At 33.5% G+C, this 144,179-nt stretch overlaps 4 protein-coding genes across 13 annotated transcripts; 2 read left to right on the forward strand and 2 right to left on the reverse strand.

Moving 5' to 3' along the window:
- Positions 1-10,672: 10,672 nt before the first annotated feature.
- LOC129944464 (vacuole membrane protein 1-like) lies at positions 10,673-44,568 on the forward strand. 9 transcript variants are annotated; one of them, XM_056053895.1, is made up of 7 exons: positions 10,673-11,090; positions 20,034-20,242; positions 35,587-36,028; positions 39,747-40,084; positions 40,148-40,429; positions 43,581-43,887; positions 43,955-44,568. In XM_056053895.1, the coding sequence occupies exons 3-7, from the start codon at positions 35,594-35,596 to the stop codon at positions 44,387-44,389; spliced, it is 1,797 nt and encodes a 598-aa protein (XP_055909870.1). In that variant the 5' UTR covers positions 10,673-11,090; positions 20,034-20,242; positions 35,587-35,593; the 3' UTR covers positions 44,390-44,568. The 9 variants fall into 9 exon arrangements, with proteins under 9 accessions (XP_055909870.1, XP_055909871.1, XP_055909872.1 ...); XM_056053896.1 differs by having other exon boundaries at positions 20,050-20,242; XM_056053897.1 differs by having other exon boundaries at positions 20,071-20,242.
- A 7,716-nt stretch (positions 44,569-52,284) lies between these two features.
- Positions 52,285-113,684, forward strand: LOC129947576 (rabphilin-3A). 2 transcript variants are annotated; one of them, XM_056058194.1, is made up of 4 exons: positions 52,285-52,686; positions 111,095-112,304; positions 112,718-112,932; positions 112,989-113,684. In XM_056058194.1, the coding sequence occupies exons 1-4, from the start codon at positions 52,610-52,612 to the stop codon at positions 113,287-113,289; spliced, it is 1,803 nt and encodes a 600-aa protein (XP_055914169.1). In that variant the 5' UTR covers positions 52,285-52,609; the 3' UTR covers positions 113,290-113,684. The 2 variants fall into 2 exon arrangements, with proteins under 2 accessions (XP_055914169.1, XP_055914170.1); XM_056058195.1 differs by lacking the exon at positions 52,285-52,686 and adding an exon at positions 52,743-53,073.
- An 8,888-nt stretch (positions 113,685-122,572) lies between these two features.
- LOC129947136 (la1-like protein 15) lies at positions 122,573-123,191 on the reverse strand. Its single transcript, XM_056057578.1, has 3 exons — positions 123,031-123,191; positions 122,859-122,967; positions 122,573-122,782 (listed from the first exon to the last, which is right to left on the reverse strand). Exons 1-3 carry the CDS (start codon positions 123,089-123,091, stop codon positions 122,686-122,688), a joined length of 267 nt encoding a protein of 88 aa, XP_055913553.1. The 5' UTR covers positions 123,092-123,191; the 3' UTR covers positions 122,573-122,685.
- Positions 123,192-137,974: 14,783 nt separating this feature from the next.
- LOC129946774 (uncharacterized) lies at positions 137,975-138,665 on the reverse strand. Its single transcript, XM_056057091.1, has 3 exons — positions 138,484-138,665; positions 138,282-138,405; positions 137,975-138,212 (listed from the first exon to the last, which is right to left on the reverse strand). Exons 1-3 carry the CDS (start codon positions 138,587-138,589, stop codon positions 138,107-138,109), a joined length of 336 nt encoding a protein of 111 aa, XP_055913066.1. The 5' UTR covers positions 138,590-138,665; the 3' UTR covers positions 137,975-138,106.
- Positions 138,666-144,179: the final 5,514 nt, after the last annotated feature.

Here is a 144,179-nt window from a genome sequence, read left to right on the forward strand (position 1 = left end):
GACGTTCACATATTACGCAAAGAAGATTTTTTAGGCGATATGAACTAGACTGATTCCTCTATAGTTGGTGCAGTTTAGATGGTGTCCTTTTTTCAGGATCGGGCAAACAATACTGAGGTTCCATTCATCGGGCATGCTTTCTTCCGACCATATCTTACAGATAAGGTGGTGCATGCTCCTAACCAACTTATCTCCAGCTGCTTTAAAGAGCTCGGCATTCAAACATGTCTTCCCTTCCTAGCTTGGCATTAAAATCGCCCAGGACTGTTTTAATATCGTAGCTAGGACACTGGTCATATGTTTTGTCTAGAAGGGGGCGTGCGCGCATATCAGGCTAATGTTGCCGAATTTAGCCTTGATGCGTATGGTCATGAGGAGCTCATTGATGCACCTATAGCTCAAGACTTCTTGCCTAAGTCTGGCTCCAATGACGAAGCCGCATCCAAATAAGCGTTGTTGGTTTTCGTGGTAGCAGTCACCATAGTAAATATCGCAGTTTTTCATCCTCTTTTTGCCCGGCCCATCCCATCGTATTTCCTGGATGGCGGTGATATCTGCTTTATAGCGGTCTGGGCCCCCGCTAATTCTTCGGCCGCACGTGGTCTGTTAAGGGACCTAACATTCCAGGTGCATATCCGAAGTTCGTTGTCCTTTATTCGTTTGCTTTGGTTGTCAACAGTAAATACGTCCGTATACTAGGCTTGTTGGTGCTTCGCAACTACGAAAGCTTTTACGTGACCTGGAACTTACCCCGACGCACAACCCCCAACCTGGAGGTCGAGATCCTAAGTATAACTCCAAGGATGGGGAGCCGGATAAAACCGCTCCTTATAGGCCTGGGCTCCAAATACGTCGAAGAAGCCCTATAAGGTGTTCACTAAGTATTCCATCTCGGGAATTCCTCCGCTGCCGTCTGGATAAGGAGAGGTGCCTTAGTGGAAACACCTCTCCCCACCTCTCTCGTTTGCTGCCCCCAACAACTTTCCACTGGGGTTGGAACCCAATCTCCAGTTGAGGTACTAGGCACCAGATGTTCACCACGGGGAGGTGAGAGTAGGAGTTGATAGACAGAGGTTGGTTTTGAGAAAAACCTGTAGACGCTTGTGTCCTCTTGAATGCACATATCTACCATATGAACAAACTAACTAACTGCCTTGGTTAAAATGTACGTGCAGAGAATACAGTTGACTGCAAATGAAGTCCCTAATATTGCCTGAACCTGCCCTTTTTCTTCCTATTTTCCAGTGATTTGACAGCTTTCCAAACAAATTGTTTTTTTTTTTGTATTGAATTTGTGAAATTTGCTGTGATTTATTCGAAAGTTTATATTTTATTGTGGATTGTGAATAAATTACATATGCATAAGAAAATTAAAATAAAGCTAACTCACATTTTTATATAATTACAATCAAGAAAGAAGAACACTCTTTTGCCTGTGAATCCGTCCAAAAAAAGCTATCGGATTTCAACTCGCTAAAAAACATTATGACATTTTAAATTCGGCTTCGAATTTGTTAACTGGTCGAATTCAAAACGAAGAAGGCGAAAGCGAAAGCAATAATCGAAAAATGGCAAACTCGCTAGCAAAACTATTCGCAGTGAGTCAAATAATTAGGCCACAGAATCGGAGAGCCTTGCCTTCTAGACTACAAAGTTTAAAAATGGAGCATAGATTTACCGGAAGAATGTCAAAAATATCAATAGAAACAGTGCGTGAAAATGTAGGACAATGGCCAAACCGTTTAAGGACCGGCTTTTAAAGCTAAAGGTCATTTCGTTTGTTTCTAAACTAATATATTAAATATACAGTGGTGGACAAGAATTTTAATTTGTTTTCTTATTATGAAATAGTTATATTTTATTTACGTTACATACTACATACTTCATCAAATATGTTTAACATCTGTAAGACGAAGAAAGTATGGAATGTAGAAACATCAATTTTTCTCCCCGACACGAATTTAGCACATTCAACAGTTTCTTGATAAAATTTTACTTACCGTTATAAATTCTAAGTTGTTCTTAGTATTTGGTAGGGAACCCTTTATTTTGCAGTAGATACAGAAGCAATTCTTCTTGGCAAACTTTCAACCAAAGCCTCACATCGTGACTTTGGAATTGCATACCAAGCATTTTGAATCTCCTGCCACAATTGTGTTGAATTGGTTGTTTTTTTTTGCTCAATGTGATGTTCATCATCATTCCACAAATTCTCGATCGGGTTAAGATCGGATGATTGTGCTGGCTAATGCAAAAGGTCGATTTTATTCACCTCTAAGGCACACTTTTCTAACTTTGAAGTGTGTTTAGGGTCATTGTCGTGCATGAAACGCCATAATAACGGCAAATTGTCTTCTGCGTAGGATATCATATATGATCCAACAGGATATCTCTGTACACGTTCAGGTTCATTTTGGTGTCAATTTTTGCGATGGGGCCAACTCCGTGCCATGAAAAAGCAACCCAGACCATAATGTTGCCCCCACCTTGTTTCACCGTCTTAATGGTGTACCTTGGATCATATCCCCTATTTTTCGGACGCCACACATATTTTTTCCCTTCGGATCCGAATCGGCAGAATTTGGATTCATCGCTCCAGAACACGTTTTTCCAAAAACTAATTGGTTTGTCTAGGTGAGCTTTGGCAAACTGTAATCTAGATTTCACCCACGTAGATTGTTTTCATTTAATAGGTGTCTTATGGTCCTTGAGGAAACATTTACTCCATAGTTCGTTGAAAGTTCTATTCTAATGGCACTGGAGGTCTTAAACGGATCCTTGGTCGATAACCTATAAATAATTCTATCTTCATTTGTAGTTGTCTTTCTGGCCCGGAGGTTTTGTTTAACGTTTTAAATCACTTCAAACTTTTTGAAATGACGAAATGAAATAAACCAGCTTCCTGGAATATTCTAACAACATAGAAATGTCTGTTACTGTCCGGCCTTTTGACTTTATTTTCAAGATCAGACTTCTTTTTTCCTTTGAGCACCATTTTCCTTTTGCCATGACTAATTAATTTTTTTTAAATATAGATCATTAAAGGAATATTTAATTACCTCAAAAATTATTACTTTCTTTTTAAAAAAACACCAAAATTAAAAATACACTCTTTGATTGCAAAACGGGTTAAATTTATTTCCAGCTTAAAACAACGCAAATCACAAACAATCTTCATTTTTCGCAAAACGGTATTTTACTTTTTAATCAATGACACATTTTTATTACCATATAAGGTTGTCATAGTAACGACATACAAATGAACCGTTAGGTTAGGTTAGGTTGGAGTGGATGTCCAGATGTCATTGACGCACATAGATCTCAAGGGTCCATTGTGATACCACTAATGAGGTTACTCATGGGAGAGTAATGAATTTAAACAAACCATTTTGTACTTTTAATAAAGAGAGACGTTTTGTGTCAATCGTTGCCAGTTCACTGGTGTTATCGAAGAAGGGATTACCGAGAAAGTTATTCCTTCTAATGGAGAATGCTGGACATGTACATAGAAGGTGTTGGACTGTTTCCTCTTCCTCCTAGTCCCTGCAGCTTCTACAGAAGTCATTTGTGTAGACCCCTAGCCTCAGAGCATGTCTTTCTATGAGGCAGTGTCGTGTTATTACTCAAATTGTAGAGCTTATACTTTGTCTGCTCAGGAATATCAAGCCTTTTGACCGTTTTAAGTCTATGCTTGGGCATATTTGCTTGGTTGCTAGGCAGGAGGTACTCTTTGACCATCTAGCATTTCGAGAGCATATTGTTTGAGAAGATATTTGCATGTAGCAAGTGGTGTTCCTATGTTATGTTTTTGTCTAACATGAGGCAGAAGTGTTCCGTTTTTGGAGACCTCATGGGCTTTACAATTTCCCGGAATGTCTCTGTAGCCCGGCACCCAAATGAGGTGAATGTTAAACTGTTCCGTCATCTCATTCAGAGATGATCGACAAGTGTGGACTGTTTGAGAGTTTGTGGAGACAGACGCGAGAGATTTAAGAGCGGCTTGGCTGTCTGAGAAGATTCGTATATCCTTGAAAGATATAACGTTTTCTTTGAGCCAGGATAGTGCTTCTTTAATCGCCGTTACTACGGCCTGGAATACACTACATTGATTGGGAAGTCTATAGGATAGACTGAGATTCAGTTGTTCTGAATAGATACCACTTCCAACTCCGTGATCGGTCTTTGAACCGTCAGTATAGAAGTGTACCGCATCGTCTTCCAGTGGTCTCTCTTCTTCCCAGGAGGATCTTGAAGGGATGGACGCATGGAAGCTTTTACCGAATACCATTTTTGGGGTGGTATAGTCTAAGCGATCTGGGATAGATCTGAAACTGTCTAGAATAGTAGTATGCACAGTATTGTTACTGTTTCATTGAGAGGTGGCTCTAAGTCTTACACATGAGTTGGCTGCCACCATTTTGGAGAAGATATCAAGAGGTGTTAGGTTTAAAAGCACTTCCATTCCTGCGGTTGGTATTGAGCGAAATGTTCCTGTGATGCACATACCTGCTGACCGCTGGACTTTGATGAGCTTATTTAGATTTACCGTCCTGTCCAGTGCGGTCCATCAAACGACAGCTTCATAAATGAGTATCGGTCTGATTTCCGAAGTGTATAGCCAGTGTGTTATTTTTGGGGAGAAGCCCCATTTTGATCCTATGGCCTTTTTACAAGTAAAAAGCGCTACAGTAGCCTTTTTTACTCTTTCATCAATATTTGCCTTCCAATTTAGTTTTTTGTCTAAAATGAGGCCTAAATATTTAGCTTGGTCGGAAAAGCTTAATGGTATTCCTTTAATCTTGGGTGGGCTAATCTGATGAATTTTATATCTTCTCGAAAAGAGTATTAATTCTGTTTTATGTGGATTGATGTCCAAGCCACATTGCTTAGCCCAAGGCGAAAGGACCCCACCTTGAGGGTGCCTCGATTCACCGATCTGGTGGTAGTAAAACTTCTCATGCTAGAAGTTATTTTCCTGCTTTTGAGCATGAGACTTATTAGATCTATGAGTGATTTCTCTAATTTCAGCTTATCCATTGCTGTTGTGAAAAAAATGAATACTTATACCCTTTTCAATGTGCTAAATTCGTGTCTACCACGGTATATCGCCCATTTTCTGCAGTTATCATCTTAATTAAAAAGTTAAATAAGAAGGAATCTTGCGTTTGTAAGTGAGAAGAGTTATCGTATTTGTTTTATAACTTATAGGAGGATCAGCTACATGGAAGGTTGCTTACTGTTACAGCTAGATCTGGTTAACCTGGAAAGGATATAGTCAAAATTACTTTCAAATTAATGTTGCTGAAATGGAATACCCGCTGTTTCCTATGCAACCTTTTTCCGAATGAGGGCATTTGCATGTAATGTGCATGCGTAAATGCTTTGCTAGGGTAGATACTTAAATAAATTTGATTTTGAGCTTTTAAGGCTTACAACAGGCTAGTTATTATTTTTTTGTGACAGTGTCCAGATTTTCTGTGTAGGCAGATTCTAGGATACTGATTTCAATATTATCTCAACTCGTTTCCATTAAACAATTTCCTCAAGTTCAAAAACTACTAAGGGATACCTCTTTGGTTCTATACCAAAGTACATAGACTACACTATTCCTAAACCCCTATTTGGAAAAAACTTCCAGGTATCCATTCCATCCAGAGATGAATGGGAAGACAAAAAACTCCTGTATGACAAAAGCATTCATTTTTATACAGATGGATCCAAGACAAATGAGGGAGTTGGTAGTGGTGTGTATTTATAAAAGCTTAATCTAAGCATCTCCTTGCACCTCCCTAATCGTTGTAGCGTCTTCCAAGCGGACATTTTAGCGATCAAAGAGTTTCTCTCGTGGCTAAGAGAAACGTAATATCAACTTCTGATATCCGCATCTTCTCTGACAGTCAGGCTGCTATTAAATTTCTTGACGGGGTCTCATCCAAATCTCAAACGGCCCTCGAATGTCGATCGTCTCTTATGGAGATGGCGCCGAACGACAGAGAAATCACGGGTTATTGTAGAGCCGATGCACTCGCTAAAAATGTAACCATCATGCCTTTTTCACCTGAAAGGGAGGAGATAGTTCTACCGATTGCTACATGTAAACACTGTCTTATAGGCAGACACGCAATACGACTTGGTGTAGCTTCAAATGACTTCTTCGGGAGCTGTATGGACGCAGAAGAAGAGAAAACAATCTCTCACCTTCTCTGCACTTGCCCTGGTCTTTCACTAAGACGCAAACTTCATCTGGGAGACTACTCTTTTGATAATCCCAGTGAACTAGCTAAAAAGGATATCAAATATCTTCTTCGCTTTATAAAAAAGTTCAAAATGGATCGACTAGAAGGAAGTAATTCTCTAGATTCATGTGGTATGGATTCTAAATCCGCAGCCATAAAAAGTAAAAATTAAATACATTTAAACAAATTTGGTTATAATTAACATCCTATATGTATAAATGGTTTTCATTTAATTTCCATTCAAAATTGTTTAACACTTCTATTGTTTCTTGCAGCGTCAGAGATTTTTTTCCAAAGGTTGCATTTCTGTAGGCACAAAAAACGGGACACATACTCATGAAGTGGAAGCAATCTTCTTTTGCTGTCAAAACTAATTAAAACTGCCGTTGTATGGTGATCCGTTTAAGCTAAGGACTTCACATCTTGTTTTAAATATTAAAGATATTTGACTGTAATTCCATAAGATTCAGGGTCAGTTGTGAGTAAAAAATCCTGCTTTGTGATTTTCGAGCTTCCTCCATAAAAGCATCGCGCTCCAAATTTTCATAGCTTTGTATGATTTTGTAGAAAACCTCTTTAGCATGATTCAAATTTGATGGATTAAGCGATGCACCCAATATTCACAAAACGTAGTCAAAATTCAACTAGCTTTGTGAATGCAAAATTGCACATCAAAGCTAGTCAATCCGGAACTGTCATATTAATGACAAATACAAATATATGAAATAAGAACATTTGTGTTTTCAGAACTTTAAATATTTTTTTTTCTTTTTAAATTCAATAAAACCAAATAATAAAATTGGGTGGCGCAACAGTCCGTTTGAGAACTAGGGCCTAGTGACTGACAACTCTCAACCATTCCTGTGTTTTAAGCCGAATCCGAACGGCAAATTTGAGAAAGCACTTTTCATGACAAGAATTACTCTTGGAGAATTTGTCAATTCCTCGCAAGAGGCAGTACCCGTAAAAAAAACTTTAGGTGGCATAGCTAGGAATCGAACCCAAGACCTCTCACATGACAGTCCAACGCACTTTTTTTCAAATTCATTTTTATTACTTTCATCTTAAACCTAGACAAAAATTCATAAAACTAATTAACCATAACTTACAACCAACTTACTGGTCCCATACGGACACTCTAAGGTAAACAATAATACTTAGTGCTTATGCCTTTCGGCCCTAAGATCTATTGAACTTCAATTCCATTTTATTTATTTTTTATTCATTAGAAAATTTGGAAAAAACTAATACGCCCCGGAAATTAAATTGTTGGTCCAAGACATAGCTCTTGCAATGTGACCTCGAACGAGTTTTATCACGTAATTGGCAATTCTGTTGATTCGAGCCCCGTTGTGTAGGACCTCGTTGGAATAGTAATGCACATAAGAAGATTCAGCTGTTCGATATAAGCCGGTACAGCGTCGTAAACACTACCTTCACTCTGGGGTCAAGCCGACTGCTAAAAAACAGCCGTTTCGTCATAGAGAAGGCTCCTCTGGCCCTGGTCAGAGAATGTTTTGTCCACTTTTGACAACAAACTTTCTACCGTTAAGCATATCATAAAGTATATACAACAATAGCTTGCTAATGCCAAGCCTGCTCAGTTTTAGGTAAAGACCCTCTAACCATACGATGTCAAAGGCCTTTTCGAAATCAACCAGAACAGCACCTGTGCATTGTTGTTTTGGTTTATTCCATTGGATATCAGAAACGAGTTTAGACGCAGCATGAATTGTGTCATGACCCGCCTTGAACCCGAAATGTTCATCCGGAATTATTTTGTTGTCCGCAGCCCACTTAGTCAGAGCCCTATTGATGATCTTCTCGAAAACTTTGCTGATGCTCGGAAGAAGACTTATCGACCGAACATTTGACGGGTTGGAGTTGTCCTTTCCATTTTTCGGGAGAGGATGAACCACAGCGGTGTATACAATGTGGTGTAAATGTCGATTGCCTCCATCGGTAAATGGCTTAGTACAACGTTGGATATACCATCGAAACCTGCTGACTTTTTGTTTTTTATTGAATCGGCGGTTATTGCATTTGCCAAGGAATCGTAATTGAACCGCATAAAACCACGGTTCTCAGATCGCTAATATGTGATATCATTACGGAGGTAAAAGTGATTAAGTATGGCTCTGTTTTCCAGGTCGTGGTTGAGGCGAATGCTAACATTCACCTTGTACACTTGCTGGAAAGCAGCTCCCAACGCCTCCACTTTTTCCTGCGGATCTTCAATTATATGTAAAAGTCATCGTCACGCTGTCCTGAGTACGTCTTTGTTCTCTTCGGTTCTTTGGAGTTTCAGAGTGGGAAGGTCATTGTGTTCTTTTTCCTGAATATTTTGTTGATTTTAGGGAACATACTAGGGTCACTTGAATTAACTGACCGAATCAAAGTCGTGTGGGTCTGTAAGTCGTCTGTACAAGTTTTTGAGTCTTGCCAGTAAGCCACTCTTGTGCTTACGTAGTGCGTCAATAGTTGCGTTTCTGTAAGCGTCCATTTGGTCCCGTTTTTGTACTTTGGAATTGTCCGTTCCATCGTTTGTTTTATTGTTTCGTCCATCTGTTGTAAATGTTGGTCAATTTATGTATTTGTCAGGTTTCTGTTATTTGGTGGGGCTATGTCACTCGAACGAAGTTCTCTCGCTAGGGGTTTGGTGAAACGAGGCCAGCGCATCTTACTGCAATTGTAAGAATGCGTTGCAACGTATTCCTCCAACTCCACGCGTTTGTTCGGAATGTCCAACTCACAAACCATCATGCCACGGGTAATACAATAAAACCAAACAATTATATCTATATAATTGATTTATATTTGTATTTAAATTCCGAAAGATATATTTCATTTTGAATTTTTGGGTCCTTACCAAGCAGCTGATTGTGAAACGTCAAAACCAGTGTTCACTAACTTTTTAGCCGAAATTTTTACACTACATACGTCGGAGGGGAAATTTCAACTACTTTTGTAGTTAGATTTAACCAATCCGAATCCCTTGACTACGTAGACAATAGCTTTGTGAATGCGACCATTGTTTCTCCACACGCGTTTTCCATATCCATATCGACATCCACCAGTCCTCGTTTCTTAGCTCATAAAGTGCCATTCGTTTTGTCAGTCGGTCATCATGATGGGATAAAACCTTCAAAATGTAGTCTGCTTTGTTATTTAAGCGTGCTAGTAAATATTTTTGGAAGTAATATTTCCAGAAACTTTTCTATCTCCTCCTTTTCGTTGAATACACTATATTCAAAAGTTTTTGGAAATAATAAAAAACTGAAAACTGAAAAAGGGATACAATAGAAAAGAAAACAAACTTCATTCTCTTGAAGCTCAAAATAATTATTTGAACTCCGATAGTATTGAGTTTCTTCAAAACTAGTTAAAAAAGCTTTTCAAGATTAAAATTTGGTCTATAAATTTAATTTAGATGTGATTATTGTCATCTGAATTAAACTTTTGAAAAGCTTAAAACCCCTTTAAATCTTGATTTGACGTCAAACAAGTTATGTAAAAAGGCAAAACCTTTACATTATTTTTTCCAAAGCAAATTGCAAGTGTTTAAACTTTCTACTTTTTGCAAAATGTTTTTAATTCTTTATTCAGAAAATCTTCTTTATTTAAAAAATCGAACTTCTTATAAATAAGGCGCCAGTTATAGCTATCATTGAAATCGATCCAGAAAAATGTTTGAATCGTTATTTAACAGTGTTTCCCTTTGATTAGAAATGAAAATTATATACTGATCGATCGGAAATACGCATTTTTTTTCTTTAAAAATGCATTTTTCTATTTTCCGAACGGAAATTCATTTTCCTGAACAGCTGATACTTTTATGTTCAAAAGTGAAACGAATCGTTCCACTGGTTTGCGTTCCAATTTCACACAAGTCAGAATTCTGTCAGTAAACATTTTTAGGTGGGTTTCAATCAGGAAATTTTTTTCAATGACAGAAATTTTGAATGAAACGACCTGCCAAAAAAGTCCAATGTTTGTTTTCAATGATGAAAACCAATGATAGCTATAACTGGCGACTTAATCTTGATTTGACGACAAACAAGTTCTGTAAAAACGTATACTCTTATATTATTTTCTTCAATAAATATAGCAATAGCAAATGTTTGAACTTTCTACTTTTTCCAAAATGTTCTTCATTCTTTATTCAAAACATCTTCTTTATTCAAAAAATGAAACTTCTCATAAATGAAAAATAAAACAAAATAAATAAAAATAGTAATTTATGTCGTGACGACGACGCGGCCGTATAATCATGGCACCAGCCGCTCCCATTGTGTAACAGGGCTAAAGTACATCTTCAAATAATTCCGCAGAACTTGCTGAAATCTGAACTGGTCTTTTTCATTTTCACTTGTCAAAAAATTTCCTCCCCCGCTCCGCACTTTATCCAATTTGACACTGACAGCAACAAAACCAAACCAGCGACAAATCGAATTTTGCGGAAATCTTCAACGAAACGAAAACGAGTGGAAGAACCGTGGTCGAGGTGTGCAAAAGCAAAGACAAGCTAACGAAAATCCGGCAGCGCAGAATTCAACTTGGTTTCTTGCGTTTTCGCAGGTTTTTCTACTCATTTCTTAAAAACATTTTCTTCCATTGACTCCTATTTGTTAAACTTTAAACTCTTTCTTCTTCGCGTAACTTTAACTTTAACAAGTTTTGTTAAAATAGTTAATACCTACACCGAAACGGAGTGAGTGTTTAGTGGAAAAAAAGTGTTTTTCATTCCAATCAAACAAAGAACAAAAAAAAGTAAAAGGAAAAATCCATACCAACCCCGTGAGCCGCGGCTGGACACAAAAGGGCATACAAAAACAAGCAATGACGCAAGGATTGGTAAATAACTTAAAAAGACAGAAAAGCAAAAGAAAAAAAAAACTATTTTAAAACCCCTGCAAGAGGTGAACCCTAAAATTGATTGGACTTTGTTCTAGTTTTCTGATTGAATTACGTGTACAATTGGGACGATTGCAATTGTTTGATTGGTGCTTCCGCATCGTATGATGATTCTGTATTCATTGAGTTGCTATCGCTACACGCGTTTTTATCGTATTGATTTGTTTCTTTTTTTGTTTTGCTTTAAAGATTCCTTGGTCTCGTTTTACTACAAATAATTGCAAGAAAAATACCACCTCTCTGTTGTTTGGCATTGGAAGCAGTTTAGCCGTCAAAGTTTAATGATGACATACAGAAATAGCATAGTGTAGCCCCGTCTTCGGTCTTCGTTCGCTCACCACACTTCACTTCGAGTCGTGCGTCCTCCAAATAATAGTTGAACACGCTTATGAGCGACACATAAAACGTGATACTTAATAATTATTATCTTTTGTCTGTTGTTTGAGATTATTTCACACCCAAAAGAGGAGAAGAAGAAGAAGAGCCTGTTTTCTTAGCCTTTAGGCGATGTTCTTTTTTTTGCACGTTTATTTTAGGCCAAATTAATCTTACAAATAGAAGTTGATGATAAGGATTATGAATTGCTGTTTTTTTTTCTTGTTTCCTTCGATAAAAACCTGTGTATATTCTGTGCATATTATTAAATACCTACTCTACTTTATTTACCCACTTTAAGGTTGATTCAAATGTTCTGTGTTTTCTTTTTCTTAAGAATTATTGAGTAGTATTTGTCTCTACTGATGATAACTTTTATCTACAGTGTCTGGCAATTTTATTTGCTTTGGTTTTTAGCATTTCTATCAAAAAGAACCTGTTTTTTTGGGTTTTAATGCGGAAAGATTTTGTTGGTAGCGATGTTAAAAAATAATGATTGAAACATTATTTAAAGAAGCATTAAATAAGCCGCCTGTTGTAGCTGATCATTGATTTAAAAACTATTACACAGAATCAATGTTGGAAGCTGAGAGACAATGATTATCAGTTTTAAATAACATTTAAGTGTTTTCTCCCCTTTATTGTTAAATTATTGTTTCTATTTATATAGATGTTATTTGCAAGAGGCTACAAATATATTATATTTCCTTGTATTCACTCGATGGTGAAAATTCTAATAACATTTATCTCACTGAACATCTTAGTATATGTACACATACAGTGTTGGACAAAGAATTAGCACAAACAGTTTTATATTTTGAAATTCTAGGTAGTATCACCCTGTTATTTCTTTCAAATATCCCGTTACTTAGTTATTCTCTTATCTTTTCTAAACGCAAGCAATGTGCATCATTCAAATTACTGTGCTCATACAATTAGCACATGTTCTAAGAAATATTTTTAAATCAAAGTAAAACATTTTATTTGATGAAAATTGAAATCTTTAAGTGAAAAGTAAGTCGATTTGAGAGTTTTATTCCATAATTTAATAATATTTATTGGCTAGATGGGTCGAAAACAATCGTGTTCGGCAGAACTAAGAAAAACCATTATTCAAATGAAAAATAACTGTAAAACGATTCAGGAAATCGCTATGATATGGGACGATCAAGAAATTTGGTTTACAATGCAATAAAGTAAAATAAAATCCATCATACAACCAACCCTATTCAGAAAAAGCGCCCTCCTTAAAAGAAAACACCTGCTGATGATCGTATCATTGCTTCTTATGCCAAAAAAACCCATTTCTTACATTAAAAGAAATTCAAACCAGAGTGATGGAAGACCATGGCATATCTGTGAGTAGCAGAACTATACGCAGAAGGCTAAATGAAAAGGATTTGATTGGTCTCGAAGAAAAATATTAAAGCAAGACTTGAGTTTGCTCGAAGCTATGGAAAACTGTTTTATTTTGTGACGAGTCAAAACTCTATATCCTCGGATCAGATGGAAAGCGTCATGTTTGGCGACCATCAAAGCAAGAACTCAATCCTAGGTAAACAGTAAAAACTGTTAAGCACGGTGGTGGTTCCATTATGTTATGGGCATCATTTTCATGGTTCGGTGTGGGACCCATTGTAAAAATAGACCAGAGAATGGATCATCATTTGTATAAGAGCATACTTGAGAACCACGTGGAGCCGTTTGCTGATGATGATATGCCATTGACGTGAAAGTTTATGCATGATAACGATCCTAAGCATACTTCCCGACTAGTGAAGCAATGGATTAGTGATTAGCAAATAAATGTTCTTCACTGACCAGCGCAGAGTCCTGATCTGAATCCCATAGAGAATCTATGGAACGATGTGGAACATCAGATTGACCACAAATAACCGACAAATTTGGCAGATCTTTGGGAAACAATCAGAGAAGCCTAGAACAGCATTCCAATTGAAAGATGCCAGCGGTTAGTGGAGAGCATTCCTCGCCGTAATAAGGCAGAAAGGTTTCCCAACAGGATATTAAGGAACAAATTTATCTTCCGTTCTTTTTACGTTTTAAAAATTGACAACCTAAATCTTGTGCTAATTCTATGGCCACTCCTAATTAAACATGATCTCCTATTTTTGGAAAAATTTTAGTTTTATCGCTGTGAATTTCCAAATATATTTTTATTAGAAAATAATTTTTTGTTAATGAATTTAATTATGTAAATAAATGAACATTCCACAAAAAAGCATAATACCTTTTGTTACATATTTTTGAAGTCTTGTGTGCTAATTCTTTGTCCAACACTGTAGGTAATTTTGCTAATATTTTAATATGACGATGAAAGGTTTGAATGTTTATTTATTAGATTTTGAGAATAAGATTGTAACGATAAATAAACATACAGTAGACTTGCGGTAACGTCAACTATTAAAAACCGGCCGTATCGAAGTTGTTCATGTTGACCAAGGTGTAGTTCCTAAAATTTTCAAAATAAATTAGATCTTTGTTTCAACTAAAATGTATATGTTTTTTTTAATTCAAATGTAAATGTACATGAAAAAATGTAATTGTGTTGCAATTAATGAAAAAAATGCGTAATCCTTTACTGAATTTTCTTTTTTTTCTATTATTGCTGAAAACAGCCTTTTCGCGAAGTCGTTTAAGTACGCTGATGGCTGCTGTATTAACGCTTTCATATTCAACCAATTCCAAAGCCTTAATGAAAATGTCGATTGCTTTCCTAGGCTCTATTCTGGTATGTGCTGTTTCCAGAATACTTTTCTCGCTTTCACATTCGTCACTGACCAAAACCTCGTTCGTTTCGGTGTCATTTAGACATCAGCAACCGACAAAAATGATCTTTATAGAAGGGCACAAATCGAATCAAATGTTTTTCTGTACACCAGAGAAAATGTTCAAACCTCTGGATTAACTGCGTGAAAAAGTTCTAGTGTACGTTCCTCTTGAGAGTTGATTGGTGAACAAATTCTTCCACTCAAAACAGCTAGTGGAATATCGTCTTTTACTATTGTTTCTTTTTCAAGACGTTGCCAACCCGAATTTAAATAGCAAATAACGTCTCTTAACGTCAATTTTTGAATGCTCCAATAAAATCAGAGACTGCTCATGAAGTTCTCTCGGGTTAGTGGGGCATGTTTTGTTTGTTCACACATCCTGAAATATGGAAAGGTGCCTTGTCACTAAAGAAAACAAGGTGGTCCTGAGGCATGTTTTCGAGGAATAGCTGAAAGAAAAGTAGGCCTCCACGGCGAAGGCGCACTCTTGCTTTGTCCACTGCATTGTTGACACTGAACTAGTCATAGAGAAAACCTTAGATAACGTGTTTTCGAAAAAGCCATAAACCAACGCTCTACTATTAATTGCCTCCAAGTTGCGAAAGCATCAGATAAGGAAGTAACTACGCCCCACCCTGTAGTAGGTACTCATTTGTGGGCAGTTTGTCAACCAACATTTTTAATCTGCTTTCATTAAAAAGCCTATAAGGACACTATTTTTGTAAGTAGGGAAATTTCGTGTTAGAAAAAAGTCTTAAAAATGTTTTTTTTTTCCCAATTATGTTGAAAGACCCACCTTTGATCTCTATTTTGTTCAGCATATGAAACGCAATTCTCTGTATTAAATGTGGCTATTCTGAATTCTGAAAACACAAGCAACTGTGTGAAATTTTTACCTTTTAGTAGGCATGTTGAGACGACGACAAAAGTCTTGTATCGATACTTGCCCTTAAATGGATAGCAATCAATCTTTCCAAGGTCTTAAGAAGGAATGATGTTAGACTCATAGGTCGTAAATCTTTAGGATTGACTTGGGAGCATTTACCTGCTTTGGGTTTGAAAACAATTTTAACTTCTCTCCATGCCGAGGGAACATGGACCAGGTAAAGACAGCTGGTAAAAATTGTCTCAAGGATTGGTGCAATTATGTCAAAAGTCTTTTGTAACTCGGCTGGTATTATTCCATCTGGTCCTGCAGATTTAAATGGTTTGAAGCTGTTGAGAGCACATTGTAGCTTATCCCTAGTGAACAGACCTTGTGGATATGTTGTACTTGAACTTGAACGTATATAATTGTTGCAAGTTTCGGTAAGAGAACTACCAGAAAAGTGAGTGTCCAATAGTAAGTTTAGCGATTCATTACTTGAATTTGTACAGGAGCCGTCTGCATTTTTCAAGCAGCTTGGCATAGCTGGACTTGTTGAAAGAATTTTCCATAACCTAGAGGCTTCAGAAGTTTCTTGTATCGTGCCACAGAAGGATCGCCAAGAAGATCGTTTGGATTTCCTTAGTGCCTTCTTGTAGATTTTTAGGGATTCTTTGTAAGAGTCCCAGTGAGAGGCTAGTGCTTTGGCCCGGTTGAAAAGTTTCCTGCATTCTTTCCTGAGCTAATCGAGCTCTGAGGCCCACCATTGTGGTTTCCTCTTTCCTCTTATGTGTATTGGATAAGCAATTTCCAGCGATCTGTTCATAGCTGAGGTAAGGTCATTGACTTTGTTGTCAAGTTCGTTAGCGTTAGAGGAAGGACTAGATAGTCCAGGTTCTAGTAAACTCTGTAATGAGTTCCTGTATGAAGCCCAGTCAGTTTTCCGATAGTTTCGAAAAGTCAATGGACTCGGGTTATCATCCACATTTATATTGAACTGGATATATCTATGATCAGAGAGCAAGTGTTCTTTGGATACTTTCCAGTCCAAGATCATATGTTGTATAGTATCTGAGACAAGAGTTATGTCTACGACTTCTTGTCGAGTTTTAGTTATGAAGGTTGGTTTATTTCCAACATTATTTACTAAGAGGTTATTACCAAGAATATAATCAAAAAGAGACTCACATCTGTCGTTGATATTAGTGCTGCCCCATACAGTATGATGAGCGTTAGCATCGCTCCCAATAATTAGGCGGATCCTTTGCCTTTCCGCTTCAGCGACGCCTTTCTCCAGGGTTTTTCCAGGGAGAGGGCCAAGGTGGTCATGGCCAAGATACGCCGAAACTATCCAGAAACTTCCTTTGGTTGTTTCCAGCCTAGCTACGGTGGTATCTTTGTCACTGAAACGATGGAGTTAAAATACATTAATGCTACGTTTTACTAGTATACAAGATCTAGGTTCACCTTTATCTGACACACACCTAGTGTAGTACCCAGGAGTCCTGAGTCCTCGAACAACGGATCCACAATCCATGGCTCTTGGATCAGGACAATGTCTTCCCCGTTTTTTGCAAGACGGAGAACAAGTGAAGCCGAGGCCTTTATGGAGTGTTGGAGATTAATCTGTACTAACTGCAGCATTTTGACTACAATTAGGCAGATCAACCTCCACCACGGTTTCGTTCTGATCCTCTGAGTCTGAGGTTGAACCCAAGAGTTCGTCCTCGCTCAGAAGGATCATGTTAAGGTCGTCCTCAGTCTCCATTAAGGATGGACTGTCTACGACTTTTGTAGAGGGTGGAGTCGCGATTGGAGAGGGTATGGGTGCATCGTCACCCTCTGTTAGGAGAGAAGACAACGTCCCAGGTCCACCAACCGCTAGTTCACCTTCGGTTGTTTTTGGAGGTTGAGTTGCTTCCAACCTTTATGGAGCAGCGTGAATTCTCCATGGTCATCCTGCACAAACGGACGAATTTGGCAGGGATGCCAAAACTAGACATGGCTCTATACAGCTCGTCCCTGTAGATGCTGTCATATGCCGCCTTGAAATCGATGAAAAGATGGTTCGTGTCGATTTGGTGTTCTTGGGTTTTTTTTCAGGATCTGCCGTAATGTGAATATTTGATCAGCTGTGGTTCATTCTAAAAGCACACTGATAAGGACCTATCAGGTTGTTGACGATGGGCTTTAGCCATTCACATATTACGGAAGAAAAGATGTTATAGGCGATGTTAAGTAGACTCTTCTATAGTTGGTGCAGTTTAAAAGGTCTCCTTTTTCAGGATCGGGCAAACAATACTGAGGTTCCATTCATCGGGCATGCTTTCTTCCGATCATATCTTACAGACAAGTTGGTGCATGCTCATGACCAACTTATCTCCAGCTGCTTTAAAGAGCTCGGCATTCAAGCCATCCGCTCCAGTGGCTATATTAGAATTCAGCTTAGATAATGCAATGTTTACTTCGTCTAAGTTGGGAGAACGGGATTGTTGGCTTTCGTCGTCTATGTTGAATGGATCATCCTGTCTGACAGCATATCCTCAGCATTGACTGCGGTTCCACTATGATGTTTCCACTTTCGTCTTTGCAGCCTTGGGTTCTAGGTTTATGTACCTGTGAATTTCGTTTCACCTGTTCATAAAACTATCGAACTTCATTCCTGCTTTTAAACCTCTCAACATCTTCGACCGCACGCTTCTCATGCCCTCTCTTTTTCCTTCTGAGAAGTCGGCGTTCCTCTAGCCTCTTCTGCTCAAAGAGCTCATGAGCAGCTCTCGTCCTTTTATGCAGCGCCGCTTTGCGTGCCTCTTGTTTGGCTGCATTTGCCTGTCGACATTCCTCATCAAACCAGGGGTTCCTTGTTGGTGGCTGTTTGAAACCCAGCACATCAGAGGCGGCTTCTCTGATTGCATCTTGGCAATGTTGCCACTGGTTTTCGATACTTCGAGAGAGATTACTTGTAACTCGGTCTGAAAAGGACTTGGCGATCTCTGGCGATTGTAGCCGTTCGACGTTGTACCTTCTCCCAGCAGCTCCCTGTTTTGCCTTGGCTCTGGAAATCAGAAGTGCTACCTTGGCTACAACGAGGTAGTGGTCCGAGTCGATGTTAGCTCCTCGGAAAGTTCGTACATCCATGATGCTGGAAGCGTGTCTGGCGTCGATCGCAATATGGTCAATCTGGTTGACGGAAGATTGATCTGGAGAAGTCCAAGTACCTTTGTGAATGTTGAGGTGTGGAAAACGCGTACTGGCTACCATGACGTTTCGCCCCACAGCAAAATCTATGAGCCTGAATCCGTTGTCGTGCAGGCTATTCTTCCCGATTATTCCACCAAAGATGTCTTCTCTTCCTAAGCCCAGGACTATTTTAATATCGTAGCTAGGGCACTGCTCATATGTTTTGTCTAGGAGCTCGAAGAACATATCTTTGGTGATGTCGTCTTTCTCTTCTGTGGGGGCGTGCGCGCATATCATGAGGCGCTCATTGATGCACCTATAGCTCAAGACTTCTTGCACCTATAGCTCAAGACTTCATGCCTTCTGGCTCCAATGACGAAGCCGAATCCAAATAAGCGCTGTTGGTTTTCGTGGTAGCAGTCACTATAGTAAATATCGCAGTTTTTCATCCTCTTTCAGCGCGGTCCATCCCATTGTAGTTCCTGGATGGCGGTGATGTCTGCTTTATAGCGGTCTAGGGCCTGCGCTAATTTTTCGGCCGCACGTGATCTGTTAAGGGACCTAACATTGCACGTGCATATCCGAAGTTCGTTGTCCTTAATTCGTTTGCGTTGATTGTCAATAGTAAATCCGTTCGTATCAGAGGCTTTTTGGTGCCTCGCAAATATGAAAGCTTACGTAGCCAGGAAGTCACCCCGGCAGCACAACCCCCAACCTGGAGGGCCAGATCCTAAGTATAACTCCAAGGATGGGGAGCCCTGGGCTCTAAATAAGTCAAAGAAGCCCTATAAGGTGTTCACTAAGTAGTTCAACCTTACTGGAACTGTAGACGATACCGTTTATTCCATCTTGTGAATTCCTCCGCTGCCGTCTGGATAAGGACAGGTGCCTTAGTGGAAACACCTCTCCCCCCCCCTCTCTCGTTTGCTGCCCTATCCTCTTGAATGCACATGTCTACCATTTGAACATCACCACCACTAAATACTACCGGGTCAAAATCAATTGTGTTTAAGAATATAACTTTTTGACGTTCTTCTTGAAACATACCAACATTTTTTCGTACCCCAAACATTGGATTATATTATTGTGCATGCTGCATAGTTAGTTTTTCCATGTTTACTTGCTTTTTGTTTACAGCAGGTGGGCCATGAATTTTAAACAATTGTGTATGTAGTCATAATTGTACACAATATGTACTGTGCACACATAAAACTCTTCCCATTTTCTGACCAACTTAAGGTCATCGCTCTAAAATTCATTTACTTTCGCTTAAATAAATGAATGATGTGTTTTTTTTATTAAAATGTGTGACGTGTAAAGCTGATTCATGTGTTTTTGTATTAAAATGAAGCTGATCCATCATTCACCCGAACTATTTGCTCGACAATTCCTTGCAAATTAAATTTAGTTAATCATAACAATATCTCTATTCAAAAGAAAATTAATATACCTACTTCCAGTTCTTGTCCTTGAATCGATCCATAGAAAATTGCATTTTAATTTTCAAAAACCTGATTAATATCACCAATTCATGGCCCACTCTTTCAAATGTATGTATAGTTCTGTTTTAAATTAACACTCCAAAATATTGGCGACTGTAATTCAGCTTTCTTGCGTCTTGCTTTAATATTTGTGTTTTAATTTTTGAATATAATAACCAACCTTACATATTAGTTTCTTCTTTAATCAGTGTTTTAATTGTAACAAGTAGAAAAATTGAAAAAAATAACATAATAAGTGCAAATAATAAATAAAAGACAGTGATACAAAAACTACTAGTCCAACATTATATTGAAAGAGCCATACAACGAAAAACAATAACAACAAATTCTATACAAATCAACTAAATTAAACAACAAATTGCTTTGCCCCGATATAAAAAGGTAATTTAAATATTCCACAATGCTTTCGTATCCTATCCTCCCCTCGTTTTCAAGCGATTGGATTCATTCAAAATATGACCAAATGCCCAGTAAGCTAAATATTAAAAATATTAAATAAAAAAAAAGAATTTTCATAAAAAATATGTTTTTCTTGTTAATTTATTGTGGAGTTTGTCGACTCTTTTGAGCCATAAACTTGAAAAAAAAAACTTGGCACAATTTACTCATCTAAAAGAAATTAAATTTATTAACATGACTGAAATCTTAATTGAAAACACGACAGAATACAATCTTTTGAAAACGGGGGATTTTTGTATTTTAATCTAATTTTTTTTAATTTATAATATTTATTTATGTATTTGTTTGTGTGTGATGTAGTTCATGTGTTTTGTGATACTGATAAAATTCATTACTTACTCATTAAAATTTGCCCCAACCCCTTATCTAGTTTAATCATTTTTTTTCATCTACAGTTCTTAATCTAAAAGCTGTTAGCAATTTATGATTGTGAATGTATGAACATAATATGTTCCCATATCTGAAATTCAATACCATCATGAAGGACACGAAACTTTTAAAATAAGTAATTATGTACTCATGAATAGTTATCTAAAGTTATTTAACATCGATCGACTTCCAAAATTTACCCATGGCTATAGTAGTCATATGTATGTCTGTGCTAGCTGAATTTCAAAGCAAAAGTATCAATATTTGTTTATGACTAACTTTGTTCTTTTTAACGATTTTTCATTTTTGATAGTCATATCAACGTTAGGAATAATTTCAAACATCGTTCGTTCACTTGTCACAAAATGATGATTTCTCTACATGAATAGATAAGAATTTTATCGTTGATGAAGCTATTCATAATTGGGATTTATGCTACTCTGCTTTATAAAGCAATGCAAAATATATAAATACATACTTATACGGTACATATGTATGTACATACGTTTGGTTTACAATTAGAAAATTTAAATCATTTTAAAAGTGCCTAGCCTATCTCGCAGTTTAACATTTATAAATCGATTTAGACTTTGATCTGCAACCTACTTTGTGCTTTGATTGTATTGCCATTATTAAAAAGTATTAATTTTCTTATAAACACTAAAATAAATCATACTTATTTAGATCTCGATAATACTGTTGTTGGTTCAGACGTTGAAGGTATATACTTTTGTTCATCACTTCTTGATATCAGTTCATTGACCAAACATTAATTTTTAAATAGACAAATACATAATACGTACCTTTACACAATATGCTTGTTTTCTGTCTGAACGGTAGATGACTCTTGAACAAAAATTAAAAATTATTTAAAAATACGTTAGATAAGCTATTTTTGAGTGAGCTAGTTTTGTTTAATTAAAAAAATATAGACAACAAAAAAACAAACTAAATTATGTCTTCGTGTTGCTTATACGTATCTGATGGTGTGTTGAAGTCATACATTTTGTTGCCGGGTCTATGATATATTGTTCTTCGTAAGTTCTATAATAAGTTTTCAATGTTTGTTGATCTTATTTAAATAGTTTTCACTTGACAATTTATAGAATAGTACACTTTTATGAAACTATTGTTAAAAATTGTTGTTTCTCGTATTATTGAGTGGGACATAGGTTAGGTTAGGTTAACGTGGCTGAGGATTTAGAATCCACACACTTAGGCCAAGAGAAAGGCCCGTTGTGATACCACATGAATCTAGAGAATCACTTCCAACTAGTCGAACCATTTTGAGCTTTTTATAAAGCGAAGAAGATATTTGATATCCTTTTTAGCTAGTTCACTGGGATTATCAAAAGAGTAGTCTCCCAGATGAAGTTTGCGTCTTAGTGAAAGACCAGGGCAAGTGCAGAGAAGGTGAGAGATTGTTTTCCCTTCTTCTTCGTCCATACAGCTCCTACAGAAGTCATTTGAGGCTACACCAAGTCGTATTGCGTGTCTGCCTATAAGACAGTATCCAGTACGGACACCTATTAGGGAACTAATATGAAGTCTGCTTTGAGATAACAAGTCTTTAGAGCGCTTTAGGTCCAGTGAAGGCCATATGAGTTTTGTGGCTGCGCATGTTGGTAAATTGTGCCACCTAGAATTTGCTATCGCAAAAGCTGTTTCTTTTAGCATAAGTTTACATGTAGCTATCGGTATAACTATCTCCTCCCTTTCAGGTGAAATAGGCATGACAGTTCCATTTTTAGCGAGTTCATCGGCTCTACAATTACCTGTTATGTCTCTGTGGCCCGGCACCCAACTAAGGTGAATGTTAAATTGCTGCGCCATCTCCATAAAAGACGATCGACAATCGAGGGCCTTTAGAGATTTGGTTGAGACACCGTCAGGGGATTTGATAGCAGCCTGACTGTCAGAGAAGATGCGGATATCAGAAGTTGATATCACGTTTTCTCTTAGCCAGGAGAGAACCTCTTTGATCGCTAAAATTTCCGCTTGAAAGACGCTACAATGATTAGGGAGGCGGAATGAGATGCTTAGATTAAGCTTTTCTGAGTATACTCCACTACCAACTCCCTTATTTGTCTTGGATCCATCTGTATAAAAATGAATACTTTTGTTATCCAGGAGTTTTTTGTCTTCCCATTCATCTCTGGATGGAATGGATACCTGGAAGTTTTTTCCAAATAGGGGTTTAGGAATAGTGTAGGCTATGCACTTTGGTGTAGAACCAAAGAGGTTCAAAATGATGGAGTGCCCCACATTGTTGTTGGTCCATTGAGATGAGGCGTCGAGTCTTATCGCTGTACTCGCTGCCACTTGTTTACTGAAGATGTCGAGGGGTGTCAGATGGAGGAGAGTGTCTAACGCTGCTGAGGGTGTGGTTCTCAATGCCCCGCTTATGCACAGACATGCAGTGCGCTGAACTCTGCTGAGTATGTCGCAGTATGTGACTTTCTCCAGTGCAGTCCACCATACTGCAACCCCGTACATAAGTATTGGTCGGATGACCTATGTGTATGGCCAGTAGGTTATGCGAGGTTAAAAACCCCATTTGCTTCCTATAGCTTTCTTGCAAAGAAAAAGAGCTACTGTAGCTTTTTTAACTCTTTCCTGTATATTGGATTTCCAACTTAATTTTTTGTCCAATATCAGACCAAGGTATTTGCCTTCATTGGTAAAAATTAGTTGTATACCTTTTATTGAAGGTACAATTACTGGGATCTTGTATTTCCGTGTGAAAAGGACGAGGTCTGTTTTTTGAGGATTAATACTAAGTCCGCAGTGATCAGCCCATCTAGTGAGCATATTGAGTGCATTTTGGAGGAGGTGTCTCAGTGTATTAGGATGTTCCCCTGTGACAGCGATAGCAACATCATCGGCATACGCAACCACTCTGTAGCCATCCCTCTCAAGGGATATTAGTAGTTGGTTAACCACTATGTTCCACAGGAGAGGGGACAGAACACCACCTTGCGGAGTGCCTCTACTGACAGACCTTTTTGTGCAAAAATCTCCCAAACTAGAGTTGATGATCCTGCTTTTTAGCATTAGATTAATCAACTCACAGATTGAGTATTCGACGTTTAAGGTCGTCATAGCAGAAGTGATAGCCCTTAATATCCAAGAAGGCCACCATAGTGTATTCCTTTTTCTCTAGGGAGTATTCGATAGTTCTTACCAGAGTGTGCAAGGCTGTTTCTACCGATTTCCCTTTGCAGTAAGCATGCTGAGACATTGATAGTCTCTTCTCAATGTTGTTAAGTATATGGATATCCATTCATCTTTCCAGAGTTTTGAAAATGAAAGATGATAGGCTAATAGGTCTTAGGTCCTTAGGGTTGACATGCGAGCATTTGCCCGCCTTGGGAATGAAAACTACCTTTACATATCTCCATCGCTGAGGTATATAGACCAGATTTATACAACTTTTAAAGATCATCTCAATGATGGGCGAAGTTATATCAATGGTATATTGTAGCTCAGCTGGTATGATTTGATCTGGACCTGGAGATTTGTAAGGTTTGAAACTATTCAGAGCCCATGTCAATTCTTCTTTTGTAACCAGACCTTGAGGAAAAATTAAGTTAATACCCGACCCAGAACTGTATGTTGTATTAACGGATGGTGAATGGGACATACAGATATGGACATTGAAATAGAAACATTAAACAGAGTTTTAAAAATTCAATTTTGTATTGACTAAAAAAGATTTTTTTTTCAAGTTTGGTCTTCATTTTTATTATGTTTTTTCTTTAAATCTAAATAGCCATTATTTATAGTAAAATTATAACTTAAAATAAAATAACTTTAAATAAAAAAGGGAACGAACATGGTGGACCATTATTAATTAAATGCAAAGGTATTAAAATTTAAAAATTATCATAATGGAAGCGGGTCAAAAGTGCGCACTTTTTTACATTGTCAAAACGATTTTTATTTTTTAACCTTCTTTACAGCATTTTGAAATACAGAATTTTGATATACAGAAGTTTTACATACAGAATTTCGAGATACGGCATTTTGATCATGCAGTATTTTGTACATACAATATTTTGAAATACAGTATTTTGAGATACAGTATTTTAAATACAGTATTTTGATCCATAGAGTATTTCGACCCCAACCCTAATATAATATCTGGTAGCCTGGCCCTTAGCTTTAATTACAGTGTGACATCTGTTGGACATTGAGTCAAATAATCGGCGGCATCTGTCAATTGAAATATATCACTCCTGTTGAACCATCCTCCACAAGTCGGCTTTATTTTTTGTTGCATGTTTCCCAACCGCGCATTTTTAATCTCCCCCAGCATGTTCTATGGGATTTAAGTCTGACGATTGGGATGGGCACTCCCAAAACACAGATTTTTTGGTCTTTAAAATACTTTTGAGTGAATTTGGATGGGATCTTAGGTTCGTTGCCCTGCTGTATAACACATTTGAGAGGAATGTTCTCGTCCGAATAAGGCAGCATCGACGGATATGATACTCACCTTCATATTTTTAACCATTTTACTCTGAATCAAATACGAGGGTCGTTTGAAAAGTCCGTGCAAAGTCAGACAGATGGCACTACTGGTGCATATCGAGGTTATTAACAGTTAGTAGGATGTCTTGAAAGATTACAAACCAAGTTTTAGCCAGGTCGGTGGTCGGCCTATTGGTTTGTGTTTGACATTCGTTTGAATTGAGGAAGTCAAACAAATTGGAAGTCAAAAAAATGAAAATTAAAATATGAAAGCCAAAACTCCTCAGGAGACCTAACAGAAGTTTGATAAGCATTATGGTGACTGCGCACCTTCTAGTAGAACAGTTTACAAGTGTCTTCAAAATTTTCCATATGAGCACAACAGACGCTGAACGTTCTGGACGTATCGGCTGGGAAGGTTATGGCGACTGTCTTTTGGGATTCGGAAGGAATAATCTTCATCGACTATCTGGAAAAGGTTAAAACCATTACAGGTGAATTCATTGCTATTGGACCGTTTGAAAACTGAGATGAAAGAGAAACGTCCACGACTGGCCCACAAAAAAGTTCTTTGCCATCACGACAACGCACAAGCTCATACCTCAGCAGTTGCGACCGCAAAACTATTGGAATTAGGATTCCAAATCGATCCACATCCCCCCTATTCTCTACACTTGGCTTCGTCGGACTATTATTTGTTCCCCAATATGAAGAAATGGCTGGCAAAAACCAATGACCACTTTACAGACTTTTACAAATCCTATTATTCGGAAGGGAGCAGCGTTGGACGAAGTGTATAAGCCTGAAAGGAGACTACGTTGAAAAATAAAAAAGGTTTATCCAAAAAAAATTAAACAGTTTTTGTTTTCGCACGGACTTTTCAAACGACCCTCGTATATTTGGCCAACGACATACCAAGAAATTTAAAACCAAAGTATGATACTGCCTCCACCATTCTTTCCCGTTTTCTGGATGTATTTGGGATTTTGTTCTCTCAAAGGAAGTCATCTAACGGTTAGTCTGTCATCACTTCCGAACAAATTTATCTTTGTTTCGTCCATCCACAAAACATTCCTTCACATTTGCCTCCTTTAGGTCAACTCCCATCAAAATGATCGTGGGCGTTTAAACTGCGTTGTTATATATTTTTGTTTCCTTGAAAAGGGCACCATTCTTGCGATCCTTAAGAGCAAGTTAGCTTCAACAAGTCTTCTACGAACAATTCTGGAAGATATTGGAAGCTGTAGTTGGTTTAACAAACTTACAAAAGACTTGTAAGGATCTTTTTTTTTTGAGGCGCAAATGAAATTTCAGTCTTCTCTTGGGGTTGTTTTGCTTGGTTTTCCCAGCTGTTTCTTGGCTCTCAGTGGCGGTCAAATTGCTGTTGCAATCAACTATTTCTCTCAAAGATTTTCCTTCACTTCGTAAAACTAAAATGACAACTTTCTCTTCTAAGGAAAAATGCTTACCGCGACCCATGTTTTCCTTAGAATTAATTTTAACATTATTCAAATAATTTGAGTTTATTTCCTAAAATAAATTTATTATTTTATAAAAGTAAAAAAATATTAAAAACTAATATATTTGTAATATTTAAATATTAAGGTCTGTGCTCCAATTCCAATGTGTTTCTATTTGAATGTCCACTAAAAACACAGTCTTACCGAAGACACGGTTTTTTTCCAAACAATCAACAAGCAAACAAAAAATAAAACTCATGTTAATTTGCATAAGAGAGTCTTACTATTTTGTTTATAACTGTTAAAACTATTTAGTGTAGATATAGATTGCAGTTTAGCCATTGTTGAAAAAAGCTGACTATTTGATATACAGTTGTGTTCATAAAAATAGCAGTGCTTTTGATTTTATAATTGAAAAGTGTTAAAAATTCAATTTTTTATTTTACTATATAAAGCTTTAAGTATTTGTAACATACTAGCATATACAAAATTAATTAATATTAGCTCAAAAATAAACAATGGGACTGTCAAGACACTGCACCGAAGAAATTCGAAAACTTATTAGAAAACTGCGTTTGGAGGGAAAAACCTACCAAAATATTCAAGATAGCCAAGGCTTCTCACCAAAAATGGTCAGTGACGCCTTAAAATGGCAAAATAAACGGAAAACGCTAGGCCCAAAAAGGATGACTTCTGAAAGAACTGACAAAAAAAATATTCAGTTAGCAAAACAGAACCCTTTCATAGGCTCTAGGAAAATAAGAAATGGACTTTAACTGTCTGTTAACCCGTGAAACGGTATGTGACCAAGAGAATGGAGTTTGTTAAAGCGCATAGAGATTGGGCAAAAGAGAAATGGAGGAATGTTCTGTGGAGCGACGACAGCAAAGTCGTTCTTTTTGAATCCAAAGGTCGTGGAGAATATGTGAGAAGACCCCAAAATGCAGCAAACGATCCACGGTACACTATAAAAACAGTGAAGTATGGTTTAGTAAAAATTATGATATGGGCTTGCTTTTAATATTACGGGGTCGGGCCTATTTATCTTATCGGGGGTATAAGGGATGCAACTGACTATGTGAAAATGCTCGAGGAGGTTATGTTAGCCTATGCTGAAGCCGAAATGCCGTTGGTTTGGGTATACCAACAAGACTATGACCCTAAGCATACGTCAAAAAATGCAAAATCATGGTTTGCGCAGAAGAAATTATCCGTTATGAAGTGGCCCGCTCAATCACCGACCCTAACCAAATCGAAAATTTGTGGGAGGATGGTAAGAACGCAGTTCATAAAGCAAAACCCAAGAATTCGAAAGAATTGCGTGATTCGTAGAACGCAATACCAATCGAGAGGTGTCAGGTTTTAGTGGACTCGATGCCACGTTGATGCGAAGCATCATTAAAAACAATGGTTACGCAACAAAGCACTAATTGTAAGCTAACATTATTGGTATACTTTCATATAACTTATTACAGTTTTTCTTGCTTCTTACGTAAAAGATCCAGTACTTTGTCATCACTGCTATTTTTGTGAAGAGCCATATATTTTAAACAAGGCTAACGGTGAAAAATCGATAATACTTATTTTCTGTTATTATGAATAAAATATTTTAGTTTGTTATTAGAAGTTTAATGAAATATATTATAACGTTGATATTGAAAGCCTTTTTGTTTTATTTGGAGAGCACTGCTCTTTTTATGAACACAACTGTACAAATTAATTAACTCCAGAATTCTTGAATATTAGTAAATGGAAATATGAAAATTGTTATTGAGTAAGTAAGTAATTCATTTATTTATAAATATATTAATACAGTTTGAATAAACATAACGAATTTTATAAAGCTTTGGCATAGCCCTCAGCTCAGTTGGCAAAGTATATACAGCGATTTTAGTTTATATAATAAAATTTAAATGAATTGATTTAAATAAATTCAGTAATTAAAAGATTTCTGTACTTATAAATTGAATTTAAAACCATTTAATAATTCTATTGTTTCTTGCATTGTACAACTTTTTTTCTGGAAAAATCCTAGTCTTTGGTGCTTATGCTTATAAAATGGAAGCAGTCTTCTTTTGCTTTCATGATGCATAGAGTACAGAATTGCTGGAAATTGCCGTTGTATGGACTGCTATTTAAGGTTAGGAGCTCACATCTGGATTTGAATATTAACGATATTTCTTTATAGCTGAAAGTTTTTAAAATAATTATTGCTTAAAGGGTTATGATTTAGTTGTGAGAAAATTATTGTGCTCTCAGATTGCTCAGCCTCTGCTACTAATTTTTCTCGAACGAAGTCTTCGTGTTTTTGAATTTTCTAGTAAAGCTGCTTTTTACTTGAGCCAAGTTATTCAAATCAAATTGGATAACTTCTCCACAGCTTTCGCCAATATTTTGCCATTTTGCAACCCACCAGTCCTTATTCCGCTTTTCATAAAGGAGCATTTTCTTTGTCAAACGTGAAACGAGCATCTGAATTTGTAGAAACTTTATAGATGTAGTCGGCCTGCATCTTAAGGGTGTTGGTTAACAGTTTTGCAACCCCCGTTTATAAAAAAAAATCCGTAGTTAGGTGTTCCACATTGTATTATGGGTACAACTGTCGAAAGAAACTTTGATCTTCAAAATTGATTTATAATAGATATTAATCAATCAATTTTTTTTAGCCCAAGTCAACTTTATGCAGAAAATTGTCATAAATGACGGATTAAAATAATTTAACAAATTTATTTCTTTTAATTACGGCTTAGTGCTATTCTTTTTCTCAAATATTGCCATTAGTTCTAAAAAAGCTGATTTGTTATCTGTTTTAACTATAGCACATGCAAAAGCTATTAGTAAGTATCAGCTAAGATCTGCCATAGACAGACAAAAGTGAATACCCAAGTTTTTATTTAATAGAGGGCATGTACTCATTAAATTAAAATTGGGTTATTATAAAAAAAATAGTTAAGGCTCGTGCGTTTGAAATTGAATTAACAAGCATCGAATAATTTTTGTTGGTTTTTCCATAATGCATTTTCTCCAAAGAAATGTATGGAGAATGTGGGACATTATAATTATTTTACATGACATTTAAACATATTTTTATTTTAAATAAGCCAGGGTTATAATTAAAGGCATTAAACAGCAAATTAATATTAAAAAACAAAAAACAACTCTATAATTAAACACCTCACACACAATCTGACACTTAATATTAAGTAGTAAGTTGCGTAACCTTTCGATTTAATCACTGTCTCAAAGCTTTGAGGTATTGACGAGACTAGTAAACAAAAAAATCGGGTTGCGTAACAGCTCTATTAGAACCAGGGCCTAGTGACTTACAACTCTCAACCATTTCTATGTGCTAGTACTGTTGTCAAGGATGGAGGGGATCTGCAGTTTTAAGCCGAATCCGAACGGCTAATTTGAGAAAGCACTTTTCATGACAAGAATTACTCTTGGAGAACTTGTCAATTCCTCGCAAGAAGCAGTACCAGTGAAACAAAAACTTTTGATGGCATAGGCAGGGATCAAACCCAAGACCTTTGGCACGACAGTCCGACTCACTAGTGTTTAACATAATTCAGGGCTTATTTTTGCCATTCCTCCTGAAGGCCCGTCTTAAGGTTCTTAATGTTTCTAAAGGTCTTTAACAACAACCACGACCTTGCTGTACAAGATGAGTGCTTTGTGATTTAGATATCGTGGTAGAAGATGAAATTGTCTTGTGTTCGGAGTTAACTGACAGTGCTTGTTTCAAAATATTAATGTAAGAAATTTAATACGATTTACCCTCCACAAAATGTTAGCTCCGATCACCTAATAAATTAAACAACCAAGTAACCCTCACAAACTTTAGTCTTTCATTTGTATATTTTCACATTTTTATACACGGAAGCACCGCCATTTCGGTCATTACTTCGGCGATGATGCTTCTTCTTCTGGCCGTTTCGTTTCTGCCTTCTTTACTCGTTAGGTTAGGTTGGGTTAGGTTATAGTGGCTGTCCAAGATGGAAACGGACACACTTAGGCCAGTTTAATGGCCCATTGTGATACCGCACATGAATCTTGAGGCTTCCTAATAAGCTCAATGGAACCACCTTAAGTCCCTTACGAAACGTGAGAGGCTGATTATACCGATATGATTTAGATCGTTTGGATTGTTTAAGAAGAATTCTCCTAGGTACCTCTTCCGTTTTCGAGCTAGAGCAGGGCATGTGCAGAGAAGATGAAGAACCGTTTCTTCCTCTTCCTCGTCCATACAGCTTCTGAAAAAGTCATTTGAGAATACGCCTAGTCTCGTGGCGTGCTTTTCTATTAGACAGTGTCCGGTTATGACACCTATTATAGAGCTTATATGCGATCGGCTTAGAGAAAGCAATCACCTTGACCGTTTTAAATCCAATGTTGGCCAGGTGTTTTTTGTGACGTGGTGATGTTGTTCCACCTGGTGCCTGCCCTCCTCAAAGCGTCTTGCATTAGCAGCAGTTAACAAGTAGCGATTGGTATGCCAGTACTTGCCAAACGTGGTAGGATGGGCTGTAATGTACCGTTCCTGGCGAGTTCATATGCCTTACAGTTACCTGGAATGTCTCTATGGCCCGACACCCAGCAAAGGTGAATATTAAACTGTTGCGCCGTCTCCATTAGAGATGATCGACAGTTATGGACTGTTATAGAGTTTGTAGAGACAGAGTCCAGAGATTTGATAGCGGCCTGGCTCCACCATCTGTGTAAAAATGGATTGACTCATCCTCCAAGAATGTCCTATCCTCCCAAAAAGATCTGGGATACCTTAGAATTACGGAGTGACCAATGTTGTTGTTAGTCCACTGCGACGAAGCTTTCAGGCTAAGCAGAGCTTGCAGCTATTTGTTTACTAAATATGTCAAGAGGTGTAAGGTAGATCAAGGTGTCCAGTGCCGCAGACAGGATCATGCGAAGCGGTCCGCTTATACATAGGCAAGCTTTACTCGTGGACTCTTTCAATTTTTTTTAGAGATTTCGAAGATAAGAAGGGAATTTAAGTTGATTAGCCTGCTTCTTTAATTTTACTTTTCTGCTTATATTATGAATCTTATTTTGGTTTTTAAATTGAGAAATTATGCTTTCAACTATGGAAAGGCTCTAATGCACAATTCTGCTATTTCTCGTACTGATTTACCACCATGGCTATGAAACAAACCGAATTTTGGAATTTTCAAAGACGTCTGTTTTCGTTTTAGTGTCATTTCGTCATAGAACAAGATACTACTTAAAATGTAAGTAAAAGCCTGTCGTAATAAAAGGTTAATAATAAAATTATCATTTCACTTGAAAAATACCGTTACAGAGCTACTACAGTGCAAAAATAGCTAGTGTCCTATTATGTGTGAGAGGTTAAGGCATCAGTTATAGCTATCATTGGTTTTCATCATTGAAAACAAACAGGAATTTTTTTGACAGGTCGTTTATAGCAATGATTAAAAACTTCTGTCATTGAATAAAAATGTTCTAATTGAAATCCACCGAAAATGTTTTACTGACAGAAATCTGTCATTGGAATTGTGTGAAATTGGAATACAAATCAGTGGAACGTTTCGTTTTGGACATAAAATTATCAGCTGTTCAGGAAAATAAATTTCCTTCAGGAAAATAGAAAAATACATTTTTAGAGAAAAATAAATGCACTTTGTATTCTTAAACAAAATTCTTTGTGTTTTAAAAAAATGTCCAGTTCGATTTGGATAATGGCTATAACTGGCCCCTGGCCAGTGCGTTGGACTGTCATGCCAGAGGTCTTGGGTTTGATCCCTGCCTATGCCAGCTAAAATATTTTCACGGGTACTGAATTCTTGCTAGGAATTGACAAATTCTCCAAAGTAACTCTTGTCATGAAAAAGTGCTTTCTTAAATTAGCCGTTCGGATTCGGCATATAAACTGTAGGTCCCCTCCATTCCTAACAACATAACTCGCACACAGGCATGGTTGAGAGTTGTAAGCCACTAGGCCCTAGTTATCACCGGATTGTTGAGCCACCTAATTTATTTTTATTTATTTGCTAATAAATTAATAATTTGAAATGCAGTTTTTTATTTAAACTTACACTTATAGAAAAATCTGTGTAAAACCAACCTAAATTACGTGTTAACCTAACTATGCGCTAGCGCCCGTTTGAGCCTACTTATCTTTAAGGTAAGTTAACCTTTTTTACTTAGGTAAATCCATGATGTGTAATGTTGCCTTAGATCTATGTTAATTTGCGTCAGATTTGCTTAGGTAATTTTTTATGAGTTTACCTAATCCATTTACCTTATCCAAGACTAAATTACCTTAGAATATAACCTACACTTGCATGTTTTTACCCAAGTAAGGTGTTAATCTGCCTGAACATCTAAGGAAGCACACTCAGTGCTTACCTTAAAGCTAGGGTAATTTATGTCCGTGTGCTTTGGTAGTTTTACCGTGCACTAGTGTAATTTTTACCTTAGCAAGATGTAAGAATGCCTGAGTACTTAAGGTAATCTGCCAAATATTTACCTTATTGTTGGGGTAACTTGTGTTCGTTTGCCAAAGTAATTTTACCCTCCCCTAGGGTGATTTTTACCAAGTTTTTACCTTAACAAGAGGTAAAAATGCCTTAGTATTTAAGGTAATCTGACAATTGTTTGCCTTATAGCTAAGGTAACTTATGTTCGTTTGCTTAGGTAATTTTACCTTCCCCTAGGGTGATTTTGTCAAGTGCTTACCTTAGCAAGAGGTAAAAATGCCTTAGTATTTAAGGTGATCTGTCAGATGTTTGCCTTATAGCTAGGGTAACTTATGTCCGTTTGCGAAGGGAATTTAACCCCTCACTAGTGTGCGTTTTACCAATCTTTTACCTAAGTAAAAGGTCATGATGAACAATTATTTTAGGTAGTATACCAATTTTTTTTCACTTGATTAGTAATAAAAACCTAAACATGAATTTCATATTTTTTTATTTTTTTAAAGATAAAATACATAGGTATTCATTTTATATTACAGAAGTTCGTCTAATAAATAAGAAATATGTTGATCGATATCGTCTAAAAAGGTCTGCACAGATGGGATTATATCACCATCATCAATTTCAAGGAAATAAATTTTGATAAATGTCCACACCGAAAGACATTGTGGAGGATATTGAATGTTAAGAACGAAAGTAGTTTTTTAAATAAAAATCAATGCATTCTAAATATGACTTCATTTTATACTTAACGTTATCTACAGCAACGTAAAATTCTTTAAAATTGAACTTTTCACCCGCAACAATAATAATCGGCTGAAGTCTAACTTTTTTCTGGATGCACTCCTCTCGTCTTTGATTCAGAAGACTGTCTAGTGTCTATGTAAGACATAAGCGCTTGGTTGAAGTTACATCGTTATTTATTATTTTGGAGGGAAAATTGCTTTATTTTTAAGGCAGATTTACATAAGCGCTTGGGTAAAGTTACAACGATCAAATTGGAGGGAAAAATACCTCATATTTAAGGGAAATTTACCTTAGCGCTTTGGTAAAGTTACAATGTTATTTCTAATTTTGGAGGGAAAACCACCTTACATTTAAGGCAGATTTACACATGAGCTTAAGGTGAATTTATACCTAAGAAATAGGGTAAAGGGCAGAGTTACCTTATATATAAAGCAAATTTACCTAAGTTTTTGGGAAAATTTACCCAAGCTAAGGAAAAATAAAATACGCTAGCAATTTAAGGCAGTTTAACCTAAATTTTACTACCCAAGTCGTACATAAATTGACTTAAATCTAGGGTAAAATTACGCCTGACTAACAAATTCTACACAAAAAAAATCACCTAAGGCGATTAAGGGAATTTTACACAGTTTTTTTCTCTGAGTGTAATTTAAATATGTAATAAAATGATTTTTAAGTTCTATTACTTCTATTTGTTTTTTGGAGAAATATCATTGCGAAATTTACATTCTGTTTGTCCGATTAGTCGTTGGAGCCACAGTATTTGTTTAAAAATAATTATAAATAAATAAAACAATTTGTAAACAAAAATAAAGATCTAAATATGACGATGTATTGTCGCGACCGGTATAAAATTTTCATCTGTAATTAATTATTGTACACAAAAATCCTTAATAATATTTTTCAGTTTCCCAATTGCCTAACAGATCTATAAAATGTTTTTTTTTTCGTTTCGAGAACTCAGTAGCAGTTCTGTGTATATTTATTTAATGGATCTGCATTTTACTTTCACTCGAAATAAAATTAAATTCGAAAAATAAAGAACAAATTGTCATCTCTTAAAACTAATAAAAGCTCTTATTGATTTCATTTTAATGATGTTGGAAAGTTCCTAAAATCAATGCAAATGTTTAAATACTCAAAACAAATTTAATAGCTTTTGAAATTTAATTTCACTTGATTTCTAGAACCTAGAACATATGTTCCTAGCTACACGAGGTCATTCGAGAAAAAAAAGTAAGCAACCATACAACTGCGGTTATGTCAACGCGTCTGCTAAGAAACAAAACTAACCTATAGCTAACCCAAAGTAAAGCCCCATAGAATTATTTCAGTAATTTAAACTTAATGTTATCAATGAAAATTATATTTAAATTTCTCCATTATTATTGTGTCTTTTAATTGTTTCAAACCATATTATCTAATATTCATACAAAATCAATTGTTAACTACAGAATATTAGATAATTTTTGTTGCCATTGAATCACCTTTTTTGGTAGACGTGCACTAGAAATGTATACTTTTGTCATGTAGATTTGAATGAGGTAATCGACCAAAATTTGAAACACATTATAATTTTTTGTTTTTAATATTTGTGCTTGAATAAGAAAATAATTTTATTACTCTTTGCCAAAAATAAAACATAAAAAGTACACAAAACTAGAAAAGTGCATCAAATTGAACACAATTTTTATGAAAGAAAAACTTATTATTTTATTTCCTTTATTTAAAACAAAAATATTTAAATTGCAAATAAAACACGCAGATATAATATGCCATCCCGACATCGATTACGTTATGCATCAACAAGTAGCGCACCGCAAGCTCTTTTAAATATTAACAATCAAAACAATCTTAAAGCATCAGCATCGGCTGCCTCCTCGAAAGCGGCTGTAAATTCAACAAATTCTCCTTCATCTTTTACACCAAGAGGATTGAATGGAAATAATTTAAGTCATCTGAATAATAGTGGTTGCACGACATTGGCAGCAAATAAGCACCAACATCAACTTCATCATAACCATCCTAATCATTCTCATCATCTCCATCAATGTCACAGCAACAACACCGGCGAAGGATGTTCTATTGAATCTTTCCCAGATGACAAGCAAGTACGATTAGCCCATTTGTTGACGTTGACCAAAGAACAGTTAAAAGTCGAGTGTCGCAAACGAGGTCAGAAAACAAATGGAAATCGCTTTGAGCTGGTAAATATCTTCAAAACAGAAGTTATTTTGTTTTTAGTTTGTTCGGTTCGTTAAATGTTTTCATTTAATTTAGTTTATTTTTTATTATTTTTGTTTTGGTCAATGACAACAAGTTTATTTTTGTATACATTATAATTTAAAATAAACACAAACATTTCAAACAAATTAAATTAACTTAAGGAAGAGTCCTTGTAGTTTTAATCCTATTAAGAATGAAAACACGACAAACTAACAAACTAGGTTGAAGTCAGAATTAATTATGCCAGTAGATTATTTGAAAATTGAATATTTTTGAGGTCTTCCGACTCCACTGGGTCGAAAGTTATGACTCTCAATAACTCATTTTTTTAATTAACTTTATCTTTTTTTAAAGCGAACACTTTAAAATAGATTTTTCAAAGGTGAAATTAATTTTCTTTAACATATTTGAATTTGGTTGGTATTTAACAGACAAACCCGAATTCTAATAAGCTCTAAATTCTAACATTTCCTTAACACATAAAAATAAAAATAGGACATTACGTCAATACTTTAATTTGTTTTATTATGATAGATAGACCTAGGACAGTTTTGAGTGGAACAAAATACCAGAATCATCTATTCGATGACCAATATTTTTAATGATGCTGAGGTATGATTCGAAGTTCAAAATCGTTTATGTGTCGAACTATCACATCCTTTAGATCTTAATTGTTCTTGGCTAATTCACGTAGACTTTTTCTTTACAATATCCCCAAGGCGGGTAATTGACATCGTCAAGATATTATGTAACCATTGACCATCCTTTTGAAACTAAATATCTTAAAAAAGTACGGCCTGATAACGCCTCCAGCTAATAAACCGCATTAAACAGTCACTGTGGATAAATTGGCTTTCAACATTGACTGATGGATTCATTTTTACTCAAATGCGACAAATTTGCTTGTTACCGACCGAATTCACTGAGGTGAAAGTGTTGAAGGTGATTGCGTGTATCCATAAACGCAAAAAATCTGCGTTAGTACAATCGAATTTTTTTCTGATGCATTGAATGCCGTCCCAATGCAGAATGTCTGCAGTAAACAAAAAGGTCTGAGGAACGTCCGATTTGTATGTAAATAGAGTTCATAAACGTCAGAGAAAAATGGCTGCCAAACAAATTTTGTTGAACTTTATTTTTGATTTGCTCACCGCAAAAGAAAATTATAATTATATTTTTGCAGCCAAAAAAATTCACGGGGGTTATTATGAAAAACGATAATCGTTTTTAATACGAAGTTTTTTTGTGAAATTGCGATTACAAAACACGATTGCAGAAGCGCGTATTTGTAAAATTGCGATTATGAGAAACTAGAATCGTAAAAAAATATACTCTTGTTCAGCTTTTGTTTTGGCAGGTTACTGTCAAATGTTAAACATTGCAAATGATATAAATTTAAGGCACAGAATATTTTCCATTACTGGCAATATTTTTGTTAGAGTGTCCGATAAAGTTGGTTGTGCCATACTAACAAGGAAATCCTGTCCGGTTCCTCTTTGATATCCTCTGCCAGAAATCGAAGTGTTGCAGCTAATTTCAATACATTTGGTATATGTGTAGAATTAAAACTTGGAAGGTGTGGATCAATCTCATATTTAAACGCTTCCTTGTTCAGACGAAAAAGTTGCTTGAACCTTGAAAATATTTTAGGAATTTACTTAAATACAGGATGAACATTTACTTACGTGGAATTTGAAAGGCTCATTCGGTCAGATTAATCTCTTAAGAGTGCCCTTGTTACACGCATTTCTCCTTCGGATTCAAATTCATCTTCGTTTTCAAGAAAGTAATCGCAATGAAAAATCATTTTACCAAACCGATCAAATTTAAACTTAAAACTTTTCCAACATTCACATTTTGACATTTGTAAATAGGTGTAAAGTTAGTTGCGTTTTTAAAAAAAATACCATTTTTAATTTTTGGCTGGCAACATTTTCTTAATTCCATTTTCGTTTCTCATATACCCTGGTTACAAGAGGAGATCGAGGAATCGAATCGAATTGAGATTTCGATCCAGGTACATGGTAGCACTGAATCGAGGAATCGAATTCAAATGGAATCGAAATGACATTTGGGTTTTATTTGTGTGCGTACTGCTACGTGAATAACTTTCAAATAAATTCAAAATTTTTTAACAATGCTCTCAACAGAAAGACGAGCGCCAAATTAAATTAAGCTTAGAACCAAAAATACTCCATTTAAATAGAGTATTTTTGCTTAGAACAAACTTATTGCACGATTCAGGTTTACAAACAAATTTTCTATTCGATTCACCTCTTTCAGTGGGATTGGATCGAGTAATCCTATTTCGATCCGATCCAAGTCTATACGGCGCTAAATCCTGATTCAAATCGGATTCAATTCTCCTTGTAAACGCGGTAATAATCGCTCTACGCCATGAGTTTCGTTTTTCTGGGTTTCGTTTTTTCTGCCATTCGTTTCGTATTTCATAATGAGGGCCCAGCTGCACAATCTGACGACATTCTGACGTTTATGAACGGTAGGTATTGCAGTTCGACTAGGTTAGTTCGATCGAAAATCTGACTATGAACGCAGATAACGCAGTTCTTATGGCTGAATCACAAACTCGCTTTAGCTTCGGCAAATATTTTGTTTGTTGACATTTGTGTACAGCTGTTGAGCTGTCAGACAAAGCAAATGTACAGATAATTGAACTAGAGCTTCGGTTTGCAGTCACATTACGTTATATAACTTTCTTTTCCTTACGATTGTCAAACGAAACGTGAGGTCGAAGCTCCATTGTGATAGCATGCATTGAATTCCTATGGCTGAACTCGTAAACGTCAGGTGAAGCCGAAGCTGAAGCGTGTTTGTGATTCAGCCATTAGTTAGGCTGACGTTTATGAATACACCCATTTTCTTTGTGAATTCATTATTCACTAAACTAAATGTATGCATTTTGATTTGAACACCCTTTTTTGGTTTTGTAAAAGACAGAAACGAAAAAAATGTCACAGTTTACCAAAAGACTTGACGTTAAAATGTGACTCACAAATAACTTCATGCCTTATGGCTGGATCACCCTCTATAGAAATAACTCTCCAAATGTTAATATTTTTTGCGATCACTTTTAAATATGGAAATAAGTTTGAGCGGTGTTAAATGTTAGCCTTATCTCGAACGTAGAGACTTAAACAATTGATAAGATTTTAGATTAAAAAAAAAAAAACTTTTTGAAGCGCGAGGCCGAAACAAATACAATATGTCTGATTGTTGGTAAAATACCGCATCCTAAAGCTGATTCAAAATAACATGTGCCATCTTTTTTTAGTTGATATTAGGACTTCTTTTAATGTTGTTGAAAATATTATCCTTTCTCCGGTATACAATTTGTTACCACGGTTAAAGGCAGTCCACACACAGTATGGTAGTTGTGCTGTGAAGGCTATATCTTCTCGTGATTAAGCATCTTCACTTAAGCATGCACTTAATTTTCTAATTTTTACAAAATTTTCTTTGGAACGTTCTTTAGTTTTTTATTATTTTCCATGATAATAAGGTTTCAATATTGATTGACTGGTGGTGTTATTGAATTTAAACTGACCTTGTTCATTTTTGATTTTGGTTGATTGAATTTGTTACTTTAATTTCTTCTATTTTACTTTGTTTTATTTTGTTTATTTATATTTATTCATACACATGTAATGTAATGTAGATTTTGTTTATTTTTATCTAAAGTTACAACGTCTTGGCATAAAAATGTCTCAAATGCAAAAGAAAGGTCAACAAAATCTCGATAACTCACCTCGCAGCCGAAAAAACAACTCCAATATGGATCTAAACTTAAAGTCCTCTCACACTAGTGGTGTAAGTTCACAGAAAAAGGCAAATGGTTCTCCAAACGGAACTCCACCGCAGCAACAACAACAAATTATTATGAAGAAAAAAACACAAAAGACTAATAAAGATAAGGAACGTGAAGAACGCGAACAACTTGTCCTGTTGCGAAGTCCCATCCAAACCATCAAGTATTGCTCATTAGAAATAGTTACACTTACACAAACATACGGAAGACAGTAAATAATTTTTATTATTTCTAAAATATATAAATATTGAATCAATTTTGTTTTGTTTTTTAGGCTGTTGCAGCACCGAACTCTTTTAGCCGGATTTTTATTATTAGCTATCATTTTAAGCATATTATACAATATTCCTGGACAACATCAAATAGCTGTAGAAATGATTCGTAGGAATACATGGTTCTTTATCTATTGGATTGGTTTGGGAATACTTTCTTCAGTTGGCCTTGGTACTGGCTTACATACGTTCTTGTTGTATCTTGGACCACATATAGCTAGTGTTACCTTGGCTGCCTATGAGTGCAATGCTTTGAATTTTCCAAAGCCACCGTACCCAGATGAGTAAGTGTTATGTGTGCGTGTTTTTTTTTTAATTATTTCTGAAAAGGCTTTCATGGCTTCATTTTTAAAATGCTGGCAGCACAGTTACATAGACTACCGGTCAAAAGTTTGAGACCACCTTTAAAGGGCTGCTTTATTCGTACCTGGCGCTTGGATTTATGAATGAATATAGGATTTTTTTACATGTTTTGTTAACTTAGACCATTTATAAAAGGTGCAAGTGAAAAAACCCCACATGATAATCCTTTTTTGTAAATTATGAGAAATTTTGTGAAAAATGATAAAAAAAACCATTATTGGGTTTTTGGCTTCTATTTGGATTTCCCATAGTTTTTATTTTATTATGACTTTTTACATTCAATTTGTATTTTTTTTATGACTGGGTTAATATTAAATGGTAAAAAAATGTAAAATTTGAATACCTGCATATTCAGGATTTTGTATATAATGCTCGGTTTGATCCAATTTAAATTTATTTGAGACTGTGATCTTCTGCAGTAAACAAAGTGCGCATCATGGGAAAAGTTTAGGAATTAACTATTGAAACTCGATCTGCGATTATGACCCTTATTGAAGAAGGCTATTCGCAAAGAGAAATCGCCACAAAACTGAAGATATCCAAAGGGGCAGTTAACAGGACCATACAGCGTTACTCTAGTAACGGCGGTTTTAAGGATAAACCGAGGTCAGGACGACCTAGAATTACGACGAAAACCGAAGATCTGCATTTCATTACCATAAGCAAGCGTTTTAGGAAGAAAACAGCAACAGAAATTCGCGCCGAGATCAATTAAATCCGGGAAGAACCATTATCTGTATCAACGATACAACGAAGGCTAAGGCATGCTTTTTTATAATAAGCGCACACTCAAAGGGATATACTACCCTTATTATGTAGACACAGTGTGAGCACTAGGAAAGGGAGAGAGGGGTTGAAAGGAGTTGTCGGTGCACATTGATTTTGAATTCCTGAATATTGCAATAGCTGGGAAAGATAGAGTGTGGCAAGGCATTCCACATTCGCATAGTACGGCTAAAGAACGAATCTCTGTACTTGACAGTACGACTAAAGTTGGGCTCGAGAGTATATTGATGAGCATTCCTAGAAGAGCGAGTATTACGGTTGAACTGTTTAGGGGGAGGAATGCAACTGGCTATTTCACTAGAGCATAAAGCATTAAAATACAAGACAAGAAATCAATCTAAATGCTCTACGTTCAATACTATCCAAGAGTTATAATCAACCTTTGGACGTATATAAGTCTTGTAAATAACAGCTAGATCAGAGGGGGAGAAAAACTTCTTGCATCGCCTTAGAAAACCCAAACATCTTGCGGCATTTTTTGCGACATCGTGTATGTGATCGTTCCACAAAAGGTGGTTGGTGATACACATATCGAGATGTTCAGTTTCCTCGATACAAGTGCCATTTATGGATAATGGCAGGGGGGGTATATCTCGCTTTAAAGATACAAGACAGCATTGCGTTTTCGAAGCATTAAATTGTACGTCGGTCGGAATTTAATGAGCTTATATATTTTGTCGTTGCAGTTCCACGTTCGAAGAAGAGGGGTGTGAATCTGAAAACGAATATGAAAAGCTAAGAGTACTATCGTCAGCGAAACAATGTATTGGATTGGATGTTGCAGACAGGAGATCATTAATAAAAATGAGAAAGAGTGTTGGAGATAGAACAGAGCCCTGGGGCACACCAGCATTTATTTTGTAGTTTTCAGACTTGAATCCATCGGATACAACTTCTATTGAACTATTTGAAAGGTAATTACTAATCCAATAAAGGAGAGATTCATGAAAACCGAAAGCACGCATTTTCGATAAGAGAGCCTGATGCCAAACCCTATCAAAAGCTTTTGAAATATCAAGTGCAATAATCTTACTTTCTCCAAAACTATGTAAAGATTTGTTCTACTGTTCGGTGAGATGAACCATGAGATCACCAGTGGACCTATTGCTACGAAAGCCGTATTATCGGTCATTAAGAAGCTTTCGATCTTCGAGATATTTCTTGAGCTGATAATTAATCAGTGTTTCCATGACCTTGGAAAGAAGGGACGTAAGTGCTGGAATTTTTGGGGCGTTGCAGTGCGGAAACCACTTCTACGACCCCAAAACAAGAACAAACGGTTGAAATGGGACAGATGAAGACTTCAACAGAGTCTTATGGAACAAAGAGTCCAAGTTTGAGATATTTGACTTAAATCGAAGAGTGTACGCCAGGCGCAGTGCTGAACAGAAGATGGTACCAGCCTGTTTGGTCCCAACTGTAAAGCATGATGGCGGTTCAGTAATGGTGTGGGGATGTTTTTCCTTCGATAGAGTAGGAGATCTAACACAAGTGATCGGAAGAATGCATAAAGAAGTCTATAAAACGATATTGGAAGACCACTTTTTGGTATCTGGACTCCGATTAATTTGTGAAGGTTTTGTATTCCAGCAAGACAATGACCCGAAACACACTTCAAAACTTTGCCGGGGATATCTGAAACAAAAAGAAGATGAGGAAATTGTAAAAGTAATGGTATGGCCACCGCAGTCTCTAGATATTAAGCCCATTCAGCTCTTATGGGAAGAGCTTGACAGAAATATCAGGAATCACCACATAACATCGGAATCTGCTCTTTGGGAAACTCTACAAAATTGCTGGAATAATATTCCACAAGAAAAAAATACAAAACCTTGTAAGAAGATTGGCCAAAATTGTAAAAAAAATTATTGAATTTAAAGGAGGGGTTTTTGATGAAAACTCAATTTAGAGCTTTTATTGGTTTTTCAAATAAACAATTTATGTTTAGTACAAAACTAGTTTATATTTTTCTATCATTCACTTTTTTCCTAAAACTTCAGTTTAGGGGTTAAAACTTTTGACCGATAGTGTACATCAATTTCACTGGCGGATAAAACTACGTATTTTTCTGTCACACAAACAAAATAATAATTTTCCAAACTTCGATTCTAACTATCTGCTCAAAATTTAAAAATACTTGCGCATAAAAACAACTGAAAAAAGCCAAATCGGCTTTGCCGCTCTGAATTCATGGCATTTTAAAGATTACACTTATTTTAACCCACCTTTTCGGATTTTATTTTATAAATATAAATTAGTTATGGTATTAACGTTATCTACTTACAGTATTATATGCCCGGAAGTGCCGAATTTATCACAACCACCTAATTTGTGGAATATTATGCGAAAAGTTCGATTAGAAGCATTCTTGTGGGGGGCAGGCACAGCGCTTGGAGAATTACCACCATATTTCATGGCTAAGGCGGCTCGTTTGTCTGGCTATGACCCTGAAGATGCCGAAGATATTGCCGCCTTTGAAGAGCTAAAAGCAAAAAAAGGCCAAAAAGACCTTGGATTTGTTGATAGAGGAAAGTTGCTTATGGAACGTGTTGTTGAAAAAATCGGATTTTTGGGCATTTTAGCTTGTGCTAGCGTATGTTACAAAATATAAGAATAATAATGAGCAACTAAAGATGATTAATTTAAATTTTTCTTTACAGATTCCAAATCCTTTGTTCGATTTAGCTGGTATTACATGCGGTCATTTCCTTGTCCCATTTTGGACATTCTTTGGTGCAACTCTTATTGGAAAAGCCATTATAAAGATGCACATCCAGAAAGTATTTGTCATAATTGCATTCAATGAGTCACTTATCGAACGTGCAGTCGATATGCTACAAATCATTCCGATATTCGGAAAGAAACTTCAAGAGCCATTCAAAGGATTTCTACAAAATCAAAAACATCGCCTGCATCGCCAAAAGAATGCCGGAATCAAGGAATCCGGCAATTTACTCTCAAAGGTCTTTGAGACATTTGTAATTTGCATGGTATGCTATTTTGTTATGTCGATCGTGAATTCTCTGGCGCAGAATTACCATAAGCGTATTCATAAAAAAGGGAAGAAAGTCGTTAAAAAGGTCGCTAGAGATTAAGCGCCCTTACAAATCCTCAACCGCTGGACTAGTTTACAAATAAATGTACATTATTAATTTAATTTGTATTTTCCGTTTTGTTTTGTTTCTTTATTTTTTCTTTTAAATAATTATTATTTAATGTCATTGTGTTTTTGTTTTGAATAATAAATTATTTGAATGCATGTTCTGATTCTTGATCAAGCTTTTATAAAAAAAAAATTTAAAATATGTGTGTAAGACAATTAAAGTTATGAAATATGAATTTAATAAGATTTTATAGAATATTTAGATGTGGATTAACTTTATCTTTGAGAAGAAAAAAAAAAACACCAAAGACAAAATAAACAATTTCAATAGTTAAACAAATGAATTAAATCCATAGTGTAGTACAAATCTTTGATTAAATTAACTATTATTACTTTTGCCAGCAGTAATTCTTAACGGGTAAGCTTTAAGGAAGAATTTTCTTAGATTGAGATTGTGATTTTAAATACACAGCTGTCTTCAAAATGATAGGGAATTGCTTTGAGAAGGCTAACTACGAGTATGTTTCGCTACATTTTATGGAATGGTGACAAAAAATAACCTCCTTTTTGGGTCAGGCTGCAGGAAAAATATTAGCGTCCTCAAGGAAAAGAGTTTCACTTCCTTTATATTAAAACAAAAAACCGCGAAACAATGATACAGTTGCCTCATTGTTTGGTAAGTGGGCTTCGCCAGCATTGAATTTCGAAATATCATCGAATTATCGATTGAGAATTGGTGAGCGGATCATTAGCCACCATGGTTCCCAACTATGTATGTACATATGTACAGTGTTGGCCAAAACTAAAGATTCTTTTTTAATAAAAAAAATCTTTGTAATTTAAATGCATAAAGATGCATATATTTCAATTCGCTAATAGTTTACAAAAATGTTTGAACTTTAAAAATCAAAATTATAGAAACAAAAAATAAATATTTTACTCCTTAAAAAATTACAATAAAAAATGTCTTTTCTGTCTTACCAAAACAAAAGCAACTTTATTTACAAATAAAATAATCTACTCAAGAACTTGATTTTTAATCCATATTTTGTGGAGAAACCGTTATTTTCGATCACTGCTCTGCATCTTCTAGGCATACTCTCAGTAAGATTCCTGATAATAGTGCTAAGGATACTATTCCAAGTCTCTTTGACTTGTGCAAAGAGGTCATTTGGAGTTTTACAGCTTTCGCGTACAATTCTCCGATCTACAATCTCCCATAGATTCTCTATGGAGTTGAGATCCGGAGACTGTCCTGGCCATTCCATCAACTCAACTTTACAACCTTGGGGGTGTGTTTTGGATCGTCGTTGTGCTGGAAAGTCAATTTAAGAGGAACATTCTTTTCTGCGTTGGGGAGCATTTCCAAAATGTCTTTGTATACAAAGCGATACATTATCCCATCTATTTTATGAATAGGACCTACTCCCTGTCCAGAGTTAATTGGACGACGAACACGTTGCACACCATCTGAACCCTTAAAATAAATTTGGATTCGTCAGAAAATAAAACTTGTCCAGTTTAAATGCTCTTTGGCAAATTTAAATCTCGCCTTCTTATTTTTGAGTGAAATAAAAGGTTTTTTTCACTATTTTGAACGATTTCAAACCACTATCCACCGCTCTCCGGTGAATCGTTCTTTTGCTCACTTCCAATGATAGATGATAGGTTTTTTTTTATTGCTAGGACAAGCAGTTTATCTTCTCTGAGCGTTTTTGCCCTTGCCCTACCACCTCTGTGGATAGTTTTCACGGTGTTATTCTTGTTAAATGATTTGATTAAGCGAGACATCACTGATTTATTAATATTAAACTTTTTGCAAGTTCTGATTGTTACGTTTCAAATGTCCAGATTGATTAAAAGCAACGGTGTTTTTTATCTTCTGATGTCATGCTTTAGTTTTGGCCAACGGTAAAACGAGTTGGAGATAATTGTTTGCTATTTCTTTCTTGCATTGTTGCTAACTACTTTCAGATTTAGTAAAATAATTAACAACAAGAGTGGCTATAGGCAACAAGAACAAAATTATGATTTCATGATCAATACAACAACACTGTATATACAGTATACACAAACTATGGCTTAAAAAACAAAAGCAACAGAACGACATTCCGGTAATTAAATGACAAAAACTTCTACAGTCTATGCCCCGTCGTCGTATAAAAACCTTCAAAACAAATTTAGGCTGTTGAAAAAATATCAAAACATTTTTTTAATTCAAAACAAACTGCTACATTAATCAAATTTGACCAATTCGCACACTGAGTTAAACATTTCCTATTTTGAACACTTCAAAACCTAAAAAACGTACATAATGTATAAGGTAAAGAATAATGTTTCGAGGAAAGATGAAAAATTACAAATGCAAATCGAAAATTGGAGGGTTTATTTAAATGAATAATAGAATGTCGGAAAAAATCGTTAAAAGTTTAACAAACCTGAACAAAAATAGCAAGATAAATTGGACGCCAATAAGTTGTCAAATAACTTTGATTAATTTTTAATTAATTAAGGTTGCCCTACAGTCCGGGCGGACCTGGCCCTCAACCAATATGCGTCTTCAGCCAGCTCGGTGCCTAGCTAGCTTTCTCCGGTTTCGAACGCCAAGTTGGTTGAGGTCTTCACCCACCTGCGTGCGCCACCTGAGCAACGGTCTTCCTCTACTGTGCCGTCTCTCGGGATTTGATTTGAAGGCCTTCCGGACTGTTGATGTACATTCGCTCTACATGAACCAACCATCTAAGTCGTTGGACTTTAAGGGCCCCCACTGACTGCAGACTTTTTATCGGCCGATAGTTTAGTCGGGTTGGGCTGAAAGTGCTCACACCAAGCCAACTAAACAGTTTGTTTGGTGAACAGGGTGATTATAGTTGCTCGAGAGAGGACTTTACTACTCAATTACCTTCTAAGTCCAAAGAAGCAGCGATTTGCAAGAGTTATTCTTCGTTTGATTTCAGTGCTGTTATCGTTTTCTGAATTTATAGCGGTGCTTAGGTAGACAAGGTCCTCAAACTACCTCAAAGTTATAGCTGTCCATGGTAACAGCATTGTACTTGGTTTTGCCCTCATTGCCCACTAAACCCATCTTCTCCGCTTCCGTCGCAATACTCAAAACCGCTCCACTGACATCATGTTTTAATCTTCCAATATTCCAACTTTGATATCAAATTTAATAATTGGCTAGTTAAGAACTAGGGGCCCGATTATGGGTTTCGCGGCAAATGGTTTTCCAGCGAGTTTGCCATTTTTCAATTACTGCTTACGCCTTCTTCGTTTTGAATTCGACCAATTAACGAATTCGAAGGCGAATTTGAAATGTCATAATGTTTGTTGGCGAGTTGAAATCCGACAACTTTTTTTTGGCGGATTCACAGGCGAAAGAGTGTTTATTATTATTCACTGGGCAGGTTCAGACAACATAAGGGACTACATTTGCAGTCAACTTCATTCTTTGAACGTAAATTTTGACCAAGGCAACTAGTTAGTTTTCCAATTGTCATGAATTTCAAATTCAGAGCTTTACTTCACAAATTTGTACTATAAGTTCATAGTACAAGAACTATCAAACACATTATTGTCTAAAAACAAGCTGTCTCATTCAAGCTACAAGTCGATTACGATTTGTCTTTTGTATTGTAAAGAAATAATACTTATTTCTTTTTTAAATTGAGAAGGAACCCGATTGAAACAGAAAACATTTGATGGAACTGTACAAAAAATAAATACATTATAGAGTAGTAAAGCTCAGCTTTCACATGAATGAAAGAACATTATCAGTTGTCATTTTGAAATAAGTTGTCTTAACTTGATAGTTAGGGAGATTTTTCTTGTATTGCTTTCCAGACAACTTTCCAATAAAGTTGCCTTAATTGGATGGCATTTTTTTGGCAGCTGGCCAATCAGATATTAGAAACTTGCCTTACTTTCAAGTCCCTTATGTCGCCTGAAGCTGCCCACTGTCGATTTCGTGGATTTTGTATGGTTTGTATTTATATAAAAATGTGGTTAGCTTTATTTTAATTTTCTTAAAATTTATCTACAATCCACAATAAAATATAAAATTTTGAATGACTCACCGCAAATTTCACAAATCCAATCACATGAAAACGAAATTTGTTTAAAGCTGTCAAAACACTGGAATATAGCAAGAAAAAGTAAAACAAAAAGTTTCAAATCACTGGAATATGGGAAGAATCATTTCGCTTCGCTGCTAATTCGTTAATAAGGAAATACGACCTCATAATCAGGCCCCAGGGCCTATAGTTGACTTATAACTCTTAACCATTCCAGTGTCTGAGTAATGTCAGATTGATGGAAAGGACCTACAGATTTTATGCCAAATCCTTAAGAGTAGTTTGAGAAAGCGAGAATTACTCTTGGAGGATTTGTCAAAGCAAGAGGTAATACCTGTGAACATTTTTGAAGGTGGTACAGGCAGGAACAAAACCCAAGACCTCTTGCATGATATTCCTACTGGAGTTATTAACTTCCCATAGGAAGTTATTGTAATGGGTCCGATTTGTCAAATTGAAAATTTTGACATTTCTTGACGTTTCAAGGTCCCTAGAGTCTAAATAAAAGATTTTTAGAAAGATGTCTGTGCGTGCGTGTGTACGTACGTTCGTACGTCCGTACGTCCGTACGTCTGTACGTCCGTACGTCCGTACGTTCGCGACGTTTTTTTCGTCGTCCATAGCTCAAGAACCAGAATAGATATCGATTTCAAATACATTTTTTTATGCAGATAATAAGGCAGAAAGATGCAGAAAGGGCTCTCAAGAAAATTGCGTGGGTGGTTTTTTTACCATAGCAGTTTGAAAAAAAGGTGAAAATTTTGGTTAACCCTTAATATCTTCCGAACCAAAAACGCTAGAGACTTGAATTAAATTTTATATAATATATTGTAACGTGATACCAAACAAGTATATTTTTTGAAAAAAGTCAATATAACGGTTTTTTTTATAAATCAATAAAACTGAAAAAAAAAATTTGTCACCTCCTAAATTTTACGACTGAAATATGATTTCATCTCCAAAATGATTTTATGCAACGAATAATAATGTTTTTGATATCTGATAAAATTTCGAGAAAAATCTAATTGACAATTTTTTTATAAAAAATAAAAATCTAAAAAAAAATTAATAAAAGTTGGTAAAAATTGATTTTCGACTCAAATATCTTTTCAAAACTTTGAGATATTGGCTTTAATTTACTTTTATCTTTCAAAACATCTTGTTGTCAACATTCAGTTAAAGTTTGAAAAAAATCGATTCGACAGTTTTTGTACAAAAAATAAAAACCGAAAAAAAAATTAACAAAAGTTCGTAAAAAATGATTTTCCACTCAAATATCTTTTAAAAGCTTTGAGATAATAGCTTCTTACTAATTTTTTCTTATAAGAAATATTGTTTTCAACAATAGGACAAATTTTGAGAAAAATCGAATAGACAGTTTTTTTTACAAAAAATAAAAACCTGAAAAAAAATGTATAAAAGTTGGTAAAACTTGATTTTCGACTCAAATATCGCTTCAAAAATTTTAAATATTGGCTTTAAACTAATTTTATCTTATAAGAAATATTGTTTTCAACATTTGGTAAAATTTTTAAAAAATTCGAATTGACAGTTTTTTTTACAAAAACTAAAACTCTAAAAAAAACTATACCTACTAAAATTTGGTAAAAATTTACTTTCGGCTCAAATAGCTTTTCAAAAATTAAAAATATTGGCTTCAAACTTATTTTATTTCAGAGAAAATATTGTTTTCAATATTCAGTAATTTTTATGTAAAAATCCAACAGTCTGTTTTTTTCATAAAAAATAAAATCTACAAAAAATAGTGCGCAAATTTGGTAAAAATACATATAGACAAACTTTTAACCAAGACAAATCGACAGACGGGATGGGAAGTTATCAGTGTGGGTCGCATCCCAGCCTCTTTTTTTGTATTTCTATGGAAATTATTCTGAGTCAGTTACAAGGCTATCACACTAACCAGAGATCACCCAGTTAAAGTAAAATTTTATTAACCCTCTAAGCGTTTTGTAGCGGGAAAAAGTTATTGTAAAGTAAATAACAGTAAATTTTACATTTAAACATGCATACAAAATTGTGGTCATACAATTTGAATTACAACTAGATAAACAAATTGCCCTTAAAATTCATTCTGCCTAAAATAGTGATAAGGGCTAAATAAAAAAAATTGTTAAGTAAGTGTTAAGTTAAGTTAAGTTGTATCTTGTATTAAGCTAAATAAATAATTTTCGGATTGAATTTTTAATAAATAATTCAGAAAATATTTCAAATTTATTGAAGAGCCGATGATGTTTTAGTTATAGTCAAATACATTTTAAGGCGATCAACATGTATAGAAACATTTTATGCATATACATTTTTATAAATTTCTTTATATCAAAACTTCTATCAATGGCAACGCGAAATTTAAAAAGCAATAATTCACCCCTGCCCCAACTCTTTACACCAGAGTAACTGCCTTGTATGAAGTTTATATTGTTCGATATTCATCCCTTAAATATGATTCTCTCAGAAACTTATCGTGTAGTAGCCACAGCCACCCCCTGCTGTGTCAATTTATTACCCTGTCTCCGATATCCAATTCAGTGAGTGCTTAGCTTATGGCTCTTGTAACTTTTGTTTAGAGTCCTATTCCTATTCTTCTCCTATACTAGTAATATCTCAACCTACTTCAACCAAACCATCCCCAATTTTTTGAATAAGTATTTGTGTTCATGATTCTCTGACGACAAACCATTATCTCTTTATCTCGCAGTACTAAATACATACAGACATCATTTAACTTCTTCAAAAAAAAAAACAAAATCGAATAGGGTTCGGAAAGTTTAATAATTTGGTTCTTTCATTTATTATTTTTGCTGAAAGGCTAGACTTTTGAGAGACAATTCAAGAAGCGATTGCTTGCCTTTCTACTTGATTGATACTTTGAAGCTTATTTGCTTAATAAAGTAAAATTGATAAGTCACACTTTAGTCGAGAACCACGAGTTCTTAAACAACCTTATCTTTATTCTACGAAATTACTTTGCTACATTTCATAGATTTTTTGAAATTAATAGATCCCTATGAACTACTGGATGTTGTGGAACACATACTGACAAATTATTGTAAGCTTCCAACAAAAAGGGTTATATTTGAATAATTTTGTCAGGGATCTACGGGACCTATAGTTTTAAGCCGATTTCAAACGCCTAATTTGAGAAAGCACTTCTTATGACAAAAATTACTCCTAGAGGAATTGTTAATTTCTTGAAAGAGGCAGTTACCGTAAAACAGACTTTAGATGTGTAAAATGTAAATATTGCTTTCATTGATGAAGTTTTTAGCCGAATCCAAACTCCTAATTTGAGAAAGCACTTTTCATGACAAGAATTTCTTCAGTAACCGTAAAACAGACTTTAGATGGCACATATAGGGCTTTATATTTTAAAAGTATACTGTTTGTAATAACTTTTAAAACTAAGTGTAATTTAAAGGCGAAATTGTACCATTTTTTTCAAATTTCTTACATTATAAACCTAACTTTGTCGCGAAATCAAACAAACAGATTTCCGTTTTATTTGAGTGTAATTTAATTGGGCCTACAAATTTATGTAAAATGAACTTTTATCAACAAGACCAATTCTATGTCAAGAGTAAGTGTTAATGGCCGGCTTATGAAAAAAAAATATCAATGGAAGTTCTAAAAATAGTCTAAAAGTAACTTCTGTTTAAACACTTAGGCAAACATAGTAGTCAAAGCCGAACCCTAAGTATGAAACCCAATTCCCCGTCCACACACAAAGCACAAACCCCCAATGGCCTCAACTCAATGGTTTCTTTCAATACTTCAGTCTTCAGTCGTGCAACAGGCGTCGAACAGCACAAGTGAATAGCATGGCATCCTAAGCCACCCTCTCGCAAATAAGAATACCCTCCAAAAGAATAAAAGTGAAATTTGTGTTCCGTGGAATTTCAACAGAGGATACAAAAAGTATATGTATTTTATTTTAACCAAATTAATCGGGAAAAAGTTATTATTGGTTTTATCAATCTAGAAAAAAAAACAACAACAAACAAAGTGCACCCTTTCGATTCGATATTGGTGTGGTGTTCGATTATATCTTTTTTTAACAAGTACATAATTAAATTCATTGTGACAGTAAAATCTTTTCATCATCTTGAAAACAAAGAGAAAACATGGATTTCCAGAATCGCAACCAAAATGAGCACAAGTTTGTGTGCCCGAGCGATAGACAGCTGGCGCTAAGAGCAAAGTAAATATAAAATTCAAAAAATGATATTACATATTTTCGACCTTCTCCCCCCATAGAGTTGGTGTTCCCTTTTTCGTATCAAAATAGTTGGAACATATTAACGTCCTTCTAAGTATTTACCTCTGAATTGTGAACATTTTTTCTCCTTGTGCTTATTAATTGCAAAAATACGGAACGTGGCGTTATGCCATTCTTTTTGTCTCAAGTGGCAACAGGCAACAAGGATAGGTGAATTGGATATGATGGCCCTTTAGTAAGAAGTGTCGCGTCTGTCAGTATCCCATTAGGTTGACGTCGGTCGTCGTGCGTTGGTTTTGAATGGACGTTGTTGCATGCAGTTTTGATGGTGGGTGTGTGGGCTCGACAACCTTGGAACTTCCGGAAACAGTAAGCTATCGATAGAGTGTCCTCGAAAAACTCTCGGATCTGTCCTTCTTTTTGTTCCTCAAAAAATAAAAATGCTTTCGTTGTTGTTGTTGTTGTTTGGAAGTTGTTTCCTTTTTTTAAGGTTTGTGACGACATGCGTTTTAAAATTTGTTCTTGTTCTTGTCTATGAAGGCAAATGGGTGTGTACGGATTTGATTACTGGTGTACACGGTGGCGTATGAGTAATATAAAATGCAAATGACCACGATAAGTTTGCAACAATGCTCTTATTAAAGTGGATACGTGTATTATTTTTGAAGGGCATTAAAAAAGTATTATCTGTGAACTTCAACACGCACTTTATCACAAAAATAATACATAATAAATGATTTATTTGCATTATTTAAGGAATCAGGAAACTTTGGATGATAAGAAACAGAGAGAAATTTTCTTTGTTTTTTTGTACTTAACCAAAGTGAAACCTCAAAACTCGCAACAGGCGACTGTTTTGGGTTTGTTTTGTGTTTTCAACTATTTTACAAACATTTTAACAAATTGAATAAAGAACTAATTGGCCTTCAGGTATCAGTCTGTTTGGTTATTTTATAATTGAATTCAAAAGTTACCGTTCTTTAGAGTTGCCTCTGCGATTGTTTATTCCATTTTAAAAAAAAACGAAAAACAACTATGTACGTTTGGATAAGAAATTATATATTGTTCTCAAAATTTAACATTTTATAAGCACCATTTGTTGGATATTTAATACTATATTATATACAGGCATACAAGTTTTCGAAATTAATGATACTGTGAAACTGGCAATTTTTGAAATCGAAAACAATTTTTTTTCTAGTTTAAAACTAACTTATAGGCGAGCTATTTCAATTGTTTTCATGGCTTTATATAGGACACCTATAGATGTATACAGTAATATACAAAATAATAGAAACAATCTGTTCTTGCAACTTCTATTGCAAATTATTTTTTTTTATCATAGCAGTTTAAAAAAAAGGTTAACATTTTGGTTAACCCTAAATATCTCTCAAACCAACATGTTTTTGAAAAAAAAATCCAATTAACGTTTTTTTTATAATTCCAAAAAATGTGTCAAATTGAAAGTTTTACGAATAAAAAATGATTTTATATCTAAAGCAATTTTGTGCAACGCATAATAATGGTTTTGACATCTGGTAAAATTTTTAGAGAAATCAAATTGACAATTTTTTTATAACAAAAAAAAAACATAAAAAAACATAAATCAAAGTTATTAAAAATTGAATTTCAACTAAAATATCTTTTCAAAAACTTGAGACTATGGCCTCCAGCTTATTTTAACTTATAAGAAATTTGTTTTCAATATTCGGAAAAATTTCGAGAAAAATCGCATTGACAGTTTTTTTTACAAAAAAATAAAAACCCAAACAAAAAAGTTAATAAAAGTTGAGAAAAATTAATTTTGGACTCAAATATCTTTTCAAAAATTAGAGATATTGGCCTTACACTACTCATACCTTTTAAAAAATATTATTGTCAACATTCAGTAAAGTTTTGAGAAAAATCTAACTGACAGTTTTCTTACAAAACAACCTATCGAAAAAACTATAATAAAACTTGGTAAAAATTTAAATTCGAATAAAAAAGCTTTTCATAAATTAAAAATATTGTTTTCAAACTTTTTATTTTACAGAAAATATTGTTTTTGATATTCAAAAAAAATCAAATCAAATGGGGCAACAGTCCGTTGAGAACTAGGGCCAGTAACTCTCAACTATTCCTGTGTGCGAGTACTGTTGTCAGGAATGGAAGGAACCTACAATTTTAGGCCGAATCCGAACGGCTAGTTTGAGAAAGCACTTTTTCATGACAAGAGTTACTCTTGAAGGATTTGTCAATTCCTCGCAAGAGGCAGTACCCGGGAAACTTTTTTTTTTTTTTGAATTCAGATGGCACAGGCAGGGATTGAACCCAAGACCCCTTGCATGACAGTCCAACACACTTTTTTTTTTTTTTTTTAAATTCATTTTTATTAATTCATTCTTAAACCTATCTTAAAGCTAGACAAAAATTCATAAAACTAGCCTAATTATCCATAACTTACAACTAACTTAATGGTCCCATACGGACACTCTAAGTTAACCTATAACACTTAAAACTAATGCCTTTCGGCCCTAAGATCTATTTTACTTCATTTTAATTTTATTTATTTTTGTATTTATTAGAAAATTTGAGAAAAAAAACTAATATCAATATCCTTTTTATTTTTACTTACAAACTACTTAAAATTAGGTCCTTAAATAAAACTTAAAGCTAACTTAAACTACCTATTCTACCTATGTATATACTACTTAAAACTAGAACAACCATAGCAGCAAATCTAACCTAACATTTTTGTTTTTCATATTTTGTTGTCTTTTTTTTCTTTTTTATTAATTTTTTTTTATTAATGCTTTTTGTTAATGTTTTTTATTCTTTTTTTATTTTTTTTTATTTTTTTTATTTTTAACTTCCCATAGGAAGTTATTGTAATGGGTCCGATTTGTCAAATTGAAAATTTTGACATTTCTCGACGTTTCAAGGTCCCTAGAGTCGAAATAAAAGATTTTTAGAAAGATGTGCGTGCGTGTGTACGTACGTTCGTACATCCGTACGTCCGTACGTCCGTACGTCCGTACGTCTGTACGTCCGTACGTCCGTACGTTCGCGATGTTTTTTTCGTTGTCCATAGCTCAGGAACCAGAAGAGATATCGACTTCAAATAAATTTTGTTATACAGATAATAAGGCAGAAAGATGCAGAAAGGGCTCTCAAGAAAATTGTGTGGGTGGTTTTTTTACCATAGCAGTTTAAAAAAAAGGTAAAAATTTTGGTTAATCCTAAATATCTTATGAACCAAAAACGCTAGAGACTTGAATTTAAATTTATATAATAAACTGTAACGTGATCTCAAAGAAATAAATTTTTTGAAAAAAATCTATCTAACGGTTTTTTTCTAAATCAAAAAAACTGAAAAAAAAAAATTTGTCACCTCCTAAATTTAACGACTTACATATGATTTCATCGCCAAAACAATTTTGTGCAACGGAGAATAATGTTTTTGATATCTGATAAAATTTTGAGAAAAATCGAATTGACAGTTTTTTTTATAAAAAATAAAAATCTAAAAAAAACATTACTCAAAGTTCGTAAAAATTAAATATCGATTCAAATATCTTTTCAAAAACTTAAAATTAAGGCTTCAAACTTATTTTATCTTATAAGAAATATTGTTTTCAACATTCAGTAAAATTTTGAAGAAAATCGAATTGACAGTTTTTTTACAAAAAATAAAAACATTAAAAAATAAAATTAGTAAAAGTTGGTAAAAATTGAATTTCGACTCAAATATCTTTTCAAAACTTTGAGATATTGGCTTCAATTTACTTTTATCTTTCAAAAAATCTTGTTGTGAACATTCAGTAAAATTTTGAACAAAATCGAATTGACAGTTTTTTTTATAAAAAATTAAAAACCGAACAAAAATTAACAAAAGTTGGTAAAAATTGAATATGGATTCAAATATCTTTTCAAAAACTTGAAAGTTAGACTTCAAACTTATTTTATCTTATAAGAAATATTGTTTTAAGCATTCTGAAAGATATTGAGATAAATCGAATTGACAGTTTTTTTACAAAAAATAAAAACCTTAAAAAAAATTTATAAAAGTTCGTAAAAATTGATTTTCGACTCAAATATCTTTTCAAAAATTGTAGACATTGGCTTTTAACTACTTTTATCTTTCAAAAAATATTGTTGTTAACATTTAGTAAAATTTTGAAAAAAATCGAATTGATAGTTTTTGTACAAAAAATTAAATACCTAAAAAAAAAATTAACAAAAGTTGGTAAAAATTGATTTTCGACTCAAATATCTTTTCAAAACTATAAAATATTGGCTTCAAACTAATTTTATCTTATAAGAAATATTGTTTTCAACATTCGATAGAATTTTGAAGAAAATCGAATTGACGGTTTTTTTACAAAAAATAAAACTCTAAAACAAAAAAACTAAAACTTGGTAAAAATTTACTTTCGACTCAAACAGCTTTTCAAAAATTAAAAATATTGGCTACAAACTTACTTTATTTTACAGAAAATATTGTTTTCGATATTCAGTGATTTTTATATACAAATCCAACAGTCCGTTTTTCATAAAAAATAAAATCTATAAAAAATAGTACGCAAATTAGGTAAAATTGATTTCAAACTAAACCTTTTCTTTATATGAAAGATATTGTTGGTAATTTTAAAATTGTTAAGAATAAGTCAACTGACAACTATTTTAACCCAACACGAAAACCTACAAACTTTTAAGCAAGACAAATCGACATACAAGATTGGAAGTTATCAGTGTGGGTCGCATGCCAACCTTATTTTTTAAATTATTATTATAAGCTTGTATTGCTTCAAATTTTGATTATATTTTAGTTAATTTACTTTTTAATTTCTATGTTTTTCAAAAATGCTAGATGTACAAAATTATAACAATTTAACACTTATTGCATACATATATTTTTGTTTTGTGTTAAAGTTCAAAATTACCACAAATTAAAAGTTTGAAATTTAAAATAAATTTTAATTAGTTTAAAATAAAATAATTAATTAAAAGTTTTAAATATTGGTTACTGGCATAAGCCTTCTGTACTAATTCGTGTTAGACGTGACTCCATCTTTTATTGAGTCGTCCTGCTGGTTTTCTTGTTCTCTGGTCCTTCATTTCGTTGTCACTTTTGTCCATCTTTGGTCCTGAAGTCAGACACATGACGTCATGACCTGCCCAGCTCTATTTTTGCATTCTTGTTCCACAGATTTTTTTAGATTAGATATACTCGTACATATGTTTATTGCTCGTCTTAAATAATTGACATTGTTCCAAAAATCAAAAAAAGCATGGCTGCCATCGGCCTAGTTGGCAAAACATAAATTGGAAACTTATTTTTTATTAAATATAACTTGTAAATAAACAAATTATGTAAATGATTTAAATTTTTTTTTAATATAATATTTATATATAATTTAGAGCCAGTTTGCAGTACATATACAGTTTTTTAACGTCGACTTAGTTGAACAATGATACAATTTCATTTTCATTAAAAAAAAAAACCGTTCCAAGAACATTTCTCCTGATGTCTTTAAGAATTGGACATTTACCCATGAAGTGAAATAGATCTTCTCTCACTTGTAGATTACATAAGGAGCATAATATTGGTGAATCCTCCCTATGTGAAATGAAGTTAAGATGTAAGAGTTCACCACACAGCTTTACCACCATCGAAATCTTCTCTACGCTGTATTCATCCCGGAAATAGTTCTTCGCCTCCAAATTGTGATTGAGTTGACTGTAAATTGTTTTGTACAAAGACCCATTAAGTCATTTTCCCCATAACATATCATTAACTTTTCCACTTAGGTGGTAATGTGATTGTTTCCATTGATTGTAATCAAAGTTATCGATGTATGTTAGGGTCCATGTCACTCTCCCTAGAAAGTTTCATCCATTCTGCATACCATCTTGACCTCTCTCGAATAGTTTGAAGTGCCACTATCTTCGGTAACCGGTAATTATCCATATTCATGATTTTGAGCACATAATCAATCTGTATTCGAAATGTTCGTACAAAGAGTGGCTGCAGTCCAGTTTCCAACATAACAACATGGTTCGGCGCATGGTGGCAGCCGGAAGATCCTTTTAACGTAGAAGCATAACAATTTTGCCACATCTTCATATTGCTTCGCTCCCTATACTTGAGCTGCATAGAACAATATTGATTCTGCTACTGTCTTAAAAACAGTGTACTTACTACTGTGTGCGATATTTTTGTTTGAGAAACACCTACTCCAAGATGCGCTGATGGCGGCTTTTGCACTTGTAAGCTTTTCTCTCAGATGCATTTCCATATTTAAATTTTTTGTCAAAATCACTCCAAGGTATTTGAACTCTTTGACAATCTCTATTTTTTCACCATTGTAGTTCCATTTTTCATTAAGGCAGTTTCTACCTCCTCCGTTGTTCAAAATCAGGACCTTGGACTTTTCTATGTTTTACAGTACCTACTCAAAAACACGGTTTATCATAAGTGATCAGTAGTGATTCTGGAGATGACGCGAGAACCACACTATCATCCGCAAACAAGAGTGCTTAATTAATTCTCCCGCGTGTTCGATACCAGCAGGTAAGAAATCGACTATAAGCCTTCGGTAATTAGACCCAATAGGCTTGGACTCATCGTACAACCTTGTCTAACGCCTGATATACAGGTTTTGCAGGACTTTTCCAAATTTTGAGTTTAATTCTTTGTTTACAGGTGATCTTTTTAAAGTTTTATTCGCGGTTAACATATAAATAAGTAAATGACTCATCCAATCTTTTACTGCGCTGACAGGCTTTGTGTCTTACTATTATTTTAAGATTAAATATTTTTAAAATTATTATTTTAAACTTTTTAAAACAATTGTTTTGGCGGAGCACACAAATTTCACCTTTATAACTGCCTTTTGTAACCAACTAATTTTTCCATTGGTTCATTGCCGCAAAGATACCCCTTTGGCTAGCTCGGTTCTTGAACCTAGAGCTAAATACAAAAGAATATTTTCCGGTCTAGCGGTCTAATATTTTGATTTACGCGCCAGAATGTCGCCTCGACCCACCCTGTCATGGTTGTCTCCCTCGCTAGGACAACCCCTTTACTTGGATTCTTCAAGATGTCATCTTTGCTTCATCTCTTCTGTCTCATCCTTCCCATCCTCTCCATATAAAAAAACTAAGTTCTCCATTCATTTCAAAAATAATCAACTTCATTGTGTCTGCACTTTGATCCAATTGTAAAATTTATTTAAGGCTACAGAATTGTTCTAAGCTATTTGTGATTTCTTTATTTTCTTGGACTTTAAATGAATTTAGCTGTCCCAAATACATACGTTTATGCAATCTTCTACGTACCCAATTTTTTCTTTGTCCATGTCATTTTGTATTCCTTTTTTATGTTAAATATTAATTGTACGTTGATAGTTTCAAAGCTCTTATATTAATTTAAAAAAAAAACACACACTTTAAGGCTTTGATAGCCTTAGCCCCAAAACTACGTATGGAGGTTTTTTCACTTGGACAAAAAATAGGTGCGTCTTCCTAAATTAGTAATAGTATCGTTTTTAACAATAATTTCTGTATAATATCACAATTTTTGTTTTACTTACTTTATTAACCTGAGTATCCTCCATTATTATAAAAAACTTTTTAAAGTCGCCTCGGCATTGACTCTATTAACTTTCGGCATGTTTCCTGGGGTATGAAATACCATTCTCTTTGAACCCCTTCCCACAATTGATTTTCATTAGTGAAATATTGACCCACTCACTAACGCTTAAGCGTTCAAGTTCTCAATAGAATTGAGATCAGGTGATTGACTTGACCATGGCAAACGGGTACTTGTTTCTCTCGAAACCAATCTTTCACAAGACCTGCGGTATGTTTAGGATTGTTGTCTTGGTGAAAGTGCCAATGCAGGGGCAAGTATTCCTCAGAAAAGGTATAATTCCAAAATATCACTATGTATTTTATTCAAACGGAATAAATGACTTACACCGTACCACGAAAAGCAGCCCCACACCATTATATTCCCTCCTGCGTGTTTAATAGTTTCCGGTGTATATCAGGGGTGGTGGTCCCTACCTTTTGGTCGCCTTAAATTGAGCCCAGTATCCGATAAAAACTAATTCAGTTTTGTTTCATCACTCCACAATATAAGTTATGACATCTGGTCACCCCAATCATTATTTCTATTTGTTCTCAATGATTTCACTCAAAGAAACAGCTTTGATTTCAATTCCATAAATGCAAATTTGGTAAATGAAAAAAAACGGCATAAACCGTTAACTGAACAAGAGAGAGATCTTATCAAGTCTTTGATTGAAATCAAAAAGAACAAGCGATGTTTGGTACAGTCACATAGTTTTAAGCCCAGTCGATTCTTGTAAGCTGACCATTTCATATCGAAGTGTTTTAATTGTGTAATTTGTTAGTAGTAGAAAAATAAACTTATTTAAAGTTAAAAACGTGTAGTTTTATTTGGCGCCCAACTTTTAGTGTCGCGTTGCTAAACATCTTGAAAGATCAATTTAAGCAATAAAGTCGGCCAGTTTTCAACCCAAACCCACTCTGCCAGAACACTAAAGTAAAAATATATACACTTAATAAACCTACCAAAAGACTAGTTTCAAATTAAAGTTCTTAAACGTGAACCGAAACTGCATTGAATAAATTGCAAAATTGCATAAAATCAATAAAAAAAGCATAAATTGAGAAACGTAAATCAAAACTGTAGTGAATAAAAAATTGCAAAAGCTGAAGAAAAAACTGAAACTGAAAAAAAATGAATTATAAATTATAAAAAGTGAAACAAATATTATTAAAGAATAAATGATTTGAGTTCTTTTTTATGAAGAAGCCATATATTTGTGCTTGTAAATCTATAAATAAAATATAAAAAAAACAAAAACAAAAAACAAAATTAAAAAAAAAAACCCTGAACTTTGAGTGATTCATAAATTTGGACAAGTAAAAGAATCGTACAAAATTTACCAGCGAAAGCCTGAAGAGAATTTGATGTGCAGCAAACAATCGTAAGAAGATAAAAAGAGAAGAGCGTAGCAGCATTAATACATTGACTTAAACAACTAATTAAAATAATTATAAATTATTTACTTGTAATTTAAAAAAATAAAAATTATCTATTTTGTAACTAACATAATATTTAAAAATTAGCCTATAATTTAGTTTAAGAATACATTTTTGGTTTGAAATTTCGTTTGCCACCTTTCTTTAATTTTACTATAGTTATAACTTATAATATAACAAATTGCTAAATATTTTTTTGTTTACATTATTGAATATCTGAATTCTAAAAATTGTGCCAAAATGAATACTGAACAAATGAATGCCATCATAAGTGCTGCTGTCCAAGCTGCGACAGAGCAAACGAGACAGACTTTTAACAATACAATTGATGAACTGACAGTGAGACTTAGGCAGCTAGAAACACCAAGAGCCGTAGAAGTTTATCAACCAGTAGGGATTGAGGCAGGAAAAACTTGTGATGAGTCGTTAGACCTCGTAAAGTCTTTACCTGAATTCAAAGGGGAACAGGTGAGATACATTTCATGGCGTCAAGCTGCTTTTGCAGCTTATAAATTGTTTGAAGGGTTTGAGGGAAGTTCGAAGCACTACCAGGCAGTTGCTATTATAAGGAATAAGGTCGTTGGATCTGCGGATCAAGTCTTGTCTTCTTTTAATACTGTATTAAATTTTAAAGCAATTATGTCCCGATTAGATTTTACATATGCGGACAAGAGACCGGTATATTTGATAGAGCAAGAAATGTCAACCTTACGTCAGGGAAGATTATCCATAATAGAATTTTATGACGAAGTAGAAAAGAAATTGACATTAATTATTAACAAAACCATAATGGTTCACCAAGGAAATACAAGCTTAATTGATTCACTTAGCCAGAAATATCGCCAAGATGCGTTAAGAATTTTTATTTCGGGGTTAAGAAAGCCAATGTGCGACATTTTATTTTCATCACAGCCTACTGATATGCCAGGAGCTCTCGCCCTAGCACAAGAGTTAGAGTCAAATCAGGCGCGATATGTGTTCGCGAGCTCTTTCTCTAACAGAAATTAACGCTCAATTAACCTCCCACCACGACAATACAGCAATGCCAACAACTATAGTTCGTTTAATTCTCCTCATTATAAGCCTTCTTCCTCTAGCCACTTGCAATCGAAACCAACTCAAATGGAAGTAGATCCGACTATTTCCCACTATAAAAATCCAAGCAATATATCAACACCTTCATTACAAAATCAAGCTTCATCCCAGGGCCGAATTTCTAACAATAATCAAGCACGATCTCAACAACTACCAAACCGAAATTCTAAATGTTTCCAACTAAAGAGACATCGCGATTCTGACAGACAAACACAACCAAAGTTTCAAAGAGTTAATCACATTCACCAAAACAAGTGTCGGCCTACAACTAGTGCAGAAAGCCGAGCTTATGCATACGATTATGATTCAGAGCCACAGTATGATGATGATAATGGTATCTTTGATTACCATTACGGAAACGGGTTGTCGGAAAATGAAGATGAACAGACAGGTAATGACAAGGTGTGTTGCAATCAAGAGTCATTCGATGAAATTAATTTTTTAGAGGAAAATCTCTCCTGCCCTATGTAGGTCGCACCCTGGCAGGTAGAGAAGTAAAGCTCTTAGTAGACACAGGTGCATCAAAAAATTACATTCGAAATTTCAGCTCACTGAAAGGTATCGTACCTATAAATAAACCTTTCGCTGTAAAATCCATTCATGGGACGAGCCATGTTACGTCGAAGTGTATTGTGAATATTTTTAATAGGAATGCAACTTTTTTTGTGCTTCCCACGCTAGAAACATTCGATGGTATTATAGGATTTGATTTTCTTAACGAAATAAAAGCAAAACTGAACGTGTCTAAGGGAATTTTGTTTTATAATGGGGGAGAAGAAAAATTATTGTACCTCTACTGTAGAGACGTAAATAGTACACAAGACAGAGATAATTCTATGGATGAAAATGAACTTTCCCAATTATTAATTCGAAATTCCAAAGTTTTTGCGGACGCCAATGAGTCTCTACCATTTAATACCAGTATTGTTGCTACTATCCGAACCACCGATAATTACCCTATTTATTCCAAATCCTATCCGTATCCCATGTCAGCATCCGAGTTTGTAAATAAAGAAATTTTAAACTTGTTAGAGAACGGTATCATAAGACCTTCGCGATCTCCATACAACAATCCCGTGTGGGTTGTTGACAAAAAAGGGAATGACGAAAGTGGGAAACGGAAAATGCGGCTGGTACTCGATTTTCGGAAACTGAATTCAAAGACCGTTAGCGATAAGTATCCTATTCCCAACACTTCAACTATTCTAGCGAATCTTGGGAAGGCTTCTTTTTTTACCACCATTGACCTGAAATCGGGATTTCATCAGATAAATCTTTGTGAGCGTGATCGAGAAAAAACAGCTTTCTCTATAAATAACGGAAAGTATGAATTTTGTCGGCTTCCATTTGGACTCAAAAATGCACCCAGCATTTTCCAAAGAGCAATAGATGATGTTTTGAGAAAAGAGATTGGGAAATGTTGTCACGTGTACATAGACGACGTTATAATTTTTTCAGAAACAAAAGAGCAGCACTTTCGAGACATAGAAACCATTTTACAATTGCTTTACAAGGCCAACATGCGAGTTGCACCAGAAAAGTCGAGATTTTTCAAAAAGGAAGTAGAATTTTTAGGCTTCGTAGTGTCAAGCAAAGGCATTAAAACTTGTCCTGATAAGGTAAAAGATATTGTCGGCTACGAAACTCCTAAAACCCTTCGCAGTTTGCGGTCTTTTCTTGGACTGTCTGGGTATTACAGACGGTTCATACGTGACTATGCCCAAATCACAAAGCCTCTTACAAGGTATTTACGGGGTGAGAATGGCAATATTAGTAAAAATCAGTCAAAAAATAAAAAGGTTGAGTTGGACGCGGAAGCACTTGAGGCCTTTGAAAAAGTTAAACAAATATTGGCCTCAGAAGACGTTTTGCTTTTATATCCCGACTTCAACAAAGCTTTTGATTTGACTACTGATGCCTCGTCCTTTGCGATTGGAGCTGTCCTATCCCAGGATGGTAGGCCAATCACTATGATCTCTAGAACTCTCTCCTCTACGGAAGAAAGTTTTGCTACCAACGAGCGAGAACTATTAGCCATTGTTTGGTCGTTGCAAAAATTGCGACACTACTTGTACGGAGTCAATCGGCTTAACATCTACACAGACCACCAGCCGTTGACTTTCGCTATATCGGACAAAAATCCAAACACAAAACTCAAGAGGTGGCGGGCATTTGTAGAAGAATTTTCACCAGTGTTTCATTACAAGCCAGGCAAAGAAAATTTCGTTGCGGACGCGTTGTCCAGGCAGTATTTAAACACACTTCAAGAGCCAGGAAACTCCAATGCATCAACAGTTCATAGTGAAGTCTCTTTTACTGAAACAATACGTTGTGTCAAAAACCCTTTGAACTGTTTTCGCAACCAGCTAATTGTAAGTAAAGGCCCGGAAGCACTTAAAACGACAAAAATTATTTTTAAAACTCAATTGAGGCATTCCATCACTTTTAACAATATGGAAAATCTAATTAATTTGTTGAAAGAAGTTATAAACCCCAATTGTGTCAATGCCATCCATTGTGACTTGCCTACACTCGGTCAAATTCAAGACAAACTTATATCCATGTTTCCGTCTGTAAAATTTGTACACACCAAGAAAATGGTTAATGACATTTTCAACCCAAATGATCAGGCGGAAATTCTTTCGACTGAACATAATCAAGCGCACAGATCTGCTCGTGAAAACGAGTGCCAGATTTTAACCGACTATTATTTTCCAAACATTCGTAAAAGACTAAAGGAAATTGTATCTAGTTGTGCGATATGTAAGGAGGCAAAGTACCAGCGACACCCACCAAAACCGAAAATAGGGAAAACTCCTGTACCGACCTATTCAGGTGAAATTATTCACATCGATATTTACTCAACAGCGGGATCTCATTTCTTGACATGTGTAGATAAGTTTTCCAAATTTGCTGTGATAAAACGAATTAAATCACGGGCAATAATTGATGTAAAAGAACCTATCCTAGAATTATTAAATTTGTTTAAGGATACAAAAACAATTGTTTGTGACAACGAGAAAGCATTCACTTCTGAAAGTATTACATCACTGTTAAGAGATCACTTTGGAATAACCATGTATAATACACCACCTTTTCACAGTGTTACAAATGGACAGGTAGAAAGGTTCCATAACACTTTATCTGAGATAGCAAGGTGTATAAAGTTAGAAAAGGATATAACCGATACTTCTGAACTCCTTTTACTTGCCACGGTCAAGTACAATAGGACGATTCACTCAGTAACTAGCTATCGACCGATTGATGTAATTCACTCTATTTCTCCTCATTTACAACAAGAAATTAAAGAAAGAATATCTGAAACTCAACGGAAAGATCTCGTTTATCATAACAAAAAAAGATTTACTTTGACTTATCATCCCGGTGACGAAGTTTTCGTTAGAACAAATAAGCGAGTTGGAAATAAGTTTCGCAAACTGTTTATTAAAAAAATAGTTCAAAAGGATCTGGGAACAAAGGTTCTAATCGACGGCAAATTGGTTCACAAGGAAAATTTGAGATAGATGTTCGTTAATAGGTGTTCATCAAACGTTTTGTTCAAAGTTAAAATTTAGCTTATCATGAAAGAGCTAAAATGTTTAGATCCTTGCTCTAATTAATTTTTTTTTATTAGATAAATCTGATAGATTCACAGATGATGACAATTTTTGTTTAGTGAAAAACATTTTTGATTAAAATATTAAGGCGAAAATTCAATTTGTTTTGTTTTCTCTCAACTTTAAATTTGTTTCTAATCGCAATTATTAAGAACAAGAAGTATCTACTAATTTTTTTTTAATCAAAATATTAAAATTTATAAACCAAATTTTTGAAAAATATCTTTAAAAACCAATGTCTTTATCATTATAATATTTGTTTATAAGTGTACAATAATTATTTGAACATAAAGACGAGGACGTCTTCATTTAAGAAGGGGAAAAGTTATGACATCTGGTCACCCCAATCATTATTTCTATTTGTTCTCAATGATTTCACTCAAAGAAACAGCTTTGATTTCAATTCCATAAATGCAAATTTGGTAAATGAAAAAAAACGGCATAAACCGTTAACTGAACAAGAGAGAGCTCTTATCAAGTCTTTGATTGAAATCAAAAAGAACAAGCGATGTTTGGTACAGTCACATAGTTTTAAGCCCAGTCGATTCTTGTAAGCTGACCATTTCATATCGAAGTGTTTTAATTGTGTAATTTTCTAGTAGTAGAAAAATAAACTTATTTAAAGTTAAAAACGTGTAGTTTTATTTTATATTTCGCCATTTTTGTACGCCCTCTGGTTCGTTCCACTTATCATGGTTTAAGCAAATAATTGTCTGGACCTTATATTGCTTGCCCTAAGGAATGAAACTCTCCCGGCGATTCTTCCTGGGATATTTGAGTTCTGAAGCCTTCTTCAGATCGAGCGTGCACTGACCGCATTATCAATTTGAGCACCTATAGTCCTTGACTAAATAAAAGGAATAGATTTAGCTAGAAAAAGTATGAGGCGGTCAGTGGTAGCCGATGTTTTTTTCGGCTGGCCTCTATTTTCGCGTATTTCCGTGGGCTTGAGAGCATTTCTTATACAATTTTGAGATCTGTCTATGACCTCCGCAATAAATTTGTTTGCCCTCATCTCTAAGTCGACATACTAATTTCTTTTCCTCTAGCGAGCAGTGCACTTTACGACCCATATTCAAACAGTAATGAATGAAAAGCTATTGTTTGAAGCCAATACAATTATTTTAAACAACCCACCTCAAGAGTTTATACCATAACATAAAGAATATTATAAGAAGCTTGGATTTTATTTGGAGCACACCTATTTTTATGGCCAACTTCTAGAACACACAGAATCTTATTCCAACACAAATAACTTATCCAATTATTACTTAAATGGAAAAAGTTTAGCATCCTCATAGAAAGAATAACTGTTCTTTCTTTTAAAAAATATTTGGTTGCATTGCTTGCATTCAAAACAACCGCTAATCAACAACAAGCCAAGAGTGGATATCAAAAATTTTCTCACCCCTATTTTTTTGATCAGTTAAAATTCATCAATACACGGTCGATACACCTTTATTTTATATATTTCAAATTTCAAGACAATCGGATTGAGATAAACGCTTTTCAATTTTGAAATAGTAGACAATTAGAATACCTTCAGTACAAAAATTTGAAAACCGAACAGTGAAATAAATCTTTACATCGTTTTGGAGAAAGTAAGATTATTGCACTTGATCTTTCAAAAGCATTTGATAGGGTTTGGCATCAGGCCTTCTTATCGCAAATGCGTTTATATCGTTTTCATGAATCCCTGCTTCATTGAATTAGTAATTACTTTTCGGATCGTTCAATACAAGAAGTATTGGATGGGTTCAAGTCTGAAAACCACAAAATAAATGCTGGTATACCTCAGGGCTCTGTTCTATCTTTATCACGTTTTCTCATTTTTATTAATGATCTCCTGTCTGCAACATCCAATCCAGTACATTGTTTCGCTGACGATAGTACTCTTAGCTTTTCCTATTGGTTTTCAGACTCACATCCCTCTTCTTTGGATGTGGAATTGCAAAGACAAAATATGATAAGCTTATTAAATTCCGACCTAAATAGCATTAAAAAACCGCATTAAATTTAATGCTTTGAAAACCCAATGCTGTCTTGTATCATTAAAGCGAGATATACCCAGCTTGCCATTATCAATGGATGGCACTTGCATCGAGGAGACTGAATATCTCGATATTTTTGGTATGTGTATCACCACCTCATGTGGAACGATCACATACGCGATGTCGCCAAAAATGCCTCAAGATGTTTAGGTTTTTTAAGGCGATGCAAGAAGTTTTTCTCCCCCTATGATCAGGAAGGTATCTACAAAACTTAAATACGTCGCCGTCGGTTAAAGCTTGAGTATAACTCTTATCTCTGGGCTGGTTCTCCTGCAACCTACGAAAGCCTCTAAATTAATTGGTGTTAATACCGTCATAGGATCATTTAACAGTTTATGCTCAAGAAAAATAACCAGGTGAGCCTGAAACAGTTCCACCGTATAACTTGCGTTTTCCGAAATGATCATCAGTATACCCTCAAGCATAACTTCGGTCGTACTGTCAAGTACAGAGATTCGTTCTTTAACCGTACTACGCGAATGTGGAATGCTTTAAGACTCCCAGCCATTGGATAATTCAGGAATTCAAAACCAATGTGCATCGACGCCTCCTTTCAACTCTTCTCTCCCTTTCCTGGTGCTCACACTTTGTAATAAGAGTAGTAATATTCCCTCGAGTGTACGCTTATTATAAAAAAAACTTTAAGTATTTTCCAAGTCATTATAGTTTGGACCAATTTTTTTGAGATCTTGGGGAACAATTTAAGGTACAAATTTATTTCGAAAATTCTAGTGTGGCGTAACCCCTTAAGTTCACACCATTTAATTACAAAATTGGGCCAGCTTCAGAAGGTGGACAAACTAGCCAAAAATCAAAGTGCCTATACTAAAATCTTAACTATTGTCTTCGGGCATTTGCGATATATTTAAGAGATCAATAAAAGTCTGTCACCGTTTCAAAACAAATGTATCTTTGTTTTTCTAAATAGACGATTTAGGGTCTAATTTGTGGATAGTTTATTGAAATTAGTATGACTTCCATAGCTTTTCTAATCTCATTTAGGAAATGAATCGACCATGGAGGATTAGCATAGACCTTATCCTTCAAGTGGCTTGAAAATTAAGTCTTAAAGTACACTTAGACTGACTCATTTGAGTCACAAAATGTCGGTAGCGAAATCAACACTACAAAAAATATTACGTCCTGAAAATGAACATCACGTGTCATCCACGTTCATATCCTTAAAGCGTTACAATCGAAGTTTGTGTACAAATTACAGCTTAATATCGTTTGTGAAATGCAGAACTTCGAAGAGCGACAACTAATCGAAAACACGAATTTTCGTCAACACTATGAGGCACAGCAACAATATTCTCTGTTGTTGTTTAACGACAGTACATGGTTTATGCTTCTCAAATTTCAAAAGTTGTTTTTAAATAAATTCTCTTATTGGAAAACTTTTTATAAATATTCATACCTTGTTTTTAGCTATACACGTATTATTAAACCTAACATTTTCTGTCGGATCTAACTTAATTTAAAAATTTTGAAGTTGGGAGAGTAGCACCTTTCTGAAGACAAAACAGTCACATTTTACCTGCCTAATATGTGGTGTAAATCAAGCTTCGGTAATTTAATGTGTTTTTGTTTATTTCGTTTTACCTTGTTACGTCATTTTCAAAACATTAATAAACATATTCATAAGGGTTGAAAACCGAGAAAAGCTTTTTAGATTAGATACCTACCGCTCTTTCATTAAGCAACGTTAATATGTTTTTCTTATGTTTCTGTAATGCTGTGTAATTTTCCAAAAGATTAAACACTTTCAAGCCCATATTTATGCAATATTATACGGGATACCGCACAACACACGCATTCCCCGCATAACAAGAAAGTTCTTTTTTCATTTTCTTAATTTTCATATGCAATTCCCATGTTAACCCGTCCTAGAAATAATATCGAAACCTTATACAACACACAAAAACGAAAATTCTTCATTAAAATTAAGTTTGAAGATATTTTTGTAAAGTATTCTTCGAAAATTTTCTTAAGGTTTCATTGCTCTCGGTATTCATCCAAAATGTTCTTAAGGTTTCATTGCTCTCGGTATCTTTTCAATTTGTTCCATGAGTCTATGATGACTTGTATATTAATATTCTATGGAGGGATCTGAGTCGGAGTAGATGGCATAACTTTGGGTTAAGAATATTTTGATTTAGCATAGCTGATGCTTTTCATCACTCTAGGATTTTTTGAGTATAAAATTTCATTTAAGAAGATATACCTACGTCAAAAGACTGGCAAACCGTCATCAAGCCTTGTGTAACCTTTTTCCTTATATGGTGATGGTGATGATGAATAGAACATGCAATTTGTATTTCTTAGTAACACGGCATCCCACCGATGTTAAAAATTCGTTGGAATAAGGAAGAAGAAGAAGAAGATGGTATCCCGCGGTTATAATTTTAATGTAACCCCCTGTCGCTTTAATGTAATGTAGACATTATTTTTGGCGTCTATTCAATCTGTCAAGTGTAATGTACGAGTATAAGTATCAGTAAGGAGGGTATATATGAGAATGTAATGTTTTTCATATGAATTTGCGATGGAAGCATTGGAAGTGTTGTTCTTGTCTTGAGATTACACACTTCTTGTAAAATATTATATTTAAGTCCTTTTAAATTTAAAGAGGGCAAAAGCATTTGAAATTTCTCAAAATAAGGAGCCTTAGTTGCATTCAAATGGAATAATTAAAGATATTAAATCCGGATTCCGAGAATATTGCAATAGTGAACTCACTCATAGTTCATTATACAGAAAACAAGGAAATGGAAAGTGTGTAGGTAAATATCTACATCACATTAACCTCAAAAATAAATAGGGTAGATATTTGCAGACAAATGAGTAAGTCAGGGAGAATCTTAAGTTAACCAACTAGAAGATGTACAGAATTGAATTTAACAAATTCAAAATATTGACTATTTTATTGAGCTTCAATTATATTTGAATCAAAACGAGAATTTAAACTGAAACAAGAATTTATTCAGTTCACAATAAGGTTTATTTCTAATTGCTTTCCAAAGTACAATTTGAGCCAATTACACTTTTATAGGATCAATATAAAAACCATAACGACTCGTAAAAGACTTGAAGGTATAAGTTTTTAGTATCCTAGTAATTAGCTGTAAAAATATATCCTTCCTACAGGGTTTCCAGATTGGTGTTTATTAGAATTAAGGCCTATGGATGAAATTCATTAAAATATCTTTTCCTCCGTTCAGGTTTATCTTCAAAGAAAAATGGCTGTGTTCTCAATAAGACAATTTTTTACCTACCATAGAAAGTTATTGCAATCGGTCTTTAATAATTTCAATTTTGTTTGTTAATAATTCGAATCTTGTCTTTGGCAAAAGCTTAGTAAAAATATCTGCCAGTTGATCGTCGGTTGGTACATATGTGAGCTCAAAAATACCTTCAGCGAACTTCTCCCGGATGAAATGGAATCCTACATCTGTGTTTGCTTCGTTTGTGGTATTCTGGTTTATGTACTAGTTTGATGGCACTTTGATTATCTAAAAAAAGACTTGGTTTGTCACATCCTTCTTCCAGTAGCTAATTCATAATTCGACACAACCATACGATTTTCTTTACTGCATTTGCACTTGCAATATATTCGGCCTCCATGGTAGATAGAGCAACACTTTGTTGGCGTTGAGAAGACCATAATATTGGTGAATGGCCCAGTAAGAACACAAAGCCACTTGTTGACCCTCTTGTCTCAGTATCACCACCATAATCGGCATCGCTGAAAAAACTAACCATTAATTTATTATTTCATTTAAAACATATTCCAAGTAGACGTATTCCTTTAACGTATCGAATAATACGCTTAACTGCAGTAATGTCTTGTGTAGTTGGCTTTTCCAGGTGCCGACTTGCAACACCAAGAGCATAGGACATGTCGGGTCGGCTGCCGATAGCCAAATACAATAGACTCCCTACCGCCTCTCTGTAGGGAAAATGTTGTATCTGAAACAGGATTTGACTCATTCATATTAAACTTCAATACGATTCTATCCGCATAAGCAGATTCACCTCAAAAACCACCTTTATTCGTCCTCGTTATCTGCGATTAAACCATCATCAATGTATACAGCCATGATAATATTTTTCCATCAGCTTCAGTAGCTTTAAGTTGAAAGGACATTAGGAAGTTTGTAAACTTTATGTTCTAACATCTTGAAGCTTGTTTCAAGCCATAAAGGCTTTTCTTTAATAAACAAACTCGATCCGTGTCATCTTGGAAGCCACAGGGTTGGTTCATATAAACTTCGTCTTGAAGATCCCCATTAAAAAAAAGCTGTCTTAATGTCAAATTGCTTTAAAGACAAGTTTTTGCTTGCCGCAATAGCAAGAATCAAACGAATGGAACCAAATCTAGCTAAGGGCAAACGTCTCCTTGTAATCTACACCTTGCTGTTGTGAAAACCCTCTTACAACTAGCCTGGCTTTGTATCGGTCTGGTTCATTGCTAGTTTTATGCTTAATCTTGAAAATCCAACCATTATCGAAGACCTTTTTGCCAGATGGAAGTTCGACCAGCTTCCAGGCGTTGTTTCTTTTCAGAGCTTCGACTTCTTCCTCCATTGCCTGCTTCCACTTTTCCTTTTCTTTTGATTCAAAACCCTCTTCATAACTTCCAAGAAAAAAAGATTTTTTACCACAGCAATTTAAAAAAAGGGAACATTCTTCCTAATCTATTCTACATATTATAAAATATGACGTGATACCAATATAGTTTTGAAAAAAATTCAACGAATGTTTTTTTTATAAATAAGAACTTGACCAAAAAAAATAGTCACCCCGAATAAGGGACTTGAAAGTAAGGCAAGTTTCTAGCATCTAAATGGCCAATAAATTGCCTTCCAGTTAAAGCAACTTTATTGCAAAGTTGACTGGAAAGTTAGTCAAGAAAAATCTCCTTAACTATCAAGTCAAGTCAACTCATGTCAAAATGACAATTGATTATGTTTTTTAATTCAACTAAAAGCTGAATTTTATTACTCAATGATTTACTTACACCTCCATTTAATGCTTTCTTTAAAAAGGTTCCTCGTAAATTTGGAAAAGAAATAAGTTATATTTCTTTAAAATACAAAATAAAAATCGTGATGGACTTGTAGCTTGCCTGAGGAGTGTTTTGTAGTTTTTGTACTAAGAAAATTTACATTTAAAGAATGAATGCCCCTTATCTCTAAAATATCTATATGCAAAGTAGAATAACGTTTTTAAAATTTGGTAAAATTTTGAGGAAAATCGAATAGAACATTTTTCTTACATTAATTGAAAACTTTTAAAATCATTACTAAAAGTTGGTAAAATGATTTTCGACTTAAACATCTTTTCAAAAACTTAAACTATCTTTTTTTAAACTGATTTCATTTTATAGAAAATATTGTTTTCAACATTTAGTAAAATTTTGAGAAACATCAAAATGACAGTTTTTCTACAAACAAATAAAAATAGCTTCGTAAACATTGATTTTCGCCTCAAATATTTGTTCAAAAAGAGACTGGGGTGCGACCCACACTGATAACTTCCCATCGATTAGTCTTGCTTAAAAGGTTTGTAGGTTTTCGTGTTTTGTTAAAAAAGTTGTAAATTGAATTATTCTAAAAATTTCAAAATTAACAACAATATTTTGCATATACTCATTTTTAGCAATTTTAGTAGTAATTCTTTCTTGAAGTCAATACCTTCTATTTTTCTTGTGATATCGAGAGCCAAACATCATTTTTACCAAATACTGTTTGTGCTGTACTTTTTTTTTTAGATTTTTTAATGAAAAAACGGACTGTTGGGTTCTTATCAAAAATTCACTGTATGTCAAAAACTTTATTCTATGTGACATTTGAGTCGAAAATCAATTTGTACCAACTTTGAGTAATGTTTTCTTTGGGTTTTTATTTTGTATACAAAAAACTGTCAGTTCGATTTTTCTCAAAATTTTACCAGATGTTAAAAACGTTATTTTTCGTTGTACAAAATTGTTTGGAGATAAAATCATTTTTTATTCGTAAAATTTTCGATTGGAAACATTTTTTTCTTTCAAAAAAAAAAGTCTTTTATTTCGACTCTAGGGACCTTGAAACGTCGAGAAATGTCAAAATTTTCAATTTAAAAAATCGGACCCATAACAATTATTTCCTATGAAAAAGTTAAAAATGTTAAATATCGGCTTAAAGCTAATTCAATCTTATTCAAAAATTTGTTTTTAACATTCAGTAAAATTTAGAGAAAAATTCAAGAATTAATTTGTTCATAAAAAATAAAATCTACAAAAAATAGTCTGCAAAATTAGTTAAAACAGATACTCGATTCTCGAGGTATTGAATTCAAAATTAATCAATACTGTGCTTAATTTTCTAAGAAAACTCCAACTCCAATTGGTATTTACTTTTACAAATGCTTATAAAATTCGTAAAACTAATCTAAAAATCTCGTTAAAAAAAAAGATTTTGAAATCAAACTACTTTACCGCATGCAAAATATTGTTGTTAATTTTTAGGAAAATTCTAATTACAACTTTTGTAGCAAAAACACGAAAACCCACAAAAACAACAAAAAAGACCCGATGGAAAGTTATCAGTGTGTGTAGCCTCTTTTTGCTTAGTTTAGTTTTAAGAAGGAGTACCAACTTAGTTTTCAGCTCTCGAGTTGAATCAAGCTCTCAAATAAAATAAAATTCGCCCTTAGGTTTAAAAAGAGCTGTAAGTCAAGGGAGAGCACTTCCATTCAGCTTTAATATGACAATTGTAAGAAATATTTGTTCCCCATATACCATAATTTAAAAAAAAGTATTTTTATTGTCTTTTGAAATTATGTAATACAGTCTTGTGCAAAAATTTTTGGGTAAAACCGGTTTTAGATGTACCTTTAGCATCTATAACAATTTTTACTCGTTTTGGCATCGACATAACCAACTTTGTACAAATATTCTAGATTTTAGAGTCGTGAAACTTCTATTAATTATTATTGCTGAAATCAGTGGTGCAATCCTTCTTTCGCAGCCTTGTCTTCATAATTGTCCACAAGTTTTGGAATGGGTTCAAAAATAGCGAGTTTCCTGTTCATTCTAGCAGTTTAATATTTTTTTTCCTTAAAGACTTAATTACTTACTTAAGGTGTCGCTACAGTCCGGGGCGGACCTGGGCCTCAACTAGCATGCGTCTCCATCCACCTCGGTCCCTAGCTAGCTGTCTCCAGTTTCACACTCCAAGTTGGTTGAGGCCCTCTTTCACCTGGGTGCGCCACCTGAGTCACCATCTATACCATTGGACTTTAATTCTGCTAACAAGGTCAGTGTCGCTATACAGTCCGTACAGTTCGTCTTTAAATCTTCTCCTCCATTCTCCATCTATGCGTACGGGACCAAAAATCACACGAAGAATTTTTCTCTCGAAGCATCCTATGACGCTCTCATCTTTCTTTGACAGGGTGCAGGCCTCAGCGCCATAAATGAGAACCGGGATGATGAGTGTCTTATAGATGGTGATTTTACATGCTCGAGAGAGGACTTTACTTCTCAATTGCCTTCTAAGTCCAAAGAAGCAGCGATTTGCAAGAGTTATTCTTCGTTTAATTTCAGCGCTGGTGTCGTTGTCTGAGTTCATAGCGGTCCCTACGTAGACAAAATCCTCAAACTACCTCAAAGTTATAGCTGTCCATGGTGACGTTTTGTCCAAGACTTCGTTGTTCAGTGTCCTTTTTTGATGACAGCATATACTTGGTCTTGGCCTCATTGACCACTAAACCCATCTTTTTCGCTTCCGTCGCAACGCTCAAAAACGCTCCACTGACATCACGCTTTGATCTTCCAATTATGTCAATATCATCTGCGTATCCAAGTAATTGGATGGACCTTTGGAAGATTGTGCCTCTAATGTCGACGGTTTAGTTTTGCACAATTCTTTCCAGAATGATGTTGAAGAAGTCGCATGACAGTGCATCGCCTTGTCTAAAACCTTTTTTGACATCAAATGCATCGGTAAGATCTTTTCCGACCTTAATAGAGCAGCGTGCATTCTCCATCGTCATTCTGCACACACGGATAAGTTTAAGAGGGATGCCAAAACTAGACATTGCTCGGTAGAGCTCTTTCCTATAGATGCTACATACGCGGCTTTAAAATCGATAAAGAGATGGTGGGTATCGATTTGAAGCTCTTGGTTTTTTTGCAAGATCTGCCGTAGTGTGAATATTTGGTCGATAGTGGACTTTCCTGGTCTGAAGCCACACTGATAAGGACCAATCAGGTTGTTGACGAATGGCTTCAGACGTTCACATAATACGGCAGAGAGGATCTTATACGCAATGTTAAGGAGACTGATACCTCTGTAGTTGGCGCAGTTTAGAGGGTCTCCTTTCTTATGTATCGGGCACACTATGCTGAGATTCCACTCATCGGGCATGCTTTCTTCCGACCATATTTTGCAGATGAGTTGGTGCATGCTCCGTACCAAGTCATCGCCTGCTGCTTTGAATAGTTCGGCAGCGATGCCGTCAGCTCCAGCAGCTTTGTTTGACTTACTGTTGAAACTCAAGACTTTTTGCCTGAGTCTAGTTCCAACAACAAATCCACACCCAAATAGACTCTGTCTTTGTCCTCGGTGGCAGTCGCCGTAGTATATATCGCAGTCTTTTAGTTTGCGTTTTCCCGGTCCATTCCATCGAAATTCTTGGATGGCGGTTATATCTGCCTTGCAGCAGTTTAGAACTTCCGCTAATTGTTCGGCTACACGTGGTCTGTTAAGGGACCTAACATTCCACGTACAGATCCGAAGTTCGTTGTCCTTATTTCGTTTGCGTGGGTTGTCAATAGTGAATCGGTCCGTATCCGAGGCTTGTTGGTGCTTCGCAGCTAAAGGTATTTTATACGTGGCCAGGAAGTCACCCCGGCAGCACAACCCCCAACCTGGAGGGCCAGATCCTTAGTATAACTCCAAGGAAGGAGAGCCGAATTAAAATCTCTTTACAGGCCTGGGCTCCGAATATGTCGAAGAAGCCATATAAGGTGTTCACTCAGTAGTTCAACCTTACTGGAACTGTAGACGCTACCGTTGATTCCATCTCGAGAATTCGTCCGCTGCCGCCTGGATAAGGAGAGGTGCCTTGGTGGAAACACCTCTCCCCCCTCACTCGTTTGCTGCCCCCAACAACTTTCCACTGGGGTTGGAACCCAATCTCCAGTTGAGGTACTAAGCACCCGATGTTCACCGTGAGAGTAGGAGTTGATAGACAGAGGTGGGTTTTGAGAAAAACCTGTGGACGCTTGTGTCCTCTTGAATGCACATGTCTACCGTTTGAACATCCTTGAAGAATTGCTTCATTTTTTTGACGTTTTTAAGTTCTCGTGTAGTTGTAAGAAGCATTTGCGTCAGGACATCAGCGTATTTGACGCTAATTATTATGCCCTCAATGGGCCAGAAGTTCCCAGGACCCCAAAAGTAAAACACCCCCAAAACATGACTTTTGGCGGCTGTTTAGGGGCTTGGTCGATATAGCCAAGTCGGAGTTTTTCTTTTGCACTTCTTCTTACGACACTCAACCTGTATCCTTGGGCTTCGAAATGGCTTTCGTCCGATAAAATTACTTTTTTCCAATCTTCTTAGGTCCAGCGCTTGTGACTTTTAGCCTATCTTAGCCTTTTTTTTGCATGCCATTCGTCAGAAGCTGTTTTTTTAACGGTCTTCGGGCTTTTCGACCAACTTCACGAAGCTGACGTTGAAATGTTTTTGCACTGCAGCGGTTTCCAAATCTCTTTGAAGCTCCCTGCTGGTCTTCATAGGATTTATTACGCTGTTTCGGACTAGCAATTTGTCATCATTAGCCGATGTTTTTCTTCTGCGACCACATTTGCCTTTCTAGCGTGCATCAATTGTACCAACACTTGATTTTTGCACTCCAAAGAAATCTCCCTGATCGTTTTCCCCGTATGTTCACGAAGAGCGATTGTTTTTACTTCTTTCCCGAATGAGATATAAATTATTACTTTTTTTCAACAAATTCTTGATAAAATATGTGCCCAACAACATAATTTGTATGATTTGTAAATACGAAATAAAATATTGTTTTCTAAAGCTAACGTCTAACATTCTGTCAGTATTTTTCACATTTACAAAAATACAACTATTATAAAAAATCAAAAACTATTATAATTTTTGTCCATATTTTTACAACTTAACATATTTTACGTATTATGTCCTTTGCCATTTCCTGCAACACTAAATTTCTTCATCTATAGGCCCTTTCTTTTTTATAAACAAGAAGAAAACAAAATAGGCTAAGGTAAGCTCATAAAATCTAGTTTAAGTAAAGTTTGTAATAGTTTGTAAGCTTTAGGTTAAGTCAAAGCTTGTACATACATAGTTTAATAAATAAATACAAACAAATTTAAACAATAAAAACTAATCAGCCTTGCATTGTTAGAAATGGAAACTATTTGTAACTTAATCAATTTTTGTCTCAATTGATTGCTTCTTTTCAATTGCACAACAAAGGAACAGGACAAAGATTGAAAGATTACATCATCTTTCATTATTTATCCTCATTCCATTCAATAATAATAAACAAACAGAATTTCACCTTGAGGTGCATTTTTCTAAAAGCAAAACAAAGAGCTCGCATACCTACCACTGCTGGTGGATGGATGCCTTGAAAATAAAAAGGATACCTACAAAGAAAAAACTCACAATATTCTTGAAACATTGAGAAGACCGAAGAGTGAGAGAAGAATCCCTATTGACTGAAAATTCAATTATAATTCTGTTCTTATTAATTATTTCTTGGCAATATATGTAGGAAAAACATCGCACATGTTTCATTCAAGCAACAGATAGCATAGCTACACATTCCTACACCTTTAATTTATTATTAAGACGGCAAAAAAACATAAAGATAATTTTTATTACAAAATAAAATTAAGAACAAAATTATTATTCTCGTATACGTTGTACAGCAATAAAAACATTTAAATGTAGGGAAATCTCCCTTGCGACTTTCCCAGGAGTACCTTCCCGTCAAGTCAAGTTAAGTTAATGTTTTTATACTTCCTTCAAAATCACACAAAATCAACACGGTAAGCTAGAAGCTAGATAGAATGTATGAACAATGAACATTTTACTTCTCCTAACATAAATATTTTTGTTTAATTTTGAGCATGAACCTTTTGAACATCATAAAGAGAAGTTTGTTAACTATATTAATTTCATAAAGTGTGTTATTTTGAAATGAATTTAATAACTGCAATTTATTACGCTCAAGCTTTGTTAAAACGTTTGATGTTTAATTGACATAGTAGGTAAGTAAAGGCCCTTAAGCAGATTTGAACACAAAGAGGTTTGGCATCAGATCTCCATGTTTTTATCTGGAAATGCTCTTTCTGTTTCTTTTATTTTAAATATTTTGGGATACCTGAACATCCATATAAATCGTAGGGTCCGAAAAAGTACATGGAGGATGTAGCAGAATTTATAAAATATTTGAATTTCATTTCATGTATGTAATTTATTACACAGTCATTTACATTCAACATGTAAGCAAAATTCAGTCACATTTTTGCAAAATGGTTATTAAGAGAACTTGCAATTCTCTTCAAAAAGTCTGTTTAAAAAAAATTTCCTGTATTTGAAGTATTAAAAATGTACCTGCAAAGAAGTCAGTTTTCAAAAATTTAAACGCCATTCGATTTGTCATTAAAACGTTAATTTAAAAAAAAAATATTTGAAAATCGTAAGAGCGGTTTTTTTAAATTAATTTTGTATAAATACATTTTTAACTTCCCATAGGAAGTTATTGTAATGGGTCCGATTTCAAGGTCCCTGGAGTCGAAATAAAATTGTTTTAGAAAGATGTCTGTGCGTGCGTGTATACGTACGTTCGCGACGTTTTTTCGTCATCCATAGCTCAAGAACCAGTAGAGATGTCGACTTCAAATAAATTTTGTAATACAATAATACAGACTTGAATTACATTTTTATATTATACTAGCTGACCCGACAAGAGTTGTGTTGTCATATGAATAATTTCTAGAGAATATTTTGATAGAAATAAAAAACTTATTGTAAGTGTGTAAGGATGTGGTATATAAGTGGGAGAGGTATAGAGGACTGTAGACGGTGACAAAAATATTAAAATAACAACAATTTTTTTTAATTATTTAAATTAAAAATTACTATACTACAAAAAAATAATATCAATCTCTTTTTGTAACAGAGTATACAATATTTTATGTGATCCCATCTTTCGCCAATACAAACAAACTGGATGGTTTGCCCACTTGAGAGCACTCCACGTATAATAATTATCAGTGTGAAAAACATGAAGAACTCAAATCTAAGCCGCAGACAAACATCGTTTGGCCTTAAGTCATTGCATTTGCCAATATAATTGGAAACGGAAGGCGTTTCAATTGAATTGTCACATCTGTGGTTATAATAGGGATTCGCGGTAGTAAAATATGTTCACCTCTTTTTTAATTACTAATCGCGTGCCGTTGCACAACCATGGTGGGTTCAAATTACGAAACAAAATTACCGGAGATCCAACCTTCAGTTGTTAACTAGGCCGTGGCAAGCCTGGTTAATCCAATGATTTCAAAAACTCATGTACAGTTTCGGTAGCATCACAAACTGTAGCAATTGATTTTTATGACACCAAGTATCCTGGTAACAAATGTTGCATCTGCACAGCGTCTGGGTTATTTTGAATATTTAGTGGGACATGATCTTCAAAAGTTGTATAAATCTGGTCTATATACCTCAGAGATGGAGGGATGTAAATGAAGTTTTCATTCCCAAGGCGGGCAAATGCTCGCATGTCAACCCTAAGGACCTAAGACCTATTAGCCTATCATCTTTCATTCTCAAAACTCTGGAACGATTGATCGATATCCATATACGTAACAACATTGAGAAGAGACTATCAATGTCTCTGCATGCTTACTGCAAAGGGAAATCGGTAGAAACAGCCTTGCACACTCTGGTAAGAACTATCGAATACTCCCTAGAGAAAAAGGAATACACTATGGTGGCCTTCTTGGATATTGAGGGCGCTTTCAACAACTTTGACACATCCGCTAGCACTTCTGCTATGACGACCTTAAACGTCGAATACTCAATCTGTGAGTTGATTAATCTAATGCTAAAAAGCAGGATCATCAACTCTAGTTTGGGAGATTTTTACACAAAAAGTAGAGTCACTCCGCAAGGTGGTGTTCTGTCCCCTCTCCTGTGGAACATAGTGGTTAACGAACTACTAATATCCCTTGAGAGGGAAGGTTGCGTATGCCGATGATGTTGCTATCGCCGTCACAGGCGAACATCCTAATACACTGAGAGACCTCCTCCAAAATGCACTCAATATACTCACTAGATGGGCTGATCACTGCGGACTTAGTATTAATAATCAAAAAACAGACCTCGTCCTTTTCACACGGAAATACCAGATCCCAGTAATTGTACCTTCTTCAATAAAAGATATACCACTAATTTTTACCAATGAAGCCAAATACCTTGGCCAAAAAATTAAGTTGAAAAATCCAATATAAAGGAAAGAGTTAAAAAAGCTACAGTAGCTCTTTTCCGTTGCAACAAAGCCATAGGAAGCAAATGGGGTTTTCCACCTCGCATAACCTACTGGCTATACACATCGGTCATCCGACCAATACTTATGTACGGGGTTGCAGTATGGTGGACTGCACTGGAGAAAGTCACATACTGCGACAAACTCAGCAGAGTCCAGCGCACTGCATGTCTCTGCATAAGCGGGGCATTGAGAACCACACCCTCAGCAGCGTTAGACACTCTCCTCCATCTGACACCCCTCGACATCTTTGTAGCGTCTTTCAAGCGGAAATTTTAACGATCAAAGAGGTTCTCCCTGGTTAAGAGAAACCGTGATATCAACTTCTGATATCCAAATCTTCTCTGACAGTCAGGCTGCTATCAAATCCCTTGACGGTGTCTCAACCAAATCTCTAATGGCCCTCGATTGTCGATCGTCTTTTATGGAGATGGCGCAGCAATTTAACATTCACTTCTGTTGGGTGCCGGGCCACAGAGACATAACAGGTAATTGTAGAGCCGATGAACTCGCTAAAAATGGAACCGTCATACCTATTTCACCTGAAAGGGAGAAGATAGGTATACCGATAGCTTTATGTAAACTTACGCTAAAAGAAACAGCTTTTGCGATAGCAAATTCTAGGTGGCACAGCTTACCAACATGCCCAGCCACAAAACTCATATGGCCTTCACTGTACCTAAAGCGCTCTAAAGACTTGTTATCTCAAAGCAGACTTCATATTAGCTCCCTAATAGGCGTCCTTACGGGACACTGTCTTATAGGCAGACACGCAATACGACTTGGTGTAGCCTCTAATGACTTCTATAGGAGCTGTATGGACGAAGAAGAAGAGAAAACAATCTCTCATCTCCTATGCACTTGCCCTGCTCTTTCACTCAGACGCAAACTTCATCTGGGGGACTATTTTTTTGATAATCAAAGTGAACTAGCTAAAAAGGATATCAAATATCTTCTTCGCTTTATAAAAAGCTCAAAATGGTTCGACTAGTAAGAAGTAATTCTCTAGATTCATGTGGTATCACAACGGGCCTTTCTCTTGGCCTAAGTGTGTGGATTTTTTTTAATCCGCAGCCACGTTAACCTTACCTAACCTAACCTAGTGGGACATTGCAAGCAAAAATCGGTGCCATTTTTACAGTTTTCTATTGTACTTCACGATTCAATTCAGTGTCTATTAAATCAGATGCATTTCGATTTGATGAATGCATACCCAAATGACTGAGTGGTAAGTTGGCAATGATAACGCGAAGATCCTCAATAGCATTATACATACATAGCGTCACTAAATATTACCGTATGATCGTTGAACCGTGTACGATGTTGATGTAATTAAATAATAGCACTAAGGAATATAAAAAATAGATAAAAACCTATTCTCGCACCTATCGAATGTACATACATATATGCAAAATTTCATTGAAGTTGGTTAAGCCGTTTCGGATGAGTATGGCAACTAACACTACTATTATATATTAAATATTGTAGCTGATACCAAACCAGTATATTTTTGGAAAAAAAGTTAATTAACTGTTTTTTTATAAATAAAAAAAAACGAATAAAAAATAAAAACCTAAAAAAACATTACTCAAAGTTAGTAAAAATTCAATATCGATTCAAATTTCTTTTCAAAAACTTGAGATTATGGGTTCTAACTTTTTTATCTTTAATATTGTTTTCAACATACATGTTGAATTCCGTAAAATTTTGAGAAAAATTCAATCGAAAGTTTTTTTTTTACAAAAAATAAAAACTTAAAAGAAAAATATTACTCAAATATCTCTTCAAACCTTCGAGATAGTGACTCAAAACTACTTTTACTACTACAAAAATAAAAAATCTAAAAAAAAAACAATATTCAAACTTGCTAAAAATTTACTTTCGACTTAAATAGTTTTTCCAAAATTAGAAATATTTTTGTTTTTTTTTTTTTAATTTAAAGAGAATATTATTATTATTATGGTAAAAATTGATGTTCGGTTTTTGATATCACTCAAATTAATTTCATTCATCCAATTTGTACAAATTTTAAAAATGCTACTAAAATTGATCAAAATTTGTTTTCAACTAAAAATCTATTCAAACTAAACTATTTATATATATAAAAAATATTGTTGGTAATTTTAAATTTTTTAAGAATAATTCAACTGACAACGTTTTTAACCCAAAACGAAAACCTACAAACTTTTAAGCAAGACAAATCGACAGACGGGAAGCTATCAGTGTGGGTTGCATCCCAGCCTCTTTTTTAATTTCATTTTGGGAGTTATTAAGAATTTATTAATATACGTTTTACAATTCAATATTGTTAGAATTGATGACCCATTTTCATGATATAGTATTTTGAAAAAAAATTGTTTTAAAAATCAAAAATTAAAACAAATAAATTGTTGATCATCTAGTATTATTGAGGCAGAGAGAGAGAGTAAAAAAGCCATTATGGACTTAAAAGTAAGACAAGTTTCTAAAATCTGATTGGCCAACTGGTTAAAAATTGCTTTCCAATTTAGGCAATTAAGAAAGTTGAATGGAAAGTCAGTCAGAAAAATCTCCCAAGTGTCAAATCATTTTCACTCATGTCAAAATGACAACTAATCATAATTTTTCATTCAACTAAAAGCTGAACTTTATAACTCGGTGATTTATTTATTTTTCTGCAATTTTATGACGCTTATTGTAGTAACAAGGGTTCCTTGTCAAATTATACAAAATATAAGTCGAGAGGGAATTGTAGCTTGCCTGAGTAGTATTTTTGTAGACAATAATTTTTTTTAGTAATTTTTGCAATGTCAACTGAAGGTAAAGGTTAATATAGTAAAGTTTCAAATGTCATGTTTATGATACTTAAAATCTTACTAGTTTGAATTTCTTATGTTGTCTGAACCTGACCATTGTAAACTTAAAAATTGTATTTAATTAGAGCTTTTAAAACAAACTCAACGGAACATGTATACGTTGGAAGGAACTAAGTTTTTGAAGAGGGGCGTGTTTCTGATGAGCGTAGGTCCTTAAGATTATGTATTTTTAATGAAATGAATCAAACATTACAAGTGTTGCAAATCTTATTGCGTATTTGCGTTGAACTGTCTTGATGGAGGTCTTGGGTTCGATCCCCACCTGTGCCACCTAAAGTTTCTTACCAGCATCTTGCAAGGAATTGACGAATCCTGCAAGTGTAATTCTTGTCATGAAACTTTATCAATTTAGACGTTTAGATTCGGCATACAACTCTAGGTTTCCTCTATCTCTGGCAACATTGCTCGCACACAGGAATGGTTAAGAGTTGTAAGTCACTGGGCCCTAGTTCTCACCGGAACTCCTTCTAATTTATTTATTTATTTTTAAAATATAGTGTCCTTTATTCTTTTATATGCTTTTTATTTTGACCTAATATTTCCTAAATTCTAATTATAACAATATTAAATACTGACATTTGAAAGGCTTGTTATTTTTAGATGACCATATCGCTATGTTTATAAACATCACCGACTTTCGCAAACCCTTGGAATTTTTCAATTACTTTCTTCAAAGTTACTGAAGTTTAATCAATATTCCGATCAGAAACTTTGAATTTAAGAACTGTGGTCGAAAAATGTTCCTTAACATCTTAGTTAGGTATAACTTCCAGGTGTATTTTTCAGAAGTTCATCTACCTCATGAGTATAAATATGATAGACTTTGCTTTACATTGAAATTACATAAGTAACCCCAATAGCTGTTTTCTTTTAGTGCTGGTTAATAAATGAGTTTATAATTCCTAACGCGTAATATCATGTACATGCCCCCAATCTACAAAATCCTTCTTTTTCAAATGACAACACCATCCACATAATTCTTATATATAATCAGTCTTATTTAAAAACGCTGTATAGAGCCTACATAAAGTTATGTTATCTCTATAATGCCTCTAAACGCAAAAATGCTATTTATAAAACTTATACAAGGTTGCATAGTCCCATAATAAGCTAAACGCGTTTTGAGGTTGAATAGAGCCTACATAAGGAAATTATTGTTATTATTATTTCGTAAATGTCATTTTGATTTCTCTCCTCTCTTTTTGAAATTAAAATAAAATCAATAATGCCTCTCGAGTTTAGCTCGTGAGCCGAAGAAACGAAGAATCTAAAAAAAATATAGATTTTCGAAAGAGAATATCATACAAATAATTGGAATTATTTTGTTATATTTTAGTTGCTATGACAACTAGCAGATTTTATAGTACTTTTGGCACTTTTTTTGATATAAGCATTGTATAACTAAAATTTATAGCAGATTTTTTTATAAATAGGAATTTTTGCAACGTTACATAGAGCCTACATAAATCCTTATTCACTGTATAACTATTCATCTGTTTAGCGAATTCTATTAAATAAGACTGAATACCTATAACCCTCTAGATAGATATAGAGGGTAACTGACATTGCGATTTAACACTTTATTCAACAACAATACTTAAAATTCAAATAAAAATTCTACTTGAAAACGTTAATCGGATAACTTTTATTCAGAGATCAAGCGCACAACCATGAAGGCGCACAATGTTTCCTAGTTTAGAATTTTAATTGAACATGTCAAACTTACAATAACCCTAATGCATCGCTGCTTTGAGACTTTTATAATCCCACTTTTATATCAACTCATCATCTTTCAAAGGGAAAAAAGAACATCTCAAGAGGTTTACTTGTTGTTGTGAGGAATAAACGGCAGAAAAATAATATATGAATGAACATTTGATGTCAACTCTTCAGATAAAGAATCTATAGAATGGAAACGAGAAATGGGAAACGAGAACCCTTCCGCACGCAGTTCCAATAAAGCTACTTAGGATGCAATACCTACTATACACACACATACATTATTTATGAACTTTGAAGACACACGATTTGATCGCTTTGTGGGTAAAAAATAACGCAAGTAATGTCTATTTCCGTAACATTTATGCAAATTCAATGAAATTTATAGTCATCTAAAAAATATAATAAAAATCGAAACTAAAGTTTATTCTGTAAATAAAATTCCCATAGATAAAATTGATATCTAGAAATGGTAATCGAACGTTAGCGCAAATAAAATAAGCTCGTGAAGCATTTTAGTTTTTAGCATATCATGTCAATTTAACAAAAAAAAAAGAGGCTGGGATGCGACCCACCCTAATAACTTCCCATCCCGTCTGTCGATTTGTCTTCCTTAAAAGTTTGTAGATTTTCGTGTTGGGCTAAAAATGTTGTTAATTGAATTATTCTTAAAAATTTTAAAATTACCAACAATATTTTTTATATAAAGAAATAGTTCAGTTTGAAAATCTAGTTTTGTTAATAGCATATTTTAACAGTTTTTATTTAATATATAAACAAGCCAATATGTTAAACTTTCTGGATCCGCCATTGCGAACGTACGGACGTACTTACGTACGCACACACGCACGCACAGACATCCTTTTAAAAATCTCTTATTTCCACTCTAGGGACCTTGAAACGTCGAGAAATTTAAAAATGTTCAATTCGACAAATCAGACCGATTACAAAAAACATCCTATGAGAAGTTAAAAAACACTTGGTAAGTTGGTTAGTAGTTACAGAAAACAAAGTTCTGTCACTTGTCTTGTTTCCAATAAAAGGTTTCATTTTTATATAATAACAGGTATTTTTAAACATAAGCTAGTGGATGTTTTACAATAAAATTATGTAAAGAAAAACGTCCGCCAATGGAAAACGATAATGGCCACAATAGAAATCAACTAGGCTAGGCAAACTTTTACTTGCGACGTAACTAAATTCGAATTTGAGATTTTTTTTAAAAATGACATTAAGATGGTAGAGAACTCGAAAGAAGTGTTATGTATCGGGTGTTAAATCCTGGAAATTAAGATTTTAAGCCAAATCGTTTTTTTTTTTCATTTTTTCAAAATTATAAACAACAAATGTTTTGGTCAAAAATAGTAAATTAGAATTCTTATCAAAAACGAACAGATAAATAAGAAAGTCATCAGTTCTTTTTTGATAAATTGTTTTATTTTCAAACTTTTAAAATTGTCTTTAAATGTGTTCTTCTTAATTTGGCTTCATTTAAAAAAAAATTACTTTTTATTGTTTTGTTTTATATTTTTATTATTTTGTTTTTAAGTTACAATTTCCAAAATATTAAAATCCAGGAAATAGTACATAGCCCTGTCTTGGTGATTTCAATTCGTCGTTGAAGCGTATATCGGTCTAGTTGATAAAAGTGTGACCGGAAAAATAGGACAATATTCAATTAACAAAAAAGAAGTGCAACTCACACTGATAAGTATCCATTGGTGCCCTTAAAAAAATCCAATATATTCTTTTTGTAATATGTCACAACGTCACCTCCAGGACTTTAAAAGAATTTAATCAAAAATTTAGATTAACGAAATCTTTTGTTGCAATAATGTAGATAGTTTTTTGATAGAAATTTTTGAAAAATTAGCTTTGAATTGGATTTTTATAAAAAAAAATTAATGAATTAAAAAAAAATAATATTTTTTCATCGTCCATATCTCAAGAACTAGTAAATATATCGACTCCAAATAAATGTTGTTATAGAGATAATAATGCAGAAAGATGCAAAAAAGACTCTCAAATAAATTGAGTGCTTGGTTTTTTTACCATAGCAATTAAAAAAAAATGTGAACATTTTGGTTAACCCAAAATTTCTCACGAATCAATGTCCATACCGACTAGAATTTTTTTATAAATCGAAAAAATTAAAATAAAAACTATTGCCACTTTGAATAATTTACGAACACAAAATAATTGCATCTCCAAAACAATTTTATGCAACTAAGATTAACGTTTTTCACATCCGGTACAATTTTGAGAAAAATTGAAATGACATTTTTTTCCCCAAAAAATAAAAACGTAAAAATAATATTACTAAAAATTAGTAAAAATTAATTAAATATCTTTTTAAAAAATTGAAGATATTGGCTTCAAACTGATTTCATTTTATAAAAAATTTAAAATATTGTTTTCGACATTTAGTAAACTTAGAGCGGGTCGAAATGCTGTATTTTAAAAAACTGTATGGTCAAAATTCTATATGATGTTGAACAATACTGTATTGTAGGTTATGGTTAATATTCCGTATTTCAAAATACTGTACATTTAAAACACTGTATTTTAAAATGCTGTACTGTCAAAATACTGCGCCTCAAAATGCTGTATTGTCAAAATATTGTGTCTCATATTATTGTATAATACTGAAACTTTTGACAGATCAATTAGTTTGGTGCAATTGTTCATGCAATTGTTGATTATGATAGGCACAATTCATGTACACCTCTGACTTTCCCAAATAACCATCCTGTGAAGCAGCAATTTTTGCTGACGACACTGCAATACTTTCTTCGCATACGTTTGGTCTCAACATTGAGACAAACTTAAATAATGCGATGAGAATATTATACCAATATTACAATCGATGGAAAATCAAACTTAATGCTGACAAGTTACAAGCCATCTTTTTCACAAGAAAAAGCTTGTTATCTCCCAAGCAATAATTGGCAAATTTTAGGTAGAGCGGTTTCTTGGGACAATAAAGTGAAATATCTCGGTATCTTTCTTGATTCTAAATTAACATTCAATCACCATATTTCACAATCACTAAAAAAAGTCAAGATAGCAACCAAACTGCTGTTCCCTTTTATTAATAGGAAGTCTTTACTTTCAGTCGAGAATAAAACTATAATTTGTAAGGTTATATTTCAGGCAATTCTTTTGTACGTTTGTCCAGTATGGAAAAGCGCAGCTAAAACTCATATAAAAAACTACAAATTGCTCAACATAAAGTTTTAAAAATGATGCTCAATCTACCCTGGCATCATTCCACCTTAGATCTCCACGTAAAGGCGAATGTCGAATTGATCGAAGATAGAATAATTAAACTAACAACAAAATCCTTTGATCGACTTGATCTTGCTGAGAACTACTTAATAATCCGAATTAAAAATTCTATTTTTTTGAATTTTTTTTATTTTTTTTACCTGTGATATATATGTATTAATTGTTATTTTAATTATTTTTTATTTATTGTTTCTTTGTTTATTTGATTATTTATTTATTTATGTATGTATGTATTTATTTATTTGTTAATTTTTGTTTTGCTTATTTATTTTATTATTATTTATTTAGTTACTTACTTATTTATTATTTATTTATTTACTTATTATTTTTGTTTAAATTATTTATTTATTTATTTTATTTTATTTTATTCTATTTATTCAATTATTTAAATTTTTATGTAATTTATTAAATATTTATTCATACTTATTGTTAACAAACTATCATTTATTCATTTATTGGTTCATCTGTTAACCTGATAGACTTCATACCTTTACTAGTCATTAGCTTTATGATTTTATTATATTCTTACATTAAATGGAGGTTTTTATTGTTTTTTCTTCCGGTCAAAATTATATAAACCTTATTGATTATTTATAAAACTTATATACATACTATTTTAGCTGAAAGATACATTGTATCAAATCACTATATTGTAAAATGTGCGGTAACAAACCATTGTAAAATTTAAACAAAATCAATACACTATCTATCTATCTAATTCATGTACAAAGGTGAGAGAGATACAACTAACTAAGAAGAAGAAAATGAGAAAGAGACAATAAAAAAAAAGATCATATTTATATTGTTATTTTTTTTTCTATTATTTCAGAGACTTATAAACTATCATAGGTACATTTTTTTATTGTTCAAGGGAGTATATTAGAACATAATACCTGTAATGCTGTAAATAAGGCTACAAAATAAAAATCGTGTTGATATACATTATCAAGTACGCACTTTTTTACATGTTCAAAACGATTTTTATTTTGTATCCTTATTTACAGCATTTTGCAATACAGAATTTCGATCATGCATTATTTTGTACATACATCATTTTGAAATACAGTTTTTCGAGATACAGAAAATCGGACCGTCACAGTCCAACGCACTAATGGCTGAATCACAAACACGCTTCAGCTTTGGCTTCACCTGACGTTTACGAGTTCAGCCATAGGAATTCAATGCATGCTATCACAATGGCTGACCTCACGCTTTATTTGACAATCGTAAGGAAAAAAAACGTTATGTAAAGTAATGTGACTCCGAACGGAAGCTCTAGTTCAATTATCTGAACATTTGCTTTGTCTGACAGCTCAACAGCTGTACAAAAATGTCAACAAACAAAATATTTGCTGTTTGGAGGGATGAAATAATAGAAATGTCATTCAAAGTATAACCTCGAAGCAGGCCCACCGTAAAGCAGACGAAGCCGAAGCTGAAGCGTGTTTGTGATTAAGCAATTAGTGCGTTGGACTGTCACGCTAGAGGTCTTGGGTACAATCCTTTTTTTTTACGGATATTGGCTCTTGCGAAGAATAAATAAATCCTCCAAGAGTAATTCTTGTCATGAAAAGTGCGGTTCGGATTCGGCATACGCACTGTATGTCCTCGCCATTTCCGAAATGACTCGCACACAGAAATGGTTGACAGTTGTAACTCACTAGGCCCTAGTTCTCTACCAACTGTTGCGCCCAATAATTCATTATTTATTTATATCTCCAATCTGATTTTTGCTTTCAAAAGTAAAAGTAAAGTTTCCAATTCTAAAGAAATAAAAAATGAAATAATATCTTAATACGAAAAACTAAAGGAAGCACATAATTTTTTTCATCTCTATTACCAACATTTTGCAGAGCCTTACATTTCTACAGTCCAAATGAATAACTTTGACTCAAATGAAAGACATGAGGAATTTAATAGAATTGTATTTTTCAATGAGTCAACCACCCTATCCCTTGCTTGGGCTTTATAATTTATTAACCAAACATTCTTAAAATTACAAAACAGTTAAATGAATTCATTACTTCCTTACTAGTGGTAACAACCCCAACCACCTTTAAAAATCATTAAAGTGTCAACTCGGTTCAAGGTTTTCAAATCCGGACAGTTACCCCTACATACCATATGCATACGACAGACAATCATATTCATTCAATCACAAGTACTTATGTATGTAGAACCGATAGGATAACTCCGGCTCAAAGCTATAAGAGGAAATTGATATTATGATTTTAAATTTTCTTTAATGCGGGTATTCTAATTATATAATGTTTTTGTTTTTGTTGTTGTTTTAAATAAGTCTAACAGCTATATTTAGAAACAAGAGTCGTGAGCTGATTTGTATGCAAATTACTTTATCCATAGGTTTGTATTGTATAAAGTGGTAAATTTAAACCATGTTCTGTAGACTGTTTGGAAAATATTTTTGGAAAAAAAAGTTATTTTTTTTTATGTCGGTATTTTTATTTTTGAAATGAGGCAATTCAAAATTGGCAAAATGCTTAACCGATGACTAGTTTAATTATAGATCATTAAAACTATGAAGCACTTAACAGCAATTTAAACCCTTGAAATTTGGTCAAACAAAGAAAAAATTAAAGAATTAGTCATTTCCGATTTGTCCTCGAATTTTTAATAATAAGTTTTAAGTAAAATGAGCACATACTTGGTGGTGCAATGAGTAGATTAAAAAATTCAGATTTTCCATTTGAAAAAAGGGATGGAAGCTTAAAAACTGCAAAATAAATCCAGAAAATCCTATTATGAAATATTTAGCAGTTCTGTACAAAAAACAAGGCGGGTTAGTTACAGAAAAGTCTTTTTCGGAGGTCTCCGAATACAGAGTATAATGAAAACGAAAATCACAGCGGAAAAACATTTGTGAAGAGTTCTGTCAGCTGTCAAAAACAATTTAATTCCCAGCCTATCTCCTGGGATTCTTCCTGTAATGTCGCCTTGATCTGAAACGCCAAGATCGGCCTCACTACCGGACTTGCTCTTGTTCCTGCCTGTGATATGGTAGCGCTTTCTATCACGTAAGGAACGCCACATTTCCCCTCAATCTCCAACTGGAATAAAAAAAAGGTTACATACGGAATTGTTTTTATTAACATTTTATTGAGCAGTTAGTACCTGTACCTGTTTTTTTCATTTCTGCAGCTATAGTACTCCAGAGGCTCGCAACGGCTGAATTATTTTTGTGAAGCCTATGTCTCTACTTCTAAATAGCTTCACTGGCTTCGACCAACGAGGCCAGTTTCTTTTTTTCCTCCGAAGGGAAATCAATTTTTGTTTTCATCTTATTTTTTGGAAGTTGAAGTTCACTGCTTGTCTTCATCACTTCTTGCACATCACCAATAACATCCTGAGTTTCCGATTCAGAAATGTATTGTTGGAAAACATTAGAAAAATCCATTTTATTAAATTTTAAATCAAAGATAAATCCAAGTCAAAACCCCGAAATTTGTAAACAAATTTTTCAATATATAAATAAAACGTCAAAATTTCGCAAGCAATTAATCTAAAACAGCTATCCACTAAAATGACACATTTTATCGTTCAGCAACGTACTGAAAAACGAAAAGCCATGTCATTTTTGTATGGGAAATTTCGTTTCGCATCAGCAGCGTAGGTACTAGGCTTAAAAATAAAAGGATTAAAGGAATAACATTGACAAATATGTCCTTGACAGATCATTGTCACTGGAAAAGGAACAATAAGTTAGCTTCAGAATCGGATGATACATTTATATCGGTTTTTGAATAAGAACTTTGAACGATATTTCGATTGACTTAAGTGACGCTATTTGTTTTAAAACAGGGGCCAATAAAATCAAGAGCGTAAAAAACCACACCATTCATCTATAAGTGCGTTTTTTTGGTATTCCATATATAGTACAGTGAGAAATTGCCAACAAAACGATCCTCAGCAGACAGATTTTTTTATTTAAAAATTGGTACAACTGAAGGAATATTGTCAGAGTAATAATAACAAAACACACGAATAGAAGAAAGTTTTGTGAAAATCAAGCTTAAAGCTCGTCTCAGTTCTTTATATACCTGAATCGAGCTGAAATGAACTTGATTCGCCTTGATTCCGGTCGGGGATTGAGTCAAAATTTGCGAAGAAAAACCTGTGTTGAGGAGTTTATTTTACACATAATGCGTTATGGTCTGTTTATTTACTTGTTTGTGTACAAAAAATATAGTTCTGGTTTAATCAAATTAAAAAAAATATATAGACGTGGAGTAGGTACCATATTCTTATATGGTGCTGAACTAATCAGTTCATAAAAAACATCGGAACACTTTAATTTGAGAAAGTGCTGTCAAACTTAATCATTTTTAAATCTTCTTGTGCGGTGGAAACACCATGAAGATTTATTTAATCTAAACTGAGATAAACCTTTAGTGGAAACATAGAAAAACATAAATATCTTTTCTATTGTTTTCTCTTGCAAAATAAGCCCAGTTAGTCCATTTTCACTAACAAAACTAAATAATATTAACAGTAATAGATTGATTTTTTTTCATAATTGAAAACACGTGATTCCAAATGCACAACTACTCAACGAACACAGCCATTGAGATACAAATGCAATATCAATCGTACCAACATTTAAGAACGAAATCACATAAGATCCATTCAAGACTCCTAATAATGTCAAAAACCCATCCATAGTAAGATTCCTCTCTAACTTTTGTCGGTTTTATTCGTACTATGGATATTGTTTTTGTTATTCGTGTAAAATCCTACTATACTATGGATAGATTTTCCAACAAAACACCGGCTATGTTCGTTATTTGCCGTCGCAATACATTTTAATTAATTGTAAACTTTTTTCGCTTGTGAACTTTAGCAAAGATAATAATGCTTTTTTGTATTAAATTAAAAATAAATTTTAATTATTTTAATGTTATAAATTTTAGTGGGTCAACTAAATAAATCATAGGTACGAAAAAAACTGAATTTCCGTAAGCAAATATTTGCACACCGTTTTAGAAGACTATACTGTTAAAGCACTATTCACATGAGCACGACCAACGACCAACGAATGAACGAACATTCGTCGATTTTGACGTTTCTTTCACATGAGAGTTTTTAATTCGTCGCGAATAAAGCCACAGCCGAACATCTTTCACCACCGAAACCAAAACAAGAATGATTTTTTAGGTTAAGTACGCGCGATTATTTTATTCGTTGCGGGTGTGGATAATGTGGAACGCGAATAAAGTTTGACAGTTCGTATCAACTATAATTTTTTTCGCCACGAATAAATTTGTTTTCTTAAATTTATTGATATATTATATTGAAAATTAAAAGTATGTATCGTAAATCAAATAGAAACTATATTGCTATCGTTTTGTTAAGAATTTGTGTGGAAATATGTCTTCAAATGTATATAAACTCACATTTTGTAATTCATTCGTCGGTCGTTGGTCGCACTCATGTGAATACTACTTAAGAGCCTTGCACATGAGAGCGAACAACGAATGGACGAACAAACGTGATTTTATACATTTCAAAAAGTCAATTTCAAACAAAAACACATTATAATTATAAGAAATCAATTCAAACTTATGTTAGGATAATGAAATTTGCATTTTTTTCTCTATAATAAGAGAAATTTTTAAAAACAATTTGGTAGTAACGAATTGCAGTGTGTTTGCTACCAACTGTCAAACTCTATTCGCGTTCCACATACCATCCACACTGCAACGAATAAATTATTCGCGCTTAACTTAACCTCAAAACTATACCACTCTTGTTTTGTTTGTTGAAAAGGGTAATTATAAATTGACAATTCGTCGCTGTCTGCGAATAGGTATAAAGCTCATGTGAAAGGAAAGTCAAAATATGTGAACATCCACAGTTCGCAGTTCGTAGCTCATGTGCAAGATGGTTTAGAAATCTAGTTAGTAAGATTTCTAAGTGAGGTCAATTACGTGGTCTTAACCTATTTGCGCAAAATTTTAAACAACCTATTGTTAAGGGTTTAACAATTAACTAGTTAGCAATTTACTGAGGACCTTAAAAATTTAAGACCTTTCTTTTCGTTTTCCTAACTAGTAAATTGTTGATTGCATGTTAATAAAAAAAACGAGCATCTAAACATGTCTTAAAAGTGACAGTTCGTGAAATAAACAAAGAAAATTCTCTTAAACGAACCTATTGGAATTCTCCTCTGTTGACTGGAATATTCCATCCTCTACTCTTATAAGAATAATTGTACAGATGTCATATGGATTTAGCAAACTTCCAATAAGTTAAAGTAGCCATTCCATGAATTTAACTTAAACATATTCTTAAAAGATGGTAAGATGTAAAATCGTTTAAAATTAGGTAAATCATTATTTAAGCTTAGTAAATTGCTAAAAATGGCTTGAAAATTACGCCATTGTCAATATCATCTCATTGCTTTGGTTGCGTCTTCAGTAATGAACTTTAAATTTACATTTGAAAAAGACAATTCTTTCAAACTGTTTAAATAAATTAAAAAAATTTAAAATAAATAAACTAATTTTTAAAACACAAATGTTCTAAATATTTGTTTACTTCTTAAGCTTAGTACATACTTGTGAACCATCTCGTGAACCCATACAAATTTCAGTTTTTGGTTCACCCGTGAACTTGCTCGTGAAGCTGAGTGGAGAACAAAGTGGAGAGTTTTCGTTCACGGGCAATTCACGTGCAAAATGTACGGGAACTGTTGGTGAAGCTGAAGTCAAATGTTCACAACGTGTACTCACAAGTGTGTACCAGTGAGCAATGTCAAAAGTTCACTTTCTCCACTGGCGAACGTTCACTTCACGAGGAAGTATGTACTAGGCTTTAAGCCTAGTACATACTTGTGAACCATCTCGTGAACCCATACAAATTTCAGTTTTTGGTTCACTCGTGAACTTGCTCGTGAAGCTGAGTGGAGAACAAAGTGGAGAGTTTTCGTTCACGGGCAATTCACGTGCAAAATGTACGGGAACTGTTGGTGAAGCTGAAGTCAAATGTTCACAACGTGTACTCACAAGTGTGTACCAGTGAGCAATGTTAAAAGTTCACTTTCTCCACTGGCGAACGTTCACTTCACGAGGAAGTATGTACTAGGCTTTACTTGTAAGCAACTGAAAGGATTTTTTCCAGATTAAAATAATTTTTCAAATAAAAACTTAAAACGAAGCCACTGTATACGGAAAGTTATAGCAGTGGAGAAAATCAGGGGACTCACTACACGTGTTTAGTGTCGTGTAATGGAAAGATTTACTTTGCTCTTCAAATGGATGGGATGGGAATGGAAAATGCGGGTGGCTTTAGCTGGGGACAGTACGAGTAATAATAAGGTCTGCCACTTTGTTTACTTCTTATGAATGAAGTTGGATTGGAACTGACACTTATTTGGTTGCTTTTGACGCTTTGTCGATGAAGAAAACACGTATTGTTCTACGTCGGTATATAATCGTTGTTAAAATGATGGTGTAATCGAGTGGTGGACGTGAATATTTAAATGAAAACCGATATGACTGCATCGTGAAATACTTTGGTCATGAAAAGAAGAAAGAACATTGTTTGAGTAACTGAACTTAATCAAAATTAAATTCACATTTTATTGTTTAGTTTGAATCGCATTTGTTTACTTAACTTTTTGGGATGGATATAAACACCCACTTAGAAATATTAAACATAAGAAAACAAAGAGTTCTCGCTGAAGTTAATTTAACGATGAAAAAAATGGATTAAGAAACACGTTTTTTGTTTTAGAAAGACTCCTTTCAGGACGTTACAGACAGTTGCTGAAAGGTAACATTTGTTTTTGTTTTTGTTTTTCTGAGGAGTTACGACGAATGCTATTATCTATATATATAAAAATCAATGCCACTTTTCGTTGTAATTTTATAACTCAACAATGCCTTGCGATTTGGCTAATTTTGGTCTTGAATTATTCGTGGAAGTGCAGAGAAGGTTTGTACGTAGAGAAAATTTAAAAAAAATATCTTGAAAAGGTGTAAGATCAACATCTTTCTATACTCCCATATACAAACAATTTGTACAAATACTTAAAGAAATCCCGATTTGTTGATTACCTTGGAAATGTAGAACGAAGGCATTGAATTTAGCGACTATTTGATCGGAATAGAAAATTGAATTAACACTTGCATCTTCGGGAATTGCTACTGCATTTCCTGTCCTTCCTCGATAAATTCCTACTGATGAAATAAACACCTGTTGTTAGAAATTGGTGATGGCAAAATACCAACCGACAATACCAACGGATTGATCACTTTACCGAACAATTTTTGTATACAATTGCGCAATCTATAGATTGGTTGAGAGAACGCACCATTTTAGCACCGAAAAACATTCATATCAATGCTATTAATTTTCAAATTCAATCGAAACTGCCAGGTGTCGTCACGACATATAAATCAATTGACAGTGTTATGAATCAAGATGAGGCAATGAATTTTCCAATTGAACTTTTAAATTCATTCGAACCAACTGGTATACCACCGCCTTGCTTGAACCTAAAAATTGGTTCTTTATTAATCCGCCCGAAACTGTGTAATGGCACCAGATTGGTAGTGAAAAAGTTATTTCCAAATTTGATTAAAGCTACAATCTTAACTGGCAAATCAAAAGGAGAAGGTTTTTTGATACCGTGTATTCCTCTGATTCCAACTGATATGACATTTGAATTCAAAATATTACAATATCCTGTGCGTTTATCATTTGCGATGTTCATAAATAAGACCCAAGGGCAAACACTTCACGTTTGTGGTGTCAATTTGGAGGAATCATGTTATTCATATGGCCAACTTTATGTTGCCTGTTCGAAAGTCGGTATACCCAACTGTTTATTGATTCATGCTCGAAATGGAAAAACTAAAAATATTGTTTATCCAACTGATTTATACTATCCCATATAGACCCACCATATAGTAAGAGCACCCAATTCTTTTTATTTTTTAGTTTTTACTCTTTGCTGATAAATATAATATAAACAATATATCATTTTTGTCATTTGGACTTTTAAATAGCTAGCAGTTTAAAATATTTTTTTGTTTGAATAAATGAACTTAATAATATTTTTTGTTATTACTATGCGAATACGTATTTATATACGTAGCGAAGCACGTACCGAGCCGCTAGTAACATATAAATTAATTAAGATTTGTATACAAATACACATAGGTCTACAAGTACTTATTAAAAACTCAAGTCAATTCAGAATTCACACCAAATGGATTTTTCTTTGTGTGGAAATACACTGCGGGTCATAAGGTTAGAAGCAGGATTTTTTGAGAAGTAAAATCGATATTTCTCCCGTTACATAATGGATTAAATAAAATAAGTATGGTTAATGAAAGACTATTTTGTTAACAACACAACATACATTTTGGGTATAGAAGAGATTAAGCTAACTGAACTTCTAAGACAAATTGTTAATTAAGTCAAGAGTATGCGAAAATAAATCGGGCCATTAGATTAGAAGCGCATAAAATAAATGAAAATAAAATGGAGTTATTCATATTTTGTTTAAGTTTTTTGGTTTTATTAAATATTTAATAATGTGTGCTGCCACAAGCCTTTAAAATAACTTCAAAAATTTTATTTATTCTTTTAGGGATTTATAAAGAGATTCCAAGTAGTCCAGTGAAATCTCACTCCAGGCCAATTTCATACCATGAATAAGCGCTTCCTTGTCATCGTATTGCTTCCCTCCCTTTCCCACCTTACGTGTAAGCCAGCCACATTTTCAATTATGTTAATGTCCGGGGAATATGCTGGCCAAGGCAGCAAGTAGATGTTTTGGTTTGCAATGAAGGATTTTACCTCTCGGGCTGTGTGTATCGGAACGTTGTCCTGCTGAAAAATCCATGAAATTGGTCCAAAAAGCTCGGTAATTTTGGGGAATACTGATTCCAGCAAGGCTTTGTAGGTTTTTCCAGTCATTTTACTATCTTGGACTACCAAGTTTATAGTGCCATAAAACGAAATTGAGCCCCAGACCATAACGCCTCCTTCTCTGCTATGGTGACGGTTTAAAAACCGCTCCTCTTTCCTCATGTCATGGAAATAATAATTATAACCATCTGGCCCATCTAGGTTAAATTTGTTTTCGTCTGAAAAAATAACCTTCCGCCAATCATTTGTAGTCCTTGAATTCTGCACATCCCAGCTCATGTGATCTTTCGCAAAACACAAGCGTTGCTTCTTCCTTGCGTCATTAAGTGGTGGTTTTTTTTAAAGCTTCAGGCGCTTTATGTGTTTAGCATTGCGGATCGTGCGTTTGACAGTCGATAAGCTGGCCTTAACATTAACTTTATCCCTAATTTTAGCTGCCGATAAAGATGAATTTGACGCTATTCTAAGTATATTTCGCGTTTCGCGAAGTGTTAAGGCAGAGGAAGTGTTTCCTTTATAATTTTTTAGATACGACGATGGATTTTTTAAATAGTTGCTGACACAATGATCATTTATTTTTCAGGCTATAGAACGGCATGAAAGACCTTCAGAGTAAAAAACATCTATTCTTGCCATTTCCTTCACTGTCAAAAATTTTTTCTTGCCAATTTTTATTACAACTCAATAAACAACAATTAATTTATGAAATGACTCAATTGACAATTCTCTAATATTCCCAAATTGTACATTTTGTTGTTAACAAAGTAGTCTTTCATTTACTATAGTTGTTTTTTTTTTCCAATCCACCATGTAACGGGAGAAATATCGATTTTACTTCTCAAAAATGCCTGCTTCTAACATTATGACCCGCAGTGTATGTACATATGTTCATAAAGGTGCCTATTATTTCAAAAAGTACCTAGTTTTTTTTGGAACGTGCACACCGATTTTCAAAAATGTATTTCCAAAAAAAAGTATTGTCAAAAACAACTTTGATCCGATTTCAATAACCCGTGCCTCTAAGTTAACATTTTTACTTCTTATAAATTTTTTTGTTTTACCTGCAACATATAGGAACTATATGTATATGGTAAGTTTAGATTTTTGACATTACGATGGTAGAGGAGTCGAAAAAAGTGAGTCACCCGATTGAAAATTTTTGACGAAATTGAAAAGTAAAACGTATTTTAAAAAGTTCTAAATAACTGCATACCACAAATATTTTTAAACTAAAATTGAAAAATTGTATATATAAATAAAATGCACGACTGGATCGCACGAACTTGCTCCCTTTCACAAAGAGTCTGTTTAAAAAAGTACCTATATAAGATTTAAAATTATACCTGTAAAATAAGTTTGTCTTCAAAGATATAAATGCCATTTAATTTGTCAAAAAAAAATCCATTTTTCAATATCAAAACAAAGAGAATTTTCTGTAAATGATGCGAAATGCATTTTATTGAATATTAATTTATAATTTGTTGAAAAAACTAAGGGGAAATGGTTTGGAAAGCTTTATTTTAATTTCATATTAGAAGAACCAGGATGGAAAATAAATTTTCTGAAGATAAGAAAGAGGCAGAACATGTATGTTCAAATTGTAAAGCGATCGTCTATTGATTGTGTAGTTAGGTAGGTGTCTAAAACGGATAAAGAGTAGTTCATTGGCGTGCTCAGCTTTTTGCAGACATGTTTTTGATGATAATAAAGGAATATTACTGGTAGGTAGAAGGTACTTACTACAGTCCAATCACATTCCTTCTTTCCTTTTATCTCGTTTTTTTTTGTGTCGTTAAAGTTAAAAAAAAAACAAGCATACGAACAGGTATAAGAAATTGCTATTCACGTTAAGGCTCTTGTGAGTTTTGGATTTTAGTTATGAAGTGACACGTAAGCAGTAGTTGTAGAGTTTGTTCGTAATACTTATATAGGAATAACGTGTATACGTTGAATAAATGATTCTAATACAAAATACATATACTCTTTCTGGCCCGTTTCTTTAACTTGTATACTTAGTATTTACTTCTTTTATATAGGCGAAGACAAATAAAATATGTGTGAAACAACCTCATTGTTAAAGAATAATATTTTAAAATCATATATACAAAGGTACCAAGATAATACTTCTTGATAGACAGACATAGATTGTTGATTTAACATAATATCATATTCGTTAATCCGCTTCAATGGCGCGTTTTTATCGTTATAAAAATACATAAATATGTCATTAATTTCAATAAAAGATACGAATGTTATTAAAATGATGTCGAAATAATGCGCTCTTTTGGGCTCATGCACAGCTAAACTAATTAAAACAAAAACTGAAAAATAAGTTTGTTGTCAAAAATGTAAATGCCATTTTATAAATTAAAAACCCTTTTTCAATTTTTTTGTTCGAGCGGTTTTTTTAAATTATTTTTTAAATATTTAATATTTTTCAATTTTATTCTAAAAATATTGTTGGTATATAGTTGTTAAGTGATTGTTTATATACGCTCTACATTTGAATGTCATACAAAAAAAATCCAAACAAAAAACAATTGCACTTTTGATAATCAAATATTGTTAAGGCAATATAAAAGCTTGTTCAAAAAAAATTCTATATAATATAAGTTGCTGACAAAATTAAAAATAATATAACGGTTCTATGAGCGGTCCCTTTCCAAAGCAATAAAAAATATGTTTTTCTTACTAAAAGAAGCCAAGTTAAAAAATAAAATTTTAGAGAAAATAAAAAAAAATCTATCAGGTTTTTTCTTAAGATAATACGAATTTTCGTTTTTACCACAAAAATTGTATGGGGGCTATTGTTAGTTTTGATCTTAACAAAAAAAAAAGAAAAAAACGCCTAACGCGAATCTGCTCAAAACCTTCACATCCGAGTTTGAACTCAATGGACCCAATGGCTTAGGCTGTAGGAGCCTGGACAGACAGACAGGATAGACAGACGGAATCGTGGGACCCACTTTTTCGACTTCTTTACCATTGTAATATCATGATTTATTAAAATCAAAAAAAAATTCAAAATTTTGCACGAATACAAAACTTTCCATATAGTTCCTATCTGTCGCAAGTAAAAATTAATTTAAAAAAAAGCCTTAACGATTTTCAAATACCTAACAAAATTTTTAAAAAAATTTGCGTTTAAACTTTCAAAAACAAAATTTGGTTCCAGGTACATTTTTAAATCTTAAAATACAGAATATAATTTTAAACAGTCTCTTTGAATACATGGGCAAGTTGAATTTCAAACACAAGAATTTCCAACACAAAAATTGTGCTCATATTGGTTATAACTTAGAGCAGTGCATGGAGCTAGCAAGAAATAAAACGAACTACAATATAATAAACTATAAAAATACAGAAAAAAAATGATTAAAATCAAAAATTACAGAGAAATTTCTGTTCTAAACAGTTTAAGAAAGATTCTTACTTCAATATTCTATGGACTCAAGTAGAAAACCCTTTTCAGACGAGTTTCTCAACGATGGACCATATATCTGCGTTGATAAGTTTTGGACTCACACTTAAAACTTTCCCGAATTGTCTTGCATAAAAGTTCGTAGGTTTTTGTGTTTTGTTAAAAAAAGCTTTCACATGAATTATTCTTAAAAAGTTAAAAATTACCAACAATATTTAGCATATAATGAAATAGTTTGATTTCGAAATATATTTTTGTTAACTAGATTTTTAGTCGTTAACCAAATTTTACCAATTTTAGTAGCATTTAAAAAAATATTTCTTGTATGAAAAGATTGGATGAATGAAATTAATTTAATGTCAATATCTTCTATTGTTCACGAGATATCGAGAACCAAACATTAATTTTTACCAAATTTGCGTACTGTTGAAAAGATATTTGAGTCGAAAATCAATGTATACGAACTTTTAGTAATGTTTTTTTTTAATTTTTTTTTTTTAAATGTCAATTCGATTTCCTTAACATTTTACCAGATGTTAAAAACGTTATTCTTAGTGCAAAATTTTTGAGGCGACAAATATTGTTTTTTTTTTCAGTTTTTTTGATTTATAAAAAACCGTGATTTATAATATAAAATTTAATTCAAGTCTCTAGCCTTATAATCAAAATGTCCACCTTTTATTTTAAATTGCTATGGTGAAAAAACCGACCACACAATTGTCTTGAGAGTCCTTTCTGCATCTTTTTACATTATTATCAACAAAATTTATTTGAAGTTGATATCGATTCTGGTTCTTGAGCTATGGACGACGAAAAAAACGTCGCGAACGTGCGGACGTTCACACAGAAACATCTTTTTAAAAATCTTGTATTTCGACTCTAGGGACCTTGAAACGTCGAGAAATGTCAAAATTTTCAAATCGACAAATCGGACCCATTACAATAACTTCCTATGGAAAGTTAAAATTTATACGCTTGCTTCTTCAAATTTAAGGCAGCATTCGACATTATAAATAGACATGCTCTCAACGCTAGGTCTCTCCCGGAAGTTCTTGATGATGAAAACTTTAGTGTTTCATTCAGTGCAGTAATGGGATGGGACGAATTTCTAAGAATAATTTGAAACATCGAGATGTTTTCCCCAAGGTTGCATATTAAGTCCATTACTGTTTGCTTTATATATTAACGAAATTTGTGATGAAGCGAAAGTTCTACTTTATGATGATGACTTATGTAGTATTACCTTTCGCTAGAAATGGGAGCTAGTCATTAATACAAGCAAAACTAAGGTGATAATGTTTGAAGAGCGTACAAGCAGAAAGAATATTGTTCACTAAATAATGTAAATATCGCAGTTGTGCAAGAATTTAAGAATTAGAGAGTTTTAATTACACGTACACTCAATTTTTCAAAGCAAAAAAGTATTGAGGCTATACTGGCTTTGAAACGAAGTTCTTACCAAGAAACCAACCTCTCGTCAAAATACCTTGTCATCCATCCAACGGTCAACACATGTTTGTGCTATGGTGCCCAGGTTTTTGGTTATGTGTTCTTTCTTACTTACTTAAGGTGGCGCTAAAGTCTGGGGCGGACCTGGGCCTTAACCAACAAGCGTCTCTAGCCAGCTGGGTCCCTAGCTAGTTTTCTCCAGTTTCGCACGCCAAGTTGGTTGAGGTCCTCTCCCACCTGGGTGCGCCACCTGAGTCGCGGTCTTTCTCTACTGCGGCGTCCCTCGGGATTGGATTCAAAGACCTTCCGGGCTGGAGCGTTGATGTCCATCCGATCTACATGACCTAGCCATCTAAGCCGTTAGACTTTAATTCTGCTAACTAGGTCAGTGTCGCTGTACAGCCCGTACAGTTTGTCATTATATCTTCTCCTGCATTCTCCATCTATACGTACGGGACCAAAAGTCACCCGAATTTTTTTCTCGAATTTTGACAGGGTCCAGGCCTCAGCGCCATAGATGAGAACCGGGATGATGAGTGTCTTATAGATGGTGATTTTAGATGCTCGAGAGAGGACTTTACTTCGCAATTGCCTTCTAAGTCCAAAGAAGCAGCGATTTGCAAGAGTTATTCTTCGTTTGATTTCAGCGCTGGTGTCCTTGCCTGCATTAATAGCGGTGCCTAGGTAGACAAAGTCCTTAACTACCTCAAAGTTATAGCTGCCCATGGTGACATTTTGTCGAAGACGTCGTCGTTCAGTGTCCTTTTTTGATGACACATATACTTGGTCTTGCCCTCATTGACCACCAAACCCATCTTCTTCGCTTCCGTTGCAATGCTCAAAAAAGCTCCACTGACATCACGCTTTGATCTTCCAATTATGTCAATATCATCTTCGTATCCGAGTAATTGAATGGACCTTTGGAAGATTGTGCCTCTCGTGTGTACGGTTGAGTTTTACACCATTCTTTCCAGAACGATGTTGAAGAAGTCGCATGACAGTGCATCGCCTTGTCTAAAACCTTTTTTGACATCAAATGCATCGGTAAGATCTTTTCCGACCTTGATAGAGCAGTGTACATTCTCCATCGTCATTCTGCACAAACGGATACGTTTGACAAGGATGCCAACACTAGACATTGCTCGGTAGAGCTCTTCCCTATAGATGCTGTCATACGCGGCTTTAAAATCGATAAAGAGATGGTGGGTATCGATTTGAAGCTCCTGGGTTTTTTCCAAGATCTGCCGTAGTGTGAATATTTGGTCGTAGTTGACTTCCTGGTCTGAAGCCACGCTGATAAGGACCAATCAGGTTGTTGACGAATGGCTTCAGACGTTCACATAATGCGGCAGAGGATCTTATACGCAATTTTAAGGAGACGGATGCCTCTGTAGTTGGCGCAGTTTAGTGGGTCTCCATCGACTGCGGTTCTACTACGATGTTCCCCTGATCATCTTTACAGGCTTCGGTTCGTGGCTGGTACCCTTGGGAGGTTTTTTTACCTTTTGGTAAAATTTACGAACCTCATTTCTGTTGTGACATCCCTCTATCTCCTCGATCGCGCGCTTCTTATGTTCTCTTTTTTTCCATCTAAGAAGCCGGTGTTCCTCTCTCCTCTTCTGCTCGTAGAGCTCGCGAGCAGCTCTAGTCCTTTTGTGCAGCGCCGTTTTGTATGCCTCTTGTTTTGCTGCGTGCGCTTGCCGGCATTCGTCGTCAAACCAGAGGTTTCGCTGTGGTGGCCGTGTGAAACCTAGCACTTCAGAGGCGGCATCTCTGATGGCTGCAAGGCAATGTTGCCACTGGTTTTCAATGCTTAATGCAGGAAGCATAGGACTCCTTAAGAGGTTATTAGAGACTCGATCGGAAAAGGACATGGCAGTCTCTTGCGATTGTAGCCGTCTGACGTCGAATCTTCTCACAGTACTTCCTTGTTTTGGCTTGGATCGGGATATCCGTAGCCGTACCTTGGCTACAACGAGGTAGTGGTCCGAGTCAATGTGGCCCTCGGAATGTTCGGATATCCTGGATACTGGAGAAGTGTCGTGCGTCGATCGCAATGTGCTCAATCTGGTTGACGGTTGATTGATCAGGAGATATCCATGTCCCCTTGTGGGTATTGAGATGCGTGAACTGCGTACTAGCTACCAGAACGTCTCGCCCCGCAGCGAAATCAACCAGTCTGAATCCGTTGTCGGAGGTAGTGTCGTGCAGGCTGTATCTCCCGATTATCCCACTAAAGATGTCTTCTCCTTCTACCTTGGCATTAAAATCTCCTTAGACAATTTTAATGTCATAGCCAGGGCACTGCTCATATGTCTTGTCCAAGAGCTCGAAGAATATGTCTTTGGTGTCTTCATCTTTCTCCTCTGTTGGGGCATGCGGGCATATTAGGCTTATGTTGGCGAATTTAGCCTTGATGCGGATTGTCGTGATGCGCTCGCTTACACTGTTAAAACTCAAGACTTTTTGCCTGAGCCTAGTTCCAAATCCGCACCCAAATAGACGCAGTCTTTGTTCTCGGTAGTAGTCGCCGTAGTAGATATCGCAGTCTTTTAGTTTGCGTTTGCCCGGTCCATCCCATCGCACTTCTTGGATGGCTGTAATATCTGCCTTGCAGCAGTTTAGGGTAACTCCAAGGAAAGGGAGTCGAATAAAACGCTCCTCACAGGCCTGGGCTCCGAATATGTCGAAGAAGCCCTATAAGGTGTTCACTAAGTAGGTCAACCTTACTGGAACTGTAGACGTCACCGTTGATTATATCTCGAGAATTCGTCCGCTGCCGCCTGGATAAGGATAGGTGCCTTAGTGAAAACACCTCTCCCCCCTCTCTCGTTTGCTGCCCCCAACATCTTTCCACTGGGGTTGGAACCCAATCTCCAGTTGAGGTACTAGGCACCCGATGTTCAATGCGGGGAGGTGAGAGTAGGAGTTGATAGACAGAGGTGGGTTTTGAGAAAAACCTGTGGACGCTTGTGTCCTCTTGAATGCACATGTCTACCATTTGTTCTTTCAGGTGTTTGAAATAGTCCATTCCCATGAAGTTCATCTATTCCTTGTATAGTCAAACGCTGATGAATGACAGGGCTGGTTTGCAGATGTCACGGCAAAAAAAAGGTGAAAAACTTTACACTAAGCATCCATCCGGAACAACTTGAACACCGTTCAGAAATACAAATAGGAACCTTAAACATCAATTTTCTTCAGGAAACTATTTAAGTACCGAATACTCTGTCGAATCTATAATCTTAATTTTTTGAGCACTTGTTGAAGGAATAGATGGAAAAGACTTAAGCCATTTTATTGCCAATTGTCCTATAATGCAAGAAATCTGCCAGTTGTATTTTGATATAAGGTACCTGTATTTAAATGGACTTTATGAAATATTGCTGAAATACTAGGATGTTCTACTTTATAGAAATATTGCAAACACGGCTTAACTTTTCGCAACAGTTTTGATGCTTAATACCTTTAGATCACCTTATCACTTTAAAATTGAAATAACGTACATCTTTTGCTTTAAATACGTCCAATTGATATCTTTTCATGTTTCAAAAAAAATTGAATTAATAACCTTTTGTGATTAAATTTTGGTAACGCTGCTAATTCTTTGAAAGAAAATCTTACAAAATAAATTAGGTGGCGTAACAGTCCGTTGAGAACTAGGGCCTTGTGACTTACAACTCTTAACCATTCCTGTGTTCGAGTACTGTTGTCAGGGATGGAGGGGCCTTTAGTTTTAAATTGAATCCGAACGGCTAATTTGAGAAAGCACTTTTCATGACAAGAATTACTTTTAGAGAATTTGTCAAATCCTCGCCAGAGGCAGTATCAGTAAAAAAACTTTAGATGGCAATATTCTTACACATGCTGAAATCGAAGAGGTTTGAGTTCATATTCAAAAGTTTAGACATGCGAGTTAATAGCTCATGCCATATCTAAAAATGATTTAAAATTAAAAGACATTCTATTGAATGGTAGTAAAGCAACGGTGCAACGAAAGTATAAAAAAGAGAAAATATGTTTTACGAGCAAAAGGTTAATTGACAAAATACACGTTCCGTATGCATAGAATCAACAGTTGTGAGCTTCAACTAGGCATTATTACCACTTTGCTTCTTAAATTTGTTTAATACTTTAAAAATGTAAAGAGCTCTAATGGGCAGAATTCTTAACTTTTTATAACGTTTTAGGAAAGTTTTTCAAAAAAAAACAAACAATCCAAAAAAATGCATCGAATCTTTATTTGAATCGATAGTACGGTCCATATAATTTAATGTTTGTAGATTATTTCATACAAAGGCTGACCTTGACTTCGTCTCAAATGGTCCATCTACCTAGTAGAATTTTGGCATAGGTACTCTTTCCAACATTTTGGCAAGTATCTCAAGAATAAATGCTTTAATGTTGTCTTCCAATGCGTCAATTGAAGCGTCCAATCTAAAGGTGTTAAATCGCCAATTGTCCCGAACGTGAAATAAAGTGTTTACCGAACTCGACTCTCAATAAGTCAATTGTTGCGCCTGCTGTTGGGCATATGGCAACGTCTTGTTGAAACCAAATGTCATGCAATTTAAGCTCTTGCATTTTGGGCAAAAAAAAGCTTGGATACCCTTTCAAGGCAGTTCACATTTACATTACGATTCGCATCATCTTTGGAAAAGTACGGTCTAATGATGCCACCAGCTCACAAACCGCACCAAACTGACTTTTTCTGGATGCATTGGTAGCTCTTGCAATGTTTCTAGCTGATATTCACTCCAAAATCGACAATTCTGTTTATTTACGTACGCATTGAGCCAAAAATGAGCTTTGCCGCTGAACGCAATTTTTCGGTAAACAAGTGAATCTTCGGCCAACTTTCTAAAAGCCCATTCACCAAAAATTTTACGTTGCAGTAGGTCGTTCGGCTTCAATTCTTGCACCAACTGTATTTTCAAAGGCATCACACCTAAATCATTCCGCAAAATTTTGCACGTTGCTGAGTAACCGAGGTCCAATTGCTGCGAACGGCGACGAATCGATAATTGATGTTCATTCTCGTCATTAACACTGGCCGATACAACTGCGATATTTTCTTCAGTTCGCACTCTACGTAAGCGTGTTGGTGGTTAAATGTCCAACAATGTAAATTTGGTGCGAGATTTAGTCACAATAGCTCGAATAGCAGCTTCAGTGAGTCGATAAAACTGACCATAAAATGTAAGAAGCACGCGATTAACTTTCTTAACAAAGCCAGCATTTAGATAATGAAATTTAAAAATTTGCAAGCGTTGTTCGTTTGTAAGACGATTCATGGTTAGATTATAGACCAAACTGAAGATTTTTGACAGTGAAACAAAACACGAAACGTGCGTCAGCTGTTTAAACCAGTGTTTCCAAAAAGATAATAGCTACAAAATCACGCTTTACAAGGTACTACTTTGACATAATCTTTTTGTTCTGAGCAAATAACAAGAGTCTGAACCTTATTGCGTATGTTCCTCTCCAAATAAATTTAAAACTTAACCAAGCTGCAATTTTTGAACGTCAAGGCCATACTATATTAATATTATCTCTCTTAAAGCAAATGGTCTTTTCTAAGTTACCAACATCAAGTTAGACTTTATAGTTCGCATGTAACTCAGCTAAGATTGGAATCTATTAAAACACCAAAGTATAAAAAATTACTTACTCAATTTTGAACCACAAAACACAAGCTACTAGGATTTAGGTAAGACCAAAAAAGGAAATCAATGGATTATGCTTCCTTAAACAACATCCCTCATTATTTTTAGTAAAACATTCAAAGCTTCTAACTTTAATCTTAAACAACAACGGTTTAATAATTGACAGTCTTAACCGCCAACTCAGTTTACAAATACGAAAATAGACTAAATCAAAGAAAGGATACCTCAAAAAATACCCCCTCAACATCAATGGAACTCTTTAATTTATTATCGAAAATATTACGTCTTGAACTTTGAACTTTGAAAGATGAACATTTTTTTTTGTGCAAGACAATTTTTAGTTGCTTTTACATTAACAGTGTTCTTATTTTAAATATCTTTCATCGACATTTTGCGGTTGTGTCTTTTTGTTCTTGTGGTTAAAATTTTGCTATATAATTCCACTTCTATGATATATACTTTCTGTAGGAAAAACATGTTTTTCATCTTAAAAAAGTTAACTCACCCTCTAAAAAAGGGGACAAAAATAAAAAAGGCTTCATTGTTCATTTTCTAGGAACCATAGATTTAAAGACATATTTTTAAGGCATCCCGCACATGTTGAGGATTTCCTTACTTAAATAAACCAATATTTTGTCAAAATGATTTTTGAGTTTATAGTAACATTAAATTATAAAATGTTTTATATTTTCAGACTCAAAACTGGTTGGAGTAGTAGCAAAGTCTCGGAGCCCCTACGTCCAGAAGAACAGGCAGCCATTATATCGGTCATACGTCGAAATGAAGAAATCGAAGTTGCTGAACGACAACGTGTTGGTAAACTCGTGGAACGTGTGGAAAAAATCAAAGAACGAGCAGCTGATTGTGGACCACAAGGTTGTCGCTTATGTGGCCAAACATTTGGAATTCTCGGTCCATCGCGCTTGGTGTGTGAGGACTGCAAAAAAGCAGTATGTTCAAAATGTGCCATTGACATTAATATCAAAATGCATTGCAAATCTCGAGAAATTTGGCTGTGTCGCATCTGCTCGGAGACAAGAGAAATGTGGAAGAAATCAGGAGCATGGTTTTTCAAAGGTCTTCCAAAATACGAGATACCCGACCCAAATTTGAGCTCAGTACGAACAACCCGAAGTGCTAGCACAACTCCAGCAAAAACAGTTCGCATCAAAAAAATGACTATGAGTGTTGTCGACACAAGTAGTTCGGAAGATGATGATGATGTCGAAGACGGTGGTGGTATTACCAAACAAGCTTACCCATCAATTCAGAGAGAGAATAGTTTTAGACTCAAGGCAGTTGGTTCGTTTAGAAGTTTTTTTGATGGTGGTGAGCGAAAGCTTTCAAATTCCGTATCCTTCCAAAGACAAGTAATCTCAAAGCCATCAGATTCTTATCAGCCTGAATTTGATACGATCTCAACAGTGTCCAGCAACAGAAGGGAGAGTAACTATAATAATCGACGTGGTTCAGCTTCATCAGGTATGTCAATAAGCGAGAGTTCCTCAGGGAATGGAAGTACCACAACAAGTAATCAACTGGCTCAAAATTGTAGAGATCCATTGTTGGGATGGCTTGAGTTGATAGTTAACTATAGAGAAATTGACCACACTTTAGATTGTAGCGTCTTAAGAGCTAGAGACTTACCTGCTATGGATTCTGCAGGTCTAACAGATCCCTTCTGTAAATTAAATATCATAACACCTGAAGGACATGTCAAATACACCAGATGGCAAAAAACCAAAACAGTTCATAAAACAAGAAATCCCGAATTCAATGAAGTCCTTCAGTTTTATGGAGTCGAACCTCTTGAGCTAGGCAATTCATTATTGTATGTGGTAATTCTCGATGATGACAAGTATGGACATGACTTTCTTGGAGCTGCTAAAATCAATTTATCAACGGTAGGTTTTCAATGTGAGGTTAAATTATCTCAAGCCACGCCTCCGGCCGCACTTCCATGACATTTGTTCAAAATCAGTTGTTAGCTTTTAGCTACTGGAAGACTTCAAAAAGGATTTAAGGGAAAATTGACACTTTTTGAAATTCAATATTCCCTCCTTTTTCCTTTTTTTAATAAAGTGGGCTACTTCTCATAACTCTACAAAGGATTTGTCCAAATATTGTTTTGTATTAAAAGAAAAAAACAGACTTGCATTCCTAAATTTAAATATTTCAAAATAAAGGGAATTTTGTAAATTACATTTCCATCAGCCAAGTTTCATTTAATAGGGTTCTGCACATTTGTGGGTTAACTTTTCGATTGTTCAGTTTAAAAATAATACAGAATATTTTATTTATATTCCTTTAACAATAGGTCCACAGTCAAAGTCCATATCGAGTGACTGTTCCTCTAGGCGTAGAAGACCAGTACAGCAATGAAGCGGAAATTTCTCAAACTTGGCCACGGGGAAAGATTTGTATCTCTCTGTGTTACAATTCCAATAAGAGATCCCTTGTAGTAGTTGTAAAACAGTGTATCAATCTGCTTCCAATGGATAACAATGGTAGCTCAGACCCTTTCGTTAAACTGTAAGTAAGTTAGAATATCAAAAAATGTCTTTGTCCTTATTTTCATATCTTTCTAGCCAACTTAAACCTGATACGCACAAGAAAAAATACAAGACTGGTGTTAAATGGCGAAACTTAAATCCCGCATTCAATGAGGAGTTTGTATTTGAAGCTAGCCCTCATGATCTCAATAAACAATCACTTATAATCACCGTTTGGGACAAAGATATCGGCAAAAGCAACGATTTCTTGGGAAGTCTGATACTAGGCTGTAACAGTAAAGGAGAGCGTCTCAAGCAATGGACAGACTGTGTCCGTCTGCCTGATCATGTACACGAGAAATGGCACTGTCTATCGGCGGATAATCCATCGCATTGATTGAAAGATTCTATGCGAGTGTTTTGGTGGCTTTGGTGCTTTTAATAAATAAATTATATTGTTATAAAATATGCGCGTGTCGAGTAATATTTTTTGTCAGAAAGTGTCCTTAATGCTAAGGCTATAAATAATTTTATAAACTTTTGCTTTTTTTCTCTCTTCAAATTCGAAAGCTTTACACTTTTAACTTACATATAAATCTTTATTCAAACATTTCATACTTTTTTATTTTATGTTAAAGTTCTTAACTCACTTTTCCAATTGGAAGTGTGACTGATATAACAGTTTAATTAAATTAAGATAAACATTTAATAACAAAAGAAAAAGAAACAATATTATAAAAACTAGTGTATCTATCGAGTTTGTACTTTCAATAAACAAAAAACAATCATCAAAGTTTTGGTCTTAAATTGGATTTTAAATAGGTATTATATTTTTTTTAACAGGATTAAGAGCTGAATTTTATAGCTCGGATCAATTTTTAAATATTATTTTTTAAACAGGATTAAAGGCTGAATTTTATAGTTCAAATCAAACGAGCTTTTTGTATTGCTTAGTATCGATCGAACGGATCAGAAGAAAATCTATGGAAATTGAAGGTTTCTCACTGGACATACGGTTGGCAATTGGCCCTGGCTTCATGGCTTGTAGAGTTTTGTGAATCGAATATCGGTCATTAAAATAATTATTGACACCCAGCATTTTTTTTTTAAATGGTTTAAGACTAACGCTCCATCGATCTTTGCCAGAAACACCTCAAATATTCTACTCCAATCTTCTCTCCATTAATTTAAGGTTATACCAAATTTTAGTCGTGACCATTGCTAAACAAATTGAGATGATTGCAGGTTCCCTTCAATTTTGTTTGGTAGTCGATGAATTGAGAGGGTTAGTGTTTACATCATTATAATGCATTCTAAGAAAGAAAATGTAAAACGGCCATACATGTTAACTTCACCTAAACCAATTTCTGCAGTCAAGACTGATGACAGCTTGATAGCAAAAAGAGAAGTGGACAAAGCAAACAGTCTTGTTTACCTCCAGTAATGTATGAAACCATGCAGACCTATCGCTTCCATCACAGGTTTTCCATTATTTCTATTTTCGTTGACACCTTGTACTAACATTGGACAGGTTCAGGCGACATAAGGGACTTGAAAACAAGGGAAGTTACTAGCATCTGATTGGCCAGCTGCCAAAAAATTGCCTTCCAATTAACCCAACTTTATTGGAAACTTGACTGGAAAGTTAGTCGAGAAAAATCTCCATAATTATTAAGTCAAGTCAACTGTATGTCAGAATAACAATAACATCGATCATGTTTTTTTTAATAAACTGAAAGTTGAACTTTATTCCTCTACGATTTATATATTTTTCGCACAATTTTATTTAATATGTTGTGTAAAAGGGTTTCTCGTCAAATTGGAAAAGAAATAATAAGTCTAACTTATATAAGAGAGAAATTCAATAGCTTGAGTCAAAGGCTGCTGTGGAATTCTCTTATCTGAAGATGGACTTGACGCCATATACTATTTGTATTATTAACTTCCCATAGGAAGTTTTTGTAACGGGTCCGATTTGTCGAGAATTGAAAATTTAACATTTCTCAACGTTTCAAGATCCATACAATCTAAAAAAAGAGCCTGGGATGCGACCCACAGTGATAACTTCCCATCCCGTCGGTCTATTTGTCTTGCTTAAAAGTGTGTAGGTTTTCGTGTTGAGTTAAAAAAGTTGTCAGTTGAATTATTGTTAAAAATGATTAAATTACCAACAATATTTTTCATATAAAGAAATAGTTTAGTTTGAAAATCTAGTTTTGTTAAATAGATTTTTAGTCGAAGATGGAAACATTTCTTAAATGTTTGCAAATTAAATGAATGAAATCAAATTGAGAGATATCAAGAACCGAACATCAATTTTTACCAGATTTGCGTACTATTTCTTGTAGCTTTTATTTTTTTATGAAAAAACGGACTGTTGTATTTTTATAAAAAAAAGTACTGAATATCGAAAACAATATTTTCTGTGAAATAAAGAAAGCTTGAAGACAATATTTTTAATTTTTGAAAAGATATTTGAGTCGAAAGTAAATGTTTACCAAATCATTTTTTACCATTTTTTATTAATTTTTTTGATTAGGTTTTTATTTTTTGTAAACAAAACTGTCAATTCGATTTTTCTCAAAAATGTTCCGAATGTTAGAAACAATACTTCTTATGAGTTAAAATTAGCTGGAAGCCATAATCTCAACTTTTTGTAAAGATATTTGAGTCGAAAATCATTTTTTACCAAATTTTAGTAATGTTTTTTTTTAGGTTTTTAGTTTTTATAAAAAAAAACTGTCAATTCGATTTTTCTCAAAGTTTACCAGATGTTAAAAACGTTATTTTTCGTTGCACAAAATTGTATTAAAGATAAAATCATTTTGTATTTGTAAAATTTTCGAGGTGACACATTTTTTTTCTGTTTGTTTGATTTATAAAAAAAAACGTTTATTGGACTTTTTTCAAAAAACGTACATGTTTAGTATCACGTTACAATATATTATATAAAATTTAATTCAAGTCTCTAGCGTTTTTGGTTGGTAAGATATTTAGAGTTAACCAAAATTTTCACATTTTTTAAACTACGAACGTACGTACGCACGCACGCACAGACATCTTTCTAAAAATCTTTTATTTCGACTCTAGGGACCTTGAAACGTAGAGAAATGTCAAAATTTTCAATTTGACAAATCGGAACCATTACAATGACTTCCTATGGGAAGTTAAAATGTTGACATTTCTCTAGAGACTAAACAAAATATTAGAAAGGTGTCTGTGTTTTCGTATGCAAGTACGTACGTATGTTATTATTAAAAAGATATTTAATAACGTTTTTAACATCTGGTCAAATTTTGAGAAAAATCGAATAAACAGTTTTCTTAGAAAAGTAAAAACCTAAAGAAAACATTACTAAAAATTTCTCAAAAATTGATTTTCGACTTAAATCTCTTTTAAAAATTAAAGATATGGACTTCAAACTAATTTCATCTTATACAAAATATAGATTTCAACATTCAGTAAAATTTTAAAGGACATTGAACTGACAATTTAAAAAAAAAAAAAGTTTACAAAAAATACTAAAACTTGGTAAAACTTAATTTTTGACACAAATATCTTTTCAAAAATGTATGATATTGGCTTTAAGCTAATTTCAACTCACAGCTTTCGACTAAAAATCTCGTGAACAAAAAAAGATTTTAAAATCAAACAATTTCATCATTTTGTTGTTAATTTTTAGGTCTTTTTTTTTGGAAAATTCAACTAACAACTTTTGTAACAAAGCACTAAAACCTACAAAAACAACTAAAAAGTAATAAGAAATGGTTTTCGTTCGACTCAAGTATTAGGAGAGCAAATATTTATATCACAGAAAATATTATTATGAAAACTTGTTGAAGTTTTAATTAAGACAAATTGATAAACGGGATGGGAAGTTATCAGTGTGGGTCGCATCCCAGCCCCTTTTTATTTTAATTATTATCGTGGGCCTGTGGCCTGTCCTTCACGATTTAACACCGCTGCACGATTTTGCGTGGGGTTTTGTGAAGATGCTTGCCTACGCAGCTTCATACGATTGACTTCTCAAAGTGGTCAAACATTGGGCACCTGGAGTGGAATTTATTGGAGCCAGCCACCCGTGGCCACTTGCCCAAAATCATTTTTAAACATTATGACAGAAAATAATATTCTAATAAAGTTAAATTCTTGGTCATACTGTACGGTGACCATCCGTTCATTATTATAATGAACAGTTCAGGATTTGAAGAAAAGTTCATTATGAATTCTTTTGTGTCGGAAAACATAAAAATGTTCATTATTTTAGAAATTATTGCTCATTGCTTGTTCATCGTTTTATGACTTTTTTCTTTAAGGAAAGCCTAAGCATGAAAAGCATTAAATTTGTAATGAAAACGTACACTTGTGTACATCGTAATTCATAGTCTTTCTTTTTCATTTTCCAAAAATAATTTTGACAGTTCACTCCGAGACTGTTTTTCAAGTTTTTCAATTTAAGATCAATTTAAGATTATTCTTCCGAAAAGCACTTATTTTAACAATATTAACATACTGAAATTCGATGTCAAAGTTGTTTGACTAACTAACATGATATAAAAGAGTTTAAGGTTTTGTTTATTTTTTTTTGTTAATAAGTTAGAGACTGAAAGAATCTGTGTTATTTTTATGTTTGTTTTGTTTATTATCGAAAGTTTCTTTTCTGTTTATTTTATAAATATGCCTAATTATACTATATTTATTAAATCATTTATATAATAATAATAATAATAATAATAATATAAAAATAATGTATTTAATTTTTCAAAAAAGAGATACAAAAACAATAATAATCTTAATGATATAATAAATCTCAAAATTTTTAAAAGTTGATATTGATTTTATAAAATAAAAGTAATACGATATATAATAAGCAAAATAATATGCTTTTTTAATTTGTTTTGTTTATGTTGATATTTATATTTAACATTATATTTCATTTACATACATATATTTCAAATTGTTTTGTTTATTAGAAATACTCATTGATAATTAAGTTTCTATATTTCAATACCTCTAAAAGATATAAATAAAGAGGTGTGTAGTTTTGGCCATTCATTTTTATGTAAAATTCATCTTTCGTTAAACTTTCTTTCCCGAAGTAGAAAAATGTAATTCTTTTATAAATTGGACAAATTGCCACAAGGTGGAAAGTATTTTCAGCTAGATCAAAGTTACAAATTAAGCATATTCCATTTGTGTTATCTTTAATTACCCGAGCATTAATATTAAAAAGCCCGCCTCTTGCCTTAAAAATCAATAATATGACTTTAGCTTGCAACACATCATTAAAATATAACTCGTTTTTCGTATATTCAAGACAACAATATTAATCATGAAACTGTGACATTCATGCCATTTCTACATTTTTTTCCCAAGCCTATCTTATTAAAGTTTCAATAACGTTTTTATGTTTTAAACTCCAATCAATATTTCGAGAATAAAAGTTCAATTCTTTTCCAGCATCACCAAAAACTTTAACCCACAATGTTGACTTTTGAATTGTTTCCTTTGTTAATATTTTTGGGAGTCGGTTTCTGGGAGAACTAAAAACATTCCGTATGTACTCAAAATGTAGGTTGAGAGTGAATATAAACATTTTGTTGATACCAGTTTCGAGGTGCAACATATAGTTGGGATTGTTTTTTGGAAGAAATAGCATTTTTTTCAGGAAAAAACGTAAAAGTTTTTCAACGTCTTCATGTTCACACTGTCCCCAAATAGGTGCCGCACAACACATGATAGATCTCGAAGCTGCCTCAAAAATGTTCAACTTTTTGGTTTGGGAAATATTCTGATTACTAATAAAAGAAGACCACGAGAAATTAATTGCAATTTTTGAGCTTGTGAATTTGTTTACCAAATGTGTCTTGTATTTGAGATTGTAAGTTAAAAGTACCCCGAGGTATTGGCATTCATTCACTTCATCAATTTCGGAACCATTTTTGTTCAAGCGGACGTCTTGCACCTTTTCGGAAAACCAAACATTTTGATTTTGACAGATTAATAATTAACTTCCAACGTTCGCAGTACTCTGCAAGTTTATTAATCATGCTTTAAAGTTCTTGAGGGGATTCTGCCAATAGAACCAAATCATCAGCGTAAAGTAACACCTTAATTCTAATACCACCTATTTCAAACCCCCAGGCAATTCGCTACTTAAATCATTTAAATAGATTGCGAACAAAGTTGGGCTTAGCTTACAGCCTTGCACCTTGGCGGACATTAAAAAAGTTAGAACATGAGGTACCATCCCATACTGCTGACTCAGTATCAAATACAGAATTTTCAAAAGCCTTACAATTTTGTTTGACATACCAATGGATCTCAGTTTAAACAAAAGAGCATTTCTTGGAATCGTGTCAAAAGCCGATTTAAAATCAACAAAAAAAGTGAAAACCTTCTTGTTTTGTTTAAATTTTAAGTGAACAATGCTATTTAGGTTGAAAACATTGTCAACGGTCGAGTAACCTTTACGAAAATAGGCTTGATACTCATTTAACACATGATTTTCTTCCAGCCATTCATTAATGCGATTTAGAAGCAAGCTAGAAACAACTTATAAAGAGTATCCGACAGAGATAAACCACGATAATTAACAACTTCATTTAGGTCACCTTTTTTAAAAATAGGAACAATAACCGACTGACGAAACGAAGTTAAAATCTGTTCAGTTTCAAAAATATTATTAAAAAATAGCAAAATCTTATTAATAAAACTAAGGGGTGCGTTTTTATAAAACTCGAAAGGTATTCGGTCTAAACCTGGTGCTTTATTGTCTTTTAAACCGGATAACACTGTACACAATTCTGTTAATGGAAACTTTGAATCAAGAGGTGCATTTATCACGCCTGGAAAATGTTGGGTGTGCAGATCTGCATTGTTTTCCGTTTACAAAAGGCTTAAAAAATAATCTTTGAAACAATCTACGGATAAGTTAGCACCAACAATAATTGTTTTCTTTTTAAGTGAATTTGCCAAGGCCCACCAATACTTAAAGTTTCTTATATTAATAAGCTTATTAAACAGAGTGTTTTGATATATATTTTTTTTTCCTTACAAATTCTCTTAAAATGTTTGGCACTTTCATTATAACTTACCCTCAACGAATCAATTTTGTATTTCTGGTACTGTGCGTCAAACCATTCATTTTTTGGATCATATTGGTAAGATGCGTCTCTAAAATTACTAGAACTCCAGATTTTATGTTTTATTTTGTCAGTTTGAATATTTATATTTGTAAGACTGTTATATTCATCCAAATTTACAAGTTGGTCCAGTTTAATTAGACACTCGTGAAACTTGCTTGGATGCCAGATAAGCTTTTTTGGCAAAATTAAATTTTGGACAGTGCTTTTTTTCTCTACTGAGATATCAATGCGTAGCGGACTATGATCAGAGTATGGTTTGGATAAGACAGAGAACTTTTTTTTATAAAATTTAGAAAATCCACCGAACAACAACAATAATCATTTACTGACTTACCCACAGCACCCAAAAAGATCAGTTCACCATATTCATCTCCCACCGTTCTACCGTTTAAAATCACTATACCGCAGTCATCAAGCAATTCGAGAAATTTGTTCCCATTACCATCAACACATTTATCACAAGAATTACGCGCCATATTTGTACAATTCCTCAAAATCTCTTTATCCAAAACTTGCAATTCATTTCATTTATATTATACTTACTTACTTAAGGTGGCGCTACAGTCCGGGGCGGACCTGGGCCTCAACCAACAAGCGTCTCCAGCCAGCTCGGTCCCTAGCTAGCTGTTGGTTGAGGTCCTCTCCCACCTGCGTGCGCCACCTGAGTCGCGGTCTTCCTGTCCCTCGGGATTGGATTCGAAGACCTTCTGGGCTGGAGCGTTGATGTCCATCCGCTCTACATGACCTAGCCATCTAAGCCGTTGGACTTTAATTCTGCTAACTAGGTCATTGTCGCTGTACAGCCCGTACAGTTCGTCGTTATATCTTCTAATCCATTCTCCATCTATGCGTACGGGACCAAAAATCACCCAAAGAATTTTTCTCTCGAAGCATCCTAAGACGCTCTCATCTTTCTTTGACAGGTTCCAGGCCTCAGCGCCATAAATGAGAACCGGGATGATGAGTGTCTTATAGATGGTGATTTTACATGCTCGAGAGAGGACTTTACTTCTCAATTGCCGTCTAAGTCCAAAGAAGCAGCGATTTGCAAGAGTTATTCTTCGTTTGATTTCAGCGCTGGTGTCGTTGTCTGCATTAATAGCGGTGCCTAGGTAGACAAAGTCCTTAACTACCTCAAAGTTATAGCTGTCCATGGTGACGTTTTGTCCACTACGTCGTCGTTCAGTGTCCTTTTTTGATGACAGCATATACTTGGTCTTGCCCTCATTGACCACTAAACCCATCTTCTTCGCTTCCGTCGCAATGCTCAAAAACGCTCCACTGACATCACGCTTTGATCTTCCAATTATGTCAATATCATCTGCGTATCCGAGTAATTGGATGGATTTTTGGAAGATTGTGCCTCTAGTGTTGACGGTTGAGTTTTGCACAATTCTTTCCAGAACGATGTTGAAGAAGTCGCATGACAGTGCATCGCCTTGTCTAAAACCTTTTTTGACATCAAATGCATCGGTAAGATCTTTTCCGACCTTGATAGAGCAGCGTGCATTCTCCATCGTCATTCTGCACAAACGGATAAGTTTGACAGGGATGCCAAAACTAGACATTGGTCGGTAGAGCTCTTCCCTATAGATGCTGTCATACGCGGCTTTAAAATCGATAAAGAGATGGTGGGTATCGATTTGAAGCTCCTGGGTTTTTTCCAAGGAGATTCAATCGATATCATTTATATTATATTCATTTATATTATATTACATTTATTTACTTTTATTACTATTACTGAATAAAATTAAAAAATCTTGAAAACTGGTCAACAATTTTCATTTTTTGGGTACTGTTTATTATTTTGTCTCGGAAAATATGGTCACCGTAGTCATACATAACAATAAATTAAATGCTTAATTTTGTCTTTAAAACTACGACATGATTAAAAAGGCACAATTTATTTTCTATGCATTATGAGTTGGGTCATTTCTGAAGCCTTTAAAATTCCATTGCTTTATAAAAATGTGAAATTGTTATTCGATCAACAAAGAAATACTAAAAATAACTGAATACCTACAAAACAAGTTTTGGTAGTTCAACCGTCAATTATATTGGATATTGGATGGATTTTTGGATTAAAACAAATATTCCATTATTATAAGTTGAATGACATGGTTTACAGTACACTCCACGAGTTGTGCAAACAAAACTTAATCATTAGGTTTTGAATAAGCTTTAATTCTTAATATAATTTTAGATACAAGTGAGTTTGATTAATTTGACCTTGATAAATCAGTAACCCATTATAGTGACTCATTATGTGAAACATTCCCTGTGCCTTTTAAATATTCGATATTAAGTTTGCGCGATATCTCCCTAATTTTTATATCGGCAGTCTTAATAAGAAAGGATTAATTTTAAATATGAATTAAGGAACTGGCAATCGTGACCCGTGAAACATATTCCAACCTTTATGTATTTAAAACTCACAAAAAGGTTAACGTTGATAAAATAAACATTGAAAACGAACCAAAACAGGTCTTAAAGTTTTCGATTTAACTTGAAAAAAAAAAGAAAACAGATTACTTCAATTGGAACATACACACAAATAGTTTTTATTTAATTTAACTGTAAACAATTTAAACAATTATTTTATTCCCCAATTTAAAAGATGTTTTCAATTTGATTTTTCCAGCTTTCTAGGGGCACTCAAAACGTTCACAACAATCTGGATAACTCTTAGAATTATCTTGTGGAATTCGTTTGCACTTAAGTGGGGCTTCAGAAGATGGGCAACTAAAACATAATTTTTTGTTAGTTTCGTATTCGTAATAAAAATATTTGTTTTCTTCTTCGTATAATAAAAACTTACCCTACAGCACTCATATGACCTTGTCCCTCACATGTATATATTGCACACTTTCCTGGTGGAGCATATTTCTCTCCCACCTCAAGACTTTTTCCTTTAAAAGTACATCCATCTACACAAACAAAAAAATTAATTAATTTATAAATTTTATATCAATTCATCAATTTATTATTACCTCCTCCAAGTGCTGATGCAAAAATGCAAACCAACAAAAAACTCAACAAAATAAATTTCATATCGAGAGTACGAGTAATTCACACTTTGAACGTTCTTTTGATAATAAATAATTGTAAGAAAGAAAGTTTCCTTTTTAAGTTCTTTAAGAAACCAACCAAACCTGATATGTACTTTAGGGTTTTTTATATTCTAAAGTGGTAAGCAGTGTTGGCAACGTAAGTTACTCCGAGTAAGTTACCCATATAGTTACGCGTAACTAATTGTAATTAGTTACACCTCATTTTCTGCGTAACTAATGTAACTTATGTAACGAAAATAGCTAAAAAATAAAATTTACTGACTGTGACTGAACATTGAAATAAATAAACAATAACATTTATAATGTAAACACAAATTTTATTCCATAAAAACAAAAAATAACAAAAAAATGATTATAAAGAATTCAGAGATCAAATCTATGTATGTAACTCAAATACATATGTAGGTATTAAATTAGTTGAACTCGTCAAACTTAAAGTCCTCCAAAGATAAATTTACGTCTTCCATTCTTAAAGTTCCATAAAGAAACATTAATTTTTTGGAATGTTCGAAAGACAGCCGATTTCTCAAAGGGGTGTGAATTAAACACCATTTCGAAAAAGTACGCTCTATTTCTGCGGACGATGCGGGAATTTTAAGCAATTTTAGCGCAAGCTTTGAAAGATTGGGTGCATAGAAATCGGCTGTCTTCCAACATTTGTTGAATCGTTGACCAGGATGGATTGTGGAACTGTTGTGATTTCGACTCCATTTTCACACAATTGAATCTAAGCAAATACACATTTTAAACTTAAGCTTTCTCACAAGTACACAAATACGGAATTCACTAGGGGCATCTTACAAGTATTTCTGAAGATCACATTGGTTGCATTAGCGAAACAATTTATTCTGTTTCTGGATTAAAGACATACCTGTGTCCTTTTAATCGTTGCAAAGCAGTGTTTTGCAATTGTTTATTGCAAATTTTGCACAAAACCACCAATCTTGAGGTTTCAGGGCATCTTTGTGGTATAAATCCCAGATCCAAATACGAATTGGTAACAAGCCTTCCGGATTGACGCTTTGTTTCATTTTTTGACTCCGACATTTTAATTTTTATTTCTGAACTTTATAACTCATAAAACGTGACTTTTTTTCTGGAGAAATGTCAAAAACATAGATTAGTTACATTAGTTACATTAGTTACGTAACTAATTCAATTTGTTACATAAGTTACATTAGTTACATTAATTACTCGTAACTAATTAAAATTGGTAAAACTCGCGTAACTTACCAACACTGGTGGTGAGTTATGGGTAAGTTTTGTTTTTATGAAAAAAAAACTTAACAAATTAAGATAAAACTGAATTTTCAAAAGTACATTTGTAGTCAAACTTTGAAATTATTGTTTAACGTCTTTGAAAACTTGTATCTTTGATGACACAATAAAGTAGTTCTAAATTAAAAGAAAAAAAGAGGCTGGGATGAGACCCACACTGATAACTTCCCATCCCGTCTGTCGAATTGTCTTGCTTAAAAGTTTGTCTATATGTACTCGTATCAATTTTTACCAAATTTGCGTACTATTTTTTGTAGATTTTATTTTTTATGAAAAAACGGACTGTTGGATTTTTATATAAAAATTACTGAATATCGAAAACAATATTTTCTGTGAAATAAAATAAGTTTGAAGCCAATATTTTTAAGTTTTGAAAAGCTATTTGAGTCGAAAGTAAATTTTTACGAAGTTTTAGTATTTTTTTTTTTTAGAGTTTTATTTTTTATAAAAAAAAACTGTCAATTCGATTTTTTTTAAATTTTACTAAATGTTGAAAACAATATTTCTTATGAGATACAATTACTTTGAAGCCAATATTTAAAATTTTAAAGAGATATTTGAGTCGAAAATCAATTTTTACCAACTTTTATAAATTTTTTTTTAGGTTTTTATTTTTTGTAAAAAAAACTGTCAAATCGATTTTTTTCAAACTTTAACTGAATGATGACAACAAGATTTTTTGAAAGATAAAAGTAAATTAAAGCCAATATCTCAAAATTTTGAAAAGATATTTGAATCGGAAATCAATTTTTATCAACTTTTATAAATTTTTTTGAATCGATATTCAATTTTTACGAACTTTGAGTAATGTTTTTTTTTAGATTTTTATTTCTTATAACAAAAAACTGTCAATTCGATTTTTCTCAAAATTTGTCCTTATGTTCAAAACAATATTTTTTATAAGAAAAATTAGTAAGAACCTATTATCTCAAAGTTTTCAAAAGATATTTGAGTCGAATATCATTTTTTACAAACTTTTGTTAATATTTTTTTCGGTTTTTAAATTTTTGTACAAAAACTGTCAAATCGATTTTTTTCAAACTTTAACTGAATGTTGACAACAAGATTTTTTGAAAGATAAAAGTAAATTTAAGCCAAAATCTCAAAGTTTTGGAAAGATATTTGAGTCGAAAATCAATTTTTACCAACTTTTATACATTTTTTTTTAGGTTTTTATTTTTTGTAATAAAAACTGTCACTTCAATTTTTCTAAAAATTTTATCAGATGTCAAAAACATTATTTTTCGTTGTACAAAATTGTTTTAGAGATGAAATCATATTTCAGTCGTAAAATTTTGGAGGTGACAAATTTTTTTTTTTCAGTTTTATTGATTTAAAAAAAACCTTTACATTGATTTTTTTCAAAAAATATTCCTGTTTGGTATTACGATACAATCTATTATATAAAATTTAATTCAAGTCTCTATCGTTTTTGGTTCGTAAGATATTTAGGGTTAACCAAAATGTTCACCTTTTTTTCAAACTGCTATGGTAAAAAAACCACCCACGCAATTTTCTTGAGAGCCCTTTCTGCATCTTTCTGCCTTATTATCTGTATAACAAAATTTATTTAAAGTCGATATCTCTTCTGGTTCTTGAGCTATGGACGACGAAAAAAACGTCGCGAACGTACGTACACACGCACGCACAGACATCTTTCTAAAAATCTTTTATTTCGACTCTAGGGACCTTGAAACGTCGAGAAATGTCAAAATTTTCAATTTGACAAATGGGACCCATTACAATAACTTCCTATGGGAAGTTAATAAAATAATTTCAAACCTATCTTAGATTGGTTCTTCGAGAACAGAAGTGGCTTGCAACTTTGATTTATCAATTTCAAGTACATTGCTATGTTATGAAGGACAGAAAAATAAATTTTATTTTATCAGAGATAACATATTTCTTACTTAAATAAAACTAAAATTTATTTTTTAATTAATTTCGTTAAACTTTTTAAATGAAACTTCTGCTCCCATGGCCTTAATTTATAATGCAAAAATCTAATTATAAAAAATGGCTGGGATGCGATCCACTCTGATAACTTCCCAACCCGTCTGTCGAATGGTCTCGCTTAAAACTTTAATATAATTTTCATAACAATATTTTGTGTGAGATAAATAATTTGAAGTCATTATTTTTCTCTGTTCTTGTAGGTTGTCGTGTTTTGTTAGTAAAGTTGTCAGTGGAATTCTTCTAAGAAATTAAATAAAAATTACCAACAATAATTTTCATGTGATGAAGCAGTTTCATTTCGAAATCGATATTTGTTAACGAGATTTTTAGTCAAAAACTAATATCTACCAATTTTTAAAGCATTTCTTGAAAGGTTTTTTTTTTTTATTTCCTATGTCTAAGAAATTTTACCACAGAATAAAATAATTTTGAAATCGATACCTATAATTATTTACGTACAATTTTAACCAATTTTGTGTACTTTTTTAATTTTTATAAAAAAAAAATGGCCGTGATAGTTTCTTATACAAATTTTACTGGCTGTCAAAAGCAAAATTTTCTATTCGATGAAATTAGTTTGAAGCTGATATCTTTAATTTTTAAAAAGATACCTACTTAAACCGAAAAGCAATTTTTACCAATTTTTAGAAATGTTTTGTTTAGGTTTTTATTTTTTCTTAAAAGCTCTCAATACGATTTTCCTCAAGATTTGACAAGGGTGGAATCAGTTAAGTTGATAATTGACTATCACCGAGTTTTCCGTCTGTGTAAGCAGTGGCGTCATTAGGCATGAGCCCGGTGGGCCAGGACCCAGGGCCCGCAATTATTTGGCCCCCAAATCCATAAACTCAAAATGAATGATTCTATACAACTCTGGTTTTGTTCTACTCTACAGCTCTGCACACATGTTGACTTTTTGACTAACTCCATAAACAAACACAAAAAATATACGATTTGTTTTTTGCCATCGCTATCATCCTATCCATCGCTGGAATAAATTGAATGTATTTTTAGGTTCACATAGAGTTCTTAAAAGCCTTTTTGAAACAAGATGGTCTGCACGAGCTGATGCAGTTAACGCGCTCCATCATAGTTATAAGCAAATTACTGAAGCCTTGACATCTATCTCTTGAGATCCAGAACGAGCTCCAGACACAAAAACAGAAGCGAGAAGCCTGTCTAAGAAAATGTCAAAACTTGAGTTCCTCATTTTAACAGAAATTTGGAGAACAATATTAGAAATAATTCATAAAACCAGCAAGAGCCTTCAAAAATAAACAATAACGATTGACGTTTCTGCCAATATGCTCTGTTCTTTCATAAATGATATAAGGGAGAACTTTGATAAATTTTAAGTGTGTGCCAAAATTCAGAATCCGGTTTCTAATTATAAAAACTTATTGCAACGAAAAATAGTAAGGAGTTCGCGTGCCGCATATTTTTATGGTCCTGCAACATCCGTCCAACTAATTGGGAAAAAAAAGTCTAAAATATCAATTTTTTTCCAATTATTGACACTATTACTTTGCAATTAAAAATACGATCCAATTACTATCAAGAAATTAATGCATTTTTTGTCGATTGCAATATTTGACTTTAGTGGAATTGCAAAATTCTAGCGAACAGTTTTCAAAAAACCATAGAGAAGAACTTGAGGTAGAATGCTTGCACCTCGAACAGTATTTAAATGAATTCAATAGAAATATAAATGAAGATCTTACTGCAATATCAAAATTGTACATTCTAACTACAGTGGATCAACTAATGAAGGTGAATTAAAAAAATTATAAAACTATTAAAAAAATATCTGTTATATGTTTTTTTGTTAGTTCTTTTTAAAAAGTAAAAATATGTAAAAAAAAAACACAAATAAAATGATTTTTTTAACCTTAAGAATTAAAAAATATATATTATACCTATTTTTTTGGCCCCCAAATCCTATTAGGCCAAGGCCCCCAAAAGTCTAGGGACGCCCCTGTGTGTAAGATGATTCAACCTTTGTATATGAAAACCATAGTATTTTCATGGTGGAATTCGAATAGGGCGGCATCTAGATATTTTTTGTGAAACGTCGAGTGAAGACATTCATGGAGAAATCCATTTGCAGTCGAGAGACTTACAAATGCTATAATTTGAAGACAAAAATTGAGAAAGACTATAGTGAATAAACGAAAGTCTGAGTGAGTGAAGAACACACATTTCTTTTTTTGTGTTTGTATTTTAGTTTGGTTACATTTGTTGGTTAAATACGCAAAACGGTAGTCTTTCTATACAAAGATAATAAGAAAGAAGCAGGTGAATTGCGATTTCATAAACAATTTTCATATACAAAGATTCAACTTAATTCAATACGATTGAAGAACTATGGTGACAGTTTCAAATGATTCCTAAAAAATATCTTAATAAAAGTATCAAATTGTCTGTGTTTTAAGAACATTCTTACTTTTCTTGTGTTTTTTCGAATTTCGTAAGCTTTGTCGGTCACAAAATGTGTTTTTGTAAGTGTCTGGTAGCTCTATTCAGAAACGACATATTTGTAGGAAAATGACTATCACATTTTTGTTGTGACAGCTTTTTAGGTATCAATTTGAATATCACTTTAGGTAGATCAAATTCGATCATTTTGATTGTCATTTATCAACAATCACCTAAGCCGATTCTACCCCAGATGTCAAAATTGGTATTTTTCGTTGCATACGATTAATTTAGAGATCGAATCCTTATTTGTTCGAAAAATGTGGGTGACTATGAGCGTTTTTCTTTTTTAGTTCAGAGCAGAGCTCGAACTGTCAAAAAAGTAAATTTGTTAACTTCCCATAGGAAGTTATTGTAATGGGTCCGATTTGTCAAATTGAAAATTTTGACATTTCTCGACGTTTCAAGGTCCCTAGAGTCGAAATAAAAGATTTTTAGAAAGATGTCTGTGCGTGCGTGTGTACGTACGTTCGTACGTCCGTACGTCGGTACGTTCGCGACGTTTTTTCGTCTTCCATAGCTCAAGAACCAGAAGAGATATCAACTTCAAATAAATTTTGTTAATACAGATAATAAGGCAGAAAGATGCAGAAAGGTCTCTCAAGAAAATTGCGTGGGTGTTTTTTTACCATAGCAGTTTGAAAAAAAGGTCAAAATTTTGGTTAACCCTAAATATCTTACGCACCAAAAAGGCTAGAGACTTGAATTAAATTGTATATAATATATTGTAACGTGATACCAAACAGGTCTATTTTTTGAAAAAAAAATCAATAAACCGACTTTTTTATAAATCAATAAAACTGAAAAAAAATTTGTCACCTCTAAAATTTTACGACTGAAATATGATTTCATCTCTAAAAAAATTTTGTGCAACGAAAAATAATGTTTTTGACATCTGATAAAATTTTGAGAAAAATCTAATTGACAGTTTTTTTATAAAAAATAAAAATCTACAAAAAACATTACTCAAAGTTGGTAAAAATTGAATATCGATTCAAATATCTTTTCAAAAACTTGAAATTTAGGCTTCAAGCTTATTTTATCTTATAAGAAATATTGTTTTCAACATTTTGAAAAATGTCGAGCAAAATCGAATTGACAGTTTTCTTACAAAAAATAAAAACCTAACAAAAAATTAACAAAAGTTGGTAAAAAATGATTTTCGACTCAAATATCTTTTAAAAACTTTGAGATAATAGCTTATAATGAATTTTTTCTTATAAGACAAATTGTTTAGAACATTTGGTAAAATTTTTAAAAAATTGTAATTGTCAGTTTTTTTTTACAAAAAATAAAACTATAAAAAAAAATTTACTTTCGTCTCAAATAGCTTTTCAAAAATTAAAAATATTGGCTTCAAACTTATTTAATTTCACAGGAAATATTGTTTTCGATATTCAGTAATTTTTATATAAAAATCCAACAGTCCGTTTTTTCATAAAAAATAAAATCTTTAAAATATAGTACGCAAATTTGGTAAAAATTGATACGAGTACATATAGACAAACTTTTAAGCAAGACAAATCGACAGACGGGATGGGAAGTTATCAGTGTGGGTCGCATCCCAGCCTCTTTTTTTTCAAAATTTTATTACTTTAGTATCACGTCACAATATATTTATAAAATAAAATTTAATTCAAGTCCTTAGCGTTACTGTTTCGCTAGATATTTTCTGTTTTGAAAAAGAGAGACCTTTGTGTGTTATTCTGCATTACTATCTGTATAAATTTATTCGAAGTCGATATCTTTGTTTGTTCTTGAGATATGAACGACGAAAAATGCTTCCCCGAACGTACGAACTACGTACACACGCAGACGCACAGACATCTCTAAAAATCTTTTATTAAGATGATGATGATGCGATGATAGTATCGCCACAATTGTTCTGAAAAGTCGTTCTTCAACGCTGGCGAAACCACTGCGTAAACTTTTCCATCTTTCCTACTCTACAGGTCTCTTTCCGAGGGAATGAAAAATAGCATTTGTGCAACATGTCCCTAAAAAAGGCGAATCATCCTCCCTATTAATGAATCTCTTCTTCATTCGCCTATAAAAATAATCAGGTAATCTAGTTTAAGGACAGGTTCATGCGACATAGTTTGAGGTCATAATTAATTATTAAACAAACAATCTGATGATCATCTTTAACTTTGCAAGTTAAACAAAATACAATTTTAAACTGCCGCCGCACCTAGAGTCTGTATATCACCAAACTTAAGGCAACATCAAGGTCTTAAATGTTGTTGGTCATAATTGATCTTTTATGCACTTAAAGTAACCTATACCAATCTGACCATATAGACTTGAGCACATTATAAAAATATGTTGTTTCGGTTGTTTACTCTTTTACAATTATTGGTACTTAACTTACTACTTTAAGTTTGTACTTTTTAGTTTAATTCTTAGGAATTTATTTTTCTGTTGCACTTGATTGATACAATTGCTTATCTTTATATGAAACTAATTAATTAATGATAAACTTATTATTTTTGTATATCTTAAATAAAATATGTGCATATGTACTCGTACATACATCAAACATACATCATTAGCAAAGTTTCAATTCAATGTTAGGGCAAGTTGGTCAATGGTCATAGAAAGATTAGGATTAACAAAATGTATATCTATCTTTTCTTCTTTCATTCATTATTAATACTTTTGAACTAAACAATTTGAGCGAGTAGATTTATGTGTCGCATCAAGGTTGTTGTTTTTATGTACATATATTTCTTTTTATCGTTGTTTAAATATTGAATTTTGACCATCAAAGTTAAGTACGTAAGTGTTTATATTTTGTTTGTTTTTTTAACCAAGTTTTGTAAAAAGATTTGGGCTTACAAAAATGATTGAAAAGATTATTAGAAGAGTCAATATTTATTTTAAAAGTGATTTAAGTTTTGGGCACTTAATTCGATTGAACAATTTTAGATTCAAATTGCCTTGGTGAAATTATAAATTAATTCTTATAAAATATCTAAATGAAAGTTTCAAATTGGCTGGTTTTGAATATAATTCTTACTTTTCTTTCTTTTTTCGAATGTCGTTAGCTATGTCGGTCACAGGAATGTGTTTTTTAAAGAAAGAAAGTGAACTAAGAAAATTTTCCAATTGTTTGTGTAAGCGTCTGGTTTTTGGTTTCTGGCTCTACTCGGAATAAACATATTTGTTTGAAAACGACTATCACATTTTTGTTTTGAAAGCTTTTTAGGTATCAATTTGTATTTCACCTTATAAAGATCAAATTCGTTTATTTTGATTGTCAATTATCAACAATCAGCCTAGCCGATTCCACATCAGACGTGTTTTGTTCGAAAAATACATTTGACCCAATTTTATTCCACTTTTAAGTACAACATTGACAAAATTAAGTTTTTTTTCGAAACACAAGCAAGACAATATACATTTGAAAGAATTAAGTTCACATTTAATTTTTTCTATTACATCAGGGGTTTTTTTAGGTTAAGTTAAAACGTAAAACTTATCCGTTTACAATAAATTGCATGATGATTTTGCAAAGTCTTCTTGATACAGTTCAAATCATTTTATCATTTGACTTAGTTTATGGTTTTTCGAAGTTCTGAAAAATACGTTTTGGAGTTAATTTTAGTGTTTATTTCGAATCTGAATTTCAAGTTTAACTATCTGCTGAAGTTTTTTAATACATTTCAAAACCTTTAAGAATAAATTTGAGACACGTGAAATCTAACAATTTATGACGATTTTGCGAACATTTTATGAAATATTATAAGAATTTCAAATGAATATCGAAGAAAGGTAATATAGATTTGAAGAACCATCATGAATTTAATTGCCAAAAATCGCTCTTTTGATAATCAAATACTGTTAAGGCAATATAAGAACTCGTTAAAAAAAATGTTTTTAAATCGGTTCATAAGTTGCTGAGAAAGTTAAAAAACAAAATAGCGGTACCTTTCCTAAGCAATACAAAAATATATTTTTCTTAATTAAAGAAACAAAGTAAAAAAAAAATGTAGAGAAAATTTTAAAAAAATCTATCGGTTTGTTTTTGAGAAAATTCGAATTTTCATTTTTTGACCAACAATATTTTATGGGGGCCACTGTTAGTTCTGATCTTAAAAAAAAAATTTTAAAAACGCCTAAAGCGAATCTGCTCAAAACCTTAACTTAATAGTTAGAACTCAATCGACCCAATGGTTTAGGCTGTAGGAAAGTGGACAGAGAGACAAAATAGCGGGACCCACTTTTTTCGACTTCTCTACCATCGTAATATCATGTTTGATTAAAATCTCGAGTTCGAATTTTTACGAATGCAAAACTTGGCATATACATATGTACATACATCTGTTGTATGTACATACATATTATGTATATTATGTAGTTCCTACATATCGGAAGTAAAAAAGCTCCTTTACAAAAATAAACTGAAAACGTGGATCACGCTGAGGATAATGTCCCGCCATTGATGTCCGTGAAACTTTAACTTTGTGTTTTTATTAAAAATTAAACACTCGTGCATGTTGCGGTTCTAAAACTCCAAAAAGTATGCAGTGAGTTGAAGTTTAAGCTGTTATCTGTTGAAATATTCAAATCTAGGGCAAACTTTTAGTTCCTTTATTTTTTGTAAAAAAAAAGTCAATTGCATTCTTCCAAAACTTAAACCATTGCACAATTAAAAACGTCAAGGGGTTCTTAAGATCTTTTAACGCTTGGTTTATAATTATTGGGAGCTTGATATCATCAATCATAACAAATCTTTGAGCTGATTGAATTGATTTATATTTGTTTGATTCCAATTGTCAAATTAGGGTTTTAGGTTTTGTTTTCCATCTTTAGTTTTGTTTTTGTTTGAGGCAGAAATTGACTCTGTGTCTACTGAATACGCACACACATATTTAAATATACAAACTTTATGCACTTTATTTGAAAAAAAATTGTGGTTAAAAAAGAATGGCTTGATCTTCTTTCGGAGTCTTGAAAAGCTTTCTAGTATAAAAACTATTTTTTTTTAGTCAACTGAAAAGGTACAAAAATGTTCTCCTCTATCCAAGTTTTTATTATTCCTTCGTGGTAAAAAGGTGTGTTGTTGTATTGGTGGACTCAGTTTATTGGTTCAAAAATGTTAAAAACTTATAGGAGAACTTCTTTACAAAATTTTCTTATACCCATATACGCTGCAGTAATTCTTGATCTTACAACCTTAAACTCAACTTTTCAATAATAACTGACTACTCCCCATATAATAATACTTCCTTCACGGCTTTTACGGCTCGGAGCCTGAAAAACCTTTTGATTTTTCAATCCGTAAACAAAATTGGAACTTTGCAATGGTGGATACAGAGGGGGTCGTAGGGGTTAGGAACCCCTGGGAGGTTTTTTTTATTTTCGTAGAAAACCCCTTGAATTTAAAACCCATCGTATTTTGTTGAATATAATCACCCTTTTATTTTTAGTTATTTATTTTTTATATAAATATGAAAATACAATTTGTATTTTACTACTTTAAACTATTTGTCTAAAAATACTACTATTAACTGAGGACTGAAACAAGAACATAATATAAATCGGAAATCCAGCCGTATTTCAATCACTCAGCACAAATTTATCATCTTTTTACCATAAAGCTCTTATAGTTAGTTCTATAAGCAGAGATTTTCTGCCAAAAACAAAGGAAATCTTTGTTTCACACAATTTAGAATTGGGAATAACTAAAGGAATTCTTTAAAGAATTAGATCTTTCCTGAGAGAAAGAGCAAATATTGAGGTTCTTAAAAAGGAACCTTAAATAAAGATCGCCAATTAGATATTAAGCTTTTATTAAATTTTTGAAACTGGTCTTAAATAAAATGGAAATCTTATGTTTTTTTGACGCACATAAATAGTGTAAGGTTTCCCTAAAGTGTTTTTCTTTTTTGTGTCTCTTTCAAAATTGACTTTCTATTAAATAGAAAAACTCTTAAAATCTAATTTTTAAAGTATATTTACTCAGGATGCTCTAGAACTGAGATTTAAATCCGAATTTCAAGATTTCAAAAAGAGCTAACGTGACTCTTTAGTTAAACTAATAACTAAATTGAAAAACAAAATTAACGTTTTTATCAATTATATACAAAAGCTTTGAATCTCTAGAGAACTGAAGTGAAAAGAGATTTTGCAACGTGTAATTTGTGAGTGCCGCACCAAAATTTTTTGACAACTTATTTGTTTTTATTTAATAGAGAAATTAAGTACTTAAATACACCTTTTTCCATTAATTTAAGGGCCAAACGTTTTCTCGCTACAATTTTTAAGTTTTGTTGACTCCTTTAAGATATTTTCAATAGGCTCATGCAAATCAGTATTTCTTTTAGAATTTGTCTTCTAGCGTCAATAAGCAAATACAAATTGGATGAATGAAATTAATTTGAAGTCAATACCTCCTTTTGTTCACGTTATATCCAGAACAGAACAACATTTTTACCAAATTTTCGTACTGGTTTTTAGTAGATTTTACTTTTTTATGAAAAAATAGACACCTAAAAAACCATCAGTCGTCCTTGGCTATGCCCAAAGGCATCCATTAACACTATACTCGCTCAATTTAAAAAAGTTGCACCTCCGAAAGAGGTATATCTTCATCAGAAATAATTGGAATATTCTTTTTACCGATGGTTCAAAATGTGAGGAAGGTACCTCTTTCGCAATTCTTGATTCAAACAACAATCTAATTTCTACAGAAAAGCTACCACCATTCTTCTCTAGTTTTGTCAGCCGAAGCCTTAGTGGTCTTAAAAGTTGCGCAATTCGCTGGCAAATCCAAGAAAAAAACAGACAGTCTTTCAACTTTAGCCGCCATCGAAAACGTCAACAATCGATCATCCAACATCGGCAAATCAGAGACAATGTCATCAAACTCGGAAAAGCGTTAAAGATGTTTTGGATGCCAGGTCACATCGGTGTAAAAGGCAATGAGCACGCAGACAACGAAGCCAAAATAACCGGATGCCATAATCTCAGATTTTTAAAAAGACATTTGAGTCGAAAATCAATTTCTGACAACTTTTCTAAATTTTATTTTAGGTTATTATTTTTTGTAAAAAAAACTGTCAGTTCGATTTTTCTCAAAATTTTACCAGATGTTGAAAACGTGTATTTTTTGTTGAACAACACTGTTTTGGAAATAAAATCGTTTTTCATTCGTAAAATTTTCAATGTGACAGATTTTTTTTCTTTAGTTTTTAATTTATAAAAAAAAACTATAATTGGATATTTTTCAAAAAATATATTTGTTTGGTATCACGTTATAATACATACAATACAATACAATACAATTTAATTCAAGTCTCTAGCGTTTTTGGTTCGTAGGATATTAAGGGTTAACGAAAATTCTTAACTTATTTTTAAACTGCTATGGTAAAAAAACACCAACGAAACTTACTTGAGAGCCCTTTCTGCACCTTTCTGTATTATTTTCTACTAGCGGCCCGTCCTGGCTTCGCACGGGTAAACATAAATAGGTAAAGATATTAAAGTTATAAGCATGCTAATTAAAACGACCATGAATCACTAAATTAGAAAACATTTTTTTGTCATATCATTAATACTCTTCGCAGCGTATGCGATGGAAGACATTTTTTGGCTAATTTTGTTAACACCTTCGGTTGGTTTTAATAGGAATTTCTAAAGTTTTTTATAGTAATCAGTGCTAAATATAGCCCATGTTACTCAGTGATAATGTAGCTTTCTAATGAACAAAGAATTATTACAATCCGTCCAGTGCTTTTTTAGTTTATTCGTTACATACAAAAATACAAATCTTTCCTCTTTATAATATTAGTTTACATATAACAAAATTTATTTGACGACGGAAAAAACGTCGCAAACGTACGGACGGACGTACAAACGTACGTACACACGCAAACACAGACAACTTTCTAAAAATCTTTTATTTCCACTCTAGGTACCTTAAAACGTCGACAAATGTCAAAATTTTCAATTTGACAATCGGAGCCATTACAATAACTTTCTATGGGAAGTTATTAATAGACTCTCGAAAATAGAGTCCGAAAAAAATACACTAAAAAAAATCTATTTTTTGTAGCGTTCTTCACATTTATAGAAATACGCACCAGAAAAAAGCTTCGTTTTAACCCATTAGAGTCATCCAAATTGAGTGGTGATATTTTTTTCAAGTTTCACTCGTTTAAGATGGTTAGAGTTGTTAGTAACTCTTACAATTGTCGATAGAATTGTGTCACACCTAGGTTTTTTTTAGTTACCACACAATCGAAAGAATTGCTCGTCCCTCAGCTGGTGATGTTATTATTTACTTATCTCCCTCATGTTTTTTGTTTTTTTTTTTACTTATGAATCTTAATTGTTTTTAGTTAGAATAAATTGCATTGAAACTTCGGTTATTTTTATCAGCTATTGCATTTCCGGTTTTATTTATTTTTTTAACATTTTCGATTAAGTTTTACTGAAAACACTAAAAGAATTGATTCAAACTAAAACCATAGAGTAAAGGGCGTTTTGCCTATATTCATTTGACTCAAAACATAACTTCTTATTTACATACGAAATGTATATCTGGTAGGAATCCTATACCGGTCACAAGGGTCAAGGCTTCCATATTTAGGATCACCACATAACGTTATAGAAGTCAAGGTAAAAATGGTTGTCAAATAAAATACAATTTTTACATGCGTTTATATTTCAAGAGTTTATACCTTTCAAAGTTGAGGCATAATGCTTAATAGTACTCAAAGAAGAAAACAAGGAAACGGATCACTTATTTAAAAATATCTTTTTTTGTTAAAGCTGAGCGTTGTTCTTTGAATCAATAAATAGTAAAAACAATAGCACTTGAAGTTTTTAATTTAATACCAACCATGTGTTAAACAAAACCGACTTCAATCCAATACCCTGAACGTACAAAGATATTTTAAAAAGATGGATTAAGATCCTATGCATCTTGAATTACAATAACTTTCAAAAGAAAGCTAAGAATTAATAAGTTGAATTTCTTGATTTAATCACACTCTTATCACTTTAAGTTTGAAAATTATTTTTTGTTAGACCTATATTCAAAAGTAATCCTGTAATTTAATATGTTTGACAAACTCAAGCTATTCATTAAGAAGCACAGTAGTTTTTTTTTAAACACTTTATCATAATCAATATACACATAAATGTCTTCAACAGTGCGATTTATAAATTATTTAGCTGTATAATCCGTTTGTTGAAATTTTTGAGGTAAATACTTTTTGTACATAATATCACTGGTTCCGTAAACTTTTCAAGCCACAATCCTGTAACCCTTCTCGAATTATGGTTGTTCATTTGGGCAGGTCATTTTTGCACAACATCCAGGATACTCTGCACCTTCGTCAACTGTCACCTCACAGTCATCACGGGGCATATAAAAGGGACAGCTGAAATTTTATAATATTAAAAGTTATTTACACAATTTTAAATAACAAAATGTACAAAATAACACATACTATTCCAATCGCAATACATAATCCTCTCTGCAATATATTTGAACACATTCAGATGATGGCTTATAGATTGACCCAATATTAATTGGTGTTTGAGTTTGATTATAAAAACACATTCCCGGATAATCTTATTAACGAAATATTATTTATAGAAAGAAATGTTTAGCCAATACCATTTTACTATTACTATAAAGATTTGTTATACCTTTGTTAACAGCATTGCCAATGAAGCTTTGACTCCAAGCTGATTGAGCTGAATTCAAGCAACAAGCCAAGAGAATTACTCCACAATAAAGTACGAGCTTTGTCATAATGTTTTTAATTCCTAATATTTTAAAAACTTGTGGTTGCAACAATAGAATAGTCTAAACAAACTGATAATCATTTAAGTGATCGCAACGACTTTTATATGATTTGAATTCTCAGAATAAAATAATTATAATACTAACCTTCCAAATGCGTATGCAAGGGGGATGCCTCGGGGACCACTCCCACCCTAGTTTCAAAGTTGGGTATTTTCTTAAAGTTGATGAAGTACGAACTAATACTAGAGTTTTTAATTTGTTTAAAAAAGTGTATGTGAATTTGAGAGGTGTATAAGCAAGTGACTTAAGGATTTGTGTGTTTCAAATGTCCTATTACGGGTATTTTCAAAACGTATTTTTTTGTAATGAAAAAATGGCATATATGATTAAGGTATGGTTGATTCGGAGGTAATAAAGGTTGTGACTATTGGCCACGACTAGTTCGACCTCTTCTTGAGGCTTTAGACGGTATCAGTGATGTTAAAAAGAAGCGAACCTGTACTTTCTTATTTCTTATAAGCTCTCAGGTGCATGTTTTATAATATATATTATGTAAGTACTGTACTGATTTTCTTTAGGAAAATTAAATTTGACTCGCGTTGAATGAACTTTCAATTCACTCCAATAACAAACTTTGTCTATTTTAAGATATCTTCTTCCTGGAGAATTAAAATTAAACTTGCTTTTAAACCCCTAATAAAACAATACGTATTTGTTTATAGCGAAAAAAGTGGGTCACTTAATGTTCACCAAGCTTATTGATGCTTGATAACGATGCAGCGATGATGCTTTGATAAACATATAGATTATAAAATTAGCGAATCGAGATTTGTCTTTTGTTATCTCTTATTTCCTACTCTCTTTGCCCTTATAACTTGCTGCTGTGGGTTTTCATATCATAAAAAAATGTTAGTTCAAAATCCTCAATATTTACTTTATTTAAAATATCTTTGATTTATTTATGAAATTTGTATTGTTTTTGCAAAGTAAAAATAATGCATGCATGTATCTATATATAAATTAATTTGGATATGACCTTGGTTGTCACTGACTTTAAAAGTGCCCTAAAATAAATTAACAAAGTTTCACACAAGAACAAATTAACACAGACGCTAGCAGACATTATTTCGAAGCGAGGGAAGCAAACGTAAACTTAATTACTTATTAACTTCCCATAAGAAGTTATTGAAATCGGCCCGATTTGTCATATTGAAAATGTTGACATTTCTCGATGTTTCAACGCTCCTAGAGATTTATGTGTTTTGCGTGTGCACGTTCGGGAAGCTTTTTTCGTCGTTCCATATCTCCATTCACCAGTGGAATTATCAAAAAAAGAATTCCCAAACAAATTAAGTGTGTGTTTTTTTACCATTGCAATTTAACATCCCATCCCGTCTGTCGATTTGTCTTGCCTAAAAGTTATTAAGTTTTCGTGTTGGGTTAAAAAGGTTGTCAGTTGAATTATTCTAAGAAATTTGTCTATTACCAACAATATTTTTCATATAAAGAAATAGTTTAGCTTGAAAATCTAGTTTTGTTATATATATTTTTATTCAAAAACAAATGTTCACTAATTGTACTAGCATTATTTTTAATTTTTGAAAAGCTATTTGAGTCGAAAGTAAATTTTTAAGTTTATGTACCTATTGTTTTTTTACTTTTATTTTTTTTAGAAAAAAGCTGTCAATTAGATTTTTCTCAAAATTTTACCGAATGTTGAAAACAATATTTTCGTTCATAAAAATTGTTTGAAGATAAAATTATTCTCTATTCGTAAAATTTTCGAGGTGACAATTTTTTGTCAGTTTTTTTGATTTATAAATTAATTAGCTAATTGGATTTTTTCCAAAAATATATTTGTTTGGTATTACATTACGACACATAATATAAAATTTAATTCAAGTCTTTAGCGTCATTGGTTTGTGAAATATTTAGGGTTAACCAAAATGTTCACCTTTTTTTTAAAAACGTTAGACGTTTGTATGTTAAAAAACCACCCACCCAATTTTCTTGAGAGCCCTTTCTGCATCTTTCTGCATTATTATCTGTATATAATAACATTTATTTGAAGTTGATATCTGAATTGGTTCGTGAACTATGTAGGACGAAAAAAACTTCGAGAACGTACGACATTTTTCTAAAAATCTTTTGTTTCGACTCTTGGGACCTTAAAACGTGGGGAAATGTCAAATTGTTCAATTCGACAAATCGGACCCATAACAATAACTTCCTATAAGATGTTAAAAATGTTGGTTAACCCAACTAATTACGAACTTATTACTCCAGCGACTTGACAAAAAAAAAATAATTAACAATCAAATCGAATATTTTACGAATAAAAACAATTTTTATTTCCAAACAATTTTAAAAAAAAAGTCGAATTTACTGTTTTTTTTAAAATGAAAACCTAGAAAAAACAGTGCGCGTTCGCAATCGGTTTAAAACTGTAGGTCCCTTCCATCTCTGAGAATATTAGTAGCACACAGGAAGGGTTGAAAGTTGTAAGTCACTAGGCCCTAGTTCTTAAAGGACTGTTGTGCCACCTAATTTAAATTTTAAAATTTGGTAATCATTGATTTTTGACTCAAATATCTCTTCAAAAATTTAAGATATTGGCTTCAAACTAATTTCGTCTTATAAAATATATAGTTTTAAACATTTAGCAAAATACTGAGAAAATCTAATTGACAGTTTTTTTTATAAAAATAAAAACCTAAACAAACATTTCCAAAACTTGCTAAAAATTGATTTTTGACCCAAAAGTCTTTTCGAAAATTAAAAATATTACCTTCAAAGATGAAATCATCTTATAGAATATATTTGTTTTCGACGTTCAGTAAAATTTGTAAAAAATCCATTTTTTTTCATTAAAAATAAAATCTACACAAAATAACCACAAAAACAGATTTTAAAATAAATCTGTTTTATCATATGCAAAATATTGCTGGTAGTTTTAGAATTTATTTTAAAATAAATTAACTCGCTATTTAAAAAACACGAAAACCAAAAAGAACAAAAACAGTCGTTTTTTAAATTAATTTTCATATAAACAATTTTTTAATTTTAGTTTCAAAATATTTTGGGAATGCAGTTAATTAGAGCTCATTAATATACGTTTTACATTCCAATTTAGTAAAAATATGATGACCCGTTTTCGAGATATAGATTTTCGAAAAAAGAAATGTTAAGATATTTTTAAAAATAAAACATAGAAGCAATGACATTTCTGATTATCCAATATTATTGAGACAGTAAAACAAAATTTAGCGATTTTTGACCAACAAATTTGTATGGGGACTACGGTTAATTTTAGTCGTAAAAACTTAACAAAAAAAAAACACCGTAATAACATGTTTGACTAAAATCACGAGTTCGAATTTTTTTAACGAATGCAAAACTTGCCACATATTTCCTATATGTCGCAAGTAAAAAGGAAAATATTTTAAAAAGTTATCTATACGAATGGGTATTAAGTTAGCAAAACAACTCTTAGCGATACAATTATAGTTCTAAGACGAATAGTTTACCATTTATTGTTCTAGAAATATTTATAAAAATTGTTGTTCCATGTGTCTATGTTTTTTTCTGTCCGGCCTCCCTCCTTTAAGTATCCCAAGCACATGAAAATTACTGACAAAATTTTAAAAAAAGCATAATTCGTATCAAAGCTTTACATTTACATATTTCAAGGGCCAAGTGGTAACTTAAGTTATTAGATTAATTTAGAACACTGTTTCAAAGCAAGATATGATCTAATTATTTAATTGAGACTATAGCATTCAAAGATTCCAACAGGATTATAAATACGCCATTTTTAAGAGTTAAAATACAATAATTTATAGAGTTTCTGGGGCATTTCAGGCAGAAATATTAGAAACTGTTAAGAAACGTAGTTTTTTTTTGAAAAATAATATGTTCTATAAATGCGAAGAGTGCTACAAATATATAGATGCAAGAACCCAGAAAATGAGAAAGTTTTCCAGAAAAATTTGATCATTTTTCGTAGGAAAATAAAAAAAAATGAGAATTGACTGTTTTTTTATCTTTTTTTTAGGACTCAATTTTTGGGAGTCAATTATTACCATCGTTTTTCTGCTTACTCGTAAAATGGAGCTGATGCTAGAAGACAAATACTTAAAAATACTGTTTTGCGTGTAGCTTTTTTGGCTTCCAATTAATTTTAAGAAATATTGTTTACAAAATTCGGTCAAATTTTGAGAAAAATCGAATTCACAGTTTTCTTACAAAAAAAATAAAAATCTAAACAAAAATATGAATAAGTTTTTAAAAATTGATTTTCGACTCAAATATTTCTTTCAAACTTTGAGATATTGGCTTTAAACTACTTTTTTCTTTTAAAAAAATTTGTTGTCAACATTCAGTAAAATCTTGAGAAAAATCTTATTGACTGTTTATTAACAAAAAACACAATACTAAAACTTGGTAAAAATTTACTTTCGACTTAAATACTCGTAGCTTTTCAAAAAATAAAAATATTGTTTTCAATTTTTTTTAATTCACAGAAAATATTCAGCCTTATTACGGTTGTCAAAGATCAATTAATTGACAGTTGAAACATTTTGTCAATTAATTGATAAATTGGTATTATGAACTCCAGTTGATCATTTTTTGATCCATTGTGAACAAAGATCAAAAATCTATTGTGAATAGTGCGCCATACCAATGTTAAAATCGTTCCCAACACTCAACTGGTAGCTTCCTTCCGCAAAGAATCTTAAGACAGCTGCAAATGTTAGTATGTTTGGGATGGATTGTTGTCTTTTCGTTGGTTTTAACTTGTCGTTGATATCTAAAAATACATTAAGGAAGGCTTCCTTCGAAAATCTAAAGTTTTGAATGAATCTAAAAGTGAGCCAAATTAGATTTTGTAATGTAACTAAAAAAGATCATTTATCTACATACATATGTTTAGCCAGTTTAGCGTAGTTTTCTTCGAATCTTTGCTTGCTCCAAAGTATTCTTCAATTTCATTTTCACCGAAAAATAGTTCAATAGTAGACATGCTTTTGGCTTTCGCGATCCGTAAAATATTTTATCAACAAGGAATATGTGATTGACTGAAAATTTGATAATTAACAAATATTTTGACAACCATAATACCAAGACTCAATTTGAATCATTCAAAATAGATCTAATTTCTGAAGAGCGTTCACAGTTTATCAAAAATTTTGATTGCTGACAACGATAATACCAATTCATCAATTTCATTGAAAAATGTCAACTAGCGTATTGATAATTGACAACCGTAAAATTATTTTCGATAGTCAGTAGCTTTTTTTATTCCGACAGTCCGTATTTCATAAAAAATAAAATGTACAAAAGTTCGGTTCTTGATATCTCCCAAATTAATTTCATTCATCCAATTTGTAAAAATTCAAGAAACGCTACTAAAATTGGTAAAAATTTGTTTTTGACTAAAAATCTATTTAACAAAACTATATTTGTTTTAAACCAAACTATTTCTTTAAATGAAAAGTATTGTTGGTAATTTTAATTTTTTTAAGAATAATTCAACTAACAACTTTTTAAACCCAACACGAAAACCTACAAACATTTAAGCAAGAGAGACGGGTGA

This window comes from Eupeodes corollae, chromosome 2 (genome assembly GCF_945859685.1).
Source record: "Eupeodes corollae chromosome 2, idEupCoro1.1, whole genome shotgun sequence".
Classification (NCBI taxonomy): Eukaryota; Metazoa; Arthropoda; class Insecta; order Diptera; family Syrphidae; genus Eupeodes; species Eupeodes corollae.

Coding starts and splice junctions, on each gene's coding strand:
- LOC129947136 (XM_056057578.1), bottom strand. CDS start 123,091: ATGAAATTTATTTTGTTGAGTTTTTTGTTGGTTTGCATTTTTGCATCA. Junction 122,968..123,030: donor TGCATCAGCACTTGGAGGAG/GTAATAATAAAT, acceptor TTGTTTGTGTAG/ATGGATGTACTTTTAAAGGA. Junction 122,783..122,858: donor GGTCATATGAGTGCTGTAGG/GTAAGTTTTTAT, acceptor ATTATGTTTTAG/TTGCCCATCTTCTGAAGCCC.
- LOC129946774 (XM_056057091.1), bottom strand. CDS start 138,589: ATGACAAAGCTCGTACTTTATTGTGGAGTAATTCTCTTGGCTTGTTGC. Junction 138,406..138,483: donor TGGCAATGCTGTTAACAAAG/GTATAACAAATC, acceptor TTCGTTAATAAG/ATTATCCGGGAATGTGTTTT. Junction 138,213..138,281: donor TATGTATTGCGATTGGAATA/GTATGTGTTATT, acceptor ATAAAATTTCAG/CTGTCCCTTTTATATGCCCC.
- LOC129947576 (XM_056058194.1), top strand. CDS start 52,610: ATGGATTTCCAGAATCGCAACCAAAATGAGCACAAGTTTGTGTGCCCG. Junction 52,687..111,094: donor CAGCTGGCGCTAAGAGCAAA/GTAAATATAAAA, acceptor TTATATTTTCAG/ACTCAAAACTGGTTGGAGTA. Junction 112,933..112,988: donor TCAGACCCTTTCGTTAAACT/GTAAGTAAGTTA, acceptor ATATCTTTCTAG/CCAACTTAAACCTGATACGC.
- LOC129944464 (XM_056053895.1), top strand. CDS start 35,594: ATGCCATCCCGACATCGATTACGTTATGCATCAACAAGTAGCGCACCG. Junction 36,029..39,746: donor ATGGAAATCGCTTTGAGCTG/GTAAATATCTTC, acceptor TTTTATCTAAAG/TTACAACGTCTTGGCATAAA. Junction 40,430..43,580: donor AAGCCACCGTACCCAGATGA/GTAAGTGTTATG, acceptor ATCTACTTACAG/TATTATATGCCCGGAAGTGC.